This window comes from Oncorhynchus masou, chromosome 22 (assembly GCF_036934945.1).
Source record: "Oncorhynchus masou masou isolate Uvic2021 chromosome 22, UVic_Omas_1.1, whole genome shotgun sequence".
NCBI classification, from domain to species: Eukaryota; Metazoa; Chordata; class Actinopteri; order Salmoniformes; family Salmonidae; genus Oncorhynchus; species Oncorhynchus masou.
Genome location: NC_088233.1, coordinates 2,426,337 through 2,530,495, shown reverse-complemented (window position 1 = coordinate 2,530,495; position 104,159 = coordinate 2,426,337). Strand labels below are relative to the sequence as shown.

The 104,159-nt window shown below is 42.5% G+C and overlaps 2 protein-coding genes across 2 annotated transcripts; both read left to right on the top strand.

The window, feature by feature from the left end:
* Positions 1-22,789: 22,789 nt before the first annotated feature.
* Positions 22,790-36,288, top strand: LOC135509764 (mucin-5B-like). The gene is made up of 13 exons (XM_064930666.1): positions 22,790-22,904; positions 23,029-23,091; positions 23,219-23,421; positions 23,917-23,984; positions 24,613-24,727; positions 27,332-27,416; positions 27,621-27,724; positions 27,929-28,148; positions 28,484-28,609; positions 31,568-31,685; positions 31,841-31,866; positions 32,228-32,304; positions 36,172-36,288. The coding sequence occupies exons 1-13, from the start codon at positions 22,835-22,837 to the stop codon at positions 36,286-36,288; spliced, it is 1,392 nt and encodes a 463-aa protein (XP_064786738.1). The 5' UTR covers positions 22,790-22,834.
* On the top strand, positions 32,335-96,332 carry LOC135508883 (mucin-2-like). The gene is made up of 36 exons (XM_064929092.1): positions 32,335-32,353; positions 36,172-36,279; positions 36,527-36,596; positions 36,856-36,993; positions 37,268-37,432; positions 38,918-39,012; positions 39,254-39,380; positions 40,404-40,507; positions 59,364-59,515; positions 59,692-59,741; positions 59,861-59,961; positions 64,309-64,460; positions 64,561-64,699; positions 64,835-64,942; positions 68,217-68,396; positions 68,535-68,774; positions 72,338-72,494; positions 72,657-72,785; positions 73,032-73,182; positions 74,557-74,600; positions 74,903-82,600; positions 82,705-82,988; positions 83,453-83,624; positions 84,296-84,540; positions 85,158-85,341; positions 85,989-86,220; positions 86,561-86,739; positions 87,011-87,080; positions 87,599-87,741; positions 87,831-87,862; positions 88,290-88,458; positions 91,414-91,454; positions 91,762-91,890; positions 92,121-92,160; positions 95,641-95,761; positions 95,964-96,332. Exons 3-36 carry the CDS (start codon positions 36,527-36,529, stop codon positions 96,142-96,144), a joined length of 12,222 nt encoding a protein of 4,073 aa, XP_064785164.1. The 5' UTR covers positions 32,335-32,353; positions 36,172-36,279; the 3' UTR covers positions 96,145-96,332.
* The last annotated feature ends 7,827 nt before the right edge of the window (positions 96,333-104,159 follow it).

The following is a 104,159-nucleotide window of genomic DNA, read 5'->3' as shown; positions in this document are numbered from 1 at the left end:
AGTGGAAGTATACCAAACCTTTTTTGATGTACTCAGAGGACCATTCTTAGCATGTTTTAACTATGTTAATGGCAGATTATCAGACACTAAACAAGAAGGTCTGATTTCATTATTACTGAAACAGGATACAAGTGCGAAATATAAAGATCCAGTCCATTAAAGAAAATTGGAGGCCCTTACTCTTCAGTGTTGTGATGCAAAAATTCTAGCAACATGTATAGCGCATAGATTTAGAAAGGTATTGTCGGACATTATTCATTTCAATCAGACAGTTCTTTTTACATGGACACATTGGAGATAATATAAGTACTGGAAACAATAGAACTCTGGGAAACCAGGCCTCCTATTCATAGCAGACTATGAAAAGGCTTTTGATAAAGTATGACTGGAGTTTATATATAAATGCCTGGAACATTTCAAATTTGGAGAATCTCCTTAACTTCTTGAAACTCCCCAACCCGGATCCGGGTTTGTGACTAAAGCCTCAGGCTCATTAGCATAATGCAACGTTAACGATTTCTGAAAATCGCAAATAAAATGAAAATAATGCTTCTGCTCTCAAGCTTAGCCTTTTCTTAACAACACTGTCATCTCAGATTTTCAAAATATGCTTTTGAACCATAGAAATTGACTAATTTGTGTAAGAGTATGCAAAGCTAGCATAGCATTTTGTGTAGCATGTAGCACGCAACATTTTCACAAAAACCAGATAACCAAATAAATAAAATCATTTACATTACATTACATTTACATTTAAGTCATTTAGCAGACGCTCTTATCCAGAGCGACTTACAAATTTACCTTTGAAGAGCTTCTGATGTTTTCAATGAGGAGACTCTCAGTCACATACCAAATGCGCAGTGTTTCCTGAAAGCGTCTGTGTGTAGGAGAAATCGTTCCGTTTTCTCCATTGCGTCTGGCTACCGAAACGAACCGAAAATGCAGTCACCTACAACGTAAAACTTTTTCCGGATTAACTACATAATATCGACCGAAACATGGCAAACGTTGTTTGGAATCAGTCCTCAAGGTGTTTTTTCACATATCTCTTCATTGACATGCAGTTCGTGGAAGCTTGCTTTACTCTCTGTATCGTATGGAAAAATACTGGCAGGTGACTTTTGCGCACCAATTTCGGCGCAGGACACCGGGCGGACACGTGGTAAATGTGGTCTGTTATGGTCAATCTTCCAATGATCTGCCTACAAATACGTCACAATGCTGCAGACACCTTGGGGAAACGACAGAAAGGGCAGACTTACTCCTCTCGCGTTCACAGCCATATAAGGAGACCATGGAAAACAGAGCCTCAAAAATCCTTGTCATTTCCTGGATGCCATCTCATCTTGGTTTTGCCTGAAGCTCACGTTATAGGGCACGCACAGAGAAGATCTTTGTATTTCTGGACACGTCAGAGTGTTTTCTTTCGAACGGTAGCAATTATATGCATAGTCGAGCATCTTTTTGTGACAAAATATCTTGTTTAAAACGGGAACGTTTTTCATCCAAAAATGAAATAGCGCCCCCATAGATGTAAGAGGTTAAAATGGGTTAAAATCATCTATAGTAACGCTAGGTGTAAAATAGTCAATTTTATTTTATTTATTCCACCTTTATTTAACCAGGTAGGCTAGTTGAGAACAAGTTCTCATTTGCAACTGCGATATGGCCAAGATAAAGCATAGCAGTGTGAACAGACAACACAGAGTTACACATGGAGTAAACAATAAAATAAAGGCTACTTCTCCGAAAGTTTTAAACTGTCAAGAGGAGTAAAACAATGTTGTCCACTATCGGCATATCTATTATGGCCATTGAAATTTTAACTACAGTATTAAAATCAAATCCAACAATAGTATTAAGAGATTAGAAATCCAGGGTTTAAAAACAAAGGTGTCATTGTACGCTGATGATTCATGTTTTCTTTGAAATGCACAACTTGGATCCCTCCAAAGCCTCATAGAGGAAATAGACACTTTATATAACCCTTCCGGATTACAACCAAATTATGATATATTACGTATTGGTTCAAAAAAATACAACTTTTACTTTACCATGTAGTTTACCAATAAAATGGTCTGATGGTGATGTGGATGGTGATGTGTATACATATCCCGAAATAAATAAATGATCTCACTCCAATAAATTTTAATAGAAAGTTAGCAAAAATAGATAAGATCTTGCTACCATGGAAAGGAAAATACCTGTCTATTTGTGGAAAAATCACCCCGATTATCTCTTTAGTCATATCCTAGTTTACCTTTTTGCTGATGGTCTTGCCGACATCTATCGAACAGTTGTTTAAATTATATAAGAAAAAATATTCATTTATTTGGAAGGCAAGCCAGACAAAATTAAATGGCCTATTTATATAACGAATATGAATTCAGAGGGCAGAAATTATTAAATATTAAAGCATTAGACCTCTCACTAAAGGCCACGGTCATACAAAACTTATACTTAAATCCAAACTGATGTAACGTTCGTCGTCCTCGTCTGAGGAGGAGTAGGAGAGATCGGACCAATATGCAGCGTGGTAGGTGTCCATGTTCATATTTATTAAACATAGAACACTAAACAAAATAACACCGGCGAATGAAACGAAACAGTTCTGAAAGGTGACTGTGGGAAAAACAGGCTACCTAAATATGGTTCTCAATCAGAGACAGCAATTGACAGCTGCCTCTGATTGAGAACCATACCAGGCCAAACACATAGAAAACCAAAACTAGAACAACACATAGAATGCCCACCTCAACTCATGCCCTGACCAACCTAAACAAGAAACATAACAAAGGAACTAAGGTCAGGATGTGACAACTGCTTCTCTAGCAAATTAGTAAGTATATCTCACTTGTTCAAGAAAGGCCTTTCCCCCTTTATTCAGATTACAACCTCTCACTCAGTTATTTGAAAAGGTAATCATCTCCCAAATATCGCTATTTTTAAAGCAAACCATAGAAAGTTTAATTCAATTTCAATTGAATCCACCAGAAATGACAAAAAAAATTAAAAACAAAGGTATAATCTTCATAAATTATATAAATAAGACTAAGTAAAACATATGGAAATGTCTGCTCTTCCCAAAATACAACCAACTAATTGGTATTACCGCAAAAATGTAAGAGGAAAGTGGAAGGGGAAAAAGCAAGGAACTTTTCTGTCGACATTCAAGAACAAAATTGGAAATTGAAATTGAAAATTGTGAAAACAAAAAACTATACCAGTTCCATTTAAGGACCCAAAAATTGTGCCATATAAATTGCAAAATAGTTGGGAAGATATTTTTGACATACCGATTTGCATGACATATGGTTTATGAACTGATACGCAAAATGACACTGGAGTCAGTCGGGAAAGCAAAGGCTATTTTTTTCAAACAGAAATTTGCATCCTAACTCCAAAAAGATTTGGGACACTGTCAAGTCTATGGAGAACAAGCACCTCCTCCCAGCTGCCCACTGCACTGAGGCTCGGTAACACGGTCACCACCGATAAATCTATGATAATCGAAAATTGCAAAAAGCATTTCACTACGGCCAGCCATGCTTTCCTCCTGGCTACCCCAACCCTGCAAACAGCTCCGCCCACCCCACAGCTACTTGCCCTAGCCTCCTCAGCTTCTCCTTCACCCAATTCCAGATAGCAGATGTTCTGAAAGAGCTACAAAACCTGGACCCCATACAAATCAGCTGGGCTAGACAATCTGGACCCTCTATTTCTGAAATTATCTGTCGCCATTGTTGCAACCCCTATTATCAGTCTGTTCAACCTCTCTTTCACATTGTCCAAGATCCCTAAAGATTCAAAAACTGCCGCGATCATCCCCCTCTTCAAAGGGGGTGACACTCTAGACCCAAACTGTTATAGACCTATATCCATCCTGCCCTGAAGCTCTAAAGTCTTCGAAAGCCAAGTTAATAAACAGATCACTGACCATTTTGGAATTCCACCGTACCTTTTCCGCTGTGCAATCGGGTTTCCGAACTGGTCACGGGTGCATCTCAGCTACACTCAAGGTACTAAACGATCTCATAACCGCCATCGATAAAAGACAGTACTGTGCAGCCGTCTTCATTGACCTGGCCAAGGCTTTCGACTCTTTCGATCACCGTATTCTTATCGGCAGACTCAATAGCCTTGGTTTCTCAAATGACTGCTTTGCCTGGTTCACTAACTACTTCGCAGACAGTGTCCAGTCTGTCAAATCGGAGGGCCTGTTGTCCGGACATCTGGAAGTCTCTATGGGGGTACCACAGGGTTCAATTCTCGGGCCAACTCTTTTCTCTGTTTTTATCAATGATGTTGCTCTTGCTGCGGGTGATTCCCTGATCCACCTCTATGCAGACGAAACCATTCTGTATTGATCTGGCCCTTCTTTGGACTCTGTGTCAACTAACCTCCAAATGAGCTTTGATGCCATACAAACACTCCTTCCGTGGCCTCCAACTGCTCTTAAACGCTAGTAAAACCAAATGCACGCTTTTCAACTATTCGCTGCCAGCACCCGCCTGCTCGACTAGCATCACTCCCCTGGATGGTTCTGACCTAAAATATGTGGACAACTACAAATACCTAGGTGTCTGGCTAGACTGTAAACTCTCCTTCCAGACTCATATTAAAATCCTCCAATCCAAAATCAAATTTAGAATCGGCTTTCTATTTCACAACAAAGCGTCCTTCATTCACACCGCCAAACTTACCCTAGTAAAACCGACTATCCTACAGATCCTCGACTTCGGTAATGTCATCTACAAAATAGCTTCCAATACTCTACTCATTCAACTGGATACAGTCTATCACAGTGCCATCCATTTTGTTACCAAAGCCCCTTATACCACCCACCACTGCGACCTGTATGCTCTAGTCGGCTGGCCCTCGCTACATTTTCATCGCCAGACCCACTGGCTCCAGTCATCTATAAGTCTATGCTAGGTAATGCTCTGCCTTATCTCAGCTCACTGGTCACCCAAAGCCAACACCCCCTTTGGCCGCTTTTCCTTACAGTTCTCTGCTGTCAGTGACTGGAACGAATTGCAAAAATCGCTGAAGCTGGAGACTTATATTTCCCTCACTAACTTTAAACATCAGCTATCTGAGCAGCTAACCAATCGCTGCAGCTGTACATAGTCCATCTGTAAATAGCCCACCCAATGTACCTTCCTCATCCCCATATTGGTTTTATTCACTTTTCTGATCTTTTGCACACCAGTATCTCTACTTGCACATCATCATCTGCTCATTTACCACTCCTGTGTTAATCTGCTAAATTGTAGTTACTTCGCTACTGTGGCCTATTTATTGCCTACCTCCTCACGCCATTTGCATACCATGAATATAGACTTTATTTTTTATATTGTGTTATTGACTGTACGCTTGTTTATTCCATGTGTAACTCTGTATTGTTGTTTGTGTCGCACTGCTTTGCTTAATCTTGGCCAGGTCGCAGTTGTAAATGAGAACTTGTTCTCAACAAGCTTATCTCGTTAAATAAAGGTGAAATAAAATAAATAAAAATAAATATTTATATTATTATACAAAAGTGTTGCAACCAACAGAATGCTATTTATATGGGGGATACCACCTTCCCAGCTCTGCAGATTTTGCTGCGAAGAGGCAGGATCATTAGATAATTTGTTTTACTGTCCATATGTAGCGTGTTTTTGGTCACAGGTCCAGGAGTGGCTGCAGAATTGCACTACTGGGCGATCTGAAAAGTCATAGTCAATCGATCAATAATATAATTATACTTTTGTCAAAAATATTCATTTTAAATTTACAATCTGTAGAAAAAATGAGAATAGGAAGTTTCAGAACTTTTGTGAAACATCAGCACAGTTGAAAAATATAGAAATCCAGTGTGGATGGTGTTAAGAGATAGAGGGGAGGGGTTGACTGGAAGTGAAGGTTGGGACTAATAACTACGAGATAGCTAATGTAAAACATACTGTGCCCTTAAAATGTATACGTGGTGCCTTGCAAAAGTATTCACCCCCTTGCCATTTTTCCTATTTTGTTGCATTACAACATTGAAATGGATCTTCATTTGTATTTTGTGTAATGGACAAACACAAAATAGTCTAAATTGGTGAAGTGAAATGAAAAATATATGGACATTTTGGGGATATAACGAAAGAGTTTATCGAACAAAAGGACCATTTGTGATGTTTCTGGGACATAATGGAGTGCCAACAGAAGAAGATCTTCAAAGGTAAGGCATGAATTATATGGTTATTTCTGAGTTTTGTGTTGCGCCTGGCGGGTTGAAATGTGATTGTCATGTGTTTGTATGGATGGAATGATGAATGGCGCTAAATACAGGGCAACATCGTTTGACATGTTTCTATGAACTGTAATATAACTTTTTGAACTTTTCATCTGACCTTTCGCCTGGACTTGCCCGCGCCTCGTGAGTTTGGATTTGTGAACTAAACACCCTAACAAAAGGAGATATTTGGACATAAATTATGGACTTTATTGAACAAAACAAATATTTATTGTGGAACTGGGATTCCTGGGAGTGCATTCCGATAAAGATCATCAAAGGTAAGTGAATATTATATTGCTATTTATGACTTTTACTGACTCCACAACATGGCGGGTATCTGTATGGCTTGTTTTTGTGTCTGAGCGCTGTACTCAGACTATTGCATGGTTTGCTTTTTCCGTAAAGCTTTTTTGAAATCTGACACAGTGTTTGCATTGAGGAGAAGTATATCTATAGTTCTGTGCATAACACTTGTATATTCTTTCAAAGTTTATGAGGATTATTTCTGTAAATTGATGTGGCTCTCTGCAAATTCACAGGATGTTTGACAGCCAGATGAAAAGCATACCCAAAGTAAACTGCCTGTTACTCAGGCCCAGAATCTAGGATATGCTTAAAATTGGTAGATTTGGATAGAAAACACTCTAAAGTTTCTAAAGTTAAAATTATGTCTGTGAGTATAACAGAACTGATATGGCAGGCGAAACCCCGAGGACAAACCATCCCAAAAATATAAAATTATAGCTTACCACTTTTTTCAATGGATATTACTTTAATTATAAATCCAAGTCCTCCCAGAATGCAGTTCAAAGGGCTTCCACTAGATGTCAACAGTCTTTAGAAAGAGTTTCAGGTTGGTTTTTGGAAAAATAACCCAGAAATTGTAGTTTTTTTAGGTGGCTCCCATTTTGGCTGTAGTGTTTCCAAGCGCGTGTAAGAAAGGGCGTTCTTCTGTATTTTTCTCCGGTAAAGACAATAACGATTCTCCGTCTTAAATTTTATAGTTTATTTGCATATTAGGATACCTAAGGTTTGATTATAAACGCTGTTTGACTTGTTTGGAAAAGTTTATTAGTAACGTTTGGGATTCATTTTGTATGCATTTTGATGGCGGGAAAATGGATGGATTATTGACTGAAGCGCGCCAGCTAAACTGAGTTTTTATGGATATAAAGAATGACATTATCGATCAAAATGACCCTTTGTGATGTAACTGGGACCTGTAGGAGTGCCAACAGAATAAGATCATCAAAGGTAAGGCATTTTCTATATCGCTATTTCTGACTTTTGTGTCGCACCTGCCTTGTTGAAATATGTTTTTCATGTTTATGTATGCGGGGCGCTGTCCTCAGATAATTGCATGGTTTGCTTTTGCCGTAAAGCCTTTTTGAAATCTGACAGAGCGGCTGGATTAACAAGAAGTTAAGCTTTATTTTGATGTATAACATGTATATTTTCAAGAATGTTAAATATTTGAGAGTAGTATTTTTTTTTATTTTGCGCTCTGCAATTTCACTGAATGTTGGCCAGGTGGGACGCGAACATCCCAACTACCCTAGAGGTCTAATGGCTAATTGATCATTAGCAAACCCCCTTTGCAGTTATGTTAGCACAGCTGAAATTTGTTTTCTGGTTAAAAAAGCAATAAAACTAGCATTCTTTAGACTAGTTGAATATCTGGAGCATTAGCATTTGTGGGTTTGATTACAGGCTCAAAATGGCCAGAAAACAAAGAACTTTCTTCTGAAACTCGTCAGTCTATTATTGTTCTGAGAAATGAAGGCTATTCTATGTGAGAAATTGCCAATATACTGAAGATCTCGTACAACGCTGTCTACTACTCCCTTCACAGAACAGCGCAACCTAACCAGAATAGAAAGAGGAGTAGGAGCCCCCGGTGCACAACTGAGCAAGAGGACAAGTACGTTAGTGTCCAGTTTGAGAAACAGCCGCTTCACAAGTCCTCAACTGGCAGCTTCATTAAATAGTACACGCAAAACACCAGTCTCAACGTCAATAGTGAAGAGGCGACTCGGGGATGCTGGCCTTCTAGGCAGAGTTGCAAAGAAAAAGCCATATCTCAGACTGACCAATACAATTAAAGATTAATATGGGCAAAATAACACAGACACTGGACAGAGGAACTCTGCCTCGAAGGCCAGCATCCCATCTCTTCACTGTTGATGTACATTTTATGAACGCAGTCTATTTCACAATAGTTGTATTTTATTTGTTTGGAACACTTGTCCTTCCCCTCCTTCCCCTACCCTCAACCTCTCCCATATCTTTATGATTTCTATTTGCCATATCTTGCAAACTGTATTTTTTCAAAAAGGTTCTTACCTTCTTTGCGATCAGAGTCCCTTCCACGGGACTGTTGAGCTAATGTAGGCTAATGCAATTAGCATGAGGTTGAGCTAACGTAGGCTAATGCAATTAGCATGAGGTTGCGCTAACGTAGGCTAATGCGATTAGCATGAGGTTGAGCTAACGTAGGCTAATGCAATTAGCATGAGGTTGAGCTAATGTAGGCTAATGCGATTAGCATGAGGTTGAGCTAACGTAGGCTAATGCAATTAGCATGAGGTTGAGCTAATGTAGGCTAATGCGATTAGCATGAGGTTGAGCTACCGTAGGCTAATGCAATTAGCATGAGGTTGTAAGTAACAAGAACATTTCCCAGGACATAAACACATCTGTTATTGGCTGAAAGCTTAAATTCTTGTTAATCTATCCACACTGTCCAATTTACAGTAGCTATTACAGTAAAAGAATAACATGAAAAAAAGAATAACATGCTATTGTTTGAGGAGAGTGCACAGTTTTGATCTATTGTGATATGCATATCCTTGCTTCAAGGCCTGAGTTACATGCAGTTAGATTTGGATCTGTCGTTTTAGGCGAAAATGTAAAGAAAGAATACCATGCATGCTATTGTTTGAGGAGAGTGCACAGTTTTGATCTATTGTGAAATATTCTCCATCTTTCCTTTCACATTTCCACAAACTTCAAATTGTTTCCTTTGAAATGGTGCCAAGAATATGCAAATATTTCTGATCAATTTGATGTCATTTTATTGGACACATTATTTTGCTTTTCTTTCAAAAACATAATTTCTAAACCCAAACTTTTGAATGGTAGTGTATATAGAATGTATAAACTGGAAATACAGGCCTAAGCATTGTTGTTCAATAGTTTGCTCCAATTGAGGGAAGATATGTACAGTTGAAGTCAGAAGTTTTCATACACCTTAGCCAAATACATTTGAACTCAGTTTTTCACAATTCCTGACATTTAATCCTAGTAAAAAAATCCCTGTCTTATGTCAGTTAGGATCACCACTTTATTTAAGAATGTGAAATGTCAGAATAATAGTAGAGAGAATGATTTCTTTCAGCTTTTATTTCTTTCATCACATTCCCAGTGGGTCAGAAGGTAAGAAGTTTACATACACTCAATTAGTATTCAGTGGCATTGCCTTTAAATTGCCTTTAAATTATTTAACTTGTGTCAAATGTTTTGGGTAGCCTTCCACAAGCTTCCCACAATAAGTTGGGTGAATTGTGGCCCATTCCTCCTGACAGAGCTGGTGTAACTGAGTCAGGTTTGTCGGCCTCCTTGCTCGCAAACGCTTTTTCAGTTCTGCCCACAAATGTTCTATAGGATTGAGGTCAGGACTTTGTGATGGCCACTCCAATACCTTGACTTTGTTGTCCTTAAGCCATTTTGAAATGTATTCTTGTGTTCATTGTCCATATGGAAGACCCATTTGCGACCAAGCTTGAACTTCCTGACTGATGTCTTGAGATGTTGCTCCCTCACGTTGCTATCTATTTTGTGAAGTGCGCCAGTCCCTCTTGCAGTAAAGCACCCCCACAACATGAGGCCGCCACCCCCATGCTTCACGGTTGGTTGGGATGGTGTTCTTCGGCTTGCAGGGCTCCCCCTTTTTCCTCCAAACAGACCAGGGGAAATTTCTCCAAAAAGTATGATCTTTGTCCCCATGTGCAGTTGCAAACCATAGTATGGCTTTTTTATGGCGGTTTTGGAGCAGTGGCTTCTTTCTTGCTGAGCGGCCTTTCAAGTCATCTCGATACAGGACTCGTTTAACTGTGGATGTAGACACTTTTGTACCTGTTTCCTCCATCATCTTCACAAGGTCCTTTGCTGTTGTTCTGGGATTGATTTGCACTTTTTGCACCAAAGTACGTTCATCTCTAGGAGACAGAATGCATCTCCTTCCTTAGCGGTATGACGGCTGCATGGTCCCATGGTGTTCATACTTGCATACTATTGTTTGAACAGATGAATGTGGTACCTTCAGGCTTTTGGAAATTGCTTCCAAGGATGAACCAGACTTGTGGAGGTCTACAAATACTTTTCTGAGGGGGCTGATTTCTTTTGATTTTCCCATGATGTCCCATGATGTCAAGCAAAGAGGCACTGAGTTTAAAGGTAGGCCTTGACATAGATCCACAGGTACACCCCCAATTGACTCAAATGATGTCAATTAGCCTATCAGAAACTTCTAAAGCCATGACATCATTTTCTGGAATTTTCCAAGCTGTTTAAAGGCTCAGTCAACTTAGTGTATGTAAACTCCTGACTCACTGGAATTGTGATACAGTGACTTATAAGTGTTATAATCTGTCCGTAAACAATTGTTGGAAAAATTACTTGTGTCATGCACATAGCAGATGTCCTAACCAACTTACTAAAACTATAGTTTGTTAAGAAATATGTGGACTGGTTGAAAAACTAATTTTAGTGACTCCAACCTAAGTGTATGTAAACTTCCAACTTCAACTGTATAATTATATGCATGTTAACATCATAAGCCTCCTCCCTAAGTTTGTTTTACTCACTGCTTTAGCACATGCCGCCAACCCTGATGTCCTTGCCGTGTCTGAATCCTGGCTTAGGAAGGCAACTTAAAATTCTGAGATTTCCATACCTAACTACAACATTTTCCGACAAGATAGAACTGCCAAAGGGGGAGGAATTGCAATATACTGCAGAGAGAGTGTCACGCCTTGGTCTTAGTATTTTGTGTTTTCGTTAATTAGTTGGTCAGGCCAGGGTGTGACATGGGTTTATGTTGTTGTATTTCGTAGTGGGGTTTTTTAGTTATTGGGATTGTGGCTGAGTAGGGGTGTTGCATAGGTTTGGCTGCCTGAGGCGGTTCTCAATCAGAGTCAGGTGATTCTCGTTGTCTCTGATTGGGAACCGTATTTAGGTAGCCTGGGTTTCACTTTGTAGTTCGTGGGTGATTGTTCCTGTCTCTGTGTAGTGTTCACCAGATAGGCTGTAATAGGTTTCACGTTCCATTTTGTTGTTTTGTATTTGTCTCAGTATTTTCTTGTTATCGTCATTTTGTTTCATTAAAAAACATGAGTAACCAACACGCTGCATTTCGGTCCGACTTTCTTGCGACAAACGAAGAACGCCGTTACAGATAGCTGCAAAGTTCTGTCATACTTTCCAGGTCTATGCCCAAACAGTTCGAGCTTCTAATTTTAAAAATGAAAATGTAAAAATTTAAAAATCTCTCCAGAAATAAGTCTCTCACTTTGCCGCCTGTTATAGATCCCCCTTAGCTTCCAGCTGTGCCCTGGACACCATATGTGAATTGATTGCCCCCATCTACCTTCAGAGTTCGTTCTGTTAGGTGACCTAAACTGGGATATGCTTAACACCCCAGCAGTCCTACAATCTAAGCTAGATGCCCTCAATCTCACACAAATCATCAAGGAAAACACCAGGTACATCCCTAAATTGGTCAACATGGCCACCCTCATAGATATTATCCTGACCAACTTGCCCTCCAAATACACCTCCCTGTTTTCAATCAGGATCTCAGTGGTCACTGCCTCATTGCCTGCATCCGCTATGGGTCCGTGGTCAAACGTTGACCCCTCATCACTGTCAATCGCTCCCTAAAACACTTCTTCCATCAGGCCTTTCTAATCGATCTGGCCGGGGTATTCTGGAATGACATTGACCTCATCCCGTCAGTAGATGATGCCTGGTTATTCTTTAAAAGGGCCTTCCTCAACATCTTAAATAAGCATGCCCCATTTAAAAAATGTAGAACTAGGAATAGATATTGTCCTTGATTCACTCCAGACCTGTCTGTCCTTGACCAGCACAAAAACATCCTGTGGCGTTCTGCATTAGCATCACCCCATGATATGCAACTTTTCAGGGAAGTTAGGAACAAATATACACAGGCAGGAAAGCGAAGGCTAGCTTTTTCAAACAGAAATTTGCATCCTATAGCTCTAACTCCAAAACGTTTTGGGACACTGTCAAGTCCATGGAGAACAAGAGCACCTCCTCCCAGCTGCCCACTACACTGAGGCTAGGTAACAAGGTCACCACCGATAAATCCATGATAATCTAAAATTGCAATAAGCATTTCTTTACGGCTGGCCATGCTTTCCTCCTGACTACCCCAACAGCTCCGCACCCCCCGCTGCTACTTGCCTGAGTCTCCCCAGCTTCTCCTTCACCCAAATGCAGATTGCAGATGTTCTGAAATAGCTGCCAAACCTGGATCCCGTACAAATCAGCTGGGCTAGACAATCTAGACCTTCTTTTTCTAAAATTATCCGCCGCAAATTATCTGCCAAAATTGTTGCAACCCCTATTACCAGTCTGTTCAACCTCTCTTTCGTATCGTCTGAGATCCCTAAAGATTGGAAAGCTGCCACGGTCATCCCCCTCTTCAAAGGGGGTGACACTCTAGACCCAAACTGTTACAGACCTATATCCATCCTGCCCTGCCCTTGCATTTCTAAATTCTTCGAAAGCCAAGTCAATAAACAGATCACTGACCATTTCTGTAATGTTCTGTGTGTAGCTGGTGCAGAGAAGTCAGGCGCAGGACAGCAAAGATGAGCAATACTATAAACTTTACTCAAAATATCAACTAACAAGACCTACATACCGAGCCTACAAACAACGGACCGAACATACGTAAAACAATCATGCACATAAACCATTGGAAAAACAGAGGGTTAAATAATGAACATGTCATTTGGGAATTGGAACCATGTGTGTAAAACAAAGACAAAACAAATGGAAAAATTAAAAGTAGATCGGCGATGGCTAGAAGGCCGGTGACGTAGACTGCCGAACGCCGCGCGAACAAGGAGAGGGACCAACTTCGGCGGAAGTCGTGACAATTTTGAATCCCACCGTACCTTCTCCAATTTCAGAGCTGGCAATGGATGCACCTCAGCCACGCTCAAGGTACTAAACGATATCATAACCGCCATCGATAAGTACTGTGCAGCCATCTTCATCGACCTGGCCAAGGCTTTCGACTCTGTCAATAACCGAATTCTTATCGGCAGACTCAATAGCCTTGGTTTTTCTAATGACTGCCTCGCCTGGTTCACCAACTACTTTGCAGACAGAGTTCATTGTGTCAAATCGGAGGGCCTGTTGTCCATGCTTTTCAACCGTTCGCTGCCCGCACCCTCCCGCCTGACTAGCATCACTACTCTGGACGGTTCCGACCTAGAATATGTGGACAACTACAAATAGACTCATATCAAGACTCATATCAAACATCTCCAATCCAAAATCAAATCTAGAATCGGATGTCTAATTCGCAACTATGCCTCCTTCACTCACGCCGCCAAACTTACCCTAGTAAAACGGAATATCCTACCGATCGACTTCAGCGATGTCATCTACAAAATAGCTTCCAATACTCTACTCAGCAAACTGGATGCAGTCTATCACAGTGCCATCCATTTTGTTACCCAAGCCCCTTAAACCACCCACCACTGCGAACTGTATACTCTAGTCGGCTGGCCCCCGCTACATATCCGTCGCCAGACCCACTGGCTCCAGTTTATCCATAAATCTATGCTAGGTAAAGCTCCGGCTTGCCTCTGCTCACTGGTCACAATAACAACACCCACCAGTAGCACGTGCTCCAGCAGGTATATCTCCCTGTTCATCCCCAAAGCCAGCACTTCTTTGGCCGCCTTTCCTTCCAGTTCTCTGCTGCCAGTGACTGGAACGAATTGCAAAAATCACTGAAGCTGGAGACGTACATTTCTCTCACTAATTTAAACATCAGCTATCTTAGCAACAAACCGATCGCTGCTGCTTTACATAATCCATCTGTAAATAGCCCACTAAATGTACCTTCCTCATCCCCATATTGTTTTTATTCACCTTTCTGCTCTTTTGCACACCAGTATCACTACCTGCACATCATCATCTGCTCATTTATCACTCCAATGTGAATCTGCTAAATTGTAATTACATCGCTACTATGGCCTATTTTTTGCCTTACCTCCTCACGCCATTTGCACACACTGTATATAGACTTTCTTTTTTTCTATTGTGTTATTGACTGTACGCTTATTTACTCCATGTGTAACTCTGTTGTTGTTTGTGTCGCACTGCTTTGCTTTATCTTGGTCAGGTCGCAGTTGTAAATGAGAACTTGTTCTCAACAAGCTTACCTGGTTAAATAAAGGTGAAATAAAAAAATAAAAAAATAACAGTATGTATGTATTTATATGTGTATGTGTATATATATATATATATATATATATATATATATATATATATTTGGTAAAAAAATATATATGGGTGATTGGAAGTGACAAATACATTGATGGAAGCCACAATCTGCAATATTAAAGCTGATCTACCACCTAAAATATATATTTTTCAAATCAAACTTTCGCCTCTTTTCCAAGAGCAGGCCATGAAACATTTTTTATTGTATTTTATTTGACCTGTATTTAAACAAGGAGTCACATTCAGATGAAAATCTATGTTACAAGAGAGCCCTGTACACATTACAATAAAAACAGAATATTTAAACAACATACACATGTGTATAGGACAAATTTCAACACAAAAAAAAGCAATGACATTGAACTACATAGAGGTATTTAATCAATAATGTACACTTCCTGACTGACACCATCTAACTGCAGTGAACTCTGCAGATGGTTCCACAAATTTGGAGCATAAAAACAAAATTGCAGATTTTCCCAAATCTGTGGAGATTGGAGGGTCCTCTAGGGCTATCCATTCCTGGGAACGGGTAACTTATCATTTTTAACTTAATTAATGATGTTACATATAGAGGGAGTTTCTGTCAGATGACTGTGTAAATAAATAAGAGATTGCAGCTTTCTTCTTACAGACAGAGAGGTCCAGCCCACATTTTATACAGACTACAATGATGAGTCCTAAAATTGTCCGCTGTGATAAAACGTATCGCTGAATGGTAGACTGTGTCCAATTGACATGATCATTAACAAACTAGCGTGGTTGGTGTGGTAGTACTATACCCAGGCCTAAACCCTGACTGGGTAATATTAAGAATACAATTATCAGATAAAAAGGAACAAAGTTGTACATTAACCAAGGATTTAAGAATCTTAGCTGAGCAAGTCTTGAAATGGGGTGATTATCAAGAAACAAGGCGAGACCCGGATACAGACACACGAGGCAGATGGTTGGAGTCTTACAATGTTTATTAATCCAAAAGGACTAGGCAAGAGAATGGTCGTGGACAGGCAAAACGGTCAAAACCAGATCAGAGTCCAAGAGGTACAGAGTAGCAGGATCGTGGTCAAGACAGGCAGAGTGGTCAGGCAGGCGGGTACAAAGTCCAGAAACAGTCAAGAGTCAAAACTGGGAGGACTAGAAAAAGGAGAACGGGGAAAAAGACACTATTTGACTAAACATACAAGACGAACCGAGAGACAGGAAACACAGGGATAAATACACTGGGGAAAATAAGCAACAGCTGGAGGGGGTGGAGACAACAACGAGGACAGGTGAAACAGATCAGGTCGTGATCATTCGTATCCCCACCCTTATGCAGTGGCAGCACATACACGGATTTGCATGCTTTTGGAACACTTCCTGGTAAAAATGTTAAATAAAACATGTGGTCTACTGAGCCAGTAATAAGGGGAGCTGCACACTTCAGCAGACCAGGATCCAAATGATCAGCCCCTGTGGATTTTATCATGTCTAATTGTTAACAAAGCATCCTTGGACTTCTTTATGTTATGTACTTGAGTGAAGACCCAAAAGCGGTTTTAACAGAAAACAGAGTTCTTTTAATGAAAAAACAGGAACGGCATAGATCCTCCTCCGACGTTGACAATAGAACAAAAGAACGTAGTAGAGTGCAGGATGCACCTGCCAGGCAGACTCCGACAGGATAGGACAAGGTGGAAGCAAACGAGACGATAGCTTGCTTCTGTCCATGAAAAACACAAACAAGAATCTGACACCGAAAGTAGCAGGAACAGAGAGAGAAATAGAGACCTAATCAGAGGGGAAAGAGAGAACAGGTGGGGAAAGGATGAATGAGCTAGTTAGGGAGGATGTGGAACAGCTGGAGAAGGAGAGACAGAGAAGGTAACCTAATAAGACCAGCAGAGAGAGACAGAGTGAAGAGAAAGGACAGGAACAGACATAATAAGACATGACAGTATCCCCCCCCACTCACCGAGCGCCTCCTGGCGCACTCGAGGAGGAAACCTGGCGGCAACGGAGGAAATCATCGATCAGTGAACGGTCCAGCACGTCCCGAGAGGGAACCCAACTCCTCTCCTCAGGACCGTACCCCTCCCAATCCACTAGGTACTGATGACCACGGCCCCGAGGACGCATGTCCAAAATCTTACGAACCCTGTAGATAGGTGCGCCCTCGACAAGGATGGGGGGGGGAGGGACGAGCGGGGGCGCGAAGAACGGGCTTAACACAGGAGACATGGAAGACCGGGTGAACGCGACGAAGATAGCGCGGGAGAAGAAGTCGCACTGCGACAGGATTAATGACTTGAGAAATACGTAACGGACCAATGAACCGCGGGGCCAACTTGCGAGAAGCGGTCTTAAGGGGAAGGTTCTGAGTGGAGAGCCATACTCTCTGACCGCAACAATATCTAGGACTCTTGGTCCTACGCTTATTAGCGGCCCTCACAGTCTGCGCCCTATTACGGCAAAGTGCCGACCTGACCCCCTTCCAGGTGCGCTCGCAACGCTGGACAAAAGCCTGAGCGGAGGGGACGCAGGACTCGGCGAGCTGAGATGAGAACAGCGGAGGCTGGTACCCGAGGCTACTCTGAAAAGGAGATAGACCGGTAGCAGACGAAGGAAGCGAGTTGTGGGCGTACTCTGCCCAGGGAGCTGTTCTGACCAAGACGCAGGGTTACGAAAAGAAAGACTGCGTAAAATGCGACCAACAGTCTGATTGGCCCGTTCGGCTTGACCGTTAGACTGGGGATGAAAGCCGGACGAGAGACTGACGGAAGCCCCAATCAAACGGCAAAACTCCCTCCAAAATTGAGACGTGAACTGCGGGCCTCTGTCTGAAACGACGTCTGACGGAAGGCCATGAATTCGGAAAACATTCTCGATAATGATCTGAGCCGTCTCCTTAGCAGAAGGGAGCTTAGCGAGAGGAATGAAATGAGCCGCCTTAGAGAATCTATCGACAACCGTAAGAATAACTGTCTTCCCCGCTGATGAAGGCAGTCCGGTGATAAAATCTAAAGCGATGTGAGACCACGGTCGAGAGGGAATGGGAAGCGGTCTGAGACGGCCGGCAGGGGGAGAGTTCCCAGATTTAGTCTGCGCGCAGACCGAACAAGCAGCGACAAATCGACGCGCGTCACGTTCCCGAGTGGGCCACCAGAAACGCTGGCGAATGGAAGCGAGCGTACCCCGAACGCCGGGGTGGCCGGCTAACTTGGCAGAGTGGGCCCACTGAAGAACGGCCGGACGAGTAGGAACGGGAACGAACAGAAGGTTCCTAGGACAAGCTCGCGGCGACGGAGTGTGAGCGAGTGCTTGCTTTACCTGCCTCTCAATTCCCCAGACAGTCAACCCGACAACACGCCCCTCAGGGAGAATCCCCTCGGGGTCGGTGGAGACCTCAGAAGAACTGAAGAGACGAGATAAAGCATCAGGCTTGGTGTTTTTTGAGCCCGGACGATAAGAAATAACAAACTCGAAACGAGCGAAAAACAGAGCCCAACGAGCCTGACGCGCATTAAGTCGTTTGGCTGAACGGATGTACTCAAGGTTCCTATGGTCAGTCCAAACGACAAAAGGAACGGTCGCCCCCTCCAACCACTGTCGCCATTCGCCTAGGGCTAAGCGGATGGTGAGCAGTTCGCGATTACCAACATCATAATTACGTTCTGACGGCGATAAGCGATGAGAGAAAAACGCGCAAGGATGGACCTTGCCGTCAGAGAGGGAGCGCTGAGAAAGAATGGCTCCCACGCCCACCTCTGACGCGTCAACCTCAACAACAAACTGTCTAGAGATGTCAGGTGTAACAAGAATAGGTGCGGATGTAAAACGATTCTTAAGAAGATCAAAAGCTCCCTGGGCGGAAACGGACCACTTAAAGCACGTCTTAACAGAAGTAAGGGCTGTGAGGGGAGCTGCCACCTGACCGAAATTACGGATGAAACGACGATAGAAATTCGCGAAGCCAAGAAAGCGCTGCAGCTCGACGCGTGACTTAGGAACGGGCCAATCAATGACAGCCTGGACCTTAGCGGGATCCATCTTAATGCCCTCAGCGGAAATAACGGAACCGAGAAAGGGACAGAGGCGGCATGAAAAGTGCACTTCTCAGCCTTCACATAAAGACAGTTCTCCAAAAGGCGCTGGAGGACGCGTCGCACGTGCTGAACATGAATCGGGAGAGACGGTGAAAAAATCAGGATATCGTCCATGTAAACGAAAACAAAAATGTTCAGCATGTCTCTCAGGACGTCGTTAACTAGTGCCTGAAAGACAGCTGGAGCGTTAACGAGGCCGAAAGGAAGAACCCGGTACTCAAAGTGCCCTAACGGAGTGTTAAACGCCGTCTTCCACTCGTCCCCCTCCCTGATGCGCACGAGATGGTAGGCGTTACGAAGGTCCAATTTGGTGAAAAACCTGGCTCCCTGCAGGATCTCGAAGGCTGAAGACATAAGAGGAAGCGGATAACGATTCTTAACTGTTATGTCATTCAGCCCTCGATAATCCACGCATGGGCGCAGGGACCCGTCCTTCTTCTGAACAAAAAAAAACCCCGCTCCGGCGGGAGAGGAGGAGGAGGCTATGGTACCGGCGTCGAGCGATACAGACAAATAATCCTCGAGAGCCTTACGTTCGGGAGCCGACAGAGAGTATAATCTACCCCGGGGGAGTAGTTCCCGGAAGGAGATCAATACTACAGTCATACGACCGGTGTGGAGGGAGAGAAGTGGCCTTGGAACGACTGAACACCGTGCGCAGATCGTGATACTCCTCCGGCACCCCTTTCAAATCACCAGGCTCCTCCTGTGAAGAAGAGACAGAGGAAACAGGAGGGATAGCAGACATTAAACAGGTCACATGACAAGAAACATTCCAGGATAGGATAGTATTACTAGACCAATTAATAGAAGGGTTATGGCGCACTAGCCAGGGATGACCCAAAACAACAGGTGTAAAAGGTGAACGAAAAATTAAAAAAGAAATGGTTTCGCTATGATTACCAGAGACAGTGAGGGTTAAAGGCAGCGTCTCACGCTGAATCTTGGGGAGAGAACTACCATCTAAAGCGAACAAGGCCGTGGGCTCCCTAACTGTCTGAGAGGAATGTCATGTTCCCGAGCCCAGGTCTCGTCCATAAAACAGCCCTCCGCCCCAGAGTCTATCAAGGCACTGCAGGAAGCAGATGAACCGGGCCAGCGGAGATGGACCGGAAAGGTAGTGCAGGATCTTGAAGGAGAGACCTGAGTAGTTGCGCTCACCAGTAGCCCTCCTCTTACTGATGAGCTCTGGCTTTTACTGGGCATGAGGTGACAAAATGACCAGCGGAGCCGCAGTAGAGACAGAGGCGTTTGGTGATTCTCCGTTCCTTCTCCTTGGCCGAGATGCGGATACCCCCCAGCTGCATAGGCTCAGCATCCGAGCCGGCGGAGGAGGGTGGCAGTGATGCGGCAGGTGGCAGTGATGTGGAGAGGGGAGCAACGGAGAACGCGAACTCCTTTCCACGAGCTCGGCGACGAAGATCAAACCGTCGCTCTATGCGAATAGCGAGAGCTATTAAGGAGTCCAGACTGGAAGGAACCTCCCGGGAGAGGATCTCATCCTTAACCTTGGCGAGGAGACCCTCCAGAAAACGAGCGAGCAAAGCCGGCTCGTTCCAGTCACTAGAGGCAGCGAGAGTGCGAAACTCAATAGAATAATCCGTTATGGATCGATTCCCCTGACATAGGGAAGACAGGGCCCTGGAAGCCTCCTCCCCAAAAACAGAACGGTCAAAAACCCGTATCATCTCCTCCTTAAAGTCCTGATACTGGTTAATACACTCAGCCCTCGCCTCCCAGATTGCCGTGCCCCACTCACGCGCCCGTCCGGTAAGGAGAGAAATGACGTAGGCGATGCGGGCTGTGCTCCTGGAGTAAGTGTTGGGCTGGAGAGAGAACACCACATCACACTGAGTGAGGAATGAGCGGCACTCAGTGGGCTCCCCAGAGTAACACGGCGGGTTGTTGATCCTGGGCTCCGGAGACTCGGAAACCCTGGAAGTGGGCGGTGGATCGAGGTGGAGTTGGTGAACCTGTCTTGTGAGGTCGGAGACTTGGACGGCCAGGGTCTCAACGGCATGTCGAGCAGCAGACAATTCCTCCTCGTGTCTGCCTAGCATCGCTCCCTGGATCTCGACGGCGGAGTGAAAAGGGTCCGGAGCCGCTGGGTCCATTCTTGGTCAGATTCTTCTGTTATGTACTTGAGTGAAGACCCAAAAGCGGTTTTAACAGAAAACAGAGTTCTTTTAATGAAAAAACAGGAACGGCATAGATCCTCCTCCGACGTTGACAATAGAACAAAAGAACGTTAGTAGAGTGCAGGATGCACCTGCCAGGCAGACTCCGACAGGATAGGACAAGGTGGAAGCAAACGAGACGATAGCTTGCTTCTGGCATGAAAAACACAAACAAGAATCTGACACCGAAAGTAGCAGGAACAGAGAGAGAAATAGAGACCTAATCAGAGGGGAAAGAGAGAACAGGTGGGGAAAGGATGAATGAGCTAGTTAGGGGAGATGTGGAACAGCTGGAGAAGGAGAGACAGAGAAGGTAACCTAATAAGACCAGCAGAGAGAGACAGAGTGAAGAGAAAGGACAGGAACAGACATAATAAGACATGACACTTTATCAGTGAATTTCCCAAAAAACACAACTCCAGACCAGGATTTTCAGTGTCATTCTACATCATCTATGACTCTTTTCAAGCTTTGAAATACATTCAAATATAAAGGCTTCACGGATAAAGTGGTGATTTAAATGCATTCATGATATCTATTTTGTCAGTATCTAAATTAATGTCTTTGGGGAGAGAAGTGGAGCCACAACCCTTCAGTGATTTAACAGCTTTCCAGAATTTAGCTGGTTTCCCTGATCATTCAGATAGTGTATTAACATAATAATCTGATTTGGCTTTTTTAACTCATTTGACATTTCTCGATCGCCTGAAAGAGTCTGGGCCCCGAGTCTGTGAATCTAGTTTTGGCCCAGGCAGCGCATCTGTTGTGACTTCAGCTCTAGACTGAATCAAGGGTAAGACTGATTTTTAATTCTACAGTTTTGTAAAGGGAGCATGTTTATCTACAACACAATTGAAAACATTTGTGAAGTGGTTCAGAGCTAAATCTGGGTCAGGTATAGATGCAATACAATTAAAGTCACCAAAATATTATGTTGTTTTTATCTATGCATAGTCACTGTAATAACTCTACCTACATGTACATATTACCTCAACTACCCGGTGCTCCCTGCACATTGCTTCTGTATCGGTACCTCCCTGTACATAGTTAGGATCACATACAATTCATCACTGCATGGACTCTACAAGGTGTCGAAAGCGTTTCACAGGGATGCTGGCACATGTTGACTCCAATGCTTCCCACAAATGTGTCAAGTCGGCTGGATGTCCTTTGGGTGTTGGAATATTCTTGACACAGATACAAAGTGTTGAGCGTGATAGACCCAGCAGCGTTTCAGTTCTTGACACAAACTGGTGTGCCTGGCACCTACCACCATACCCCGTTTAAAGGCACTTAAGATAAATGTTTTGGCTTGCCTATTTAACCTCTGAATGGCACACACACAATCCATATCTCAAACCTCAATTGTCTCAAGTCTTAAACATCCTTCTTTAACCTGTCTCTTTCCCTTCATCTACACTGACTGAAGTGGATTTATCAAGTGACATCAATCAGGGATCATAGCTTTCACCTACAGTCTTAATGTTTTGTACACTAATTTTATAGGAAGCACATTTGGGACTTTCCCTACTTCTCAGGAATATTGATAGTGATCTAAGGATTATTATGATAAAAACACATTTACCCTCCTTAGATACAGAATCAATATCACAGAATCATCAAGGTACTTCCTTGAGTGGAGATACTTCCTTGTGTAGCAGTTTAAAGGCAGGCACCTGGTGCCTCACGGAATCAGTAGGAACAGGACGAGTAACTGTTTAGGTGGACCAGGACGACTCGCTAGAAGAACCATCATGGCACTCCAATGGGTGAAGCCGTGGATCGCTCTGGTCTTCGGACTATCTGCTGCACATTCTGAGACTGGTAAGATAAGATATGATGAAATACATTTTAATATCACTTTAGGATAAGTCATGTAGCCTAGTTGAGGAACTAAAGAGGAGCTGGGTTAGAAGCAAAATAAGACTTGTTCCCTGTCTATTTCCAGTTATGATTCCAGACATGACTTCCATTGGGAGTCTATATGATTCCAAACTGCAAATCGTATCAGGTAATTTGTGTTGTTGAATATATGTCACCAAATACTCAAATATCTATATTCTACTCTACTGTTATATTATACATCTTATATTCAGACATGAATGGTGCAACTATACTGTACATTTCCCCCCATGCAGCAGGAGTGAGTCCCACTCATAACGGACAGGTCTGCAGCACATGGGGTAACTACCACTACAAAACCTACGATGGAGACCTCTTCCAGCTGCCCTACACCTGTAACTACGTGCTGTCGTCGTTGTGTAAGAGCAGCAGCGGCTACGAGGCCTTTAACATTCAGCTGCAGCGCGGGGAGGTAGATGGGCTGCCCACCATCACCAAGGTATTCCTTTGTGATCAGTCCTTTGATTGTTGTACATTTCACTATTGATTAATTGTGTTTAAATTGCACTATTGATTAATTGCTTTTAAATTTCACTATTGACTAATTGTTTTTAAATTGCACTATTGATTAATTGTGTTTAAATTGCACTATTGACTAATTGTTTTTAAATTGCACTATTGATTAATTGTTTTAAATTTCACTATTGATTAATTGTTTTTAAATTTCACTATTGATTAATTGTTTTTAAATTGCACTATTGATTAATTGTGTTTAAATTTCACTATTGATTAATTGCTTTTAAATTTCACTATTGATTAATTGTTTTAAATTTCACTGTTGATTAATTGTGTTTAAATTGCACTATTGATTAATTGTGTTTAAATTTCACTATTGATTAATAGTTTTATTGCTCTATGATCTCAATGTAAGGTGACCTTGAGGGTCCTGAAAGGCGTCTGTCAAATAAAATGTCCTACTATTATTATTATTAAGGTTTCTTTGAAGCTGGATGGAACCTTCGTGGAGCTGGCCAACGGTAACGTCAGCGTCAACGGATTACAGTGAGTTCCCAGTCTAGTCAACAATGGATCTCAGATGTGGAAAACCATTGGCTCTTTGATGTGTAAAATACATAGTAATACAGGAAGTAAATGATACGGGGGTTTGTTATAACTTATCTACATCCAATGGGATTCATTTTATTCAGAGAGTTCACTTGCATTTATCATATGTAGGAAAAAAAGAATGGAAAGTATTTGATTTTCACTTCATTCAGTTGCTACATTTGTGCGAAGACTTGAGGTAAAATTCACAACCACTTTTATAAAAATGCATTAATGTCATGGATGCAGTGTTGCATCATCATTAATCTCATCTTGAGATCAATCTTTTGCTGTTTTAACATAATCTACATAATGTCAGTTTCAATGGGCAACAGTGAGTTCACCAGTGATCTAAAAGCATTCAGAGGTCAAACTCTTATTCTGAAGTTTAGTTGATGTGCATTTACAGATGAAAGTTACTAAGCTGAAATTCCATTTGATGAAATCCTATACAGACATTATTACCTGGTACAGTCTCAACAGGGGAGGAAGAAAAATACTAAGAAAATCCTTTAAAGGACCATTTTGACCCTTGTTGGAATACAGACTCTCCTCTCTGATGAACACTATTGTTTTGTCCCTCTAGGGTCACCATACCGTTTGGTCAGTTTAACGTCTTCATTGAGAGGACCGTTTCCTATGTGAAGATCACAGCCAAGCTGGGGTTAGTCATCATGTGGAATGAAGATGATTCCCTCTGGGTATGTTTAGTTTGCGTACTCATTTCCATACGTCTTCTGTTACACTACAGTGATATGTGGTTGTTTCACCTACTTTGGTTCAATACACTGATTGTAAATCACCCTGGACGAGAGTCTCTGCTAAATGTCAAATGTAAATGTGATGCTTTTCTGCAATATTCTGGTCCTGGAGAAAATGGTCTGTAGTTAGCTAGTGACTTTAGGGAACATCAGTGTTAGGGGAACTGATGGGATAAGAGTGGGAACATCAGTGTTAGGGGAACTGTTGGGATAAGAGTGGGAACATCAGTGTTAGGGGAACTGTTGGGATAAGAGTGGGAACATCAGTGTTAGGGGAACTGTTGGGATAAGAGTGGGAACATCAGTGTTAGGGGAACTGTTGGGATAAGAGTGGGAACATCAGTGTTAGGGGAACGTTTGGGATAAGAGTGGGAACATCAGTGTTAGGGGAACTGTTGGGATAAGAGTGGGAACATCAGTGTTAGGGGAACTGTTGGGATAAGAGTGGGAACATCAGTGTTAGGGGAACTGTTGGGATAAGAGTGGGAACATCAGTGTTAGGGGAACTGTTGGGATAAGAGTGGGAACATCAGTGTTAGGGGAACTGTTGGGATAAGAGTGGGAACATCAGTGTTAGGGGAACGTTTGGGATAAGAGTGGGAACATCAGTGTTAGGGGAACTGTTGGGATAAGAGTGGGAACAGAGTGTTAGGGGAACTGTTGGGATAAGAGTGGGAACATCAGTGTTAGGGGAACTGTTGGGATAAGAGTGGGAACATCAGTGTTAGGGGAACTGTTGGGATAAGAGTGGGAACATCAGTGTTAGGGGAACTGTTGGGATAAGAGTGGGAATATCAGTGTTAGGGGAACGTTTGGGATAAGAGTGGGAACATCAGTGTTAGGGGAACTGTTGGGGTAAGAGTGGGAACATCAGTGTTAGGGGAACTGTTGGGATAAGAGTGGGAACATCAGTGTTAGGGGAACTATTGGGGTAAGAGTAGGAGCATCAGTGTTAGGGGAACTATTGGGGTAAGAGTGGGAACATCAGTGTTTGGGGAACTGTTGGGATAAGAGTGGGAACATCAGTGTTATGGGAACTATTGGGATAAGAGTGGGAACATCAGTGTTAGGGGAACTGTTGGGATAAGAGTGGGAACATCAGTGTTAGGGGAACTATTGGGGTAAGAGTAGGAACATCAGTGTTAGGGGAACGTTTGGGATAAGAGTGGGAACATCAGTGTTAGGGGAACTGTTGGGATAAGAGTGGGAACATCAGTGTTTGGGGAACTGTTGGGATAAGAGTGGGAACATCAGTGTTAGGGGAACTATTGGGATAAGAGTGGGAACATCAGTGTTAGGGGAACTGTTGGGATAAGAGTGGGAACAGAGTGTTAGGGGAACTATTGGGATAAGAGTGGGAACATCAGTGTTAGGGGAACTGTTGGGATAAGAGTGGGAACAGAGTGTTAGGGGAACTGTTGGGGTAAGAGTGGGAACATCAGTGTTAGGGGAACTGTTGGGATAAGAGAGGGAACATCAGTGTTAGGGGAACTGTTGGGATAAGAGTGGGAACATCAGTGTTAGGGGAACTATTGGGATAAGAGTGGGAACATCAGTGTTAGGGGAACTGTTGGGATAAGAGTGGGAACATCAGTGTTAGGGGAACTGTTGGGACAAGAGTGGGAACATCAGTGTTAGGGGAACTGTTGGGATAAGAGAGGGAACATCAGTGTTAGGGGAACTGTTGGGATAAGAGTGGGAACATCAGTGTTAGGGGAACTGTTGGGATAAGAGTGGGAACATCAGTGTTAGGGGAACTGTTGGGATAAGAGTGGGAACATCAGTGTTAGGGGAACTGTTGGGATAAGAGTGGGAACAGCAGTGTTAGGGGAACTGTTGGGATAAGAGTGGGAACATCAGTGTTAGGGGAACTGTTGGGATAAGAGTGGGAACATCAGTGTTAGGGGAACTGTTGGGGTAAGAGTGGGAACATCAGTGTTAGGGGAACTGTTGGGATAAGAGAGGGAACATCAGTGTTAGGGGAACTGTTGGGATAAGAGTGGGAACATCAGTGTTAGGGGAACTGTTGGGATAAGAGTGGGAACATCAGTGTTAGGGGAACTGTTGGGATAAGAGTGGGAACATCAGTGTTAGGGGAACTGTTGGGATAAGAGTGGGAACAGCAGTGTTAGGGGAACTGTTGGGATAAGAGTGGGAACATCAGTGTTAGGGGAACTGTTGGGATAAGAGAGGGAACATTAGTGTTGAGCTCTGATGGGATAAAAGTGGGAACATCAGTGTTTGTGGAACTGTTGGGATCCAGCTGAGGCATAAGAGCCTGACGAGTTGGTGGAAGCAGGGGAGCCTGGCAATCCGGCATAGTTATGAGAGCCTTGCTATACGACTGAGACGCGAGATAATAATGTAAAAACTCCCTGATGGTGAGGCGTTATTCTGTAACGAGGTGCACTGAGAATTCTATGAACTGCTGTAGGTGCATGGCCAGCTAGCTGTATGTGAAATGTACATATATATGAACTGCTGTAGGTGCCTCAACAGCTAGCTTGCAATGCATTAACCCTCAGTCATCCATTGGTTTTATAGGTGGAGCTGGACTCAAAGTTCCAGAATCATACATGTGGGCTGTGTGGAGACTTCAACGGAGTCCAGAACGAGTTCAATAGGAATGGTAAACAAAATCACCAAATATCTGAGAGGGGCGGATTACGTTCATGTTCTGTTTATGAATGTTTGGGTTAGGAAGGGGTTATAAAGTATTTTTCTAGTTATCATTTTAAGAAAAGGTTATCAAAAACACAAAACACATGATGACAGAGACTGTTTGTAAGGGGAAATAAACAGGTAAGATAAAACTATGTTTCTTTTCCTACAGATGATTATCTGAAGACAATCGACTATGCTGATATTTGGAAGATGAATGGCCCAACAGAAACCTGTACAGAAATCCCTGTTCACACTGAGCAGTGTGAAGACCAGGTATTTACAGGTCTAGAGCTGAACATTTAAGATGTCTTATTCATTACATTTAAACATGACTGTTAGTTTAAAATATCATCATGGCTGACATTTGATCATAATCCCTCCAGAAATATACAGAATGGTGTCGTCTGCGTAGAGGTGGATCAGAGAATCAAACCGTCTGTTGCCTCCAGTAATTCTTCTTCTTCTTCATCCTTTCAGACCAAACTTTGTGAGCAGCTTCTCACCAGTCTTGCCTTCAGTAGCTGTAAGGACCTGATTGCCACAGACTCCTTCATCAAGGCCTGTGCAGAAGACATGTGTCACTGTGGCAACAGCAGCAGCAGTGTCACCTGCGCCTGTCCCACCATGTCAGAGTACTCCCGCCAGTGTGCTCACGCAGGGGGGAAACCCCAGGAGTGGAAGACCGACCAGTTCTGCTGTAAGGGAACATTATTTGCATTACACATCCTTTTTGTTTTTATACTGGATTGTTTGTTTGTATTGCTCTGTTGGTAGTTTGGATGTGGGTAAAAAACTCAGCCACAGTTATATTGTAACTCAAAGTAAACACTTTTGATATGCAATAATGCTTTGCCTTAGGTAATCTATAGTGTCTTCTTCTTTGACATGCTAGTATTTACATTTATGTGACTGAAAACTGAGGAGCAAATCCCAATTTTCACTTCCAATGATGTCAATAGAAGAAGACATGAAAATGTGAAGTAATGAAGAGTCAGAAACAGATCTGTGACTCTGGTTATTTGTGTCGAGCAGTGGAGACGTGTCCTTTAAGCATGCAGTACCAGGAGTGTGGTAGTCCCTGCACTGATACCTGCTCCAACCCAAAGAGGAACCAGCATTGTGAGGAACACTGCACCGACGGATGCTTCTGCCCTGCTGGTACATGCACTCATTACTGAATACAACATCATATATCAGCTATGTAACTATTTTAAAGTAGCTGAATACAACATCATATGTCAGCTATGTAACTATTTTAAAGTAGCTGAATACAACATCATATGTCAGCTGTGTAACTATTTTAAAGTAGCTGAATACAACATCATATGTCAGCTATGTAACTATTTTAAAGTAGCTGAATACAACATCATATGTCAGCTATGTAACTATTTTAAAGTAGCTGAATACAACATCATATGTCAGCTGTGTAACTATTTTAAAGTAGCTGAATATAACCGATGATGCCCTAATGCAGAGGTAGCACCACAGGTCCCAGAATGGTGGGGCAAATTGTTTTTCCCGGGGCCCAGAGCTTTTCCTAATATGGTAACCTAACCCAGGTATACGTCAGGACCCTATAGGATCTGACTGTGATTAATTAGTAGTTGTGAAAAGGTATTTTTTATGGCAATGATGGGAGTGGGACCAGATTTACCTATTTAGCAGATGCTCTTATCCAGAGAGACTTACAGGAACAGTTAGGTTAAGTGCCTTGCTCAAAGGCACACTGACAGAATTTTCACCTAGTCAGGCCAGGGATTCATACCATTGACCTTTCAGTTACTAGCCCAATGCTCTTAACAATAGGCTACCTGCCACCTAGGTATACAGATAAATATTTTCTAAACAGGTCACAGGGTTTGAAAGAAATTCTGGAAAATCTCCTGGCCTTTGGGAGGATAAAAAACCCTGTCAAACTGAAGCAACCTTGCAATTAATATGAAAGAAATTTGAAAAGACACAACCAACAACCAACATCAGCGATTGGACAACAGAACTCACAGGGCTGAGTTTTCACCTAGTCAGTTCGGGTATTCAAACTATTGACCTTTCAGTTACTCGTTCAATTGTCACGATCGTCGTCAGTGTGGAAATGACCGGACCAAGGTGCAGCATCTTTTTATTTATGTCGCCAACAGAACAAGGACATGACCGTGCCGCTTACGTCGGCTTTACAGGCTACTAACCAATACAACAACCCACAACTAAGGTGGCAAAACAGGCTGCCTAAGTATGATTCACAATCAGGGACAACGATAGACAGCTGTCCCTGATTGAGAACCATATCCGGCCAAAACATAGAAACAGAAAACATAGACATAAAGAAACTAGAATGCCCACCCTAGTCACAGGCTACTTGCCGTCTAGGCATTCAGATATTTTCTAAACATGTGACCACATGGTTTTAAAGAAATTCTGGAAAAAATCCTGACCCTTGGGTGGATGAAAAACCTGTCAAACTTCAGCAACCTATTGTAAATCTTCTTTCCTGTACACAGACACAACCACAGTGATTGGACAACAGAACTCACAGGGCTGAGCTTAGCATCATATGGGCCTATACAACTGCAATTAGAAATGAACTCACACAGTCCATTTATGTAATCAGTTCTGTGTTGTTTGATTCATTTCAGTTAATCATTCTGGATTGAAAAGGTCAAGGTAGCCTAGCCAGCCAGACCAATTTTGAATATAGCCTAAACCACATTACTATGTGGTTTACCCTGGTCAGAAGGGACAGGGCGCATTGGCTGTAGACTATGCAGCTCCAGGCAGCATTTGTTATCAGTAGCATAGTCAGACTGAGAAATCCTCTAGTTTTCTTCCCATACAGTTTAAGTGTAGGCTGCTGAAACATTTCTGTAAAGAGTTCTTGCTTGGGTATGTCAAGGGTGATGTGTTATCATGTTTGCTAAATACATACCGGAGGAAAGTGGAGCAGAGCGGAGTTTTGCTAGATTATGGGATTTGCTAGATTATAGGTTTACATGCGCAAGATGGCAAATTGAGTCATACAGCTGCCCTTGTGAATTGATCGCTCCCCATCTAGCTTCAGAGTTTGTTCTGTTCGGTCACCTAAACTGGGATATGCTTATCACCCCGGCAGTCCTGCAATCTAAGCTAGATACCCTCAATCTCATACAAATCATCAAGGAACCCACCAGGTACAACCCTAAATCCGTAAACATGGGCACCCTCATAGACATTATCCTGACCAACTTGCCAAGGTAATAAACCTTTGACTTGTTTATTGTGTTATTGGCTTGTTTGTTGTTTACTCCATGTGTAACTCTGTGTAGTTGTCTGTGTCACACTGCTATGCTTTATCTTGGCCAGGTCGCAGTTGTAAATGAGAACTTGTTCTCAACTAGCCTACCTGGTTAAATAAACGTGTTCTCAACGGGCCTACCTGGTTAAATAAAGGTATTCTCAATGGGCCTACCTGGTTAAATAAAGGTGTTCTCACCTAGCCTTCCTGGTTAAATAAAGGTGTTCTCAACTAGCCTACCTGGTTAAATAAAGGTGTTCTCAACTAGCCTACCTGGTTAAATAAAGGTTAAATAAAATAAAGATACTTTTTTGTCAAGTCTCAAATTGCAAGTCACATGACTGGAGTCCACATCCCTGTATTTTAAACCAGGAAGACTGAATTAAACCTCATGTCAGATATGTGCTGCAGGAAGTAGGGGTGTTGAGTGTCCTGTAGCACCCCCTAAAAAATCATGATACAAAAAAATATATAAAAATACATGTACACTGGGCCTTTAATATAACATACTACATTTATTAGTAATGTCATTTATGGGATCAGGTGACTAAATGTATTGCTTTTAATGTAATTTACGGAATCAGTTGACTAAATGTGTTGAATGTAATTTAAGTGGTTTTAGTTGACTAAATATAATGTATTGAATGTAATTCATGGGATCAGCTGGCTAAATGTAATGTATTGAATGTCATTATGGAACCAGGTGACTAAATGTAATGTATTGAATGTAAGTCATGGGATCAGCTAACTGAATGTATTGAATGTAAGTCATGGGATCAGCTGGCTAAATGTATTGAATGTAAGTCATGGGTTCAGCTAACTGAATGTTTTGAATGTCTTTCTCATAGGAACCGTGTTTGATGACATCACTCAGACTGGCTGTGTAGCTGTGAACCAGTGCTCTTGTCTCCACAACGGACAATCTTACCAGCCTGGACAATCATTCTCAAGAACATGCCACAAATGGTAAGAGCTGCATTGCGTTTATATACACTGAATTGTTGTGTGTGTTGATCCGGGTGTGTTGTGGCTAAACTGACTGTCTCTCTCCGTTAGTACCTGTATACAAGGCCTGTGGAGTTGTATGTGTTGAGGCTAAACTGACTGTCTCTCTCCGTTAGTACCTGTATACAAGGCCAGTGGAGTTGTATGTGTTGTGGCTAAACTGACTGTCTCTCTCCGTTAGTACCTGTATACAAGGCCAGTGGAGTTGTATGTGTTAAGGCTAAACTGACTGTCTCTCTCCGTTAGTACCTGTATCCAAGGCCTGTGGAGTTGTATGTGTTGAGGCTAAACTGACTGTCTCTCTCCGTTAGTACCTGTATACAAGGCCAGTGGAGTTGTATGTGTTGAGGCTAAACTGACTGTCTCTCTCCGTTTGTACCTGTATACAAGGCCAGTGGAGTTGTATGTGTTGAGGCTAAACTGACTGTCTCTCTCCGTTAGTACCTGTATACAAGGCCAGTGGAGTTGTATGGATCTAGATTGCCCTGCTACCTGCTCCATAGTGGGAGGTTCCCACATCACCACCTACGATGGGAAAGCCTACACCTTCCATGGAGACTGCTCATATGTCCTGTCCAAGGTAGGGATCTAACCTACTGTATGCAGACTGCTCATATGTCCTGTCCAAGGTAGGGATCTAACCTACTGTATGTAGTGGTATTAGTGCCAACAGAAATATTGAATAAAAATGTGGTCTCTTTCATACAATTTGAAAGTGACTCAATTCCGATTCCATGTCAGTTGGCACTAATATGCCTCCATGATGACTGTATGTTTAGTAGATTTCACTCCTAACTCGCTAGCGAACATGTACTGGCCCACGAACCGGCCACATCCGGCATAGATTGCAGCCATTGGCATCACTATCCATATTAATCGCATAAATACTTTTCTATCAAGTTGAACCATAATATACAGAAGGAAGGTATTTACACCCCTTGACCTTTTCCATTTTTTGTTGTTGTGTAAGAGCCTGAATAAAAAAAAATGTATTAAATAGTGATTTGGGGGGAGGGGGGGCACTGGCCTACACACAATATTCCATAATGTCAAAGCGGAATAATTTTTCTAAAATTTGTAAAAAATTACAAATTACTTTAAAGGATAAATCGAAAATGGTATTCAACCCCTTTGTTATGACAAGCTTTATGTTCAGGAGTAAACATGGGCTTGACAAGTCACATAAATACATTGCGTGGACTCGCTGTGTGTCCACTTACAGTCTTTAACATGACTTTTGTATGACGACCTCATGTCTGTACCCCACACATAAAATTATCTCGAAGGTCCCTCAGTCGAGCAATGAATTTCACTAACAGAGTCAACGACAAAGACCAGAAAGTTTTTCCAATGACTCGCAAAGAAGGGCACCGATTGGTAGATTGGTAAAAATTTGAAAAAGCAGACACTGAATACCCCTTTGAACATTGTGAAGTTATTAATTACACTTTGGATAGTGTATCATTACACCCAGTCACAACAAAGATACAAGTATCCTTCCTAACTCAGTAACCAGAGAGGAAGGAAACTGATCGGGGATTTCACCAATGGTAAAACAGTTACAGTGTTGAATGGCTGTGATAGGACAAAACTGAGGATGGATCAACAACATTGTAGTTACTCCACAATATTAACCTAATTGACAAGTGAAAAGAAGGAATCATGTACAGAATAAAAACATTCCAAAACATGCATCCTGTTTGCAACAAGGCACTAAAGTAATACTGCAAAAAATGTGGCAAAGAAATGCACTTTTTGTTCTGAATACAAAGTGTCACGTTTGAGCAATACAGCACATTATTGAGTACCACTCAACATTTTTTCAAGCATAGTGGTGGCTGCATCATGTTATGGGTATGCTTGTAATCGTTAAGGACTGGAGAGTTTTCACCCTCATAGATATCATCCTAACTAACTCCCCCTCCAAATACACCTCTGCTGTTTTCAATCAGGATCTCAGCGATCACTGCCTCATTGCCTGCATCCGCAATGGGTCTGCGACCAAAGGACCACCCCTCATCACTGTCAAACGCTCCCTAAAACACTTCTGCAAGCAGACCTTTCTAATCGACCTGGCCGGGGTATCCTGGAATGACATTGACCTCATCCCGTCAGTAGATGATGCCTGGTTATTCTTTAAAAGGGCCTTCCTCAACATCTTAAATAAGCATGCCCCATTTAAAAAATGTAGAACTAGGAATAGATATTGTCCTTGATTCACTCCAGACCTGTCTGCCCTTGACCAGCACAGAAACACCCTGTGGCGTTCTGCATTAGCATCAAATAGCCCCCGTGATATGGAACTTTTCAGGGAAGTTAGGAACAAATATACACAGGCAGTTAGAAAAGCTAAGGCCAGCTTTTTCAAACAGAAATTTGCATCCTGTAGTACAAACTCAAAAAAGTTCTGGGACACTGTAAAGTCCATGGAGAATAAGAGCACCTTCTCCCAGCTGCCCACTGCTCTGAGGCTAGGAAACACTGTTACCACCGATAAATCCACTATAATTGAGAATATCAATAAGCATTTCTCTACGGCTGGCCATGCTTTCCACCCGGCTACCCCTACCCCTACCCCGGCTACCCCTACCCCGGTCAACTGCCTGGCACCCTCCACAGCAACCCGCCAAAGCCCCCACCATTTCTCCTTCACACAAACCCAGATAGCTTATGTTCTGAAAGAGCTGCAAAATCTGGACCCCTATAAATCAGCCGGGTTAGACAATCTGGACCCTCTCTTTCTAAAATTATCTGCCGAAATTGTTGCAACCCCTATTACTAGCCTGTTCAACCTCTCTTTCATATCATCTGAAATTCCCAAAGATTGCAAAGCTGGTGCGGTTATCCCCCTCTTCAAAGGGGGTGACACTCTAGACCCAAACTGCTACAGATCGATATCTATTCTACCCTGTCTTTCTAAGGTCTTTGAAAGCCAAGTTAACAAACAGATTATCGACCATTTGGAATCCCACCGTACCTTCTCCGCTATGGTTGAAGGTACGTTGGGTGCACCTCAGCCACGCTCAAGGTCCTAAACGACATCGATAAGAGACATTACTGTGCAGCAGTATTCATCGACCTGGCCAAGGCTTTCGACTCTGTCAATCACCGCATTCTTATTGGCAGACTCAACAGCCTTGGTTTCTCAAATGATTGCCTCGCCTGGTTTACCAACTACTTCTCTGATAGAGTTCAGTGTGTCAAATCAGAGGGCCTGTTGTCCGGACCTCTGGCAGTCTCTATGAGGGTGCCACAGGGTTAAATTCTTGGGCTGATACATTAATGATGTCACTCTTGTTGCTGGTGATCCTCTGATCCACCTCTACACAGATGACACCATTCTGTATACCTCTGGCCCTTCTTTGGGCACTGTGTTAACTAACCTCCAGACGAGCATCAATGACATACAACTCTCCTTCCTTGGCCTCCAAATACTCTTAAATGCAAGTTACTCTTAAATGCATGCTATTCAATCGATCACTGCCCGCTCCTGCACGCCCGTCCAGCATCACTACGTTTGACGGCTCTGAATTAGAATACGTGGATAACTACAAATACCTAGGTGTCTGGTTAGACTGTAAACTTTCCTTCCAGACTCACATTAAGCATCTCCAATCCAAAATGAAATCTAGAATTGGCTTGCCATATTGCAGCGAAGTATTCTTCACTCATGCTGCCAAACATACACTCGTAAAACGGACCATCCTACCGATCCTCGACTTCGGCGATGTCATCTATAAAATAGCCTCCAACACTTTGCCCTCGCTTCATACTCGTCGCCGAACCTACTGACTACAGGTTATCTACAAGTCTCTGCTAGGTAAAGCCCCGCCTTATCTCAGCTCACTGGTCACCATAGCATCACCCACTCGTAGCACGCGATCCAGCAGGTATAGTTCACTGGTCACCCCCAAAGCCAATTCCTCCTTTGGTCGCATTTCCTTCCAGTTCTCTGCTGCCAATGACTGTAACGAACTGCAAAAATCACTGAAGCTGGAGACTCATATCTCCCTCACTAGCTTTAAGCACAAGCTCTCAGAGCAGCTCACAGATCACTGCACCTGTACATAGCCCACCTGTAAACAGCCCATCTATCTACCTAACTCTATCTACCTCATCCCCATACTGTATTTATTTATTTATAATGCTCCTTTACACCCCAGTGTCTCTACTTGCACATTCATCTTCTGCACATCTATCACTCCAGTGTTAATTTCTATATTGTAATTAATTACTCCATAACTTTACTGTCATACCTTAACTTTGCTGTCATACCTTAACTTTACTGTCATACCTTAACTTTACTGTCATACCTTAATGTTACTGTCATACCTTAACGTTACTGTCATACCTTAACTCTACTGTCATACCTTGACATTACTGTCATACCTTGACTCTACTGTCATACCTTAACTCTACTGTCATACCTGTTGCCGATTGTCCCCAGCAAACAAACAAGACTGCTTTCACAGTCCTGGGTGACATAGTGAAATGTGGGAAGACGGACATTGAGACCTGCCTAAGATCTGTAACCCTGGTGACTCCAGAGTCCACGGTAAGTTAGCCAGTCAGTGACTCGTATCACCACTTCAGGGTTGGAGTAAATTACATTTCATTTCCAGTCAATTCAGGCAGTCCACTGAATTCCAATTCCAAAGCTCTTCATTGTTTTTCAGTGAGGAACATTTGGAATTGGAATGAGGTTTTCTTTCTGAATTGACTGGAATTGACTCCAACCCTGTTCCACACCCCTTATCACCAGGGGAGTTGCTTTAACTCAAGTTGTATTTTGTCACTTGCAGATGATCGTAATCGAGGCCAGTGGAAGGGTCTTTGTCAACAAGATGTTTTCTCAGATGCCACTTTTCATGGGTGAGTGACTGATTGATGGCTGCTTGAGGGGATACAGAGATGTGACATCTGTCTATTTTTGTAGTCATTGATCAGTATAAATGTATGTTTGAAACCCTTCCCATGCAGTACATTCTGTACCAGAAGTTGTCTCTTTCTTTCATCTTTCTTTCCTTGTCTAGCAGCATGTAACACCATAAGCATCCCACAATAGGGAAGTGGGAGCTAAAAGTTCATGGTAAACCAGATTGTGACTAGAACATGTGTATATTTTCCACAGCGGATGTAAGGATCTTTCAGCCCTCTACGTTCTACATCGTTGTGCATACCTCTTATGGGCTCCGTCTAGAGGTCCAGCTAACACCTATAATGCAGGTCTACATCGTAGCTAGCAGTTCACACAAAGAAAAAACCCAGGGTATGTTTCTCTCTGCTCATTTAACATCTTTGTGAAAAGATAATTGTTTTGGGTTGTTGAGAAGCGCTATATAAATCTCATGCATTGTTATTATAAAAGCTGATTGGTTATCAAACTATTGTTAATGTAACGTGTCACTATACCACTTGTTTGAGGGGTTCGGTCAAACCTCACCTGAAACAATTATTAATAAACTAATGATACTTGATGCATTGCATCTTCAGTCAATGTTAGTTCAAACCACCTGTTATAATGTTTTGTACCTCTTATCCAGGTCTTTGTGGAGACTTTAACAGCGTCCGCGCTGACGACTTCAGAACCATCAATGGACTGGTGGAAGGAACCGCTGTGACGTTCGCCAACACGTGGAAGACCAAAGCAAGCTGTCCTGATGTGGCACAGAGCTTTGAGATGCCATGCAGTCTGAGTGTAGTGAATGGTACTCATTCAACCTCTTTAAAAGCACTAACATATGTCTAAGGCAGTAGTTCTCAAACAAGGGGTCACGACCCCATGTAAGGTCACTTTATATGAAAATGGGGTCACGGGAGAATTTCCAAAATACCAAATAATATATACACAAATTTGTTTACATCCCTGTTAGTTAGCATTTTGCCTTTGCCAAGACAATCCATCTATCTGACAGGAGTGGCAGATCAAGAAGCTGATTTAACACTATGACAATTACACAGGTGCACCATGTGCTAGGGTAAAAAAAGGACACTCTAAAATGTGAGGTTTTTGTCACACAACTCAATGCTACAGATGTCTTAAGTTTTGAGGGTGCATGCAATTGGCATGCTGACTGCAGGATCCACCAGATCTGTAGCCAGATAATTGAATGTTCATTTCTCTACCATAAGTCGCCTTCAACGTCATTTTAGAGAATTTGGCAGTACATCCATCCGGCCTCACAACCGCTGCTGATGTCAGTGTTGTGAACAAAATGTCCCATGGTGGCGGCTGGGTTATGGTATTGGGCAGGCATAAGCTACAGAGATACCATGACAAGATCCGGAGGCCTATTGTCATGCCATTCATACACCGCCATCACCTCATGTTTCAACATGATAATGCACGTCCCCATGTTGCAAGGATCTGTACACAATTCTTGGACGCTGAAATTGTCCCAGTTCTTCCATGGCCGCACTTGACCGTTGCACTTGAATCATTCCCACGTTGAACGGCTTGTTCCACTACGGAATGAAACCTACACACTACTGCAGAGAATTTGATATTACTGTCCGCAATCGATGTGGAGGAATAGATGCACATGTTAAACAAAGAATCTCTGCTATTTCTCGCAATCAAGAGGAAACTCTGATTGAACGATTCACAAACTCCCCAGCTTTTTATGGGACTGAAAGGTGGACTCTTGCACAAATGGGGCAAATCTATTGTGGGACAGCGGGCAGGCCTCTTCACCAGTCTAAATGGGGTCGTGGGCCAAAAAGGTTTGGGACCCCTTGGTCTAATGAAACAATACCCAAATTCGTTCTGCCCCTGAACAGGCAGTTAACCCACTGTTCCCAGGCCGTCATTGAAAATAAGAATGTGTTCTTAACTGACTTGCCTAGTAAAATAAAGGTAAAATGAAAAAAAAAAATGAAAAAAAAAATATAAACACGCTTCAGCCCAGCTTGAACAAAAAGGGAATCAGGTGCTCGACTGAGGGACTTGATAATACCAAAACGATTCCTTACTAGTAGTAGAAAAAGGATCACTCTGTGCATAGATCTGAGTTTATTCTCCAACTAACCATTTGTATTTTTTCATTATGTTTCGGCGTAGAGAGCCTTTATCAGAGCCTTGGAATACTTCTTGGGGATTACACTTACATATATCTACTGAGATGCACAGTAAAGCCTAGATAAAAACTCTTTCTACTTTGTTAAATGTTGCTAATATCTCATATGTTTTACAGAGAGATATGCCAAGTACTGGTGCTCAATGCTGTCGGATAGTGAAGGAATATTTTCCCAATGCCACACTGAGATCAACCCAAATTACTACAAGGAAGTAAGTATGATGATTTTAACTTCTCAAATGCTCTTTAATTACAGTTATCCCAAAGCTCTATGAATACATATATTTTTAAACAATCATTTAAGACGTTCTATATCAAAATTATCTATTTATCTAATCAGATTTTTCAAGTACTATTGTCCTGTACTTGTGTGTGATTTCAGAAAACAGTAGTTTTCTTCATTATCACATCTCATAACTTCTTCTTTTTCTGTTTCTTCTTCTCTCCCTGAAGATCTGCCTATATGACAGTTGTAACTGTGAGAGGAGTGAGGAGTGCATGTGTGCTGCGGTCTCCTCCTACGTCCATGCATGTGCTGCTGCAGGCGTCCTGCTCAGTGGATGGAGAAACACCACCTGTGGTAAGATAAACATCAGAGATACTGAATATATTTATTTATTAATTAATGAAGGGTTCCCCTCCTATTAAACCACAGTGTCCAGGGTTTACCCTCCTATTAACCCACGGTGTCCAGGGTTTACCCTCATATTAACCCACAGTGTCCAGGGTTTACCCTCCTATTAACCCACGGTGTCCAGGGTTCCCCCTCCTATTAACCCACAGTGTCCAGGGTTTACCCTCCTATTAACCCACGGTGTCCAGGGTTCCCCCTCCTATTAACCCACGGTGTCCAGGGTTTACCCTCCTATTAACCCACGGTGTTCAGGGTTTACCCTCCTATTAACCCACGGTGTCCAGGGTTTACCCTCCTATTAACCCACGGTGTCCAGGGTTTACCCTCCTATTAACCCACAGTGTGCAGGGTTTACCCTCCTATTAACCCACGGTGTCCAGGGTTTACCCTCCTATTAACCCACAGTGTGCAGGGTTTACCCTCCTATTAACCCACGGTGTCCAGGGTTTACCCTCCTATTAACCCACGGTGTCCAGGGTTTACCCTCCTATTAACCCACGGTGTCCAGGGTTTACCCTCCTATTAACCCACGGTGTCCAGGGTTTACCCTCCTATTAACCCACAGTGTTCAGCCTTTACCCTCCTATTAACCCACAGTGTCCAGGGTTCACCCTCCTATTAACCCACAGTGTTCAGCCTTTACCCTCCTATTAACCCACAGTGTCCAGGGTTTACCCTCCTATTAACCCACAGAGTCCAGGGTTTACCCTCCTATTAACCCACAGAGTCCAGGGTTTACCCTCCTATTAACCCATGGTGTTCAGGGTTTACCCTCCTATTAACCCACAGTGTCCAGGGTTTACCCTCCTATTAACCCACAGTGTTCAGCCTTTACCCTCCTATCAACCTATGGTGTCCAAGGTTTACCCTCCTTTTAACCCACAGTGGCCAGGATTTACCTTCTTATTTAAAAACAAAATCCGCCAAAACATGTAATTAAATGTTGAATCACTATACTGTTTTCCACAGGGAAGTACTCCTCCAGCTGCCCTGACACGATGGTCTATGACTACACCATGACCAGCTGTGACCGCACCTGTCGTTCACTGAGCCAGACAGACTTCACCTGCCAGGTACATTTACATGGACATCTCATTTCTATTCATGTTACTTATTTAATATTCTTTTTATTCTCATAATTATTGTTGTGATTATTCATTTTTTTAATGTTTTGTGGTCTATGATGAGTTTATGATGATGTGAATGGTTGTGTGTGGTATAGTGATGTGGGTGTGTGTTTTGTTGTTGTGTAGGCTGTTGTTGTCTTGTCGCAGTTGTGTAAGTTGTACAACCGAATGACTAAACTGAAATGTGTCTTCCGAATTGAACCCAAACCCTCTGAATCAGAGAGGGTGCTGCCATAATCGAAATTCTAGGAACAGGGGAACAGTGGGTTAACTGGTCTAGGAACAGTGGGTTAACTGGTCTAGGAACAGTGGGTTAACTGGTCTAGGAACAGGGGAACAGTGGGTTAACTGCTCTAGGAACAGTGAGTTAACTGGTCTAGGAATAGTGGGTTAATTGGTCTAGGAACAGTGGGTTAACTGGTCTAGGAACAGGGGAACAGTGGGTTAACTGCTCTAGGAACAGTGGGTTAACTGGTCTAGGAACAGTGGGTTAACTGGTCTAGGAACAGTGGGTTAACTGGTCTAGGAACAGTGGGTTAACTGGTCTAGGAACAGGGGAACAATGGGTTAACTGGTCTAGGAACAGTGGGTTAACTGGTCTAGGAACAGTGGGTTAACTGGTCTAGGAACAGTGGGTTAACTGGTCTAGGAACAGTGGGTTAACTGGTCTAGGAACAGCGGGTTAACTGGTCTAGGAACAGGGAGACAGTGGGTTAACTGGTCTAGGAACAGGGGAAGAGTGGGTTAACTGGTTTAGGAACAGGGAGACAGTGGGTTAACTGGTTTAGGAACAGTGGGTTAACTGGTATAGGAACAGTGGGTTAACTGGTCTATGAACAGTGGGTTAACTGGTCTATGAACAGTGGGTTAACTGGACTATGAACAGTGGGTTAACTGGTTTAGGAGCAGGGGAACAGTGGGTTAATTGGTCTAGGAACAGTGGGTTAACTGGTCTAGGAACAGTGGGTTAACTGGTTTAGGAACAGGGGAACAGTGGGTTAATTGGTCTAGGAACAGTGGGTTAACTGGTCTAGGAACAGTGGGTTAACTGGTCTAGAAACAGTGGGTTAACTGGTCGAGGAACAGTGGGTTAACTGGTCTAGGAACAGTGGGTTAACTGGTCTAGGAACAGGGGAACAGTGGGTTAACTGGTCTAGGAACAGTGGGTTAACTGGTCTAGGAACAGTGGGTTAACTGGTCTAGGGACAGTGGGTTAACTGGTTTAGGAACAGGGGAACAGTGGGTTAATTGGTCTAGCAACAGTGGGTTAACTGGTCTAGGAACAGTGGGTTAACTGGTCTGGGAACAGTGGGTTAACTGATCTAGGAACAGGGGAACAGTGGGTTAACTGGTCTAGGAACAGTGGGTTAACTGGTCTGGGAACAGTGGGTTAACTGATCTAGGAACAGGGGAACAGTGGGTTAACTGGTCTAGGAACAGTGGGTTAACTGGTCTAGGAACAGTGGGTTAACTGGTCTAGGGACAGTTGGTTAACTGGTCTATGAACAGTGGGTTAACTGGTCTATGAACAGTGGGTTAACTGGTCTATGAACAGTGGGTTAACTGGTCTATGAACAGGGGAACAGTGGGTTAATTGGTCTAGGAACAGTGGGTTAACTGGTCTAGGAACAGTGGGTTAACTGGTTTAGGAACAGGGGAACAGTGGGTTAATTGGTCTAGGAACAGTGGGTTAACTGGTCTAGGAACAGTGGGTTAACTGGTCGAGGAACAGTGGGTTAACTGGTCTAGGAACAGGGGAACAGTGGGTTAACTGGTCTAGGAACAGTGGGTTAACTTGTCTAGGAACAGTGGGTTAACTGGTCTAGGGACAGTGGGTTAACTGGTTTAGGAACAGGGGAACAGTGGGTTAATTGGTCTAGCAACAGTGGGTTAACTGGTCTAGGAATAGTGGATTAACTGATCTAGAAACAGTGGGTTAACTGGTCTAGGAACAGTGGGTTAACTGGTCTAGGAACAGGGGAACAGTGGGTTAACTGGTCTAGGAACAGTGAGTTAACTGGTCTAGGAACAGTGGGTTAACTGGTCTAGGAACAGTGGGTTAACTGGTCTAGGAACAGTGGGTTAACTGGTCTAGGAACAGTGGGTTAACTGGTCTAGGAACAGTGGGTTAACTGGTCTAGGAACAGCGGGTTAACTGGTCTAGTAACTGGGGGACAGTGGGTTAACTGGTCTAGGAACAGGGGAACAGTGGGTTAACTGGTTTAGGAACAGTGGGTTAACTGGTATAGGAACAGTGGGTTAACTGGTCTATGAACAGTGGGTTAACTGGACTATGAACAGTGGGTTAACTGGTTTAGGAGCAGGGGAAACGTGGGTTAATTGGTCTAGGAACAGTGGGTTAACTGGTCTAGGAACAGTGGGTTGACTGGTTTAGGAACAGGGGAACAGTGGGTTAATTGGTCGAGTAACAGTGGGTTAACTGGTCTAGGAACAGTGGGTTAACTGGTCTAGAAACAGTGGGTTAACTGGTCGAGGAACAGTGGGTTAACTGGTCTAGGAACAGTGGGTTAACTGGTCTAGGAACAGGGGAACAGTGGGTTAACTGGTCTCGGAACAGTGGGTTAACTGGTCTCGGAACAGTGGGTTAACTGGTCTAGGAACAGTGGGTTAACTGGTCTAGGGACAGTGGGTTAACTGGTTTAGGAACAGGGGAACAGTGGGTTAATTGGTCTAGCAACAGTGGGTTAACTGGTCTAGGAACAGTGGGTTAACTGGTCGAGAAACAGTGGGTTAACTGGTCGAGGAACAGTGGGTTAACTGGTCTAGGAACAGTGGGTTAACTGGTCTAGGAACAGGGGAACAGTGGGTTAACTGGTCTCGGAACAGTGGGTTAACTGGTCTCGGAACAGTGGGTTAACTGGTCTAGGAACAGTGGGTTAACTGGTCTAGGGACAGTGGGTTAACTGGTTTAGGAACAGGGGAACAGTGGGTTAATTGGTCTGGGAACAGTGGGTTAATTGGTCTAGCAACAGTGGGTTAACTGGTCTAGGAACAGTGGGTTAACTGGTCTGGGAACAGTGGGTAAACTGATCTAGGAACAGGGGAACAGTGGATTAACTGGTCTAGGAACAGTGGATTAACTGGTCTAGGAACAGTGGGTTAACTGGTCTAGGAACCGTGGGTTAACTGGTCTAGGGACAGTGGGTTAACTGGTCTATGAACAGTGGGTTAACAGGTCTATGAACAGTGGGTTAACTGGTTTAGGAGCAGGGGAACAGTGGGTTAATTGGTCTAGGAACAGTGGGTTAACTGGTCTAGGAACAGTGGGTTAACTGGTTTAGGAACAGGGGAACAGTGGGTTAATTGGTCTAGGAACAGTGGGTTAACTGGTCTAGGAACAGAAGGTTAACTGGTCGAGGAACAGTGGGTTAACTGGTGTAGGAACAGGGGAACAGTGGGTTAACTGGTCTAGGAACAGTGGGTTAACTGGTCTAGGAACAGTGGGTTAACTGGTCTAGGGACAGTGGGTTAACTGGTTTAGGAACAGTGGGTTAACTGGTCTAGGAACAGGGGAACAGTGGGTTAACTGGTCTAGGAACAGTGGGTTAACTGGTCTAGGAACAGGGGAACAGTGGGTTAACTGGTCTAGGAACAGTGGGTTAACTGGTCTAGGAACAGGGGAACAGTGGGTTAACAGGTCTAGGAACAGTGGGTTAACTGGTCTAGGAACCGTTGGTTAACTGGTCTAGGAACAGGGGAACAGTGGGTTAACAGGTCTAGGAACAGTGGGTTAACTGGTCTAGGAACAGTGGGTTAACTGGGCTAGGAACAGTGGGTATACTGGTCTAGGAACAGTGGGTTAACTGGTCTAGGAACAGTGGGTTAACTGGTCTAGGAACAGTGGGTTAACTGGTCTAGGAACAGTGGGTTAACTGGTCTAGGAACAGGGGAACAGTGGGTTAACTGGTCTAGGAACAGGGGAACAGTGGGTTAACAGGTCTAGGAACAGTGGGTTAACAGGTCTAGGAACAGGGGAACCGTGGGTTAACAGGTCTAGGAAGAGGGGAACAGTGGGTTAACTGGTCTAGGAACAGTGGGTTAACTGGTCTAGTAACAGGGGAACAGTGGGTTAACAGGTCTAGGAACAGGGGAACAGTGGGTTAACTGGTCTAGGAACAGTGGGTTAACTGGTCTAGGAACAGGGGAAGAGTGGGTTAACTGGTCTAGGAACAGTGGGTTAACTGGTCTAGGAACAGGGGAACAGTGGGTTAGCAGGTCTAGGAACAGTGGGTTAACTGGTCTAGGAACAGGGGAACAGTGGGTTAACTGGTCTAGGAACAGTGGGTTAACTGGTCTAGGAACAGTGGGTTAACTGGTCTAGGGACAGTGGGTTAACTGGTTTAGGAACAGGGGAACAGTGGGTTAACTGGTCTAGGAACAGTGGGTTAACTGGTCTAGGAACAGGGGAACAGTGGGTTAACAGGTCTAGGAACAGTGGGTTAACTGGTCTAGGAACCGTTGGTTAACTGGTCTAGGAACAGGGGAACAGTGGGTTAACAGGTCTAGGAACAGTGGGTTAACTGGTCTAGGAACAGTGGGTTAACTGGGCTAGGAACAGTGGGTATACTGGTCTAGGAACAGTGGGTTAACTGGTCTAGGAACAGTGGGTTAACTGGTCTAGGAACAGTGGGTTAACTGGTCTAGGAACAGTGGGTTAACTGGTCTAGGAACAGGGGAACAGTGGGTTAACTGGTCTAGGAACAGGGGAACAGTGGGTTAACAGGTCTAGGAACAGTGGGTTAACAGGTCTAGGAACAGGGGAACCGTGGGTTAACAGGTCTAGGAAGAGGGGAACAGTGGGTTAACTGGTCTAGGAACAGTGGGTTAACTGGTCTAGTAACAGGGGAACAGTGGGTTAACAGGTCTAGGAACAGGGGAACAGTGGGTTAACTGGTCTAGGAACAGTGGGTTAACTGGTCTAGGAACAGGGGAACAGTGGGTTAACTGGTCTAGGAACAGTGGGTTAACTGGTCTAGGAACAGGGGAACAGTGGGTTAGCAGGTCTAGGAACAGTGGGTTAACTGGTCTAGGAACAGGGGAACAGTGGGTTAACTGGTCTAGGAACAGTGGGTTAACTGGTCTAGGAACAGTGGGTTAACTGGTCTAGGGACAGTGGGTTAACTGGTTTAGGAACAGGGGAACAGTGGGTTAACAGGTCTAGGAACAGGGGAACAGTGGGTTAACTGGTCTAGGAACAGGGGAACAGTGGGTTAACAGGTCTTGGAACAGTGGGTTAACAGGTCTAGGAACAGGGGAACCGTGGGTTAACAGGCCTAGGAAGAGGGGAACAGTGGGTTAACTGGTCTAGGAACAGTGGGTTAACTGGTCTAGTAACAGGGGAACAGTGGGTTAACAGGTCTAGGAACAGGGGAACAGTGGGTTAACTGGTCTAGGAACAGTGGGTTAACTGGTCTAGGAACAGGGGAACAGTGGGTTAACAGGTCTAGGAGCAGGGGAACAGTGGGTTAACAGGTCTAGGAACAGGGGAACAGTGGGTTAACAGGTCTAGGAACAGGGGAACAGTGGGTTAACAGGTCTAGGAACAGGGGAACCGTGGGTTAACAGGTCTAGGAAGAGGGGAACAGTGGGTTAACTGCTCTAGGAACAGCGGGTTAACTGGTCTAGGAACAGGGGAACAGTGAGTTAACAGGTCTAGGAACAGGGGAACAGTGGGTTAACTGGTCTAGGAACAGTAGGTTAACTGGTCTAGGAACAGTGAGTTAACTGGTCTAGGAACAGTGGGTTAACTGGTCTAGGAACAGTGGGTTAACTGGTCTAGGAACAGCGGGTTAACTGGTCTAGTAACAGGGGGACAGTGGGTTAACTGGTCTAGGAACAGGGGAACAGTGGGTTAACTGGTTTAGGAACAGTGGGTTAACTGGTATAGGAACAGTGGGTTAACTGGTCTATGAACAGTGGGTTAACTGGTCTATGAACAGTGGGTTAACTGGACTATGAACAGTGGGTTAACTGGTTTAGGAGCAGGGGAACAGTGGGTTAATTGGTCTAGGAACAGTGGGTTAACTGGTCTAGGAACAGTGGGTTAACTGGTTTAGGAACAGGGGAACAGTGGGTTAATTGGTCTAGTAACAGTGGGTTAACTGGTCTAGGAACAGTGGGTTAACTGGTCTAGAAACAGTGGGTTAACTGGTCGAGGAACAGTGGGTTAACTGGTCTAGGAACAGTGGGTTAACTGGTCTAGGAACAGGGGAACAGTGGGTTAACTGGTCTCGGAACAGTGGGTTAACTGGTCTCGGAACAGTGGGTTAACTGGTCTAGGAACAGTGGGTTAACTGGTCTAGGGACAGTGGGTTAACTGGTTTAGGAACAGGGGAACAGTGGGTTAATTTGTCTAGCAACAGTGGGTTAACTGGTCTAGGAACAGTGGGTTAACTGGTCTGGGAACAGTGGGTTAACTGATCTAGGAACAGGGGAACAGTGGGTTAACTGGTCTAGGAACAGTGGGTTAACTGGTCTAGGAACCGTGGGTTAACTGGTCTAGGGACAGTTGGTTAACTGGTCTATGAACAGTGGGTTAACAGGTCTATGAACAGTGGGTTAACTGGTTTAGGAGCAGGGGAACAGTGGGTTAATTGGTCTAGGAACAGTGGGTTAACTGGTCTAGGAACAGTAGGTTAACTGGTCGAGGAACAGTGTGTTAACTGGTGTAGGAACAGGGGAACAGTGGGTTAACTGGTCTAGGGACAGTGGGTTAACTGGTTTAGGAACAGTGGGTTAACTGGTCTAGGAACAGGGGAACAGTGGGTTAACTGGTCTAGGAACAGTGGGTTAACTGGTCTAGGAACAGGGGAACAGTGGGTTAACTGGTCTAGGAACAGTGGGTTAACTGGTCTAGGAACAGGGGAACAGTGGGTTAACAGGTCTAGGAACAGTGGGTTAACTGGTCTAGGAACCGTTGGTTAACTGGTCTAGGAACAGGGGAACAGTGGGTTAGCAGGTCTAGGAACAGTGGGTTAACAGGTCTAGGAACAGGGGAACAGTGGGTTAACTGGTCTAGGAACAGGGGAACAGTGGGTTAACAGGTCTAGGAACAGTGGGTTAACTGGGCTAGGAACAGTGGGTATACTGGTCTAGGAACAGTGGGTTAACTGGTCTAGGAACAGTGGGTTAACTGGTCTAGGAACAGTGGGTTAACTGGTCTAGGAACAGGGGAACAGTGGGTTAGCAGGTCTAGGAACAGTGGGTTAACAGGTCTAGGAACAGGGGAACAGTGGGTTAACTGGTCTAGGAACAGGGGAACAGTGGGTTAACAGGTCTAGGAACAGTGGGTTAACAGGTCTAGGAACAGGGGAACCGTGGGTTAACAGGTCTAGGAAGAGGGGAACAGTGGGTTAACTGGTCTAGGAACAGTGGGTTAACTTTTCTAGTAACAGGGGAACAGTGGGTTAACAGGTCTAGGAACAGGGGAACAGTGGGTTAACTGGTCTAGGAACAGTGGGTTAACTGGTCTAGGAACAGGGGAACAGTGGGTTAACTGGTCTAGGAACAGTGGGTTAACTGGTCTAGGAACAGGGGAACAGTGGGTTAGCAGGTCTAGGAACAGTGGGTTAACTGGTCTAGGAACAGGGGAACAGTGGGTTAACTGGTCTAGGAACAGTGGGTTAACTGGTCTAGGAACAGTGGGTTAACTGGTCTAGGGACAGTGGGTTAACTGGTTTAGGAACAGGGGAACAGTGGGTTAACAGGTCTAGGAACAGGGGAACAGTGGGTTAACTGGTCTAGGAACAGGGGAACAGTGGGTTAACAGGTCTAGGAACAGTGGGTTAACAGGTCTAGGAACAGGGGAACCGTGGGTTAACTGGTCTAGTAACAGGGGAACAGTGGGTTAACAGGTCTAGGAACAGGGGAACAGTGGGTTAACTGGTCTAGGAACAGTGGGTTAACTGGTCTAGGAACAGGGGAACAGTGGGTTAACAGGTCTAGGAGCAGGGGAACAGTGGGTTAACAGGTCTAGGAACAGGGGAACAGTGGGTTAACAGGTCTAGGAACAGGGGAACCGTGGGTTAACAGGTCTAGGAAGAGGGGAACAGTGGGTTAACTGCTCTAGGAACAGCGGGTTAACTGGTCTAGGAACAGGGGAACAGTGGGTTAACAGGTCTAGGAACAGGGGAACAGTGGGTTAACTGGTCTAGGAACAGTGGGTTAACTGGTCTAGGAACAGGGGAACAGTGGGTTAACAGGTCTAGGAACAGTGGGTTAACTGGTCTAGGAACCGTTGGTTAACTGGTCTAGGAACAGGGGAACAGTGGGTTAACAGGTCTAGGAACAGTGGGTTAACTGGTCTAGGAACAGTGGGTTAACTGGGCTAGGAACAGTGGGTATACTGGTCTAGGAACAGTGGGTTAACTGGTCTAGGAACAGTGGGTTAACTGGTCTAGGAACAGTGGGTTAACTGGTCTAGGAACAGGGGAACAGTGGGTTAGCAGGTCTAGGAACAGTGGGTTAACAGGTCTAGGAACAGGGGAACAGTGGGTTAACTGGTCTAGGAACAGGGGAACAGTGGGTTAACAGGTCTAGGAACAGTGGGTTAACAGGTCTAGGAACAGGGGAACCGTGGGTTAACAGGTCTAGGAAGAGGGGAACAGTGGGTTAACTGGTCTAGGAACAGTGGGTTAACTGGTCTAGTAACAGGGGAACAGTGGTTTAACAGGTCTAGGAACAGGGGAACAGTGGGTTAACTGGTCTAGGAACAGTGGGTTAACTGGTCTAGGAACAGGGGAACAGTGGGTTAACAGGTCTAGGAACAGGGGAACAGTGGGTTAACTGGTCTAGGAACAGTGGGTTAACTGGTCTAGGAACAGGGGAACAGTGGGTTAACAGGTCTAGGAGCAGGGGAACAGTGGGTTAACAGGTCTAGGAACAGGGGAACAGTGGATTAACAGGTCTAGGAACAGGGGAACAGTGGGTTAACAGGTCTAGGAACAGGGGAACCGTGGGTTAACAGGTCTAGGAAGAGGGGAACAGTGGGTTAACTGGTCTAGGAACAGCGGGTTAACTGGTCTAGGAACCGGGGAACAGTGGGTTAACTGGTCTAGGAACAGTGGGTTAACTGGTCTAGGAACAGGGGAACAGTGGGTTAACAGGTCTAGGAACAGTGGGTTAACTGGTCTAGGAACCGTTGGTTAACTGGTCTAGGAACAGGGGAACAGTGGGTTAACAGGTCTAGGAACAGTGGGTATACTAGTCTAGGAACAGTGGGTTAACTGGTCTAGGAACAGTGGGTTAACTGGTCTAGGAACAGTGGGTTAACTGGTCTAGGAACAGGGGAACAGTGGGTTAGCAGGTCTAGGAACAGTGGGTTAACAGGTCTAGGAACAGGGGAACAGTGGGTTAACTGGTCTAGGAACAGGGGAACAGTGGGTTAACAGGTCTAGGAACAGTGGGTTAACAGGTCTAGTAACAGGGGAACCGTGGGTTAACAGGTCTAGGAAGAGGGGAACAGTGGGTTAACTGGTCTAGGAACAGTGGAACAGTGGGTTAACAGGTCTAGGAACAGGGGAACAGTGGGCTAACTGGTCTAGGAACAGTGGGTTAACTGGTCTAGGAACAGGGGAACAGTGGGTTAACAGGTCTAGGAGCAGGGGAACAGTGGGTCAACTGGTCTAGGAACAGTGGGTTAATTGGTCTAGGAACAGGGGAACAGTGGGTTAACTGGTCTAGGAACAGTGGGTTAACTGGTCTAGGAACAGGGGAACAGTGGGTTAGCAGGTCTAGGAGCAGGGGAACAGTGGGTCAACTGGTCTAGGAACAGTGGGTTAATTGGTCTAGGAACAGGGGAACAGTGGGTTAACTGGTCTAGGAACAGTGGGTTAACTGGTCTAGGAACAGGGGAACAGTGGGTTAACTGGTCTAGGAACAGTGGGTTAACTGGTCTAGGAACAGTGGGTTAACTGGTCTAGGGACAGTGGGTTAACTGGTTTAGGAACAGGGGAACAGTGGGTTAACAGGTCTAGGAACAGGGGAACAGTGGGTTAACTGGTCTAGGAACAGGGGAACAGTGGGTTAACAGGTCTAGGAACAGTGGGTTAACAGGTCTAGGAACATGGGAACCGTGGGTTAACAGGCCTAGGAAGAGGGGAACAGTGGGTTAACTGGTCTAGGAACAGTGGGTTAACTGGTCTAGTAACAGGGGAACAGTGGGTTAACAGGTCTAGGAACAGGGGAACAGTGGGTTAACTGGTCTAGGAACAGTGGGTTAACTGGTCTAGGAACAGGGGAACAGTGGGTTAACAGGTCTAGGAACAGGGGAACAGTGGGTTAACTGGTCTAGGAACAGTGGGTTAACTGGTCTAGTAACAGGGGAACAGTGGGTTAACAGGTCTAGGAACAGGGGAACAGTGGGTTAACAGGTCTAGGAACAGTGGGTTAACAGGTCTAGGAACAGGGGAACAGTGGGTTAACAGGTCTAGGAGCAGGGGAACAGTGGGTTAACAGGCCTAGTAACAGGGGAACAGTGGGTTAACAGGTCTAGGAACAGGGGAACAGTGGGTTAACTGGTCTAGGAACAGTGGGTTAACTGGTCTAGGAACAGGGGAACAGTGGGTTAACAGGTCTAGGAGCAGGGGAACAGTGGGTTAACAGGTCTAGGAACAGGGGAACAGTGGGTTAACAGGTCTAGGAACAGGGGAACAGTGGGTTAACATGTCTAGGAACAGGGGAACAGTGGGTTAACAGGTCTAGGAACAGGGGAACAGTGGGTTAACAGGTCTAGGAACAGGGGAACCGTGGGTTAACAGGTCTAGGAACAGGGGAACAGTGGGTTAACATGTCTAGGAACAGGGGAACCGTGGGTTAACAGGTCTAGGAACAGGGGAACAGTGGGTATACTGGTCTAGGAACAAGTGGGTTAACTGGTCTAGGAACAGTGGGTTAACTGGTCTAGGAACAGTGGGTTAACTGGTCTAGGAACAGGGGAACAGTGGGTTAGCAGGTCTAGGAACAGTGGGTTAACAGGTCTAGGAACAGGGGAACAGTGGGTTAACTGGTCTAGGAACAGGGGAACAGTGGGTTAACAGGTCTAGGAACAGTGGGTTAACAGGTCTAGGAACAGGGGAACCGTGGGTTAACAGGTCTAGGAAGAGGGGAACAGTGGGTTAACTGGTCTAGGAACAGTGGGTTAACTGGTCTAGTAACAGGGGAACAGTGGGTTAACAGGTCTAGGAACAGGGGAACAGTGGGTTAACTGGTCTAGGAACAGTGGGTTAACTGGTCTAGTAACAGGGGAACAGTGTGTTAACAGGTCTAGGAACAGGGGAACAGTGGGTTAACTGGTCTAGGAACAGTGGGTTAACTGGTCTAGGAACAGGGGAACAGTGGGTTAACAGGTCTAGGAGCAGGGGAACAGTGGGTTAACAGGTCTAGGAACAGGGGAACAGTGGGTTAACAGGTCTAGGAACAGGGGAACAGTGGGTTAACAGGTCTAGGAACAGGGGAACCGTGGGTTAACAGGTCTAGGAAGAGGGGAACAGTGGGTTAACTGCTCTAGGGACAGCGGGTTAACTGGTCTAGGAACAGGGGAACAGTGGGTTAACTGGTCTAGGAACAGTGGGTTAACTGGTCTAGGAACAGGGGAACAGTGGGTTAACAGGTCTAGGAACAGTGGGTTAACTGGTCTAGGAACCGTTGGTTAACTGGTCTAGGAACAGGGGAACAGTGGGTTAACAGGTCTAGGAACAGTGGGTTAACTGGTCTAGGAACAGTGGGTTAACTGGGCTAGGAACAGTGGGTATACTGGTCTAGGAACAGTGGGTTAACTGGTCTAGGAACAGTGGGTTAACTGGTCTAGGAACAGTGGGTTAACTGGTCTAGGAACAGGGGAACAGTGGGTTAGCAGGTCTAGGAACAGTGGGTTAACAGGTCTAGGAACATGGGAACCGTGGGTTAACAGGTCTACGAAGAGGGGAACAGTGGGTTAACTGGTCTAGGAACAGTGGGTTAACTGGTCTAGTAACAGGGGAACAGTGGGTTAACTGGTCTAGGAACAGGGGAACAGTGGGTTAACAGGTCTAGGAACAGTGGGTTAACAGGTCTAGGAACAGGGGAACCGTGGGTTAACAGGTCTAGGAAGAGGGGAACAGTGGGTTAACTGGTCTAGGAACAGTGGGTTAACTGGTCTAGTAACAGGGGAACAGTGGGTTAACAGGTCTAGGAACAGGGGAACAGTGGGTTAACTGGTCTAGGAACAGTGGGTTAACTGGTCTAGGAACAGGGGAACAGTGGGTTAACAGGTCTAGGAGCAGGGGAACAGTGGGTTAACTGGTCTAGGAACAGTGGGTTAATTGGTCTAGGAACAGGGGAACAGTGGGTTAACTGGTCTAGGAACAGTGGGTTAACTGGTCTAGGAACAGGGGAACAGTGGGTTAACTGGTCTAGGAACAGTGGGTTAACTGGTCTAGGAACAGTGGGTTAACAGGTCTAGGAACAGGGGAACCGTGGGTTAACAGGCCTAGGAAGAGGGAAACAGTGGGTTAACTGGTCTAGGAACAGTGGGTTAACTGGTCTAGTAACAGGGGAACAGTGGGTTAACAGGTCTAGGAACAGGGGAACAGTGGGTTAACTGGTCTAGGAACAGTGGGTTAACTGGTCTAGGAACAGGGGAACAGTGGGTTAACAGGTCTAGGAACAGGGGAACAGTGGGTTAACTGGTCTAGGAACAGTGGGTTAACTGGTCTAGTAACAGGGGAACAGTGGGTTAACAGGTCTAGGAACAGGGGAACAGTGGGTTAACACGTCTAGGAACAGTGGGTTAACAGGTCTAGGAACAGGTGAACCGTGGGTTAACAGGCCTAGTAACAGGGGAACAGTGGGTTAACAGGTCTAGGAACAGGGGAACAGTGGGTTAACTGGTCTAGGAACAGTGGGTTAACTGGTCTAGGAACAGGGGAACAGTGGGTTAACAGGTCTAGGAGCAGGGGAACAGTGGGTTAACAGGTCTAGGAACAGGGGAACAGTGGGTTAACAGGTCTAGGAACAGGGGAACAGTGGGTTAACATGTCTAGGAACAGGGGAACCGTGGGTTAACAGGTCTAGGAAGAGGGGAACAGTGGGTTAACTGCTCTAGGAACAGCGGGTTAACTGGTCTAGGAACAGGGGAACAGTGGGTTAACAGGTCTAGGAACAGGGGAACAGTGTGTTAACTGGTCTAGGAACAGTGGGTTAACTGGTCTAGGAACAGGGGAACAGTGGGTTAACAGGTCTAGGAGCAGGGGAACAGTGGGTCAACTGGTCTAGGAACAGTGGGTTAACTGGTCTAGGAACAGGGGAACAATGGGTTAACTGGTCTAGGAATAGTGGGTTAATTGGTCTAGGAACAGTGGGTTAACTGGTCTAGGAACAGGGGAACAGTGGGTTAACTGGTCTAGGAACAGTGGGTTAACTGGTCTAGGAACAGTGGGTTAACTGGTCTAGGAACAGCGGAACAGTGGGTTAACTGGTCTAGGAACAGTGGGTTAACTGGTCTAGGAACAGTTGAACAGTGGGTTAACTGGTCTAGGAACAGGGGAACAGTGGGTTAACAGGTCTAGGAACAGTGGGTTAACAGGTCTAGGAACAGGGGAACAGTGGGTTAACAGGTCTAGGAAGAGGGGAACAGTGGGTTAACTGGTCTAGGAACAGTGGGTTAACAGGTCTAGGAACAGGGGAACCGTGGGTTAACAGGTCTAGGAAGAGGGGAACAGTGGGTTAACTGGTCTAGGAACAGTGGGTTAACTGGTCTAGGAACAGGGGAACAGTGGGTTAACAGGTCTAGGAACAGGGGAACAGTGGGTTAACTGGTCTATGAACAGTGGGTTAACTGGTCTAGGAACAGGGGAACAGTGGGTTAACAGGTCTAGGAGCAGGGGAACAGTGGGTTAACTGGTCTAGGAACAGTGGGTTAACTGGTCTAGGAACAGGGGAACAGTGGGTTAACAGGTCTAGGAGCAGGGGAACAGTGGGTCAACTGGTCTAGGAACAGTGAGTTAACTGGTCTAGGAACAGGGGAACAGTGGGTTAACTGGTATAGGAACAGTGGGTTAACTGGTCTAGGAACAGGGGAACAGTGGGTTAGCAGGTCTAGGAACAGTGGTTTAACAGTCTAGGAACAGGGGAACAGTGGGTTAACAGGTCTAGGAACAGTGGGTTAACAGGTCTAGGAACAGGGGAACCGTGGGTTAACAGGTCTAGGAAGAGGGGAACAGTGGGTTAACTGGTCTAGGAACAGTGGGTTAACTGGTCTAGGAACAGTGGGTTAACTGGTCTAGGAATAGGGGAACAGTGGGTTAACAGGTCTAGGAACAGTGGGTTAACTGGTCTAGGAACAGTGGGTTAACTGGTCTAGGAACAGTGGGTTAACTGGTCTAGGAACAGTGGGTATACTGGTCTAGGAACAGTGGGTTAACTGGTCTAGGAACAGTGGGTTTACAGGTATAGGAACAGGGGAACAGTGGGTTAACAGGTCTAGGAACAGTGGGTTAACTGGTCTAGGAGCAGTGGGTTAACTGGTCTAGGAACAGGGGAACAGTGGGTTAACAGGTCTAGGAACAGTGGGTTAACTGGTCTAGGAACAGTGGGTTAACTGGTCTAGGAACAGGGGAACAGTGGGTTAACTGGTCTAGGAACAGTGGGTTAACTGGTCTAGGAACAGTGGGTTAACTGGTCTAGTAACAGGGGAACAGTGGGTTAACAGGTCTAGGAACAGGGGAACAGTGGGTTAACTGGTCTAGGAACAGTGGGTTAACTGGTCTAGGAACAGGGGAACAGTGGGTTAACAGGTCTAGGAACAGGGGAACAGTGGGTTAACTGGTCTAGGAACAGTGGGTTAACAGGTCTAGGAACAGGGGAACCGTGGGTTAACAGGCCTAGTAACAGGGGAACAGTGGGTTAACAGGTCTAGGAACAGGGGAACAGTGGGTTAACTGGTCTAGGAACAGTGGGTTAACTGGTCTAGGAACAGGGGAACAGTGGGTTAACAGGTCTAGGAGCAGGGGAACAGTGGGTTAACAGGTCTAGGAACAGGGGAACAGTGGGTTAACAGGTCTAGGAACAGTGGGTTAATTGGTCTAGGAACAGTGGGTTAACTGGTCCAGGAACAGGGGAACAGTGGGTTAACTGGTCTAGGAACAGTGGGTTAACTGGTCTAGGAACAGTGGGTTAACTGGTCTAGGAACAGCGGTACAGTGGGTTAACTGGTCTAGGAACAGTGGGTTAACTGGTCTAGGAACAGTTGAACAGTGGGTTAACTGGTCTAGGAACAGGGGAACAGTGGGTTAACAGGTCTAGGAACAGTGGGTTAAAAGGTCTAGGAACAGGGGAACAGTGGGTTAACAGGTCTAGGAAGAGGGGAACAGTGGGTTAACTGGTCTAGGAACAGTGGGTTAACAGGTCTAGGAACAGGGGAACCGTGGGTTAACAGGTCTAGGAAGAGGGGAACAGTGGGTTAACTGGTCTAGGAACAGGGGAACAGTGGGTTAACAGGTCTAGGAACAGGGGAACAGTGGGTTAACTGGTCTAGGAACAGTGGGTTAACTGGTCTAGGAACAGGGGAACAGTGGGTTAACAGGTCTAGGAGCAGGGGAACAGTGGGTTAACTGGTCTAGGAACAGTGGGTTAACTGGTCTAGGAACAGGGGAACAGTGGGTTAACAGGTCTAGGAGCAGGGGAACAGTGGGTCAACTGGTCTAGGAACAGTGAGTTAACTGGTCTAGGAACAGGGGAACAGTGGGTTAACTGGTCTAGGAACAGTGGGTTAACTGGTCTAGGAACAGGGGAACAGTGGGTTAGCAGGTCTAGGAACAGTGGGTTAACAGGTCTAGGAACAGGGGAACAGTGGGTTAACAGGTCTAGGAACAGTGGGTTAACAGGTCTAGGAACAGGGGAACCGTGGGTTAACAGGTCTAGGAAGAGGGGAACAGTGGGTTAACTGGTCTAGGAACAGTGGGTTAACTGGTCTAGGAACAGTGGGTTAACTGGTCTAGGAATAGGGGAACAGTGGGTTAACAGGTCTAGGAGCAGGGGAACAGTGGGTTAACAGGTCTAGGAACAGGGGAACAGTGGGTTAACAGGTCTAGGAACAGTGGGTTAATTGGTCTAGGAACAGTGGGTTAACTGGTCCAGGAACAGGGGAACAGTGGGTTAACTGGTCTAGGAACAGTGGGTTAACTGGTCTAGGAACAGTGGGTTAACTGGTCTAGGAACAGCGGTACAGTGGGTTAACTGGTCTAGGAACAGTGGGTTAACTGGTCTAGGAACAGTTGAACAGTGGGTTAACTGGTCTAGGAACAGGGGAACAGTGGGTTAACAGGTCTAGGAACAGTGGGTTAAAAGGTCTAGGAACAGGGGAACAGTGGGTTAACAGGTCTAGGAAGAGGGGAACAGTGGGTTAACTGGTCTAGGAACAGTGGGTTAACAGGTCTAGGAACAGGGGAACCGTGGGTTAACAGGTCTAGGAAGAGGGGAACAGTGGGTTAACTGGTCTAGGAACAGTGGGTTAACTGGTCTAGGAACAGGGGAACAGTGGGTTAACAGGTCTAGGAACAGGGGAACAGTGGGTTAACTGGTCTAGGAACAGTGGGTTAACTGGTCTAGGAACAGGGGAACAGTGGGTTAACAGTTCTAGGAGCAGGGGAACAGTGGGTTAACTGGTCTAGGAACAGTGGGTTAACTGGTCTAGGAACAGGGGAACAGTGGGTTAACAGGTCTAGGAGCAGGGGAACAGTGGGTCAACTGGTCTAGGAACAGTGAGTTAACTGGTCTAGGAACAGGGGAACAGTGGGTTAACTGGTCTAGGAACAGTGGGTTAACTGGTCTAGGAACAGGGGAACAGTGGGTTAGCAGGTCTAGGAACAGTGGGTTAACAGGTCTAGGAACAGGGGAACAGTGGGTTAACAGGTCTAGGAACAGTGGGTTAACAGGTCTAGGAACAGGGGAACCATGGGTTAACAGGTCTAGGAAGAGGGGAACAGTGGGTTAACTGGTCTAGGAACAGTGGGTTAACTGGTCTAGGAACAGTGGGTTAACTGGTCTAGGAATAGGGGAACAGTGGGTTAACAGGTCTAGGAACAGTGGGTTAACTGGTCTAGGAACAGTGGGTTAACTGGTCTAGGAACAGTGGGTTAACTGGTCTAGGAACAGTGGGTATACTGGTCTAGGAACAGTGGGTTAACTGGTCTAGGAACAGTGGGTTTACAGGTATAGGAACAGGGGAACAGTGGGTTAACAGGTCTAGGAACAGTGGGTTAACTGGTCTAGGAGCAGTGGGTTAACTGGTCTAGGAACAGGGGAACAGTGGGTTAACAGGTCTAGGAACAGTGGGTTAACTGGTCTAGGAACAGTGGGTTAACTGGTCTAGGAACAGGGGAACAGTGGGTTAACTGGTCTAGGAACAGTGGGTTAACTGGTCTAGGAACAGTGGGTTAACTGGTCTAGGAACAGTGGGTTAACTGGTCTAGGAACAGTGGGTATACTGGTCTAGGAACAGTGGGTTAACTGGTCTAGGAACAGTGGGTTTACAGGTATAGGAACAGGGGAACAGTGGGTTAACAGGTCTAGGAACAGTGGGTTAACTGGTCTAGGAGCAGTGGGTTAACTGGTCTAGGAACAGGGGAACAGTGGGTTAACAGGTCTAGGAACAGTGGGTTAACTGGTCTAGGAGCAGTGGGTTAACTGGTCTAGGAACAGGGGAACAGTGGGTTAACAGGTCTAGGAACAGTGGGTTAACTGGTCTAGGAACAGTGGGTTAACTGCCTTGCTCAGGGGAACAGTGGGTTAACTGGTCTCGGAACAGGGGAACAGTGGGTTAACTGGTCTAGGAACAGGGGAACAGTGGGTTAACTGGTCTAGGAACGGGGGAACAGTGGGTTAACAGGTCTAGGAACAGTGGGTTAACTGGTCTAGGAACAGTGGGTTAACTGGTCTAGGAACAGGGGAACAGTGGGTTAACTGGTCTAGGAACAGGGGAACAGTGGGTTAACTGGTCTAGGAACAGGGGAACAGTGGGTTAACTGGTCTAGGAACAGGGGAACAGTGGGTTAACAGGTCTAGGAACAGTGGGTTAACTGGTCTAGGAACAGTGGGTTAACTGGTCTAGGAACAGTGGGTTAACTGGACTAGGAACAGTGGGTTAACTGGTCTAGGAACAGTGGGTTAACTGGTCTAGGAACAGTGGGTTAACTGGACTAGGAACAGTGGGTTAACTGGACTAGGAACAGTGGGTTAACTGGTCTAGGAACAGTGGGTTAACTGGTCTAGGAACAGTGGGTTAACTGGACTAGGAACAGTGGGTTAACAGGTCTAGGAACAGGGGAACAGTGGGTTAACAGGTCTAGGAGCAGTGGGTTAACTGGTCTAGGAACAGTGGGTTAACTGGTCTAGGAACAGTGGGTTAACTGGTTTATGAACAGTGGGTTAACTGCCTTGCTCACGGGCAGGACGACACATTATTACTTTGTCAGCTCGGGCATTCGATCCAGCAATCAATGCTCTAACCAATAGGCAGCCAGAGACCCAATATATTGTTGTTGTCTTGTTGTTGTTGTCTTGTTGTTGTTGTTGTCTTGTTGTTGTTGTGGATGTTGTTGTCTTGTTGTTGTGTATCTTCTTGTTGTTGTGGATGTTGTTGTTGTCTTTGTTGTTGCTGTGTTGTAGTAGTTGTGTATGTTGTTGCTGTCTTTGTTGTTGTCATGTTGTTGTGTATCTTCTTGTTGTTGTGGATGTTGTTGTTGCTGCAGACATGCCCAAAGTAATTTCCCCTCATGGATAAAACATTTTTAATTGAATTGAACAGTTAGACCATGTGTCTGTGGACGGCTGTGGCTGTGCCGAGGGAACCTATCTGAATGACCAGGGAGAGTGTGTCCCTGCCTCACGCTGCTCCTGCTACAATGGAGGCACAGTAGTGCCCCCTGGAGAGGTCACCAGGATCTATGGGGCTACATGGTGAGGACTTGGTTGGCATGTGAAAGAAAATCTCTGAAAATCTGATGGTCTGCTCTGTTGTGGCTCTACTAAAATATTTAGAAATGGACTGTCTTCTGATAAAGTCTTGGTTTGCTTCAAGAGACATGCTAAACCATGCTTAACCCCCTCCTCTTATACCCCTCTTATCCACCCAGCTCTTGCAGACAAGGGAAATTAAGCTGTACTGGAAGACCACAACATTTATGTGAGTACTCTGAAATTCAGAACACATCGTTATTTGCCAAATTTAGCAAATCACTTCACAACCAAGACTCTGTAGTTTAATCCCTAGTAACCTATAAAGCCTACTTTTATTCCCTACAGCCTGTGAAGAACCAATGGGTTTCTTCAACTGTTCTAGTGCAGGGCCCGGAGCCAAGGGCTCAGAGTGCCAGAAGAGCTGTCAAACACTAGACAGTCACTGTGTAAGTCTACAATGGGACATGTCTTACAACACGTTAATAAAAACATATCTTACAACACATTAATAGAAACATGCCTTACAACACGTTAAATAAAACATATCTTACAACACGTTAATTAAACATGCCTTATAACACGTTAATAAAAACATGCCTTACAACACGTTAATAAAACATGCCTTATAACACATTAATAAAAACATGCCTTATAACACGTTAATAAAAACATGCCTTACAACACATTAATAAAACCATGCCTTATAACACGTTAATAAAAACATGCCTTATAACACGTTAATAAAAACATGCCTTACAACACGTTAATAAAACATGCCTTACAACACGTTACTAAAAACATGCCTTACAACACGTTAATAAAAACATGCCTTATAACACGTTAATAAAAACATGCCATACAACACGTTAATAAAAACATGCCTTACAACACGTTAATAAAAACATGCCATACAACACGTTAATAAAAACATGCCTTACAACACATTAATAAAAACATGCCTTATAACACGTTAATAAAAACATGCCTTATAACACGTTAATAAAAACATGCCTTACAACACGTTAATAAAACATGCCTTACAACACGTTACTAAAAACATGCCTTACAACACGTTAATAAAAACATGCCTTATAACACGTTAATAAAAACATGCCTTATAACACGTTAATAAAACATGCCTTATAACACGTTAATAAAAACATGCCTTACAACACGTTAATAAAAACATGCCTTATAACACGTTAATAAAAACATGCCTTATAACACGTTAATAAAACATGCCTTATAACACGTTAATAAAACATGCCTTACAACACGTTAATAAAAACATGCCTTACAACACGTTAATAAAAACATGCCTTATAACACGTTAATAAAACATGCCTTATAACACGTTAATAAAAACATGCCTTACAACACATTAATAAAAACATGCCTTATAACACGTTAATAGAACATGCCTTATAACACGTTAATAAAACATGTCTTATAACACGTTAATAAAACATGCCTTACAACACGTTAATAAAAACATGCCTTATAACACGTTAATAAAACATGCCTTACAACACGTTAATAAAAACATGCCTTACAACACATTAATAAAAACACGCCTTACAACACGTTAATAAAAACATGCCTTACAACACATTAACAAAAACATGCCTTACAACACATTAACAAAAACATGCCTTACAACACGTTAATAAAAACATGCCTTACAACACGTTAATAAAAACATGCCTTACAACACATTAACAAAAACATGCCTTACAACACGTTAATAAAAACATGCCTTACAACACGTTAATAAAAACATGCCTTACAACACGTTAATAAAAACATGCCTTACGACACATTAATAAAAACACGCCTTACAACACGTTAATAAAAACATGACTTACAACACATTAACAAAAACATGCCTTACAACACATTAACAAAAACATGCCTTACAACACGTTAATAAAAACATGCCTTACAACACGTTAATAAAAACATGCCTTACAACACATTAACAAAAACATGCCTTACAACACGTTAATAAAAACATGCCTTACAACACGTTAATAAAAACATGCCTTACAACACATTAACAAAAACATGCCTTACAACACGTTAATAAAAACATGCCTTACAACACGTTAATAAAAACATGCCTTACAACACATTAACAAAAACATGCCTTACAACACGTTAATAAAAACATGCCTTACAACACGTTAATAAAAACATGCCTTACAACACGTTAATAAAAACATGCCTTACAACACATTAACAAAAACATGCCTTACAACACGTTAATAAAAACATGCCTTACAACACGTTAATAAAAACATGCCTTACAACACATTAATAAAACATGCCTTACAACACGTTAATAAAAACATGCCATACAACACGTTAATAAAAACATGCCTTACAACACGTTAATAAAAACATGCCTTACAACACATTAATAAAACATGCCTTACAACACGTTAATAAAAACATGCCATACAACACGTTAATAAAAACATGCCTTACAACACATTAACAAAAACATGCCTTACAACACGTTAATAAAAACATGCCTTACAACACATTAATAAAACATGCCTTACAACACGTTAATAAAAACATGCCATACAACACGTTAATAAAAACATGCCTTACAACACATTAATAAAACATGCCTTACAACACGTTAATAAAAACATGCCATACAACACGTTAATAAAAACATGCCTTACAACACATTAACAAAAACATGCCTTACAACACGTTAATAAAAACATGCCTTACAACACGTTAATAAAAACATGCCTTACAACACGTTAATAAAAACATGCCTTACAACACGTTAATAAACACATGACTTACAATACATTAATAAAAACATGCCTTACAACACGTTAATAAAAACATGCCTTACAACACGTTAATAAAAACATGCCTTACAACACGTTAATAAACACATGCCTTACAACACATTAATAAAAACATGCCTTACAACACGTTAATAAAAACATGCCTTACAACACGTTAATAAAAACATGCCTTACAACACATTAACAAAAACATGCCTTACAACACATTAACAAAAACATGCCTTACAACACGTTAATAAAAACATGCCTTACAACACGTTAATAAAAACATGCCTTACAACACGTTAATAAACACATGCCTTACAACACATTAATTAAAAACATGCCTTACAACACGTTAATAAACACATGCCTTACAACACATTAATAAAAACATGCCTTACAACACGTTAATAAAAACATGCCTTACAACACATTAACAAAAACATGCCTTACAACACATTAACAAAAACATGCCTTACAACACGTTAATAAAAACATGCCTTACAACACGTTAATAAAAACATGCCTTACAACACGTTAATAAACACATGCCTTACAACACATTAATAAAAACATGCCTTACAACACGTTAATAAAAACATGCCTTACAACACGTTAATAAAAACATGCCTTACAACACGTTAATAAACACATGCCTTACAACACATTAATAAAAACATGCCTTACAACACGTTAATAAAAACATGCCTTACAACACGTTAATAAAAACATGACTTACAACACATTAACAAAAACATGCCTTACAACACATTAACAAAAACATGCCTTACAACACGTTAATAAACACATGCCTTACAACACGTTAATAAAAACATGCCTTACAACACGTTAATAAAAACATGCCTTACAACACGTTAATAAAAACATGCCTTACAACACGTTAATAAAAACATGCCTTACAACACGTTAATAAAAACATGCCTTACAACACGTTAATAAACACATGCCTTACAACACATTAACAAAAACATGCCTTACTTCACGTAAAAAAAACATGCCTTACAACACTTTAATAAAAACATGCCTTACAACACGTTAATAAAAACATGCCTTATAACACGTTAATAAAAACATGCCTTACAACACATTAATAAAACATGCCTTACAACACGTTAATAAAAACATGCCTTACAACACGTTAAAAAAAACATGCCTTACAACACTTTAATAAAAACATGCCTTACAACACGTTAATAAAAACATGCCTTACAACACGTTAATAAAAACATGCCTTACAACACGTTAATAAAAACATGCCTTACAACACATTAATAAAACATGCCTTACAACACATTAACAAAAACACGCCTTACAACACGTTAATAAAAACATGCCTTACAACACATTAACAAAAACATGCCTTACAACACATTAACAAAAACATGCCTTACAACACGTTAATAAAAACATGCCTTACAACACGTTAATAAAAACATGCCTTACAACACATTAACAAAAACATGCCTTACAACACGTTAATAAAAACATGCCTTACAACACGTTAATAAAAACATGCCTTACAACACGTTAATAAAAACATGCCTTACAACACATTAATAAAACATGCCTTACAACACGTTAATAAAAACATGCCATACAACACGTTAATAAAAATATGAAAATGCCTCACAACATGTTTTAATTTAAGATGTGGACATACAGCCAAATAATGTCCTCATCTTACACACTGGAGGGTGGAGGGACATTCAGGCACATAATGTCCACATCTTACACCCTGGAGGGTGGAGGGACATTCAGGCACATAATGTCCACAACTTATACCCTGGAGGGTGGAGGGACATTCAGGCACATAATGTCCACAACTTATACCCTGGAGGGTGGAGGGACATTCAGGCACATAATGTCCACATCTTATACCCTGGAGGGTGGAGGGACATTCAGGCACATGATGTCCAACTTAAATTCATGTCAGTCCTTCCCTGATTCATTGTGTTATAGATCAGTGCAGAGTGTGTGTCAGGCTGTGTATGTCCTGATGGTCTGCTGTCTGATGGAAACGGAGGATGCATCAAGGAAGACCTATGTCCCTGTTCTCACAATGGAGTCTATTACCAACCTGGACATGTGCTCAAAGTAGACTGCAATACCTGGTAAAATCAACTTCTATCCCTCTTCTTCTTCTTCTTCTTTGGATATGTCAAATGCTTCCCTCTAAAATCTTCCCATGTGATTATGTTTGCATCATTGTAGCACTTGCGAAGGCAGAAAATGGCAGTGTACCAATAAGCAGTGTGATGGGACGTGTGCCATATATGGAGATGGGCATTTCATCACTTTTGATGAGGAAAGGTTCACTTTCAATGGAGATTGTGAATACATTCTTACTCAGGTAGGGCAATAATCATTTGCATTTATTAAATCCCCTACTTTATGTATGATTCACATATTTTCTAATTATGTTTAAGATGAGGTAATGATAATAACTAAGAGGTCTAATGATTGTGTATTTGAATACATCCTGCAGGACTACTGCAGCAACAATCCAAACGGTACCTTTAGAGTGATCACAGAGAACATTCCCTGTGGAACCACCGGCACCACCTGTTCCAAGGCCATCAAGCTCTTCTTGGGGGTAGGAACTACTGTTCATAAACGGATTCATAAGTGAATTAAAGTTACGATAGACAAGTCTGGACATTGTGCACAATGTCGACACTGGTGGCTGTGAGCGGAATTGCATGCTGAACTCTGGATTGTTCTTATCTCGTCGCCCCCATGCATTTAGCTACAAAACCTATAGTCTTCTCATGGATCTCCCAGTCGAGGCCGTAACAGCATCTGTAGCAACACAGCTTGCTAAGCATTGTCTTAGACCATTGTACCACTCAGGCGCTGTACACCGTGACTGGTCGAGAGTAGCCTACAGTACTACAGTAATACCAAAACAATCCTAACAAAATGAAATAATAAAAACCTGTGTAACAACAGTTTTAGTAAGTAATACTGAAGTTGTGCACAATTATCAGTTTCTAGTTAAGTTTATGTCACCCATTCATTGTCAGTTAGAGACACAGTAGGACCCACAATCATAATCAGTGCACTAACTCCCCCGTGCGTTGGTATGGAGCAATGAAGTGGTGACGCAGGGTACCGTACTAAACCACAAATTACCTCTAAATCCCGCAGCATAATCACAACATTTTTAGTGGAGCAACCACTGTAGCTAGATTGACAGGGCTGTCTGATGGAATGCCTGCTTAGAATTCTCTTTGAGCAGAATTGATAGCAGGAACCCCCCCCCCCTCCTTGTATTAGGGTTAGGGTTAGCTATGAATTTGTACAGCAGAATTTCAAATTGACATGTACAGTATATCAAATCAAATCAAATCAAATGTATTTATATAGCCCTTCGTACATCAGCTGATATCACAAAGTGCTGTACAGAAATCCAGCCTAAAACCCCAAACAGCAAGCAATGCAGGTGTAGAAGCACAGTGGCTAGGAAAAACTCCCTAGAAAGGCCAAAACCTAGGAAGGAACCTAGAGAGGAACCAGGCTATATGGGGTGGCCAGTCCTCTTCTGGCTGTGCTGGGTGGAGATTATAACAGAGTATGGCCAAGATGTTCAAATGTTCATAAATGACCAGCATGGTCAAATAATAATAATCACAGGCAGAACAGTTGAAACTGGAGCAGCAGCACGGCCAGGTGGCATGGACGACATCAAGGAGTCATCATGTCAGGTAGTCCTGAGGCATGGTCCTAGGGCTCAGGTCCTCCGAGAGAGAGACAGAAAGAAAGAAAGAAAGAAAGAAAGAAAGAAAGAAAGAAAGAAAGAAAGAAAGAAAGAAAGAAAGAAAGAGAGAGAGAGAGAAAGGGAGAATTAGAGAGAGCATCCTTAAATTCACACAGGACACTGGATAGGACAGGAGAAGTACTCCAGATATAACAAACTGACCCTAGCCCCTGACACATAAACTACTGCAGCATAATTACTAGAGGCTGAGACAGGAGGGGTCAGGAGACACTGTGGCCCCATCCGATGACACCCCCGGCCAAACAGGAAGGATATAACCCCACCCACTTTTCCAAAGCACAGCCCCCACACCACTAGAGGGATATCTTCAACCACCAACTTACCATCCTGAGACAAGGCCGAGTATAGCCCACAAAGATCTCCACCACGGCACAACCCAAGTGGGGGCGCAAACCCAGACAGAAAGATCACATCAGTGACTCAACCCATTCAAGTGACGCACCCCTCCTAGGGACGGTATGAAAGAGCCCTAGTAAGCCAGTGACTCAGTCCCTGTAATAGGGTTAGAGGCAGAGAATCCTAGTGGAAAGAGGGGAACCGGCCAGGCAGAGACAGCAAGGGTGGTTCGTTGCTCCAGAGCCTTTCCGTTCACCTTCACACTCCTGGGCCAGACTACACTCAATCATATGACCCACTGAAGAGATGAGTCTTCAATAAAGACTTAAAGGTTGTGACCGAATTTGAGTCTCTCACATGGGTAGGCAGACCATTCCATAAAAATGGAGCTCTATAGGAGAAAGCCCTGCCTCCAGCTGTTTGCTTAGAAATTCTAGGGACAATTAGGAGGCCTGCGTCTTGTGACCGTAGCGTACGTGTAGGTATGTACGGCAGGACCAAATCAGAGAGATAGGTAGGAGCAAGCCCATGTAATGCTTTGTAGGTTAGCATTAAAACCTCGAAATCAGCCCTTGCCTTGACAGGAAACCAGTGTAGGGAGGCTAGCACTGGAGTAATATGATCAAATGTTTTGGTTTATCCGGTTAGCCGGAAAGTAGAGCATTGCAGTAGTTTAACCTAGAAGTGACAAAATCATGGATTCATTTTTCTGCATCATTTTTGGACAGAAAGTTTCAGATTTTTGCAATGTTACGTAGATGGAAAAAAACTGTCCTTGAAACAGTCTTGATATGTTCTTCAAAAGAGAGATCAGGGTCCAGAGTAACGCAGAGGTCCTTCACAGTTTTATTTGAGACGACTGTACAACCATTAAGATTAATTGTCAGATTCAACAGAAGATCCCTTCGTTTCCTGGGACCTAGAACAAGCATCTGTTTTGTCCGAGTTTAAAAGTAGAAAGTTTGCAGCCATCCACTTTCTTATGTCTGAAACACATGCTTCTAGCGAGGGCAATTTTGGGGCTTCACCATGTTTCATTGAAATGTACAGCTGTGTGTCATCCGCATAGCAGTGAAAGTTAACATTATGTTTTGGAATGACATCCCCAAGAGGTAAAATATATAGTGAAAACAATAGTGGTCCAAAAACGGAACCTTGAGGAACACTGAAATTTACAGTTGATTTGTCAGAGGACAAACCATTCACAGAGTTAAACCGATATCTTTCCGACAGATAAGATCTAAACCAGGCCAGAACTTGTCCGTGTAGACCAATTTGGGTTTCCAATCTCTCCAAAAGAATGTGGTGATCGATGGTATCAAAAGCAGCACTAAGGTCTAGGAGCACGAGGACAGATGCAGAGCCTCGGTCTGATGCCATTAAAAGGTCATTTACGACCTTCACAAGTGCAGTCTCAGTGCTATGATGGGGTCTAAAGCCAGACTGAAGCATTTCGTATACATTGTTTGTCTTCAGGAAGGCAGTGAGTTGCTGCGCAACAGCCTTTTCTAAAAATGTTGAGAGGAATGGAAGATTCGATATAGGCCAATAGTTTTTTATATTTTCTGGGTCAAGGTTTGGCTTTTTCAAGAGAGGCTTTACTACTGCCACTTTTAGTGTACATACTGGATAGTGTAAAACTCAGCACCACCACAGTGTAACCCTGGATGGTGTAAAACCAGGCACCTCCACAGTGTAAACCTCTCTACTAGTATTACATTAGCAATGAACACTTTCTGTTTCTGCCTTTTAGAGCAATGAGATCATACTAGCAGATGAATCTGTAAAAGTGATCAAACAAGAGAATGGGGTAGACGTGCCATACCAGGTCCACTCTATCGGTCTCTATGTTGTTGTTGAGGCTGGAAATGGCCTGATCCTCATGTGGGACAAGAAGAAGAGCTTGTTCATCAAACTCAGCTCTACCTTCCAGGTGAGTGACTAGAATAGGACATTTTGAACCAGTGATTGCACTGTATCTTTGTTTAGCAATTGCATTGGCTTACAAAACAATGTGATGTTTTATTAGCTACTTCAAGTTATTATTTTTACATGTTTAATTTCCTTCCAGGGCCAAGTGTGTGGTCTGTGTGGAAACTACGACGGTAATGGAAAGAACGACTTCACGTCCAGAAACCAGGAAGTGGTTGTTGAAGCTCTGGAGTTTGGGAACAGTTGGAAAGTGTCCCCCAGTTGCCCCAACGCTGATGTCATAAAAAACCCATGCACTTTAAGATCATACAGGCAGTCCTGGTCTCTGAAACGCTGCAGCATCATCACCAGTAACGTTTTCTCAGCCTGCCACTCACAGGTACAGTACACAGCAGATACTATTCAATATAGATTCAATACTTTATTGCCATACCAACCGAAGTTGTTAGGAAGTTGACGGAGTGCAGCTGATATAAACGAAGATAAAAAGACACACATATACAGAGTAGCCTAGTGCTTAGAGCATTGGACCAGTAACCGAAAGGTTGCAAGTTCAAATCCCCAAGCTGACAAGGTACAAATCTGCCGTTCTGCCCCTGAACAGGCAGTTAGCCCACTGTTCCTAGGCCATCATTGAAAATAAGAATTTGTTCTTAACTGACTTGCCTAGTTAAATAAAGGTAAAATAAATAAATAAATAAATACAGTCATTTGAATAACCTATACATTCAATAGACAGTACAGCAGATACATTCAATAGACAGTACAGCAGATACATGCAGTCGGCAGGTTCAAACAAGCTGTCTGTACAAAGGCTATGACTTGTGTATCTTGGCTATGTTGGTAATTACATTTGGTGAAAATTGTCCATTTCGGTTAAAAGCCGTTGAGGGAGTTACATATGGAATGGTTTTCAGATGGTCATACAGTGCCATTGATCATTTAGCTATTTCATTTGGAATTTTAGGACCCCTTTAGGTTTCAAAAATATATCCCCCCCAAAGATATTTTATAAGATATTCAATTTGGCCTTTACTGCTATAGCCCATAACAACACATTCATAAATGGCAAAACAGACAGTCAAAAATAAATCATAAGGAATAGGATTTTGAAGTGTCTGTTGTATATTTAGGAGATATTTTACTTTTTTTGGACACGTACTTAATCCCTTATTTTTGTTGGCACAAAGCTACCTCCATACTTCCTGAGCGTTCTTAAAGAAGCAGTAAAAAACCTGATATCGCTTAAATTGACAGATTGTGAGGGGGATTTTTTGGTGATGTTACTTAGATCAACGCACAATGTACTCTTTAAGTATTAATAGCCTCAGTTACTCTGCTTGTTGGAGCTATCTGCTGTATGGGGAACTTGAAATTCATCAAGGTTTATTTGTGAGTAAATCTGGCTTTGAAAATAACCCGTTCTTACCCAGCCACTGACCTCTCTGCACGTTACTGCAGTACAGGTCGGAGAAAAGTTCATCTGTAATATAAATATGGACCTGAAATGTGGGGGATCAACTCTAAAAGGCTAGATTCTTGACCCCATTTCGGCTATGCACCGTTTAAAGGAGAGGAGTACAGATGGTGTCAGTGGAGTACAGATGGTGTCAGTGGAGTACAGATGGTGTCAGTGGAGTACAGATGGTGTCAGTGGAGTACAGCTGGTGTCAGTGGAGTACAGATGGTGTCAGTGGAGTACAGATGGTGTCAGTGGAGTACAGCTGGTGTCAGTGGAGTACAGATGGTGTCAGTGGAGTACAGAAGGTGTCAGTGGAGTACAGATGGTGTCAGTGGAGTACAGAAGGTGTCAGTGGAGTACAGATGGTGTCAGTGGAGTACAGAAGGTGTCAGTGGAGTACAGATGGTGTCAGTGGAGTACGGAAGGTGTCAGTGGAGTACAGATGGTGTCAGTGGAGTACAGAAGGTGACAGTGGAGTACAGATGGTGTTTCTGAATTCATGAAGACCACATTTAAGGTAAACACTGCATTTGTTGGCTCAATCGCTCTTTACCGATGATTGAATCTAGGCCTTAAAGGCCATTGCAGAACATTCCACTTCTTTGCCTTAAAAAAGTATTGGGTTGCTTTCACAGTATGCTTCGGGTCATTGTCCATCTGCAATGTGAAGGGCTGTCAAATGTGTTTAAAAGCATTTGGCTGAATCTGAGCATAACAATATTGCCCTAAACACCTCAGAATTCATCCTTCTGCTTTTGTCAGCAATCACATCATCAATAAATACAAGGGAACCAGTTCCATTGGCAGCCATACATGCCAACCCCATAACACTACCTCCACCATGCTTCATAGATGAGGTGGTATGCTCTGATGATGAGCAGTTCCTTCCCTTCTCCATACTCTTCTCTTCCCATCATTCTGGTACAAGTTGATCCTTGTCTCATCTGTCCATAGGATGTTGTTACAGAACTTTACAGGCTTTTTTAGATGTTTGGCAAACTTTAATCTGGTCTTCCTTTTTTACTCTGTATTTACTCTGGTTGAATATTCTCTTGATTGTTGACTTTGGCACAGATAATCCTACCTCCTGGAGGGTGTTCTTGACCAGCTGTTGTAAAGGGGTTGTTTTTCACCAGGGAATTCTTCCGTCATCCACCACAGTTGTTTTCCGTGGTCTTCCGGGCCTTTTGGTGTCCCTGAGCTCACCAGTGCGTTCTTTCTTTTTAAGAAAGTACCAAATATTTGATTTGGCCACACCTACTGTTTTTGCTGTCTCTCTGATGGGTTTGTTTTCATTTTTCAGCCTAATGATGGCTTGCTTCACTGGCAGTGGACTTCAAGTGTAAATGCCACACTTGAAATAAACTCTAGGCATTTTATCTGCTTACTTGTAAATGAAGTAATGAGGTAATAACACACACCTGGCCATGGAACAGCTGAGCAGGCAATTGTCCAATTACTTTTGATCCCTTAAAAAAAGGGAGGGAGGCATATATAAAATGTCCTGTAATTCCTTACGCAATTCATCCGATTTGGATGTAAATACCCTCAAAATAATGCTGAAGTCTGCACTTTTTAATGTCAACTCCAATATGCTAAAATAATAGTAACTTAGTCAATGTCCAAATATTTATGGCCCTGACTGTAGTTTTACTGTAGCCCATATCAGATTGGCGCATTAACACTGATGTAGGTTCTGAAGTAGCACACAGCTGCAATGCTCATTTCCTGCCCTTTACATTTTTGGGTGGTTGTCATGGTAATGGCAGGTCATGTGCAAAAAAACAAACAAACACTTTAGAGCAAAAACATCAGATCTGAGCATCCAGACAGAGATCACATGGAGAATTGGGTTTGAATCAGGATTGAGATCCACATATGGAAGTGGTATAAATCAGAGCTCAAAACATCAGATTCCATTTTTTTGGTGTTGCTGTTTATACATGAAATAAGGACAATATCAATTGGTGTCAGATATGCAAATAACTGGTGAATGACCTGAATTGGACTGCCTGTGTAAACGCAGCCAATGTGGCACTGCATAAGTACAATAATATGGTTAATGCTTCAACAAAAATTAATACACAGTAACTCACAGACTCAGGGTCAATAAGGTTAAGGCTTCAACAAGAGTTAATTTACCTCACGGCCTCAGGGTAACACTTATGGTGGAATTTATAACAACCGATAATTGTGTAGCACAAGTCTTGGGCTAACAGGTTTCCTAAAAGGTACACAATGACAAGCAGAGTTGCATGATGGTACATGGCAATCTATTTAATAAAATTGATTTGTCAATAATCATGTGAATGACACCAAAAACATCCACCAACGAAAGTAGGAATAAAAACATAACAAAAACATAAAGTCAGCCATCCAACCCAATAATAATCACCGTCAATAATTCATCTGTAGTCTCTTCAACAAGCTGAGCAAAGCATTGAATAAATAAATGATGGCTTAATGCATCTTCCTAAAAGGTGGACCCCACGCCATTCCATGATGCCTGTGTGAGGGACTCGTGTGCCTGTGACACTGGGGGAGACTGCGAGTGTTTCTGTACAGCTGTAGCAGCCTACGCCCAGGCCTGTAACGAGGCAGGGGCTTGTATCAAGTGGAGAACACCAGATATCTGCCGTGAGTCATTTGCTTTGAGTGGGACAATTGATTGATGGATACGTGGGATTGTTTTGCTATTGGGACCAAATACCAATTTATCATTTGAATGTGTAACTGTTAAATCAAGCCTCTTTTAGGACCCTGGTTCAGTTAAAATGTGACATGTTTTAATTTCACCAGCTCTGTTCTGTGATTTCTACAACCCTATTGGTGAGTGTGAGTGGCATTATAATCCGTGTGGATACCCCTGTATGAAGACCTGCAAGAATCCCTCAGGAACATGCTCCAGTCAGATCCCTGCACTGGAAGGTAACTAAGAGCCCTTCATAACAGCTTGGCCGTTTGATTTGGACAATTTACAATCCAAGTTGTTAAACAAATGTACAGTATAAAATATGTAATGACTCCTCCCTCCCTTGTTCATCTACACTGAAAACTAAATACAAATATTGAAATATCATATCCATTACAACTTTGGTGTTAGAAGTAGATACCATGAGGATGATCTAATCTGTGCAGGTGTCCTGGATTAAATTGACTGTTTATATCTTAAAGGTTGCTATCCAAAATGTCCTTCGGCCCAGCCTTATTTGGAAGAAAGTACCATGAAGTGTGTCAGTAAGAAGGACTGTGGTTGCTACGATGGAGATGGAACTCATTACAACGATGGAGAGGTTATACCTTCCAAAGAGAACTGTCAGACATGGTATGTTTTCAGATCAACATTTTGATAAATACATAGATACTGTATTTACATTACATAGGGTTTAATACGGTTGGTATAAGCCTTAAGGTAGCACGTATCTCTGGTCAGATAAGGCAATGTCAATAGTCCACCTACAAAGAGGCTTTCCTACCATTCAATTGATTATGATTTTCAAAGATTGGGATATGACCTGTTAATAACTTATTGGGATTTGACCCTTTAATACCTTATTGGGATTTGACCTTTTAATACCTTATTGGGTTTTGACCCTTTAATACCTTATTGGGATTTGACCCTTTAATACCTTATTGGGTTTTGACCCTTTAATACCTTATTGGGATTTGACCTTTTAATAACTTATTGTGATTTGACCCTTTAATACCTTATTGGGATTTGACCCTTTAATACCTTATTGGGATTTGACCTTTTAATACCTTATTGTGATTTGACCTGTTAATACCTTATTGGGATTTGACCCTTTAATACCTTATTGGGATTTGACCTTTTAATACCTTATTGGGTTTTGACCCTTTAATACCTTATTGGGATTTGACCCTTTAATACCTTATTGGGTTTTGACCCTTTAATACCTTTTTGGGATTTGACCTTTTAATAACTTATTGTGATTTGACCCTTTAATACCTTATTGGGATTTGACCTTTTAATAACTTATTGGGTTTTGACCCTTTAATACCTTATTGGGATTTGACCCTTTAATAACTTATTGGGATTTGACCCTTTAATACCTTATTGGGTTTTGACCTGTTAATACCTTATTGGGATTTGACCCTTTAATACCTTATTGGGATTTGACCCTTTAATACCTTATTGGGTTTTGACCCTTTAATACCTTATTGGGATTTGACCCTTTAATAACTTATTGGGTTTTGACCCTTTAATACCTTATTGGGATTTGACCTTTTAATAACTTATTGTGATTTGACCTTTTAATACCTTATTGGGTTTTGACCCTTTAATACCTTATTGGGATTTGACCCTTTAATACCTTATTGGGATTTGACCTTTTAATAACTTATTGTGATTTGACCCTTTAATACCTTATTGTGATTTGACCCTTTAATACCTTATTGGGATTTGACCCTTTAATACCTTATTGGGATTTGACCTTTTAATACCTTATTGTGATTTGACCCTTTAATACCTTATTGGGATTTGACCCTTTAATACCTTATTGTGATTTGACCTTTTAATACCTTATTGGGATATGACCTGTTAATACCTTATTGGGATTTGACCTGTTAATACCTTATTGTGAATATAACATGTAACATTGTTTTGTACTTCATAACAAATAGCTCTTAATATCTTATTCTACTTTGAAAGGTACTGTAACATCCCTCTTTCTTTTTCAAGTCGTTGCTCATCAACTGAGGTCAGATGCAGCTATGATGTCCAAGGTAAGGAAAACCACTACAAACTGAAACATTAGCATACATTATTACCAAGAAGGTAACATGACAAGATGATTACATGATAATAACTGAAACATTAACCTACATTATTACCAAGAAGGTAACATGACAAGATGATTACATGATAATAACTGAAACATTAGCCTACATTATTACCAAGAAGGTAACATGACAAGATGATTACATGATAATAACTGAAACATTAGCCTACATTATTACCAAGAAGGTAACATGACAAGATGATTACGTGATAATAACTTGTGTTCCCTGTGAAAACACTATTGCAGCTTGCTATTGTTTATACAACGGCAGAACATACCCGTATGGAGTGACCATATATCACACAACTGATGGTGATGGGACCTGTATCACTGCCACCTGCAAAGAGAACGGAACTATTGTCCGGATTATGTACCCCTGTCCCAGCACCCCAATTCCAACAACTACACCAAGTGTTACAACAACACAGATACTCACTCAAGAACCGACCACATTTGTTTTCTCAACTCCTGCCACTACCCCAACAACAACTCCTACCACTACCCCAACAACAACACCTACCTCTACCCCAACAACAACTTCTTCCACTACCACAACCATAACCCCTACCCCTACCCCCACAACAACCATGACACTGACTACAACCCCTACTACTACCCCCAAAACAACCCCTACATCACCAACACCCACTTCACCCACTACTACTCCACACTGCCTGACCAAGACTGTCTGTGAATGGTCAGACTGGATTAGCAAATATTATCCCTCTTTTGGACCAGAAGGAGGAGATTATGAAACCATAGAAAATATAAGGAAATCTGGTATTGATATTTGTAGCCAACCTAAGGAAGTAGAATGCAGAGCCACAGAAAACATCTATGTTCCATTGGCCGAACTCGGTCAAAATGTTGAATGCAATCCCTCAGTTGGACTGATATGCCGCAACAAGGATCAAGGCAAGATACCAATATGCTACAACTACGAGATAAGAGTCAGATGTTGTGTTGATGTTGTTGATGCTTGTAGCAATGGGACAACGACCACCTCAGTCAGGCCTACAACAACCATTACAACAACAACTGCTACCACTACCCCAACATCAAGACCAACAACTACCCCAACAACTACCCCAACAACTACCACAACTACCCCAACAACAAAACCTTCAACTACCCCAACCACAACTCCTACCACTACCCCAACAACAACTCCTACCACTACAACAACCATTACCCCTACCCCTACCCCCACAACAACCATGACACTGACTACAACCCCTACTACTACCCCCAAAACAACCCCTACATCACCAACACCCACTTCACCCACTACTACTCCACACTGCCTGACCAAGACTGTCTGTGAATGGTCAGACTGGATTAGCAAATATTATCCCTCTTTTGGACCAGAAGGAGGAGATTATGAAACCATAGAAAATATAAGGAAATCTGGTATTGATATTTGTAGCCAACCTAAGGAAGTAGAATGCAGAGCCACAGAAAACATCTATGTTCCATTGGCCGAACTCGGTCAAAATGTTGAATGCAATCCCTCAGTTGGACTGATATGCCGCAACAAGGATCAAGGCAAGATACCAATATGCTACAACTACGAGATCAGAGTCAGATGTTGTGTTGATGTTGTTGATGCTTGTAGCAATGGGACAACGACCACCTCAGTCAGGCCTACAACAACCATTACAACAACAACTGCTACCACTACCCCAACATCAAGACCAACAACTACCCCAACAACTACCCCAACAACTACCACAACTACCCCAACAACAAAACCTTCAACTACCCCAACCACAACTCCTACCACTACCCCAACAACAACTCCTACCACTACAACAACCATTACCCCTACCCCTACCCCCACAACAACCATGACACTGACTACAACCCCTACTACTACCCCCAAAACAACCCCTACATCACCAACACCCACTTCACCCACTACTACTCCACACTGCCTGACCAAGACTGTCTGTGAATGGTCAGACTGGATTAGCAAACACTATCCCTCTGTTGGACCAGAAGAAGGAGATTTTGAAACCATAGAAAATATAAGGAAATCTGGTATTGATATTTGTAGCCAACCTAAAGAAGTAGAATGCAGAGCCACAGACAACATCTATGTTCCTTTGGCCGAACTGGGTCAAAATGTTGAATGCAATCCCTCAGTTGGACTGATATGCCGCAACAAGGATCAAGGCAAGATACCAATATGCTACAACTACGAGATCAGAGTCAGATGTTGTGTTGATGTTGTTGATGTTTGTAGCAATGGGACAACGACCACCTCAGTCAGGCCCACAACAACCATTACAACAACAACTGCTACCACTACCCCAACATCAAGAACAACAACTATCCTAACAACTACAACAACTACCACAACTACCCCAACAACAAAACCTTCCACTACCCCAACAACTACCACAACTACCTCAACAACTAAACCTACAACTGCCCCAACCACAACTCCTACCACTACCCCGACAACTACTACAACTACTTCAACAACTAAACCTACCACTACCCCAACAACAGCTCCTACCACTACCCCAACATCAAAACCTACCACTACCCCAACAACATCTACTACAACTACTTCAACAACTAAACCTACCACTACCCCAACAACAACTCCTACCACTACCCCAACATCTACTTCAACTACTTCAACAACTAAACCTACCACTTCCCCAACAACAACTCCTACCACTACCGCAACAACAACTCCTACCACTACCTCAACAACAAAACCTACCACAACCCCAACATCTACTACAACGACTTCAACAACTAAACCTACCACTACCCCAACATCTACTACAACTACTTCAACAACTAAACCTACCACTACCCCAACAACAGCTCCTACCACTACCCCGACATCAAAACCTACCTCGACCCCAACAACATCTACTACAACTACTTCAACAACTAAACCTACCACTACCCCAACGTCTACTACAACTACTTCAACAACTAAACCTACCACTACCCCAACATCAAAACCTACCTCTACCCCAACAACATCTACTACAACTACTTCAACAACTAAACCTACCACGACCCCAACATCTACCACAACTACTTCAACAACTAAACCTACCACTACCCCAACAACAGCTCCTACCACTACCCCAACATCAAAACCTACCTCTACCCCAACAACATCTAATACAACTACTTCAACAACTAAACCTACCACGACCCCAACATCAAAACCTACTACTACCCCAACATCTACTACAACTACTTCAACAACTAAACCGACACCTACCCCAACAACAACTCCTACCACTACCCCAACATCTACTACAACTACTTCAACAACTAAACCTACCACTACCCCAACATCTACTACAACTACTTCAACAACTAAACCTACCACTACCCCAACATCAAAACCTACCTCTACCCCAACAACATCTACTACAACTCTTTCAACAACAAAACCTACCACTACCCCAACATCAAAACCTACTACTACCCCAACATCTACTACAACTACTTCAACAACTAAACCGACACCTACCCCAACAACAACTCCTACCACTACCCCAACATCTACTACAACTACTTCAACAACTAAACCTACCACTACCCCAACATCTACTACAACTACTTCAACAACTAAACCTACCACTACCCCAACATCAAAACCTACCTCTACCCCAACAACATCTACTACAACTTCTTCAACAACTAAACCTACCACGACCCCAACATCTACTACAACTACTTCAACAACTAAACCTACCACTACCCCAACATCTACTACAACTACTTCAACAACTAAACCGACACCTACCCCAACAACAACTCCTACCACTACCCCAACATCTACTACAACTACTTCAACAACTAAACCTACCACGACCCCAACATCTACTACAACTACTTCAACAACTAAACCGACACCTACCCCAACAACAACTCCTACCACTACCCCAACATCTACTACAACTACTTCAACAACTAAACCTACCACTACCCCAACATCAAAACCTACCTCTACCCCAACAACATCTACTACAACTACTTCAACAACTAAACCTACCACGACCCCAACATCTACTACAACTAGTTCAACAACTAAACCTACCACTACCCCAACAACAGCTCCTACCACTACCCCAACATCAAAACCTACCTCTACCCCAACAACATCTACTACAACTACTTCAACAACTAAACCTACCACGACCCCAACATCAAAACCTACTACTACTCCAACATCTACTACAACTACTTCAACAACTAAACCGACACCTACCCCAACAACAACTCCTACCACTATCCCAACATCTACTACAACTACGTCAACAACTAAACCTACCACTACCCCAACATCTACTACAACTACTTCAACAACTAAACCGACACCTACCCCAACAACAACTCCTACCACTACCCCAACATCTACTACAACTACTTCAACAACTAAACCTACACCTACCCCAACAACATCTCCTAACACTACCCCAACAACTAAACCTACCACTACCCCAACATCTACTACAACTACTTCAACAACTAAACCTACCACTTCCCCAACAACAACTCCTACCACTACCGCAACAACAACTCCTACCACTACCTCAACAACAAAACCTACCACAACCCCATCATCTACTACAACTACTTCAACAACTAAACTTACCACTACCCCAACAACAAAACCTACCACTACCCCAACATCTACTACAACTACTTCAACAACTAAACCTACCACTACCCCAACAACAGCTCCTACCACTACACCAACATCAAAACCTACCTCTACCCCAACAACATCTACTACAACTACTTCAACAACAAAACCTACACCTACCCCAACAACATCTCCTACCACTACCCCAACAACTAAACCTACCACTACCCCAACATCTACTACAACTACTTCAACAACTAAACCTACCACTTCCCCAACAACAACTCCTACCACTACCGCAACAACGACTCCTACCACTACCTCAACAACAAAACCTACCACAACCCCAACATCTACTACAACTACTTCAACAACTAAACTTACCACTACCCCAACAACAAAACCTACCACTACCCCAACATCTACTACAACTACTTCAACAACTAAACCTACCACTACCCCAACAACATCTCCTACCACTACCCCAACAACAAAACCTACCACTACCCCAACATCTACTACAACTACTTCAACAACTAAACCGACACCTACCCCAACAACAACTCCTACCACTACCCCAACATCTACTACAACTACTTCAACAACTAAACCTACCACTACCCCAACATCTACTACAACTACTTCAACAACTAAACCTACACCTACCCCAACAACATCTCCTAACACTACCCCAACAACTAAACCTACCACTACCCCAACATCTACTACAACTACTTCAACAACTAAACCTACCACTTCCCCAACAACAACTCCTACCACTACCGCAACAACAACTCCTACCACTACCTCAACAACAAAACCTACCACTACCCCAACATCTACTACAACTACTTCAACAACTAAACCTACCACTACCCCAACAACAGCTCCTACCACTACACCAACATCAAAACCTACCTCTACCCCAACAACATCTACTACAACTACTTCAACAACAAAACCTACACCTACCCCAACAACATCTCCTACCACTACCCCAACAACTAAACCTACCACTACCCCAACATCTACTACAACTACTTCAACAACTAAACCTACCACTTCCCCAACAACAACTCCTACCACTACCGCAACAACGACTCCTACCACTACCTCAACAACAAAACCTACCACAACCCCAACATCTACTACAACTACTTCAACAACTAAACTTACCACTACCCCAACAACAAAACCTACCACTACCCCAACATCTACTACAACTACTTCAACAACTAAACCTACCACTACCCCAACAACATCTCCTACCACTACCCCAACAACAAAACCTACCACTACCCCAACATCTACTACAACTACTTCAACAACTAAACCTACCACTTCCCCAACAACAACTCCTACCACTACCGCAACAACAACTCCTACCACTACCTCAACAACAAAACCTACCACAACCCCAACATCTACTTCAACTACTTCAACAACTAAACCTACCACGACCCCAACATCTACTACAACTACTTCAACAACTAAACCTACCACTACCCCAACATCAAAACCTACTACTACCCCAACATCTACTACAACTACTTCAACAACTAAACCTACCACTAACCCAACAACAGCTCCTACCACTACCCCAACATCAAAACCTACCTCTACACCAACAACATCTACTACAACTACTTCAACAACTAAACCTACCACGACCCCAACATCAAAACCTACTACTACCCCAACATCTACTACAACTACTTCAACAACTAAAACTACCACTACCCCAACAACAGCTCCTACCACTACCCCAACATCTACTTCAACTACTTCAACAACTAAACCTACCACTACCCCAACAACAGCTCCTACTACTACCCCAACATCAAAACCTACCTCTACCCCAACAGCATCTACAACAACTACTTCAACAACTAAACCTACCACAACCCCAACATCAAAACCTACTACTACCTCAACATCTACTACAACTACTTCAACATCTAAACCTACCACTTCCCCAACAACAACTCCTACCACTACCCCAACAACAACTCCTACCACTACCCCAACATCAAAACCTACCACAACCCCAACATCTACTACAACTACTACTTCAACATCAAAACCTACCACTAACCCAACAACATCTACTACAACTACTTCAACATCAAAACCTACCACTACAACAACAACTAATACAACTACCCCAACAACACAACCTACTACTAACCCAACAACGACTGCAACTACTTCAACAAATAAACCTACCACTACCCCAACAAATACTACTACCCCAACATCAAAACCTACCATTACCCCAACATCTACTACAACTACTTCAACAACTAAATCTACCACTACCCCAACAACTACTGCAAAGACTTCAACAACACCCACTACAATTTCTTCAACAACTAAACCTACCACAACCCCAACAACATCTCCTACCACTACCACAACATCAAAACCTTCTACTACCCCAACAACTACTGCAACTACTTCAACAACAACTACTACAGCTACTTCCACAACTAAACCTTCCACTACCCCAACAACAACTACTACAACTACCCCAACAACAAAACCTACTACTAACCCAACATCAACTGCAACTACTTCAACAACTAAACCTACACCTACCCCAACAACAAAACCTGCCACTACCCCAACAGTTACTACAATCACTTCAACAACTAAACCTTCCACAACCCCAACAACATCTCCTACCACTACCCCAACAACTAAACCTACCACTACCCCAACCACAACTACAACTACTTCAACATCAAAAACGTCCACTACCACAACAACTTCTTCAACAACTAAACCTTCCACAACCCCAACAACATCTCCTACCACTACCCCAACAACTAAACCGAGCACTACCCCAACATCAAAACCTTCTACTACCCCAACAACTACTGCAACTACTTCAACAACTAAACCTTCCACTACCCCAACAACAACTACTACAACGACCCCAACATCAAAACCTACCACTACCCCAACAACTAAACCTACCACTACCCCAACAACAGTCTTCATTGTCGTCACAAATCCACCATATACACCCGCACCTCAAGTGCAAAATACAACTTTGACCATACAGACAGAAAAAACTATGACATCAAACCCTACCACAACCCTTATCACTACCCCAACAACAACCCCTACCACCACCCCAACAACAATCCCTACCACCACTCCCACAACAACCCATACCACTACCCCAACAACAACCCCTGCCAATACCCCCAAAACAACCCATATCACTATCCCAACAACCCCTACCACTATCCCAACCCCAAATCCTACCACATTATGTTTTTGCACATATAAAAATCTAAATTTCCCTGCTGGTAAGTGAAAGCTTCCTTCATTAAAATGATAAATTCTGACTACATATTGCATTCATACACTTAATTTAATATCTATTCATTACTAATAATACGTTTATGTTTAGGTTCCTTGATATATAATGAGACTGATGGGGCAGGCTGGTGTTTCACCTCTTACTGTAACTCAAGTTGTGTTGTTGAGAAACAAGCCAGACCATGTCCCTCTACGACCCCAGCTACAGTCAGCACTGTCTCAGCTACAGTCAGCACTGACTCAACTACAGTCAGCACTGTCTCAGCTACAGTCAGCAATGTCTCAACAACAACAGAAGCTACACATTCTACAACATCTACATTGTCCTCGACTACACCTTACAAGGGCTGTGAATATGTCATTCCACCAAGAAAGGTAATGAAATAATAATAATTGTGTTTCTTAGTTCGTAGTGTTGTGTAGTTTATAGAGTTGTGTAGTTCGCAGTGTTGTGTAGTTTATAGTGTTGTGTAGTTCATAGTGTTCTGTAGTTCATAGTGTTGTGTAGTTCGTAGTGTTGTAGTTAATAGAGTTGTGTAGTTCCCAGTGTTGTTTATAGTGTTGTGTAGTTCATAGTGTTGCGTAGTTTATAGTGTTGTGTAGTTCATAGTGTTGTGTACTTCATAGTGTTGTGTAGTGCATAGTGTTGTGTAGCTCATAGTGTTGTGTAGTTCATAGTGTTGTGTAGCTCATAGTGTTGTGTAGTTCATAGTGTTGTTTAGTTCATAGTGTTGTGTAGAGCATAGTGTTGTGTAGTTCATAGTGTTGTGTAGTTTATAGTGTTGTGTAGTACGTAGTGTGTTTACTTTCAGGACTAAAACATACATTTTCAACTTTAGGATGGAGAGACTTGGAAGACAGACAACTGCACTACTCAGACTTGCCACAGAGGTGTAATTACCACCACGCCTGTGGACTGTAAGTCTGTAGAAAAGCCTGTGTGTGAAAATGGATACCCACCAGTGAAAGTCTATGACGAATCAGGTTGCTGCTATCACTACGAATGTGAATGTAAGTTCAAAACATAATGTTTTTAATTATCTTCTTACCTTCTACAAATACGTATTGCCCCCAATTTACTTGTTTTAAAGACGTCCTTTAGTGATTTTTGAACTTTTCCTGTTGAAAGTGATATCCCAAGTATAAAACTTGAAAACTTAAGTTTAAATACAGTAAAGTACGCATACCAAAGGGTAAAGAAATACAATATATATATTTTTTTACCCAACTGCAAACTTCAAGGAGTTGGTCTGATCCAGTGGCGCAACTTTGGTTTAAGAAGTGGGGGGGGGGGGCATAATCATTATCATTATTATTTGTATCCAGTCGGATAAACACTCCAAACACCCTACTCGACCACTCAGAGGCGTCCGCATGGTCCTAAAGCGCAGCGTTGCCCTGTTTTGTACTGAGGGGGAACAAAAATGCAATTTCAGAAAGTGGGGGAGACATGCCCCCGTCCAACCCCCCCCTCGTCCCCAGTTTAAGTTGCACCCTTGGTCTGATCTGATAGTGACATTGTGATGTTATCATCTTGTGGCCTTTTCATGACGATACCTCGACCAGCTGCTGTGTTCAGTAAATCAGGTGTTAAATGAGGTGAAAATGAGACTGGAGTAGGACTTTAAACTCTTGTATTGATGAGTGATCTATTTGTTACCTTCTTCTGTTCTATCTCTCAGGTATATGCTATGGATGGGGAGACCCTCATTATGTCACATTTGATGGCCAATATTACAGTTTCCAGGAAAACTGCACCTACGTTTTGATTAAAGAAATAGTTCCTCTACAGAACTTCAGTGTCAACATCGACAACTATAACTGCGATCCGTCTGGACATGCGACCTGCCCTCAGTCTCTGATTGTCAATTACAAGTCTTACAAAATCGTTCTTACTCCAAAGAGATTAAACGTGACAACAAATATGGTAAATATAACTGTGTTATTGTACACATTTATACACTTTGAAAAAGTACACTTTGAGATAGAAATTATTTGAGATAGACATTCTTTGATACAGACATTCTTTGATACAGACATTCTTTGATATAGACATTCTTTGATACAGACATTCTTTGATACAGACATTCTTTGATATAGACATTCTTTGATATAGACATTCTCATACCACTTTAAGACTTAAAATAATCTAGCTTCATATTTTGAAATGTATTATTAACTTATTTACTTTTTGTAACGTGGGGGTATTGATTAAAGGGGAAATCTGATCTTGCTGACTACTATAAATATAATATGCAGTACTACACTACAGTAGTTACAAATAGTTATTTAGCAACATTACATATTGGTTAACCACTTTGATGATGGCGTCACGTTAACTCAGAACCATCATCAAGGTATCTGAAACATTCCCATGACATTTCAAAGAATTTCATGATATTGACAAATTATTAACAGACTACCAACACTTCTTGGGACTTCATTAAGTTCTGGAAACCGTTCATATCTTAGTTACATTATTGTAATGTTATTATGTTCTCTACTCTCATTCGTAATGTAATATTTTTCCTAATAATTTACAAGGTTTACATCAATGGAAATCAGATCTTCCCAACCTTTTCTAATGAAGACCTCATGATCACCAGCACTGGGGTAGAGTTACTGTTGAAGATCCCTGCCATTAAAGCAACAGTGATGTTTAAGTCCCTTATGTTCAGTGTGACCCTGCCAAACTCCCTATTCCACAACAACACAGAGGGGCAGTGTGGTAAGTCTGTAGGCTTTACTGCATCCCAAATGGCACACTGTTCCCAATGTAGTGCACTCCTTTTAACCAGGGGGAATAGGGTCCCATTGTAGTTCACTCCTTCTAAACAGGGGGAATAGGGTCCCATTGTAGTGCACTCCTTTTAACCAGGGGGAATAGGGTCCCATTGTAGTTCACTCCTTTTAACCAGGGGGAATAGTGTCCCATTGTAGTGCACTCCTTTTAACCAGGGGGAATAGGGTCCCATTGTAGTTCACTCCTTTTAACCAGGGGGAATAGGGTCCCATTGTAGTTCACTCCTTTTAACCAGGGGGAATAGGGTCCCATTGTAGTGCACTCCTTTTAACCAGGGGGAATAGGGTCCCATTGTAGTGCACTCCTTTTAACCAGGGGGAATAGGGTCCCATTTGGGATGCATCCATTATGTAGACCAAAAACAAAACTGAACATTTGTTGCAATGATTTGATGTTATTTTGTTGTGTGTTTTTGCATTTCCATGGCATTAAAGTGTTCACTGTACAGTTACAATGATAGAAAAAAACAATTAAAAGATACTGTAGGTAGGCTTAAAGTTATGAGCAGCTGTTTCTGACATAAAATAACTTGTGTTTTTTCTCATTCCCATATTTATTGTACCTTTATAAAGGTACCTGTGACAATATCAGGAAAAACGATTGCAGATTACCGAATGGAAAGATTGACCCATCATGTCCTGGGATGGCTCATGAATGGAAGATTCCTGATGTTAAAAAACCCTACTGTGAATGGCAACCCCCTACCCCACCCCCTACCCTACCTACCCCACCTACCCCACCTACCCCTAAGCCTCCAACCTGCCCGTCAGGAAAGACATCAATCTGTGACATCATACTTAGCCCGTAAGACGTGTAACCTTGTAATAACACAAAGAGACAGCTATATTACAAAGACCAGGGAATCTGATTGAGGTTGCTGTGAAACTGTTTACATACAAGTCTGTCAACTCTCCGGTAAAGGCAGGGGTTGTTGTTCCATAACTTAGAACCAAACTTATCTTACAGACTTTTTATGCCGTATAAAATATGTCATATTCATAAAAACTTCATAGATGCTTCACCAATAATTTAGCGTGTAAGGCATACAGTAATCAGTATTTGTAATAAATCTGTTGTGACATGTTAAATGCCCCTTTTGGGTTAGGCCGATATAATAACTTAAATGGGGTCTTTATTTTGGAAGGGTCTTTAAGCAATGCCATGACGTTATCCCACGTCAACCCTTCTTCGAGGCCTGTAAGTTTGATGTCTGCCACATGCCAAATATCTCAATCGGCTGCTCCAGCCTGGAAGCCTACGCTGTTAGGTGTGCAGCAGCTGGAGTCTGTATCGACTGGAGGACATCAACTAATGGAACATGTGGTAGGGAAGGACTTTCATATCCAGTAAGAACTGTGTCCCCAATGGGATCCTATTCCCTACATAGTGCACTGCTTTTGACCAGGCTCCTGCCATAAGTAGTGATCTAAGTAGGGAATAGGATCCAATTTCGGATGCAGGATAGATGTTAAGACGATTTTAAATAATTCAAATAACTTTACGATTTACATTAATTATTTGTATTTTGACAACCTGCATTTACAAATTGCGTACATACTGTTTTGTCTTTCATTCCATCTTGACCATAATATAGATCTGACATGCCCTAAGACCAAAGTGTATAAGGCATGTGGCTCTACTATCCAGCCAACATGCAATTCAAGGTATCCATCTCATTCTCATCTCATCTCATTCCCATCTCATCTCATTCTCATCTCATTCCCATCTCATCTCATTCCCATTTTATATCATTCCCATCTCATCTTATTACCATCTTATCTCATTCCCATTTCATTCTCATCTAATTCTCATCTCGTTCTCATCTCATCTCATTCCCATCTCACTCTCAACTCATTTCAATCTCATTCCCATCTCATTTCATTCTCATCTCATTCTCATGTCATTCCCATCTCATCTCATTCCCATCTCATCTCATTCTCAACTCATCTCATTGTCATCTCATTCCCATCTCATTGTCATCTCATTCCCATCTCATCTCATTCTCAACTCATCTCATTCTCAACTCATCTCATTCCTATCTAATCTCATTCTCATCTCATCTCATTCCCATCTCTTCCCATCTCATTATTTTATACCACTACCTAAAGGACATGCATTCTTAAAGGTTTCCATTCTATTCCAAGGTTTCTAGTCTGTGATTAATTGTTTTTTCTTGTCTTAGATACAATGACAAATATGTGCATTCATGTCAGGGAGCACAAATGACCCGTGACTTTGTATGTGACTCATTCATGGAGGGCTGTTTCTGCCCTGAGGGTACCATCTTGTTCAACACATTCTCTGACACCTGTGTTCGTGACTGTGGTAAGGATGTGTCAGTTTGAGGAATACATTGTTTAATTGTGTCTCAAAGTACCAGCATGTATGACCTACGATCTTATTTTCCCTTCAAGGATGCACAGGACCTGATGGAAAACCCAAACAGGTAATAATGTGGATGTGAACCACAATGAATCTGTCAGAAGAAATGGTTCAACAGCTCACTTCACATTATGGCCCACAAAAAGGTTCTGTATAGAACCTCCATTATTTTAATCAGTTTACTAGTTTCATTGGGGATTGTAAGTTGTCCAGCCCTGAAGAGGCTGGAGCCCTATTGCTATTATCAATCAAATGTATTTGATAAAGCCCTTTTTTCATCAGCAGCAGCAACAAAGCCTTTACACATACCCAGTCTAAAACCTCAAAGAGCAAGCAATGCAGAGGCAGAAAGACAGTGGCTAGAAAAAACTCCAGAGAAGGCAGAAACCTAGGAATAAACCAAGAGAGGAACCAGGTTCTGAGGGGTGGCCAGTCCTCGTCTTAATAAATTTGAAGTCTCTGCTGACATTGTTTGTTTTGTCCCAACACAGTTTGGTGAGACTTGGTACAGTAACTGCCAGAAGTGCACGTGTAATGCTGACACACTGAGTGTCCAGTGTGAACCAGTGAAATGTCCGCCCCAAGAAATTGTTACCTGTAAGAAGTACGGTGAGGTGTTGGTCAACGAGACGGTGGACTGCTGTCAGATAAATACATGTGGTGAGTAGAGACAGGATAGAGAGGCACCTTAACGTGCTACCAGGTAACCTGGGTACAAGTCTGCTTGTGCTAAATGTTTGGCATATGACAAGGAGTGGAATGTTAGCACCAAACAGCTCTTCATTCTCGCTACTTCATAAAGCCTTCATAAGCACTACATAAATGTGTTACAAAGTATCTATAACATGCTTTATAAAGGGTTCATAAATGTGACATAACTCTGTGACATAATCACCGATGTCAAATGTGACATAAAACACTGTGTGGCATATAATATAAACTTGTGTTTTATAAAGGGTGACATGTTGTGCTGAAGGACGGCTTACTCTCTAAAGTGAAGTCACGTTAGTCACATTACAACTAATCTCGTTCCAAGAACGTCTGGTGGACCAACGCATCCATCTTTGCCTTCGTTTAGGTTTAAAATAACATTTGAGGAATATAAATTGTGGAAATGGCCAATAATTCTGACTTTTTTGACTATGTTAAATACCTGTCACCCTACAGTAAATATGTTGAATGTGTTTATATGTTAATATATGTAAATATATATATAAATATATATGTATATATGTATATGTAAATATGTTAAGTAACCTGTGGATCATAAATAAGATAACATGGATCATGAGAGAACCTTCATAAGTCATCAGAACGTTAATAATATTAATTGACACTGTGTTGTAACACTTAGTTTGAAGAGCGCCCCCTTCTGTCATTCATAAATACATCCATAACGACTCTATACCATATAATGCTGTATTCACTGTAGAGTCAGACCTCTTGGCCATTCACAACACACACATAAAAGCTTAATGATGGGCACGTCAATGTATTAACAATCTGGGAATTATCACAAACAGCTAAAACAAATACACATTAAAGACCTGTTTAAACCATACATTTCCTTTTTATTTGTACATTTTCAAATCAATTTAAATACATAAAGTTTCAAAACAGTCCAACAATGTAATTATATTGAACATTACACCGGACTGTGATTAGTGTAGCTTGTCCCTGAGCTGGTGGACCAATGGGTTCTTACCTCTCATTCTCCAGGAGGTTCTGCATGTTGATTCCAACCTTAAAAGTAACAACAAAGAAATTTAGCAGGTGTGTCAGGAAATGCCTTTGTCACACCAATTCAATTCAATTTGAGGTCTTTATTGGCAAGGGAAACATATGTTAACATTGCCAAAGCAAGTGAAGTCAATTATAAACAAAAGTGAAATGAACAATAAAAATTAACAGTAAACATTACACTCATAGAAGTTACAAAATAATAAAGACATTTCAATACAGTGTGGTAAGGATGTGCAAATTATTTGAAATAACTATTGCGATAGCTACAATATATGATCTAACTCAACACTTAACAACTATAAACTCATAAACAATTACAATAAATATGGGTGAATGATTCATAAGACATTTATTAAGCAGTGCTTATGCCACCATTTGTAAATCACAGGTTTGTCTAATTTGACACAGTGGGTTATGTCATACAGTTATGCCACATGGTTATAGATGATTTGTCATTTCTGTAGTGTTTATGAAGCCTTTATACTGACCATGTTATTGGACCCTGTTATTGGACCCTGTTATTGGACCCTGTTATTGGACCCTGTTATTGGACCCTGTTATTGGACCCTGTTATTGGACCATGTCATTGGACCATGTTATTGGACCCTGTTATTGGACCCTGTTATTGGACCCTGTTATTGGACCATGTTATTGGACCATGTTATTGGACCCTGTTATTGGACCATGTTATTGGACCCTGTTATTGGACCATGTTATTGGACCCTGTTATTGGACCATGTTATTGGACCCTGTTATTGGACCATGTTATTGGACCATGTTATTGGACCATGTTATTGGACCATGTCATTGTACCCTGTTATTGGACCATGTTATTGGACCATGTTATTGGACCCTGTTATTGGACCCTGTTATTGGACCATGTTATTGGACCATGCTATTGGACCATGTTATTGGACCCTGTCACTAATTATTAAGCCCAGGATGAATGTAAATATTATCATGAACATGGTGCAGGTGTCATGATGGTAACATGGTGCAGGTGTCATGATGGTAACATGGTGCAGGTGTCATGATGGTAACATGGTGCAGGTGTCATGATGGTAACATGGTGCAGGTGTCATGATGGCAACATGATGGTAACATGGTGCAGGTGTCATGATGGCAACATGTTGCAGGTGTCATGATGGTAACATGGTGCAGGTGTCATGATGGTTACATGAAGGTAACATGGTGCAGGTGTCATGATGGTAACATGGTGCAGGTGTCATGATGGCAACATGTTGCAGGTGTCATGATGGTAACATGGTGCAGGTGTCATGATGGTAACATGATGCAGGTGTCATGATGGCAACATGGTGCAGGTGTCATGATGGTAACATGGTGCAGGTGTCATGATGGTAACATGGTGCAGGTGTCATGATGGTTACATGATGGTAACATGGTGCAGGTGTCATGATGGTAACATGGTGCAGGTGTCATGATGGTAACATGGTACAGGTGTCATGATGGCAACATGTTGCAGGTGTCATGATGGTAACATGGTGCAGGTGTCATGATGGTAACATGATGCAGGTGTCATGATGGCAACATGGTGCAGGTGTCATGATGGTAACATGGTGCAGGTGTCATGATGGTAACATGGTGCAGGTGTCATGATGGTTACATGATGGTAACATGGTGCAGGTGTCATGATGGTAACATGGTGCAGGTGTCATGATGGCAACATGTTGCAGGTGTCATGATGGTAACATGGTGCAGGTGTCATGATGGTAACATGGTGCAGGTGTCATGATGGCAACATGGTGCAGGTGTCATGATGGTAACATGGTGCAGGAATTGTGACTAACTTAACCGTTCAACAACTGTTATGTCTCAACCATTGTCTGACCCTTTTATTGTGTGTTCTTTCAGTGCCCAAACCTGTTTGTGTCCACAACAATACTGAATACACGGTGAGAAGTGACATGTCTTTGCAGGCAGAAAAGAGCAATATTACAATAAATCATTTGTACATTTTGCATAAAATAAACCTAAATGTTGATTCACTAATGAGAACAAATAAATGCTTAAAAATGTTCATAAATGATCATAAATGTTAAAGATGTAAATGCTTAAGAATTGTAATGCTTGTTTACATATTTGAATAATGATGTACATATTTCTGAAAGGTTTATAAATTATTTATAAACTCTTATTTATTGAAGTTTTTATAACATACAGTATCAAATTACCAACATTTATTTTTCTGCTACTTGACAGCTTGGGGAGTTTTGGTCGCCCCCTAGTGACCGCTGTGTGAAGTATGAATGCACAAAGACAAACAGCCAGTTCATCGTTGTGGAATCCAAAATGAAATGCCCAGTGTTCCGTCCAGAGGACTGTGTCCCTGTAAGTAGATGAGGAAACTGGTTGAATGTGTTTGTTTGAAGTAAAGTAACTACACCTAAATATACTGCTTGATTAATTCGATAGAAACTTGGAGGTTATATTGAATTTACACCCGAGTAACATATTCATAGATGATCATAGTTTTCCATAACATCTACACTGTGTTATCTAGCTCATTAGACTGTAACTAGTCGTATCCAAATTGAGCTGTACACAATTCCTTTTGACAGGGAACTGAGAAAACTGATGCAAACGGATGTTGCACAACCTGTAAGTAAAAACAATATAATGATTCATTTCCAAATAATCATGATTTGTTTTGTATTTTTCGTTTATAGATCAGATCTACTAGTCAAACATAACCTCTTATGAACATAACCTCTTATGAACATACCCTCTTATGAACCTGACCTCTTATGAACATAATCTCTTTTGAACATAACCTCTTATGAACCTGACCTCTTATGAACATAACCTCTTATGAACATAACTTATTTTGAACATAACCTCTTATGAACCTGACCTCTTATTAACATAACCTCTTATGAACATAAACTATTTGAACCTGATCTCTTGTGAACATAACCTCTTATAAACCTGACCTCTTATGAACATAACCTCTTATGAACATAACAGCTTATGAACATAAACTTGTTGAACCTGACCTCTTATGAACATAACCTCTTATGAACACAACATCTTATGAACATAACCTCTTATGAACCTAACTTCTTATGAACCTAACCTCTTATGAACCTGACCTCTTATGAACATAACCTCTTATGATCATAACCTCTTATGAAATTGACCTATTATGAACATAACCTCTTATGAACCTGACCTCTTATGAACATAACCTCTTATGAACATAATCTCTTATGAACATAATCTCTTATGAACCTAACCTCTTATAAACATAACCTCTTATGAACATAACCTTTTATTTAACCTAACCTCTTATGAACCTGACCTGTTATGAACCTGACCTCTTATGAACATAACCTCTTATGAACCTAACCTCTTATGAACCTGACCTCTTATGATCATAACCTCTTATGAAATTGACCTCTTATGGACACAATAGCTCATGAACATAAACTTGTTGAACCTTACCTCTTATGAACATAACCTCTTATGAACCTAACTTCTAATGAACATAACCTCTTATGAACCTAACCTCTTATGAACCTAACCTCTTATGAACATAACCTCTTATGAACCTAACTTCTAATGAACATAACCTCTTATGAACCTAACCTCTTATGAACCTAACCTCTTATGAACATAACCTCTTATGATCATAACCTCTTATGAAATTGACCTCTTATGACCATAACCTCTTATAAACCTGACCTCTTATGAACATAACCTCTTATGAACCTGACCTCTTATGAACATAACCTCTTATGAACATAACCTCTTATGAACCTGACCTCTTATGAACATAACCTCTTATGATCATAACCTCTTATGAAATTGACCTCTTATGACCATAACCTCTTATGAACCTGACCTCTTATGAACATAACCTCTTATGAACCTGACCACTTATGAACATAACCTCTTATGAACATAACCTCTTATGAACCTGACCTCTTATGACAATAACCTCTTATGAACATAACCTCTAAAGAACCTAACCTCTTATGAACATAACCTCTTATGAACCTGACCTCTTATGATCATAACCTCTTATGAAATTGACCTATTATGAACATAACCTCTTATGAACCTAACCTCTTATGAACATAACCTCTTATGAACATAACCTCTTATGAACCTGACCTGTTATGAACATAACCTCTTATGAACCTGACCTCTTATGAACATAACCTCTTATGAACATAACCTCTTATGAACCTGGCCTCTTATGAACATAACCTCTTATGATCATAACCTCTTATGAAATTGACCTATTATGAACATAACCTCTTATGAACATAACCTCTTATGAACCTAACTTCTAATGAACATAACCTCTAATGAACCTACACTCTAATGAACATAACCTCTTATGAACATAACCTCTTATGAACATAACCTCTTATAAGATTGACCTCTTATGAAAATAACCTCTTATGAACATAACCTCTAAAGAACCTAACCTCTTATGAACCTGACCTCTTATGAACATAAGATCTTATGAACCTGACCTCTTATGATCATAACCTCTTATGAAATTGACCTATTATGAACATAACCTCTTATGAACCTGACCTCTTATGAACATAACCTCTTATGAAATTGCCCTCTTTTGAACATAACCTCTAATGAACATAACCTCTTATGAAATTGACCTCTTATGAACATAACCTCTTATGAACCTAACCTCTTATGAACCTGACCTCTTATGAACATAACCTCTTATGAACCTGACCTCTTATGAACATAACCTCTTATAAACATAACCTCTTATGAACATAATCTTTTATGAAACTAACCTCTTATGAACATAACCTCTTATGAAATTGACCTCTTATGAACATAACCTCTTATGAACCTGAACTCTTATGAACATAACCTCTTATAAACATAACCTCTTATGAACATAATCTCTTATGAACCTAACCTCTTATGAAATTGACCTCTTATGAACATAACCTCTTATGAACCTAACCTCTTATGAACCTGACCTCTTATGAACATAATCTATTATGATCATAACCTCTTATGAAATTGACCTATTATGAACCTGACCTCTTATGAACCTGACCTCTTATGAACAAACCTTTTATGAACAAAACCTCTTATGAATATAATCTCTTATGAACATAATCTCTTATGAACCTAACCTCTTATGAACCTGACCTCTTATGAACCTAACCTCTTATGAACCTGACCTCTTATGAACATATCCTCTTATGAACCTGACCTCTTATGAACATAACCTCTTATAAACATAACCTCTTATGAACATAATGTCTTATGAACCTAAACTCTTATGAACATAACCTGTTATGAAATTGACCTCTTATGAACATAACCTCTTATGAACCTAACCTCTTATGAACCTGACCTCTTATAAACATAACCTCTTATGAACATAACCTCTTATGAACCTGCCCTCTTATGAACATATCCTCTTATGAACCTGACCTCTTATGAACATAACCTCTTATAAACATAACCTCTTATGAACATAATGTCTTATGAACCTAAACTCTTATGAACATAACCTGTTATGAAATTGACCTCTTATGAACATAACCTCTTATGAACCTAACCTCTTATGAACCTGACCTCTTATAAACATAACCTCTTATGAACATAACCTCTTATGAACCTGCCCTCTTATGAACATAACCTCTTATGATCATTACCTCTTATGAACATAATCTCTTTTGAAATTGCCCTCTTATGAACATAACCTCTTATGAACCTAACTTCTTATGAACCTGACCTCTTATGAACCTAATTTCTTATGAACATAACCTCTTATGAAATTGACCTATTATGAACCTGACCTCTTATGAACATAACCTCTTATGAACATAACCTCTTATGAACATAACCTCTTTTGAACATAACCTCTTATGAACCTAACCTCTTATGAACCTAACCTCTTATGAACATAACCTCTTATGAACCTGACCTCTTATGATACAATAAATCAATGTTGAGTTACTGTAGATTAAACCGAATACAGATGTGATGTACTTTTTCAAGTTGCTAAAAGTCTATGCACTTTACATAGAAAGGGGGAAACTCAACCCTTTAAAAAATCCTCCTTAACTCTGTCTACCTCCACAGGCACTTTAATCAGTCACTGTGATGTGAAGAACACCACCACCTACCTTGAGGTGAATAACTGCAGGTCCTCTGTGCCGGTGGAAATCTCAGCCTGCCGGGGATCCTGTGGAACGTCTTCTATGTGAGTACAAACTCTAAATAAGAACACACACACACACATGCCAAAACAATACACAGAAACTAACGCAACATGCATTTGGGTCTTGCAGAAATTTGTAAGTGGGGAATTGGAATGAAGGGTGAGAATTCAATGGGAGTTGACCTATGGCAGAATAAATGTTGTACTGTTTCTAACAGTGTTGTTTGTGTGTCCTGTTTGCTAGGTACTCTGCAGAGAAAAACACCCTGATGCACTCTTGCTCCTGCTGTCAAGAGATGTCGACCAGTGAGAGGAAGGTGGAGATGGTCTGCCCTGATGGGAAGAAGATCATGCAGTCCTACATTTACATTGATAAGTGTGGCTGCCATGACTCTGAGTGTGACAAGAAGAACCACTTAGATTAGGCTTTGATGAATGAAGTCTTTTGAAGTGTTCTTATTTACCTGCATGGAATATTCAATAGTTTTATCTAAAGGGAACCAATAGGGTCTGTCTCATTATCATATAGGCTACTTTCATGAACTGTATGTTCTTTCTCTCTACACTATCATAGACATTATGCAAACCTATTAAACTGATGAAGAAGCATGAAGTCATTATCTTTCTTGTTTTATTTCATATTGTCAAGTCCGTCATTGTGTGACTAGGGAAACAGTACACATAGTATTTAATAAAGAATGTATTCATTACATAACGGTTACTATTAAAAGGGGCAATCTGCAATTCAAACAATAACAAGGTCTCCACCCTGCCAGTGTTTTGGCAAAAAGCTGAAGAATGGGGCTGGAGAAATGTAACCACTATCAAGTTCTTAGACAGGGCAATGGATGTAAGAACTGACCGTCCATGATATCAAAATGACAGTTTTAATCATGTTTTGAGGCTATACAGTTTGTGTTTACAATTATGTTGTTTACCAACAATGGAATTAAAGAATCTTATATTTTGGGGTGTGATGGGCTAGGACAGTTGAACTCAGCTCATTAGGCATTTATAAGTGATATTCTTCAAGAATCAATGGTTATTATCAATTTACAAGTCCAGAAATATATGTAGCGATCACAGATTCGTCACTGAAATCTGCAACACTGATTACCTATTCTTATACATTGATGTCAAAATGTCACAAGAACCACATATTTTGTTTAGCCAATTCTATCTCAACGAATGGGTTTGTCATTACAAGATGTAGCTAATATTCACCTAGATATGTGTTTATTTATTGACAGTTAGATGGCAATTTTAGCCGGAGACAAAGTTTATAGCAAGCTGAACATTTTATTTAACGGTGTTCTGTAAGGATATGGAGCAGAGAGATGGTAGCTTGTTGTTGTTCTGTAAGGATATGGTGCAGAGAGATGGGAGCTTGTTGGTTTTCTGTAAGGACATGGAGCAGAGAGATGGGAGCTTGTTGGTGTTCTATAAGGTGTTCTATAAGGACATGCGACACAACCTAGAATTGAACTCAGGCCTGTAGTGATGCCAGAGCACTGTGATGCTGTGCCATTCGAGAAGCCAATTTTGCATTTCTATTAGGATATTGATTTTATTTATTTCTAACGCATGTTGTGATGTGACTCTCATTAACCTCTCTTTGATATGTAGCGTCCCACCTGACCAAAAGACAGTGAAAATGCAGAGCGCCAAATTCAAATAAATTACTATAAAAATCAAACTTTCATGAAATCACACATACAATATAGCAAATTAAAGCGACACTTGTTGTGAATCCAGCCAACATGTCAGATTTCAAAAAGGCTTTTTGGCAAAAGCAAACAATGCTAATATCTGAGGATAGCGACATAGTAAACAAAGAGAGAAAAGCATATTTCAACCCTACAGGTGCAACACAAAACACAGAAATAAAAATATAAGTCATGCCTTACCTTTGACAAGCTTCTTTTGTTGGCACTCCAATATGTCCCATAAACATCACAAATGGTCCTTTTGTTTGATTAATTCCGTCGATATATATCCAGAATGGAGCGTTTGATCCAGAAAAACACCGTTTCCAACTTAAACTTTGCCAAAACATTTCAAACTACTTTTGTAATGCAACTTTAGGTATTTTATAACGTAAATAATCGATAAAATTGAAGACGGGATGATCTGTGTTCTATACAAGAGGAAAAGAGGAAAACAATACTGCCCCCTGTCACCAAGAAGTTAACATAAAACATCAATAATGTTCCAACCGGAGAATTCCTTTGTCTTCAGAAATGCACTGGAACGAGAGGTAACTCTGTCGGGAACACGCGTCATGAGACCAAGGCTCTCTGCCAGACCACTGACTCAAAGAGGTCTTATGAGCCCCTCCTTTATAGTAGAATCCTCATTAAAGTTTCTAAAGACGGTTGACATCTAGTGGAAGCCGTAGGAAGTGCAACTTTATCCATATCTCAATGTGTATTCGGTAGGCCAAGCTTTGAAAAACTACAAACCTCAGATGTCCCACCTCCTGGTTGGATTTTTCTCAGGTTTTTGCCTGCCATATGAGTCCTGTTATACTCACGGGGGACATCATTCAAACAGTTTTAGAAACTTCAGTGTTTTCTATCCACTACTAATAATAATTTGCATATATTAGCATCTGGGACAGAGTAGGAGGCAGTTCACTCTGGACATGCTATTCATCCAAAAGTGAAAATGCTGCCCCCTATCCTAAAAAGGTACAAACAGCCCTAAACAGCCCTAAACCTAATGTGTGTGGAATAATACATTGCCCAATTTGTAAAGGGCCTTTGAAAAGCAGAGACGCTGAAGTGGTTCAGGAAGTGCCACATGAGTGTTATATTCAGCCCTTGGCTGAAGATGAACATTCAGAGAAATACTTGTTCTATGATTTTGAGACAAATCAGCAATCAGGGGTTCATTTGCCTATTTTTGTATTTACCATGACTTTCAAGGGTGAAAAGTGGTCGGCAGAGGGACCCAATTGGGCACTGCTTTTTTCGAAAACATTTTAGAAAACCCCAGTACAGAAACTTCACGTTTAATAGCGCACAATTCTAGAGCCTATGACTCCTACCTTCTTCTGAACCACTTGATACAGCAAGGCATTGCACCCAGTGTCATAGCTCAAGGTAGTAAAATCTTGTGTTTTGTAGACCCCGCATTCAACCAGAGATACATTGACAGTTTAAGCTTCTTACCCATGAGATTGGCTCAAATGCCAGAGGCCTTGCGTTTTGAAAACTCTGTGAAAGGCTGGTTTCCCCACTTCTTCACATCTGAGGAGAATCTACATTATGTCGGATCATATCCCAGCCCCGAAATGTACGGGTGTGATCAAATGTCTCCCAAACAGCGTGAGAGATTCATGACGTGGTACGAGACAGTAAGACATGGTACCTTTGATTTCCATAAAGAGATGGAATCATACTGTGACAATGATGTGGTTATACTGCATGAAGGATGCCTCAGATTCAGAGAAGAGGTAATCAAAGATGCAGGCATTTACCCCTGGAGTTGTACAACTATTGCATCGGCATGCATGAAAACCTATCGTACACACTATCTGCCTATGTCCTCTATAGCAATCCCCTCGCCTGACAACTACCGACGCCAATTCAAGTCATACTCTAGTGGGTCCATTCAATGGTTGGAATACTTGGCCCAGGATAAAGACATTTTTATTCAACATGCTTTGAATAGGGATGAGAAGGCATTTGGGTCTTATCATTGAGATGGATGCACACAGATTGACAGGGTTGAGACCGTGTTTGAGTACAACGGTTGTTTCTTCCATGGTTGTAAATCTTGCTTTGTGCCCCCGGCCATGTGTGTCCGAACCCAAAATACTTTTGGGGGAATGTACCAAGAGTTTCAAGACAAATACGATTCTTTAAAGAGTACATCAAGACCTTGTTGAGATGCAAGCAAATGGCTTCAGGCTATCCTGCATCGGTCACAGATCAAGAGAGCAAAGACAAGTACATTCAAGACTATCACAACAGAGAAGGCATACTGACAGAATAGAGGTCAACAAAACCAAAATAAATGTGTCGAAATCATACTTGAACTCGCTTTGGGGCAAGCTTTTGCAGAGATGCAATATGCTAACAACGTCGATCATTAAAGACCCCGAAGAATTGTGGGAATTCGTTTTTTCGGGGCAAAACAAAATTTCTAATTTTTCCTTCTTGAGTCAAGACATTGCCCTGGTACAAGAAATGGATTCTACCCCCGGGTAATGTAAATGTGTTTCTTGCAGCATTTAGCATGGCCTATGGCCGACTTGAACTGTACACCCTCATGGAGCAGCTTCAGAGGCGGGTTCTTTACCACGACATAAACTCTGTGGTCTATGTAAGCAGACAGGGTGATTGGAAACCCCACTTAGCAAAAGCATAACTTTTGGGACCACAGGAGGCAATCACCTGGTGATTCACAGGAGGCAATCACATCACGTGACAATCACATGGTGTTGAAAGCCAAAGGCTTGACTCAAAAACTATGAGAATGCCCTGCGTGTCAATTTGGAATCAATCACACGCTTGGTCGAGGGGTTCATAAACGACCGAAATAGTGCCTTGGAGATTTTGAGCGCCTACAAAAAAATTGTTAGGGGCTTCCATCAAGGAATGCCCCACTTACAAAAAAATGCAGGGTAGTCTATAACACGAGACTGCTTTTGCCTGACGGGACCACATTGCCCTTTGGCTACTGACTTATGCTACAAGCCCCAGTGTGTTTTAAAGCTTAAGATACAATGACTGCTGTAGAAGTTTCAGTCCCCCGGTTGCAACTACCATTTTCGGCCTTAATCGCAGGCCCCTCCAATAAAGTAAAACTTGTTTTGTAAAAAGTATTTTAGAGAATTCTGAACATGTGTTATCTCAAAAGCCTGATAATATTGTGTGGTGTTATTCTTGTTATCAACCTCTGTATGATGAATTGTTGAAGAAAATAAAAATCAAGTTTGTTGAAGGAATACCTGAATCCCTGTCTGATGATGAACTTCTCCCTCCTCATAAAAACAATCTACTGGTTTTGGACGATATGTTATTTGCAAGTAGCGAACATCCCGAAATTGCACAAGCTTTTACCCAATATACTCATCATAGAAATCTGTCCGTGCTTTACTTGGTGCAGAATGTTTCGCCAAGGTAAAAATAGCCGCACCATCAGTTTGAACACCAATTACATGGTTTTGTTCAAAAACCCCAGAGACAAACTACAAATGAATACTCATTAATACTCATCTAATGCTCAGCAGATGTACCCGGGAAGGAAATCCTACTTTATGGAAAGCTACGAGGACGCTACCAAAGCGCCATTTTCTTATTTAATCGTGGATTTAAAAGCAAATACTCCAGAACACCTGAGGCTACGAACCGGGCTGTTCCCGTGGGAGTGGCCGGCTGCGTATATTCCTAAAAAGTAAACGCTATGTCTCTGCGTTTAAAAAGAAACCTGCCCCTCTTGAGAAGCCTAGTTGGGAATACAGCTAAAGAAGGGAAGGCCATCTTGGGTCACTGTTCTTCAGATCTCATATTTTCCCTATGTGAGATTGCTTTGAATCTTCTCAAAGGACGCATTCCACTCACCCTGACACAATTGAAAATATTAAAGAGACAAAAGACCGCGATTAAACTCTGCCAATAAAAGGACAAGTCTTCAAAAGAAAAGACATACAACAGTCTGGCGGTTTTATTCTACCTTTACTAAGTATAGCCGTGCCCTTCATCACCAGCCTTATTTCTGCCAGACGTGGGTGTTGAACACAGAGTGTGATGGCCAATAAAATGTACCTGTTGTTTCAACAAGAGTTGGATAGACTTAAAAAACAAATGGGTCCTGAAAATATCAGACAAACAGCGGAAAATGATTTGGATGAAGGACATTTTGAACCGAAAAGGATTGAACCCCTATGATAAGGTCCAAAAATATTAAGGTATTTGGCCTTGGTAAACCAAGGTGAGTGTCACGCCCTGGTCGAAGTATATTGTGTTTGTCTTTATTTATTTGGTCAGGCCAGGGTGTGACATGGGTTTATTGTGGTGTGTTTTGTCTTGGGGTTTTGTTAGGTATTGGGTGTGTGGCTTAGTGGGGGTATCTAGCATAGTCTATGGCTGTCTGGAGTGGTTCTCAATCAGAGGCAGGTGTTTATCGTTGTCTCTGATTGGGAACCATATTTAGGCAGCCATATTCTTTGAGTATTTCATGGGTGATTGTTCCTGTCTCTGTGTTTGTGGTCACCAGATGGGCTGTATAGGTTTTCACGGTCGTTCTTTGTTTTGTTTGTTATTTCATGTCTAGTTACTTTCATTGAAGAACATGAATAACCACCACGCTGCATTTTGGTCCGCTTCTCCTTCGACAGACGAGAACCGTTACAGTGAGAGAGAGAGAGACCAACCATTTAACGCTTTCCCTGCCGGACCCTGTAAAAGATGACGAGCCTAGCGAGAGCCACGCCCCTGTAATGCCTGTACCTGCGATCTTACCGACTGAAGATCAAATACCAGTTGAAGATAAAGTTATGCATGACATGTTGACACATGTTCCGGCACGTAACAGGAAAAAGGGGACCGCTACTTGGAATGACAAAGGAGAGTTTATCCTTCAGGGCTCTGTTGTCAGGGGTTCACATATGCTTGACTTGCTTAAAAGTACCATGGCTGCCCACAAGGTTGCTGATGACAGAAGACCTCCCGGGTGGCGTCAGTTTCTTAAGGCCCTGGCAATCCTCAACATTCCCCTCTTGGTGGTACCCAACTTTAATCTTCGTCTACAGATTCAAGCTTTAAAAAAAACTTTCAATGAGCTACAGCCCCCTTAATGATGCCCCAACAACCCCCCCCCCCCATGAAAGGGATGATGATAACTCATTTACCCCCCCCTGAACGCCTCTGGACCTTTCCCTAATCCCGATCTCTCAGGGTGGTTAGACTTTTGAATGACTACGATTAAAATCAATTATTTTATTTGAAAAATTAATCAATTTAACATTTGTGGCATTCTTGAAACATTTGACGTGAGCATACGCCTTGATTACACGGTTTTAAAGGACACATATTTGAACACTTTTGATATTTTCTAACGAAACAAGCTACAACGTTATCATTACTTCTTAAATCATCTTTATAAAGAGACATAACATCTTCAAAAGAAACTCCCCAGGCTTTTTGGCATAGGTAGAATACACAGTGGTGACCCATGTAGTGGAAAGGTTATCTTGTTTAATGCTGTAGTATATCTTTCATCCATTTTTGGTCAAATATTATTGAATATATTTGGGGAAATGTGAAAAACCGGGGGGAAAGCCGTCGGAATCAAAAAAAGTTTAGATTTTTCTTCTTCTTTCCTCTTCTAATGTCACAGCTAGCCAATGTTCACCCAGCATGTGTTTAGGATGGGTATTGAGAATAAACATGGCCGGCCGCTCCGGCCATTTCTCAATAGGTAAGCCAACACTCCATAAAAAAATGTACAATTCATTTGCTCATGAGCCCTTCCAACTCTTGGGTATTCATGTCTTTGCTCCTTAATAATAATCCACTAAGACTTGTCTTCGGCATTCACTTCCAAGATTGAATCAGAGCATGCATAAACAATCATGCTAACGGTACAGGCTAAAGGTGTACGGAAACGCATTTTCAGCCTGAGGTTACCTTGGGACACCACAGACAGATTTCCTGAGATGTCATCATCAGGTGATAAATTGAAAGCATACAATGTGTAACCCTCTGCAAAATAATTTCTGTCAATAGGTAAAGAGAGATCTTTTAGATGCCTCCCGGTAGCCAGGAATAGATTGTAAAATTCTCACACAGATATATTGTTAGTAAATTACGGTTGGAAATCCTTAGCAGGGACCTGACGTCCGTCCTGACAGAGAGCTACATACTCTGCATTGAAGTGTTGGAAATTAAATGGGTTTTTATCTAAGCTGCCCTTATTAGAGGCGTGATCAACCAAACCTATAACAATGTATCGGAGTAAAGGGCCTAGAAAAAAGGTTTTCTTGACTGCAGATTCTACTTCCCACAGGTATGCTAAAGGTTTTCTTGGCTGCAGATTCTACTGCCCACAGGTTTGCTAAAGGTTTTCTTGACTGCAGATTCTACTGCCCACAGGTTTGCTAAAGGTTTTCTTGACTGCAGATTCTACTGCCCACAGGTATGCTAAAGGTTTTCATGATAATTCTTTGTAGAAGGTAAAGGGAATTTCCTTTCATCAAAGCCTGTGAGTGACCCAGACGAACTGTCGGAGATACAGACACTTTTTTAATAAAAATGTTGCCCCCAACACTTTTAAACTAAAGTCCCTGTCCTGGGCAGACATTAGGCAACACTCATCCTTAGCCCTGGTTAATTTTATTCTTAAATCAACCGAATTTAAGAGTATACGTTCTTGAAAGAAAATGTAAGAGTGTATAGGCCCTAGCAGATGAAACTCTCGAGATTCGGCACAG

Bases quoted from the DNA above. Each gene is read 5' to 3' on its own strand.
- LOC135509764 (XM_064930666.1), top strand. From the start codon at position 22,835: ATGGCACTCCAATGGGTGAAGCCGTGGATCGCTCTGGTCTTCGGACTA. The intron at 22,905-23,028 runs GTAAGATAAGAT...GTCTATTTCCAG, and splicing joins TGCTGCACATTCTGAGACTG to TTATGATTCCAGACATGACT. The intron at 27,417-27,620 runs GTAAACAAAATC...CTTTTCCTACAG, and splicing joins GAACGAGTTCAATAGGAATG to ATGATTATCTGAAGACAATC.
- LOC135508883 (XM_064929092.1), top strand. From the start codon at position 36,527: ATGATCGTAATCGAGGCCAGTGGAAGGGTCTTTGTCAACAAGATGTTT. The intron at 37,433-38,917 runs GTACTCATTCAA...TATGTTTTACAG, and splicing joins CAGTCTGAGTGTAGTGAATG to AGAGATATGCCAAGTACTGG. The intron at 91,891-92,120 runs GTAAGTAGATGA...TCCTTTTGACAG, and splicing joins GTCCAGAGGACTGTGTCCCT to GGAACTGAGAAAACTGATGC.